This window comes from Erpetoichthys calabaricus, chromosome 1 (assembly GCF_900747795.2).
Source record: "Erpetoichthys calabaricus chromosome 1, fErpCal1.3, whole genome shotgun sequence".
Lineage (NCBI taxonomy): Eukaryota > Metazoa > Chordata > Cladistia > Polypteriformes > Polypteridae > Erpetoichthys > Erpetoichthys calabaricus.
In genome coordinates this window covers 184,544,804-184,688,982 of record NC_041394.2, presented here as the reverse complement: position 1 = coordinate 184,688,982, position 144,179 = coordinate 184,544,804, and the positions used below count along the sequence as shown (strand labels likewise).

General features: G+C 37.7%; 3 protein-coding genes and 1 long non-coding RNA gene across 6 annotated transcripts; 2 read left to right on the top strand and 2 right to left on the bottom strand.

Moving 5' to 3' along the window:
- Window positions 1-10,454: 10,454 nt before the first annotated feature.
- LOC114657932 (uncharacterized) lies at window positions 10,455-13,813 on the bottom strand. Of its 2 annotated transcripts, XR_007934167.1 has the most exons (6): window positions 13,580-13,813; window positions 12,579-12,909; window positions 11,983-12,108; window positions 11,113-11,234; window positions 10,910-10,978; window positions 10,455-10,692 (listed from the first exon to the last, which is right to left on the bottom strand). It is a non-coding gene; the product is annotated as an uncharacterized LOC114657932 (long non-coding RNA). The 2 variants fall into 2 exon arrangements; XR_007934166.1 differs by having other exon boundaries at window positions 11,983-12,909.
- A 15,041-nt stretch (window positions 13,814-28,854) lies between these two features.
- On the top strand, window positions 28,855-88,832 carry LOC114657895 (adenylosuccinate synthetase isozyme 2-like). Its single transcript, XM_028809854.2, has 13 exons — window positions 28,855-29,146; window positions 42,557-42,659; window positions 43,008-43,076; window positions 46,627-46,677; window positions 46,804-46,870; window positions 64,804-64,911; window positions 71,192-71,273; window positions 73,351-73,477; window positions 76,470-76,624; window positions 76,763-76,887; window positions 79,464-79,561; window positions 82,849-82,998; window positions 88,153-88,832. Exons 1-13 carry the CDS (start codon window positions 28,928-28,930, stop codon window positions 88,203-88,205), a joined length of 1,407 nt encoding a protein of 468 aa, XP_028665687.1. The 5' UTR covers window positions 28,855-28,927; the 3' UTR covers window positions 88,206-88,832.
- A 1-nt stretch (window position 88,833) lies between these two features.
- gng3 (guanine nucleotide binding protein (G protein), gamma 3) lies at window positions 88,834-100,943 on the bottom strand. 2 transcript variants are annotated; one of them, XM_028809866.2, is made up of 4 exons: window positions 100,634-100,943; window positions 92,662-92,764; window positions 90,018-91,615; window positions 88,834-89,644 (listed from the first exon to the last, which is right to left on the bottom strand). In XM_028809866.2, exons 2-3 carry the CDS (start codon window positions 92,758-92,760, stop codon window positions 91,487-91,489), a joined length of 228 nt encoding a protein of 75 aa, XP_028665699.1. In that variant the 5' UTR covers window positions 92,761-92,764; window positions 100,634-100,943; the 3' UTR covers window positions 88,834-89,644; window positions 90,018-91,486. The 2 variants fall into 2 exon arrangements, with proteins under 2 accessions (XP_028665699.1, XP_028665708.1); XM_028809875.2 differs by lacking the exon at window positions 100,634-100,943 and adding an exon at window positions 100,393-100,527.
- A 705-nt stretch (window positions 100,944-101,648) lies between these two features.
- Window positions 101,649-142,155, top strand: bscl2 (BSCL2 lipid droplet biogenesis associated, seipin). The gene is made up of 11 exons (XM_028809842.2): window positions 101,649-101,852; window positions 110,240-110,559; window positions 113,947-114,028; window positions 114,785-114,928; window positions 119,664-119,798; window positions 122,834-122,931; window positions 133,078-133,219; window positions 135,598-135,676; window positions 136,096-136,188; window positions 136,278-136,370; window positions 139,950-142,155. The coding sequence occupies exons 2-11, from the start codon at window positions 110,351-110,353 to the stop codon at window positions 139,994-139,996; spliced, it is 1,122 nt and encodes a 373-aa protein (XP_028665675.2). The 5' UTR covers window positions 101,649-101,852; window positions 110,240-110,350; the 3' UTR covers window positions 139,997-142,155.
- Window positions 142,156-144,179: the final 2,024 nt, after the last annotated feature.

The window sequence follows — 144,179 nt, the reverse complement described above, 5'->3', positions numbered from 1 at the left end:
TCATCCACAAACATTCATTTCAATGGGAATTCTGTCGAGTTTTTGAACTCTGTTGATGCCATATGTACTTCAAACGGGAGCTCGATGAATAATGATTCGAAGCACTAAGCAGACATGCACACTGGAATCGTCAAGCTTGGTTAGAAGCACTGAGCAGACATGCGTACTGAGATTGCATCGTGAAGGGGCTTCGAAGCCTCGAACATGCGCACTGGGTTAACAGAGGCTTCGAAGCCTCGAGCAGATTCGAAGCCTCAGACATGCATAGTACTAAGCTCATGATGGGGCTCCGAAGCCTCAGACATGCGTAGTACTGAGATTGCGTCATGACGGGCTTCGAACGGGGCTTCGAAGCCTCAGACATGCAAGTAGATATTGCTGCAGACTGGAGTAAAATGGGTGTGAATATCATTTTCGACTTCAGCCAATCATATATTAAATTTGTGAACGTCAGGCACTGATCAGCCAATCGAAAATTTAAACGTCGCGGTCAATCACCTTTTTATTTAACAAATCGCCAATCGGTGTTATTTGGCATTCATGCTCCACTTTAGCCAATTGCCTTATGGATACGTAAAAAGAAAGGTGGGAGTAATTTCTAAAGGTGCATGAGTAAGATCATTTCTAAAGGTGGACGGTCAAGATAAAGTGACTGCAAGAGACGGAGTGTATATTCATAAAATACGTCTGCGACGATAGTCTACTAGTGCCAATATCTTACATTATAGCACTCTGTCGAGTGCATTATTAAGACTGCAGTGTATTTTTACCACCGTCATTTATGATTAGCGGCTCTGAAAAAATAATGATAATAAAAGTTTGCATATGAGATATTTATCATTACTAAACAACGTCTGAAGAAAATTGAAATGAACATAATACAAATTTGTGTCTGCCTAATTTTAATGGATTGACGTGGACTTAACTGTGGGCTCTACTTGATTGAGTCAGTCAGATCAAAACAAATGTTTGACTGTTGTTGTTTACTCGAATGTCCAAATGAAATAGTCACCTACATTTAACAAGTCACCTTAATGACGGGCTATAAACGTATTACAGTTTTAAACATTGGATAAACTGTAAGAGTTAAATCTTTACTTCTATAATATACAACCCTAAAATGTGTTTTATTACTTTCATTACTATTTATCCACGTTTATTTATTTATGTATTCCTAATATTCCATTGTCCCCCCGTCTGCCTGCAGGTCAGCCTCTGTTCTTTGTTTGCTGATGTCTGTTAAATATTCTGCGTTCTTCATGTCTGTTCTCATCATACCAGCAGCTCTAGTGAGTTTCTTGCCTGTGGATCTCGTAGTCAAGTTTATTTTTTTAACTGTATTATGATTACAGAATATTACAAATCACATACTTGACACTCTCACGTTCATGTATCAGGGAATAGACAACGTTAAGAAAGCTGGTAATAAAATTGTGACTTTAAAGAATCCATTGGCTGTCTCTACATGTTATCAATGCTAAATGTAAGAAACACAGTAATCATAGTGCTAATAGTAAACTTTCAATTATCATTTTTATAATGAAGTTTACTATGTTAAACGATCTGTGAAGAGCAAATATTATGCCTTTAAAAGAGTAATAATTTTGCAGTTTTTGTGACTGTGCGCCTGTTAATCAGGGAATTCAATTATTTGACTTAATTGGATCTTTATTACTATTTGGATTTTAAATACCTCTTTAAGATCATCAAATATATGTTTATTATAATTCATATTACTTATGCAAAAGTGACATTTAGAGATTAAAACTTGACAGATGTTTGTTTGTAGTTCATATCTCATTTATCCTCCATTTGACTCCATCAGGTCCTAGTGGTGTGCTGAACACATTAGCCTATCTTTAGGGTCTCTGAGACTGGAGGAGGTCAGGAGTCTAACTCTACAGCAGGCACTGATGGGCATCAGCATCACGACTGGTAACAAGATAGAGATGGCAGATAGTTCAGCTGGACATCATCCTATATGACTACCCAAGCAAGCAGCATATTGCAATTTGCGTACCGTCCTAACCGCTCAACGGACGACGCCATCTCCACTGCACTCCATCTTGCCCTCACACACTTGGACAAGAAGGACACATACGTTCGAATGCTGTACATAGATTTCAGCTCAGCATTCAACACGATCATCCCCCAACAACTGATCGGGAAGCTGAGCCTGTTGGGCCTGAACACCTCCCTCTGCAACTGGATCCTGGACTTTCTGACCGGAAGGCCTCAGTCAGTACGGATCGGGAACTGCACCTCCAGCACAACCACACTGAGCACTGGTGCCCCACAAGGCTGTGTGCTCAGTTCCCTGCTGTTCACACTGCTGACTCACGACTGTGTAGCAACATACAGCTCAAATCACATCATTAAGTTCGCTGATGACACGACCTACACAACCAAACTATCGTACACACCAACCTGTAAATGCTTTCTTTTTTTGCACAATATCCATTACTGGTTTACTTTTTGCACTAACTTCTTTACTTCCTAATTTTTTTGCTGCTAAACTAAGGAATGTTTACTGTTTCTCCACTACCTCAACTCATCACCACAACACCATATTATTATGTTACGTTTGTGTTTTTTGTCGCACTGTCACTTGTTGCTTTTCTTTGCACATTGCACGTGCACTTTGTTGTCTGCTGTCTGGTTAAAAAAGTCTTCCTTAGATAGTTAGTTAGTTTTTGTTGATTTATGCTGTAATTCATGTTAGGTAATTCATGTTAGGTAATTTATGTTAGGTCAATCTGTCTTGTCTCTGCTAGCCAGCTAACTAGGCCTCTTAGTTAGCTAGTTTAGTTTTTCTGTTAATTTATGTTGTAAATTTATGTTGCATGTAGCACCTTGGTCCTGGGGGAACGTTGTTTCGTTTCACTGTGTACTAACTGTATATGGTTGAAGTGACAATAAAGCCTACTTGAACTTGAACTTGAACTATTAAGAGCACACAGAGTCTGTATACTCCAGTATGGCCCTGACATAACAACCTGTACAGCTGTAAATGACTCCATTTTACTGGTCATTGTAGCACATACTACACTGAGTCTGTCTAATCTTAACCATTAAATAATTAAATCTGAAAAGATGGAAATTTAGTTTAATAATAATAATAATAATTCATTACATTTTGGCAATGATATTTCTGGTAAGGCATTTTTTGTCTTGTTTGTCATAGGTTTATACTGAAAAACTGGTTTACATCAATGTAGTTTTCTATAGGATATTATATATATATAATATTCATGGCATTCGTAGTCTGAATCACAATCTGATTGTATGGATTGTATATACTGCTCAAAAAAAGTAAACGAACCCTTTTTAATGAGAGTATAGTATCAAGTCAATGAAACTTCTGGACTATTGATCTGGTCAGTTAAGTAGCAGAGGGGCTTGTTCATCAGTTTCAGCTGCTTTGGTGCACTAGAGGCGCAACACTGAGATGACCCCCAAAACAGAAATGAATGGTTTAACAGGTGGAGGGAAGCCACTGACATTTTTCAATCCTCATCTGTTTTGTCACTCGTTTTGCATTTGGCTACGGTCAGTGTCAGTACTAGTGGCATGAGGCCATACCTGGACCCTACAGAGCTGGCACAGGTTGTCCAACTTCTCCAGGACGGCACATCAATACCACATGCTATTGTCAGAAGGTTTGCTGTGTCTCCCAGCACAGAATCACGGGCATGGAGGAGATTCCGGGAGACAGGCAGTTCCTCTAGGAGAGCTAGACAGGGCCCCTCATAGAAGGTCCTTAACCCATCAGCAAGACCCACCGGTATCTGCTCCTTTGGGCAAGGAGAACCAGGATGAGCACTGCCAGAGCCTATAAAATGACCTCCAGCAGGTAGACCACTGGTGTGAATGTCTCTGACCAAATAATCAGATACAGACGTCATGGGGGTGGCCTGAGGGCCCAATGTCCTCTAATGGGCACCGTGCAGCTCGATTGGCATTTGCCATAGAGTACCAGAATTGGCAGGTCCACCACTGGCACCCAGTGCTTTTCACAGATGAGAAAAGGTTCACCCTGAGCACATGTGACAGACGTGAAAGGGTCTGGAGAATGTTATGCTGCCTGTGATTTGGTGTGTTTGGTGGTGGGTCAGTGATGATATATCTGGGGGAGCATATCCACGGAGGGACGCACAGACATCTACAGGCTAGACAATGGCACCTTGACTGCTGTTACATATCGGGATAAAATCCTTGGACCCATTGTCAGACCCTACGCTGGTTCCTCCTGGTGCACGACAATGCCCGTCCAGGAGCTCAGTGATGCCCTGGTCCATATCTGGAGGAGATCCCCCAGGACACCATCCGTTGTCTCATTAGGATGTTGTCAGGTGGGGGGAAAGGGGGGATGGCAGCATACAAACTACTGAGTACAATTTGGAGTTGCTGCAATGAAATTTTGGCAAAATGGAGTCGCCTGCCTGCCTGCTGCATCATTTTTTCCTCTTTGATTTTCAGGGTGTCATTGAATTCAGCCCTCTCTCTGTAGGTTGATCATTTTCATTTCTATCCTTTCGTTCCTAACACATCACCATATCAGTTCAAAGCAGTAGAGATAGCCAGGAGGATTTTTTTCCCAATGAGATCTGATGTGTTTTCAAAGTGTTCCATTAATTTTTTTTGAGCAGTTCATATATATATATATATATATATATATATATATATATATATATACAGTGCATCCGGAAAGTATTCACAGCGCATCATTTTTTTCACATTTTGTTATGTTATAGCCTTATTCCAAAATGGATTAAATTCATTTTTTTCCTCAGAATTCTATACACAACACCCCATAATGACAACGTAAAAAAAGTTTACTTGAGATTTTTTGCAAATTTATTAAAAATAAAAAAATTGAGAAAGCACATGTTCATAAGTGAGACCTGGGGACCCGGGTTCGCTTCCCGGGTCCTCCCTGCGTGGAGTTTGCATGTTCTCCCCGTGTCTGCGTGGGTTTCCTCCGGGCGCTCCGGTTTCCTCCCACAGTCCAAAGACATGCAGGTTAGGTGGATTGGCGATTCTAAATTGGCCCTAGTGTGTGCTTGGTGTGTGGGTGTGTTTGTGTGTGTCCTGCGGTGGGTTGGCACCCTGCCCAGGATTGGTTCCTGCCTTGTGCCCTGTGTTGGCTGGGATTGGCTCCAGCAGACCCCCGTGACCCTGTACTTAGGATTCAGCGGGTTGGAAAATGGATGGATGGATGTTCATAAGTATTCACAGCCTTTGCCATGAAGCTCAAAATTGAGCTCAGGTGCATCCTGTTTCCCCTGATCATCCTTGAGATGTTTCTGCAGCTTAATTGGAGTCCACCTGTGGTAAATTCAGTTGACTGGACATGATTTGGAAAGGCACACACCTGTCTATATAAGGTCCCACAGTTGACAGTTCATGTCAGAGCACAAACCAAGCATGAAGTCAAAGGAATTGTCTGTAGACCTCCGAGACAGGATTGTCTCGAGGCACAAATCTGCAGAAGGTTACAGAAAAGTTTCTGCTGCTTTGAAGGTCCCAATGAGTACAGTGGCCTCCATCAATCGTAAGTGGAAGAAGTTCGAAACCACCAGGACTCTTCCTAGAGCTGGCAGGCCATCTAAACTGAGCGATCTGGGGAGAAGGGCCTTAGTCAGGGAGGTGACCAAGGACCTGATGGTCACTCTGTCAGAGCTCCAGAGGTCCTCTGTGGAGAGAGGAGAACCTTCCAGAAGGACAACCATCTCTGCAGCAATCCACCAATCAGGCCTGTATGGTAGAGTGGCCAGACGGAAGCCACTCCATAGTAAAAGGCACATGGCAGCCTGCCTGGAGTTTGCCAAAAGGCACCTGAAGGACTCTCAGACCATGAGAAAGAAAATTATCTGGTCTGATGAGACAATGATTGAACTCTTTGGTGTGAATACCAGGCGTCACGTTTGGTGGAACCCAGGCACCGCCCATCACCAGGCCAATACCATCCCTACAGTGAAGCATGGTGGTGGCAGCATCATGCTGTGGGGATGTTTTTCAGCGGCAGGAACTAGGAGACTAGTCAGGATAAAGGGAAAGATGACTGCAGCAATGTACAGAGACATCCTGGATGAAAACCTGCTCCAGAGCGCTCTTGACCTCAGACTGGGGCGACGGTTCATCTTTCAGCAGGACAACGACCCTAAGCACACAGCCAAGATATCAAAGGTGTGGCTTCAGGACAACTCTGTGAATGTCCTTGAGTGGCCCAGCCAGAGCCTAGACTTGAATCCGATTGAAGATCTCTGGAGAGATCTTAAAATGGCTGTGTACCGACGCTTCCCATCCAACCTGATGGAGCTTGAGAGGTGCTGCAGAGAGGAATGGGTGAAACTGGCCAAGGATAGGTGTGCCAAGTTTGTGGCATCATATTCAAAAAGACTTGAGGCTGTAATTGCTGCCAAAGGTGCATCAACAAAGTATTGAGCAAAGGCTGTGAATACTTATGTACATGTGCTTTCTCAGTTTTTTTTATTTTTAATAAATTTGCAAAAACCTCAAGTAAACTTTTTTCATGTTGTCATTATGGGGTGTTGTGTGTAGAATTCTGAGAAAAAAATGAATTTAATCCATTTTGGAATAAGGCTGTAACATAACAAAATGTGGAAAAAGTGATGCGCTGTGAATACTTTCCGGATGCACTGTATATTGTGATGGATGGCTGGCTAAATATTCTGGCCCACCCCTCCAGGCCGCCAGGTGGAGCTCTCCCAACAGCATGGAGGTTCCCCGAATTCCGGCAGGGCCTCATGGACCTTGTAGTTTGTATGCGCAGCCCTGCTGGATACCATGGGGGCCACCGGGAGTCGCTGTAAGGGGGCTGCCAGACTGTTATGTGCCCTATAACCTGGAAGTACGTCCTGGTCACATGAACAGGAGAAATGACGTACTTCCAGGTTGAAGAAAAGGACTTTTACCCTGACCCGGAAGTAATAAGGACTTGTGGACTGTTGGACAGGAACACCTCCGGGTCAGGGGGTATAAAAGGACTCTGGGAAAGCCCAGACACTGAGCTGAGCTGGGAGGAAGGGTGGCGAAGTGTCTGGGAGAGGAGGATTGGTATTTGTAGAGTGTTTATTGATTATATGAGTAGTGTGGAGTGGAGGGTGCTTTGTGCACTGTATTATTATAAAAATAAAGAGTCTTGGACTTTTACCTGATGTTTGGCGTGGTACCTGAGGGTTCAAGAGGTCGATAAAAGCCTCTACTGCTACACTGGCGTAGTCGGCAGGATTCTCTGGCCGTCGGTTGGCAGAGGACCTGTGTTTAAAACAAATATTGTGTATGCAGAAAACCCTAAGAAGGTCCCGCTTGAACACACAGAGGTGGAAACACTACCCTCTACGGAGAGCGCTGCGACTGTGAGCCTTGCTAGACTTCAGACCGCGATGGAGAAGAAATCTGGCAAAAAGAATGGGAGTCGCCCAAAGGAGCAGACCCTAACGGACGCCGAGCGAATGTGGGCCTACCTGACTGGCAGTGAAGAAGACAGGGCGCTGATTAAAGCCGAGCAAGCCCGAGCGGCACGACAGCAGGAATACTGTCAGAAATCGGACACCCTGGACTGCCTAAAGGACCTTGGAACACACCATCAAAAGCCGGAGGTATGTGCTGAGAAAACGCCCGTTGCGCCGTGACCTTTTTTTAGTTATTTTGCAGAGGCCTGCCGGCGTGAAGCGGACTGTGAATTGGACACCTACCTCATACCTAGGCAAGATGGCCGCGAGTCGGAGAAGGCGAACCACTCTAGGAGTCTGCAGGGGAGCCTATTCGCTGAGAACAGCCACGTGATCTCACGCAAAGGATGTCTGGAAGGAGAAGGTCACTTTCTGTCCTTCGGTGAGGTCAGTTATTCCCCGACGGATCCGAGTTCCCTGAAAGGGAAGGGGGAGGCGAGCGAAGCAGCAACAACAAGGACAAAAGGTAAAGAGGAGCGGGAGGTGACTGAGCGGTCCTCCGATAAATTAGAAAAGGAGGATTGCAGTCGGCCGGTAGCGGCCACCCGATTCTCTACGAACTCCAAGTCCCAAGAGCCTTAGCTCGACCCAACTGATCACGTGCCAGAAGTGGACGTGCTCATTGGCTCCCAGCCGGCAGGTAAGGAGAAGGCAGAAGCAAACTTACCTCCGGCCGAAGTAAATAACTTTGTGGACGTGTGGGCACTCGTGGAGGTAATCGAGCCCGTACGCAGTTTATTACAGATGCTGCTGGGACTGAAAATCAAGTAGAGGGAGCTGGGAGCAACAGCCGAGGCGCCGCTGAGGAGAATGGAGGAGTACCTGCGGTGATTAGGCTGAGAAGCCCCGGTCCTGATAGGTCCAACCCGTACTGTACAAAATAAAGGGACACAGTGTGATCAGGCCCCGCGGTTAATAAGTAGCGGGTGCCAAAGCACTGCGTGCCCAACAAGAGAAAGCGGAACGATAACTGAGTGGTCGGGGGAAGGACCGATCGAGCCAGGGCAGCTGTATGAGACGGCTCCCCGGAGCGATGCGGACCTCAAGACCCCGACCCGCGCTGTAAGGGAGTTAACAGTGGTAATAGAAGTGGCGGGGGAAGCGCTGATCGAACCGGTGCAGCTGAAAAGTGCTGTCACCCGGAGCGATGCAGTGCTGATGATGCCGCCTCCGAATAAATGTAGGACAACAGGCTTGCAAACAGCAAAGGGGCTCTCTTCTTCCAATAGAGAGACCCAAACTGTGCACAAGCCCCAAAGTAAGCAGGAGATCCCCAAAATAAAACGCGGGTCTCCTGACAAATCGGAAGGAAGGGCTGAGAGTACCGAGGCGGCCTTAAAACCTCCCTTGGCGGAGAAAAGGGCGGAGTTGATGGAGTTCCCGCGGAGGACAACAACCAGGAGGGTGACGTCTTTGCTACAACTGTCGTCGGCCGGGCCACATGTGGCGAAGTTGTCCTCGGAAGACAGGGGATCAGAGGAACAGCTGATACACCGTTCCCCCTAGGTTCTCTGGGGAGTCTCGACAACACAGCCAAGGCCCGACTGATGGTCTTTCCTGGAGGAGGACGTCCCTCGCGGGGCTGGACACTCTACCCCTGTGGGCTTCGCTAAGGGGAGGGAACTGTGATGGATGGCCAGCTAAATATTCCGGCCCACCCCTCCAGGTGGAGCTCTCCCAACAGCATGGAGGTTCCCCAAATTCCAGCAGGGCCTCATGGACCTTGTAGTTTGTATGCGCAGCCCTGCTGGATACCATGGAGGCCACCGGGAGTCGCCGTAAGGGGGCTGTCAGACTGTTATGTGCCCTATAACCTGGAAGTACATCCTGGTCACATGAACAGGAGAAATGACGTACTTCCAGGTTGAAGAAAAGGACTTTTACCCTGACCCGGAAGTAATAAGGACTTGTGGACTGTTGGACAGGAATACCTCCGGGTCAGGGGGTATAAAAGGACTCTGGGAAAGCCCAGACACTGAGCTGGGAGGAAGGGTGGCGAAGTGTCTGGGAGAGAAGGATTGGTATTTGTAGAATGTTCGATTATATGAGTAGTGTGGAGTGGAAGGTGCTTTGTGCACTGTATTATTATAAAAATAAAGAGTCTTGGACTTTTACCTGGTGTTTGGCCTGGTACCTGAGGGTTCAAGAGGTCAATAAAAGCCTCTACTGCTACAATATATATATATATATATATATATATACACACACACACAAACACTGACACACACTTAATGTCAAGACCTTAGAATAACGAGGTTCTAGCTGTGAGTTATGGTTTTAGAATACTGAGCTTCAAAGGTTTTGACTCTCCATTTATCAGGAGTTTTCAGTCCTTTTCCTTTAATTTTATTCCTTTATATACAAGCTGCATTTTCAGTTAAAGACATTGCAAGGTTTATTGAAAATGTGACTCCTAAATAAAGATAAGACCCTTATTGTTGTAGATTATGTTTGTAAGTGAACAAGAAAGTCTTGATCAGGATGCTCAGTTTCCAAGCTGTGGGACTACCGGCAAGTCCACCAAAGTGCCATTTGTAGACGGTGTTGATACAAGTGGAGGCTCTGCTCAAATCTATCAGTTCCAGTTGTGTTAATACACGAGTTGATTGATCAGCACAAATTAAAACAGTATTTTCACTACCAAAAACAAAATGTTATTAATAATTATTCAGTATAAATTGTACAACCATTTCAAGAAATATTTACAATTAACAATAATGATGGGTCAGTTGAACTGAAAGAAAAATTAATCTTCTTTGTGCATTCTAGCAAACAGACTGATCGGGGAATATACTAAAACATGCCCACTTCTATATATTTATATATAAATAATATGTAATGGGGATAGACATGTTTGCTTGTAATGTTCAAAAAAAATAATAAAACTGTACAATGCAGTTATAAAAGTTAAAGAAAAAATGCAGATGGCATGAATTGGCTAAAACAGATACAGTGACAATTTCAAATATACAAAACTTAATCAACAAAGTGTCCTTTATTATTTACATCAATAGTTAAATCAAATATGCACAACTCTATTATGCACAGTCAGTTTAACACACAGAAATAAAAAAAGGCCAAAGACAAATAAAGCAAGTGACGCGTTTATTAGAGGAGTGGCTGAGATGGAATCCCAAGTTGAGATGCCTCAGTGATGCTGACTGTCTTTCTACTCCAACAGTTGAAGCTCAAGTGTGTCAAACTCTTCACTCACCTTAAAAAAAAAAAAATTTATTTTCACCAATACTAAAAGTGTATTAATGCGTATTTTAAATTTCACTTTAAACAAATATTTACATTTATATGTATTTAGTTTATATTCTTGTCTAAATTCACTACAAGTAAAATGTTATTCTGATTAACAGAAGATTGGTGCTGAAAATAAAAAGAAAGGACCGTCTGCTCCCAACACCACATGACGTCCCACTCACCGTCTGCTGGTCCATCAATGAACAGACCTTCTGCCTCTGCTAGAGAAATCCTCTCAACTGTTCCTCGAGCTTTAATAAGAGCCAATCACAAAAAAAGAGAGGACGTTACTCATAGAGATACTTTCTGTACTCATTAGAGACTCACTGAAGCCAAATCAGCACATCCAGAATGATGTGAACTCTCTCAATCTTTTCAAAAGTACCTAGTTGTAGAGGCCATCTGTGAGCTCCTCAGTTTCTACTGTATAGAGGTCATTATCCGGTGACCTTTAGGATCTTCATCGTTTTTAAACCATTTGGATGACACCTTTTCAGATAAAACAACCTGTTGGACAAACAAATACAAGAGTTTGGTGCTATTATTATTAATGAAATACACATGTCATAGGGCATCATGGTTTACAAAACTTTGTTGCGGTGATACTAGTGGATTGCATAAACAGTCTTTTTCAAGAAAAAGAAATCTTCATTTCATGTCTAACCTACATAAAGCACAACCCCAGCACCATCTTCTGTGATACTATTGCTCGTCTTGTACTTAAATTTAAATAGCTTTTATTCACCCCTATAGTGTCTTAAATGTGAGTTAATAACTGAATAATGAAAAAGGAAAAACACTTTTCATGCAAATTTTATTGAATAAATGTTATGAGAACAACAAAAGTGAACAATGTGAGAACAATGCACCTAAAAAAAACATATCAAATGTACAAAAAAACAAATTGTAAAAAATCACCACATATTTTACCCAGAGCACAGAAAATTTAAAGTTACATTTTTTGCTATTTTGATCATTAAAATTATTCCACAAATAACTTCTCTAACATATTTTAATACTAATAAAGCCCAAACTGCTAAACAAATATATATAACTTTATGAAAACGAAAAAATATATATACAATTAAAAAGTACACAAGAGGAAAATTGAGAGGTCCTTCTCCTTAAATATATCTGCTGGTCAGATGGCCCTGTTGAAGAACACATAAAGGTCAAGTTGGTCAGGATGATTGACAAAACAACGTCTCAGGGTCACAAGGTCACAGCCTCCCCAGGCCCCTGTGGACATTCTCACCAAGCATACTGTTGTGGTGTTAATCCAATTGCAGCTCCATTTCAAGAGGGTCTTCAGAAATCTTCTCTCTTCAGCACCACAGTCAGTTGCACAAGACTTGCCCAGGGTGCATGGCAAAGGGCATCACTGGACAAAAAAAAAGAAAACAGCAAAAAAAACAATGGTTATTATCTGGTGTAAATCTTTCAAAGTGTATGCAGTTCCATTCATAAACCAGAAGTAAATCATAAACTGATAGAAGTGGGAATTAAGCAGAGGTGAAGTTTAAAAATGGAGTTTTAAAAGTATTTTGAAATGTTTTTCATTTATAGCCGGCATTCTATATTTTTGGTATACATGTGCAAGCTTCTTCACCAGTTCTTTCATAAGCAAATTAGTGGTTGTGGATTAAAGATTACACTGAGGAGTGTTGGGGGAGAGACAGTACCAAATACAGGAAGGGACTAAATTGTTCAGAGCTTTTTATGTAATGAATAGTACAGTACTTTAAAATCAATTGTGAAGGAGACCGCCATCCAGTTTATTAAAGCTAAGGTCAAGTAAATGAGCTTGGAATATGGAGAGAAACAAAATGTAAACAAAACAAGATACATTACCCCAGAATACTTGGCAATGATGCAGTAGATTCAGACCCAAGACTCAAATGAAGGATTCTGGAAGCACTGGGCAGTAGCATCATCTTCTATTCCAACAGATATCACACCATTCCCTCCTTCTTTAATTGCTGCCCTATCTTTCGGTTAAATTCTTCCACTTCACTAAGGCAAGTAAAGTATAAAAATAATAAACAAGAAATATTTAAACACTTACTTCAAACATTCATAGACTTGACTTTTACCTGATACTGTATTCTGGGCCACCAAGAAATAAGTCTTCTGCCTCCTGCCCTGATACACCCTGTACAGCAGCCAGGGCATGGATGATGGACTATCCAAAATTAAGAAAGAACAGAATACAAAAGTTGCTTGCATGTAACTGAAATATGACCACATCACATTATAAGTGAAGGCATACACCAATTACCCAGTAACAAAGCATAATACCCCTAAGAATGTGTGCTTTATTTTGCAAATGAAACAGCCTGGTTTTGTTTCTATTGAAACTCACACAATGAGAAAAACACAACAGTTACTGGGATTGCGAGGATTCACACACAGACTAAGATATTGTGGTCTAATGTTGGGAGTTGCATAAGAAAAAACATTTTAACATTCGTTAGTGGATACCAATTTACTTCTCTCTTTAAAAGAACTGTAAAATTTAGACACCTGATCTGAGATAATTCTAGGCAGTTCAGTTTTTCATATTCCCAAAAAGAGAAAACGTACTAATCCATTAATCAAGTATAAATCAGTAAATAACAGGAAAGTCCACCTGAGCAGTTTTTTTAATAACACAATTTATTAAAAGTTTTTGCATATTTCAAAATATTCATGCGCGTTCATTTAAATCAACAGCCTATTTAAAACGGTAAATTTTGTAATATTCCAATTATTAAACAAAACGTCAGATAATCCTAAATATATCTAGATTATTTTACAGTATATACTGTATTCTCAAAAATTGAAAAGCATTCGATAAACATTACATACGTTACCTTTAATCATAAAATTCACGGACAGACGTCGTATTTCACTTCGCTCTCTGACCGTTAAATTGTTGCTAAATTCTTCCCGTAAAAGATATTCTTTCAAGTCGTTGTAAAATTGAAAAGTCTTCATTTTTTCAAGAAGTGAAAAATATTCTTCTGCCAAGATGCCAGGAAAAAAAATCATGCTCCTATTCTTTACAGCGTTGTTCTTTCTCCTTCTCACTCGAATGGCGGAAGTTCTATTTGTTAATGCAGACCGAGAAATTAAAATCCCGTGGTAACTTTATTTCTCGTGTGTCGTAAAACATTCGACATGCGCAGAACAAATCGGGCAGCGTCGTGAAATGAATTTGAATTAAGCAGAGAACGCGTGCGCGAGACAAATCGGATGGGGACTCGTGTCGCAAAGTAAGAAAAACGCAGATTGTGGAGGGTCGTAATAGTTAAGCTCTGCGCATGCGCGCGCATGCGCGCGCAAATCGGGTAGACACCGCAGATCGGGTAGCGACACACCCCTTCTCAAATCGACTGCTGACTGCGCAGATATCAATGACGTCATCACGCTAGCGTGACTCAAAATCACGTGATGGGCGCATTTGAAACAACCCTCGAAGCAGCGCTTCGAAAACTCGACGCAGTATGGAAACCTGAGTATCTAGCGGCCCATCACTAGCGGAAGCTATGCGTGGTAGCCGGCGAACTTCGGCTCAGCGTGCCTCAGGTTTTCTTGCGTCTCCTTCGTCTGATACGAGCGACCTGCAGATGTTGTACGAGTCTTTAGAGCGACTTTGGAGAGTCACCAGTGGTATAACTACGAACGTCCGAAATATCAACACTTGCATTGAGCGGTAAAAAATCGAGCTGTCGTTCAAATTGTTGGCGGGAGAAATGTGACTTTTAGTCTAAAATAGCGCACTTGGACTAAATAGCTTATATAACAGGATGGATTTTTTTTATTTAATTCGAACTGATTTTCTAATTGTTGTCAGTGTTGTCCCGCTTTGCTTGTAATATTAAATGGAATTTTAAGACTCTTTCAAGCGTCGCGCCGTGCACCGCCGTCATGGTCGGAAGTATGCGCATGCGTACAATGTCAGTGCCCAAACTGAAAAGTGACTAAAATGAATACTTCATGGTTTATCACCTTTTCACCTGCTTACACGGTGACAATTTGGGAACGTGGCATAGCCCACAGCAGTGCTGGTTGAAGATGCTATTGACTTTTGAAGTATGTATTATGTTGAAGCTAATGATGATTATTTATTTTATCAGGATTTTGTTGGACAAAGCAGATATTGAGGAGCTGGAAACAATGCTGGTATGATTTTTTTTTTTTTTACAAATATTAAAAAGTACACTCACAAATACGACGCAACTATTGCACATTATGAGCACCCCAGTTGTTATCATTGCTGCTTTTTATCGCTTAAATGATAGTGTGTCCTCTGTAGCCAAAGATGTGCGTGGCAAATGATGTGTGTGCAAGTGTGCCCTGTGACAAACACTCCGCTCAGGGTGTGATGTTGACTTGCCCTTGATTACCCAGAATTAGATTATGCAGGATTGAAAATAGATGGCTAGTCAAAGATGCCACACTAGTTATAGCATATAAGTAACGGCAAGTAATGTGATAACTGAGAACAATCATGGAGCTCAAGAATACTTTGTAATGTACTGTAAATCCTCCATGACATCCATTCATTTGTAGGTACCTCATAATCTATATTACTAAACCACAGTTAATTTATGCACGGCGGACGCACCGAGGCGCATGCGCACTGCGGCCTTGGCGCCCGCCCCAGAGTCAAACGCAGCGGCTTCCCAGAGTCGGTAGGTGGCACCCAAATAACACAACGTGCTGCGCCGTGGCGCCCGCCCCAGAGTCAAACGCAGTGGCTTCCCAAAATGCGGCGGCTTCCCAGAGTCAGTAGGTGGCGCCCAAACAACACAACCTGTACAGTCATGGATACAAACAATGAACGAAGGCGCCCACACAAAGAAACCGCTTTAGTTCAAATAGGGTTATTGAATTAAATGGAAACTTTACCATGCCTACGACCTGTGAACTACACCTGAGGTAAAGTGTGCACGGCAGGTTGTACAGCCGCCCGGACGCGACCGCCCACACCACCGCATATACCCTCCATGATATTTCATCACACAGCGGCTTCCCACCAAGGCGCATATTGCGCCGTGGCGCATGCCCCAGAGTCAAACGCAGCGGCTTCCCAGAGTCAGTAGGTGGCGCCAAAACAACACAACCTGTTCACTACACTTGCTCTAATCCACTGTGCCAGTAATATAAATCACATAACAGTCACAGACTCAAACCCAGCAGCTTCCCCGACTCAGTGGCTGGCACACGAACACCACAACCTGTAAACTAAACTTGCTGTGCTCCACTCTGCCAGCAGTCGGTGTCGGCATAGGCAACAGAATCACGTCTCCACAAAACGAAACCGCTTTAGTACAGATATGCTTATTGAATTAAATGACATTTCCCCAGACGCGCCCACCCTCCATGATATGTCATCCATCCAAATATCTGACGGGACAGAAACTGATTGCCATTCTTGGATTTCCGATTCGCTAGCGAATCGTGGGCTTACTTGTGTTGCTCCTCCTGCATTTTGAATATTATTATATACACTCACTGGGCTAGTAGGACCTCCATTTGCTCTTAAAACAGCCTCAGTTCTTCATGGCATAGATTCTGCAAGATTCCTTTAAGATTTTGGCCCATGTTGATATGATGCAATTTATGCAGATTTGTCATCTGCACATTCATGTTGTGAATCCTTAAAGCATTATATTGAATTCATATCCTGTAACTGGGAAGGCCACTGACGAACACTGAACTCATTGTCATATTTATGAAAGCAGTGACTTTTGCTTTGTGACATGGTGCATTGTCATGCTGTTAGATTCCATTAGAAGATGGGTAAATTGTGGTCATGAACAATGCACATAATCAGCCACTATACTTAAATTGGAAATGGTACGCAAGTGGTAATTGATTGGTATTAATGGGCCCAAAGTGTGCCAAGAAAACATTCTCACCACCAGCCTGGAGTGTTGGCATAAGGCAGATTTGTTGCACAGGTATATGCAGCTGATGCCAAATTCTAATCCTGCTATCTGTGTGACTCACCAGAAATTGAGATTCGTTAGACCAGGCTATGTTTTTCCAGTCTTCAGCTATCCGATTTAGGGGAACTTGTTTGTTCTGCAGCCTCAGCTTTCTGTTCTTGAGTGATAGGTTCGGAACTTGAGTGGTCTTCTGGTGTTGTAGTCATTCCACATCAAGGTTTGACACGTGTGTTCAGAGATGAGTTTCTACTCACCACAGTTGTACAGAATGGTTATCTGAATTACTGTAGCCTTCCTGTAGGCTTGATCCAGTCTGGCCATTTTTCTCTGACCTTTCTCATCAACAAGGTGTTTCCATCTGCAGATCTACCACTTACTGGATGTTTTTTGTTTATCACACCATTCTGAGTAAACTCTAGGGACTGTTTGTGTTTGAAAATCCCAGGAGATCAGCATTTATAGAAATTCACAAACCAGCCTATCTGGCATCAACAATCATGATACAGTAAAAATGACAAAGGTTACATTTTTTTTCTCCATTCTGATGTTTGATGTGAACACTAACTGAAGCTCTTGACCTGTGTTTGCATGATTTATGCATTGTGCTGCTGCCGCATGATTGGCTGATTAGATAATAACTTACATAAACAGGTATTCCTAATAATTTTACCAGTGAATCTCTGTTTACTTTAGTGTAAAGCCAATTTCACTTATGCTAATTTAGTACCACCCATTTAAAAGTCTGCCACATACTGAAAGGCTGGATGGATTTTCTGCCTTAATTCATCTGAAGTGTATTCAACATCTGTAACCAAACATCATTTATTAATCTTTTTAATTTGATCTTTGCATTTGGGTTGCATGGTGTTGCATTGGTTTGCACTACTGCCATACAGCTAATGTGTCTCAAGTTAAAATCCTAGCCAGGTTTATCCCACATCCCAAGACTTACTGTGAACTTGATTGTTGCAAATTTGCCCTACATGAGGTTTGCCACTGACCTTGTGCACAATACTGCCAGAAACTGCTTCAGATTAGATTGGATTTAAGGTTATAGTATTAGTAAGTGTTTCTAGTATGAGTAGTACAATTACAGGAAAATAAATCTGTTTCATTTGATGGGTGGCTGCATAATCTGCCCTAGTGCCTAAATAGAAAGTGTGTTATTGACAAATTTATAGTTATTTTCTTGTCAATAATAAGTATTTTCCCTTTTTTACAGAGCAAGATAATTGGGAAATAAAAGAAGGAACATCTTTTAGCCAGTTCTGAACATCAGCATGTGCTGATAAAACTGTGGCTTGGTGCCCATGATGCTGAATATGAAACATGATAATTGGAGATTAGTTTAACTGACTACATTCATACCTTGCCTCTAGTTTTCCTAATGCTGTGTTTGTGTATATGTATATGTTTCTTATAGATTATCTGTTACTTCTTTTATGCATTTAATGATTTGAAAAAACTGCTATACTTCACACTTGTAATTTGCCAATTAATGCAGATTTAGATTAGAGTGTTTTGTAATTTTCTTTTACCGTGTATGGCTTTAGTTTTCCTGTTAATGAAAGAGTATCACTGTAGTGCTGACATTTAACTGATTCTGATAAAAAGAGTAGCTCAGCACAAAGTGAAATGGATTCCAAGCATGTAATGTGCATATGAAAATTTTTTAGTTATTTTTGTCTTTCTTTTGAAATTTTTTATTTAATTGTAACACATGGGCAATTTTCAGATAAGCAATAATAAAGTTTACATTGACCTTGATATATACTTCTTGGCTATTCTTTCACCATTTCCTCTCTAGAACCAAGTTGCTATTTCATGCCCTTATAACACTACAAAGGGTGGAAGCAGTCAGAAAAAGCAAGTGACTTGGGAATTCTACCAGGGATTGCAAAATACTACTAACTGACTTTTGTTAAAACATATATACCAATGTGTTATTTTTTCATTATCTTTTAAAGGTCATCATTAGCAAATATTTAATACTGTATATTAAAATATGTAACATTCTAATCCAATTTAGATAATCCAATTTAGAGTCATAGGAACATAAGCCTATTTCTGCAATATCGGGTGTAAGGCTAAAAACAACTCCAGACAGAATGTCAGCCCATTACAGGGAACTCACGCACTCACACATGTCCAGTCTAGAAATGCAAATTAGCCTAATGTTTATATTTGGAGGTGATGGAGGAAAACCCTCTCAGATACAGCAAGACCGTGCAAATGAAAACCAGATAAAGGAACAGGATTCACACAGAGCACACTGGATCCTTGATGCTGCCCTATATAAATCTAGACCAGTAATTAAAAAAAATAGTATAAATATGAATTGTTTAAATCATTCATTTGCATTTACTGTGAATTATATCTTGACTGGAGAACATACTGTAAAACATTTTTAGACATTTGGAGTGTGCATAATGATGGAGGTTTTTATTCTCTTCTCCCTGGCCATCTGACATACTGTAGTTTTGTCATTAAGCTGGATATTTTGTATCTCTACTATTTTATACATTTTTTTCATGTCATTTTTCACTGCACTTAATTGAGACTAGGGTCACTGAGGTTGCTGTATCTTATTCCAGCTAGCATAGTGCGCAAGGCCATCGCAGACTGTTTTATATAACCTATTATAAATATGTTATTTAGTTTTTACACTATTTTGTAACTCTGTTTAGCCAGTATTATTGTAAGCACTTTCAGATATGAAAATGTGCTATTTAAATAAATGTTCTTGTTACACAAAAGCATGCTTCTGAAAATGAAAAGGTCAATTGAGCCTTTTACTAATTTTTTAATATATGCATAATGGATTGAGGATAGGATGAGTGACCTCAGACACTACAGTAGTGTTTTTCTCTAACAATGGGTTCACTTTAATGTCACAGTGGTCACTCACGATAGCTGAAGATGTGTTTCTATGGTTGTTGGGTGGAGGTGGAAAGAGCTTAAGGTTACAGCTTCAGTTCTGGTTTGTGGATCTCCTGGCTCCTTGCAGCCATAGCTTTTACAACATGTAAATATCTTGGGTCATACTATAAACCAGGGGTGCCCAATATGTCGATCGCGATCGACCGGTAGATCGGAAAGGTAGTGCAGGTAGATTGCGTTGCATTCAAAAAAAAATTTTTTTTAAATGTTAGTCTATCATATATTCTCCCTATGGCGTTTGCCACTTGATTGACATACAGGGCGGCCAGTCTGAGATCTCTTTTCTTCTAACACACTGGTCATCCCACACGCACAAGCTACTGCAAAGCTCCGGCTATCTAAGTCATCTTTAGTCGATATAAATTGGAAGGCTAACTAGAAGGGATTTTAAAAATTTGTTGGGGTTAGGGGCTGGATGTGGAATTAGATGAGGGTTTTTTTTTTCTCATAATGTCACAATCGAAGTGTGATTTGTCTGATCTGTCAATCTATCCTTGCTATTTCAAAGAAGGAAAATGTAGAAAGGCACTTTCGAACTGTTCATAAAAACTACAAATCTGACTTCCTTCTGAAAAGCGATCTGAGAAAGAGAAAGAGGGAACTAAAATCGCAGTTAATTGGACAGTCGTCATTTTTCACTCGGCTGAATTCAAAATCAATTGCAGACACACCGAAGCATTGTTACAGATGAGTCACTCGATCATTAAGAATAAGAAGTCCTTCCAAGATGGAGAGATGATAAAAGAGGCATTCGTTGAGGCAGATGGCTAGGGAGAAGACCCCTGGCTGGAGAAAAAGGAGTTTCTCCTTGTCATTAAACATGCAGAATACAAGCAACTTAATAACGATCAATGGCTGTTAGACTTGGCATTTTTTCCGATCTGACCAACATGTTGAATGAACTTAATTTACAGCTGCAAGGAAAAGACAAAACCATGGTCAATATGATTAGCTCAGTTAATGCTTTCAAACGAAAAATGCAACATCTATCCTTAAACCTGCAGCGCCTTGATTTAGGAAACATCCAAAACCTTGCTTCAGAGCTGGAGACTCAATGGAAGGCGTGTGCGCAACTTGACAGTATACGCTACAGAGCAGATTGAAAATTGTCTGTCAGACATGGACAGTTTTGGAACTTACTCACAGAGGAAAAGTACCCAAACATGAGGAAATGTGCTACCTCATTCACTGCATTATTCGGCTCTACTTATTTATGCGAGTCAGCCTTTTCCCACACGAAGATTATTAAATCCAAATACTGTAGTGACCATAAATGTATTGAATTGTTATTGTGCCATAAGGGTTATTCAGTTATGCAAGTAATATATATTTTATGTATAAAGTATACTCAGTATAATATATATATATATATATATATATATATATATATATATATATATATATATATACATATATACAGTGCATCCGGAAAGTATTTACAGTGCATCACTTTTTCCACATTTTGTTATGTTACAGCCTTATTCCAAAATGGATTAAATTAATTTTTTCCTCCGAATTCTACACACAACACCCCATAATGACAACGTGAACAAAGTTTACTTGAGGTTTTTGCAAATTTATTAAAAATAAAAAAACTGAGAAATCACATGGACATAAGTATTCACAGCCTTTGCTCAATACTTTGTCAATGCACCTTTGGCAGCAATTACAGCCTCAAGTCTTTTTGAATATGATGCCACAAGCTTGTCACACCTATCCTTGGCCAGTTTCGCCCATTCCTCTTTGCAGCACCTCTCAAGCTCTATCAGGTTGAATGGGAAGCGTCGGTGCACAGCCATTTTAAGATCTCTCCAGAGATGTTCAATCGGATTCAAGTCTGGGCTCTGGCTGGGCCACTCAAGGACATTCACAGAGTTGTCCTGAAGCCACTCCTTTGATATCTTGGCTGTGTTCTTAGGGTCGTCCTGCTGAAAGATGAACCGTCGCCCCAGTCTGAGGTCAAGAGCGCTCTGGAGCAGGTTTTCATCCAGGATGTCTCTGTACATTGCTGCAGTCATCTTTGCCTTTATCCTGACTAGTCTCCCAGTTCCTGCCACTGAAAAACATCCCCACAGCATGATGCTGCCACTACCATGCTTCACTGTAGGGATGGTATTGGCCTGGTGATGAGCGGTGTCTGGTTTCCTCCAAACGCGACGCCTGGCATTCACACCAAAGAGTTCAATCTTTGTCTCATCAGACCAGAGACATTTCTTTCTCATGGTCTGAGAGTCCTTCAGGTGCCTTTTGGCAAACTCCAGGCGGGCTGCCATGTGCCTTTTACTAAGGAGTGGCTTCCGTCTGGCCACTCTACCATACAGGCCTGATTGGTGGATTGCTTCAGAGATGGTTGTCCTTCTGGAAGGTTCTCCTCTCTCCACAGAAGACCTCTGGAGCTCTGACAGAGTGACCATCAGGTTCTTGGTCAGCTCCCTGACTAAGGCCCTTCTCCCCTGATCGCTCAGTTTAGATGGCCGGCCAGCTCTAGGAGGAGTCCTGGTGGTTTCGAACTTCTTCCACTTACGGATGATGGAGGCCACTGTGCTCATTGGGACCTTCAAAGCAGCGGAAATTTTTCTGTAACCTTCCCCAGATTTGTGCCTCAAGACAATCCTGTCTCGGAGGTCTACAGACAATTCCTTTGACTTCATGCTTGGTTTGTGCTCTGACATGAATTGTCAACTGTGGGACCTTATATAGACAGGTGTGAGCTTTCCAAATCATGTCCAATCAACTGTATTTACCACAGGTGGACTCCAATTAAGCTGCAGAAACATCTCAAGGATGATCAGGGGAAACGGGATGCACCTGAGCTCCGGGTGTGGCGGAAGTGCTGAGGTCCAGGGCTCTCTATGCACTGGGGTGCCCCCTGGTGGTGACCACGGGCCCCTACACGGTTGGGCTTCCAAGCCCTGCACCGTGGACATCCAACGCAACCAGGGCGGTCACCCCCTCATGGTTTCCTCCGGTCCTCTCAGGCGTCCCGGCTGGGTACCACCCCCAGTGGCCTGCCACAATATATAGCATTTTTAATGTAGGTAGATCATTTCTACCTGGTCATTTTAAAAGTAGCTCGCAAGCCAAAAAAGTGTGGACACCCCTGCTATAAACTGATACAAATTAAAACACTAAAGCCTAAAATGGTACCCAAAATTTGGAGTCAAATGGGTACACAATGGCCTAGCTCCCTAAGAAGTTTTGTACTAATTGGCAGGGAAAGTTTTAAAATTCCAGAACCTAGCATGCTGTTGCATCAAGTAACGTCCATCTTGACAATGTTAGGAATGTTTATGTGTATACATAGTGTATTTTAGATCAGAGAACAGCAAACTGACAGATTGCCAAAGATGCGTGCTATTTCTCTTTTATTTGGTTAGTGGAAATTATTTTTACAAAATATTATGTAAAAGTATATTATAGACTATATTATTTCTTTAAAGCACTGTTATAAATTTCAATAAATATCTAACTGTTAAAAATATTTACTTAATATATTGCAGGTAATGTATGCAATAACTGGAGAGAAGGGACATGCTGCATTTTGCCATTGTTCAAGGTCAGTGGTGTATTTGTAAAGCTAATATGGTAAGGGTTCTGCAGTTAGGGCAGCTTGATTTAAATTAGAAATAGCATGTTATAATTTTGGCATCTAAATTCATGTCCTAAATATATTTGTCATCTGATCTTTCCATGACCTTTTATCGTCATCACAACTATTTATTGGGAGGAGGTACATCTACTCCATGACAGAAGAGCTGCTGTTTGATTTCTTTTTTTCTATTCACAGCACTTGCTGAAAATTCTGAAGCAAGTTATTAGATCAAAGTTACTTGTTCTGCATAACACCATCTTGTTTTTATTAATGCTTTTATGGTCCATGAATTGAAAACATAAATTAATCACATTGAAACAACAATACTAATGTGGGTATAAAATACAAGTCAAACGTCTCTTGGAGAATCAGCTGTAGCCAGCTTTTTATTTTCTTGGTTTCTTTATAAAAAATCTAAAAATGGAACATCGTTTTAAGATACATATCCTTTCTATCATTTCTATTTTTGTTTTTTACACTTGGAAAATTAATCTTATCTATGTTCTCCCACACATATAATTGTTTTATTTAAATAGTGCCTCTCTAGGATAAACATATTTTCCTGGTGCTTATTACTGTTACTTTATTTTTTTATAATAGGAGCAAGGTGGGATTAATATTATGTTTTGTCCAAAAGTGAGTCATGGATTTGAATTAAACAGGCAGCCTTGTGGTTTACAGTTCATTAAATTAGTCACTAGGTCATACAGTCCCCTAGGTACTGAGATGAATTGGGATACCTTCAATATAAATAAGTCTCTCCACTGTCACACAGACATTCTGTTAGTTTTATTGCACCAGTATGTATGAGTGAGGGGGTTTTGGCTTGGACTAACTTTCCACCCAGGGTTGTTTTTTTGCATTGCACATGATGGTGGCAGTGTAAGCTTTAGTACACATTCATATTTATTAAGCAGGTTAGAATTACATCTATAGATGTTTTAAAGAAGTACATCAAAGTATGAACAAAATGTATGTTTAAATGGCTGATAATTGCTAACCCATTGTGCTATACTACTTCTTAAGTTGTGTGATCCTGGTATTCTGTGCTGGTAAATATCATCAATGATGTATTCACCATCTTCAGAGACAGGTTCTATATATTCCAAAGCCAAGTGCTGGGCTGATTTCATTTACTGTCTTAAGTGATAACGCTTATTACTTACTAATAGTATAGTGTGCTTCTTCTTATTCTGGGTATTTTGAATATTTCAGAAATTCACCTAGTTCTTTAAGAACCCAGATCTTTCCAAATACTACCAACCTGTTTTAGTGTGTATCTTTGAGTCACACTATGCTATATATTACACTCTGGGTCTAACATCTCATAAGCGGTTAATACTTGATTCTAATATCTCAGGATTTCTTGAGTTTGAGATATGAAATATGAACTAAGTATAACCAGTATGTAACTGAAATGTTATTTTTTATTTCTTACTAAATTTGTGATTTGATTAAAATTTTTTGTTTCTAATTTTTTACTAAATTTGTGATTTGATTAAAATTTTTTGTTTCTAATTTCAGAATTTAAATTAGGATCCCAATACACCTTATAATTTCTGGGATTGACTCCAGCTGCCCACCTTAAGATAAAGCAGGTTTGGAAAATGGATGGATGAACCCACTATTTAAGTTTCACTTTTGAAATACATTTATTAACCCAGAGTTCTGGCCAATGTTTTTATTCCAAAAACTGTGTTCTGGCCACATGTAAATCAGGGGCAAAAATGAACTCTGCAATGTAGCCACTTGCACCTAACTCTGTTTGGATAAAACAAATAGATTTTAACAGCAAATTAGAAATTAATCTACTAGCATCTTGTGGACCGATGTGTTGCAACATTAACAACTTTGCTTAGTTTCAGTAAAGAGTTTCACTCTGAATTTGCAGACAAAGATCACAAATAGAGGTGACATATTGGTAAGTGCTTCAGTCTCACAATTCCAAGACATATGATTTCAAGAGATCATTACTTGGGAACTTTCTGTATACATCCCCCTCCCTCCAACCAACCAAAGTACAAATATGTGAAAGTTTGGTTGATTTATGACTCTATGTAAGTCTGTATTGAGTAAGTGTGGGTGTGAGTCAATGTGGCCTTGTAAGGACTGCCATCTTTTATAGACTTGGTCCCTGCCTTGCACCTAAGGCTTCTGAGGTCTAGCACTCTACAACCCAATACAGTATGATTAAGTACAATTGATGAATAGATGAAAGGCAGGGAAATGACTGTGAAAAATAAATTGTTTAAAAAATCCTCAAGGTCTCTGTTATTTTTTTATTCCAGTCATTTTTTTTACGTGGGTTGTCTCTCTGCTCATAAGATAATTTATTATTTACTTTGGTAGTTTGCCTCCGCTCTCTTTTTTTCAGAGATTACCAATAGTAATAAGCATGAAAGTTAGAGATGTGTATTGCTGTTGCAGTGTTTGTTCCATTTATATTCAGTTTATTTTACTTGAACTCACTTGCCTATTTTTTCAGTCATTAGTTTAGGAGTAGCAATCTCCAGTCTACAAAACTGTGGTTGATTTAATTATTAGATTGTACTCCTGTATTTAATCCTGTAGACCATGGTATACTTTTAAACACATAAGAAAAACTTGCTGGTAGACAGGCACTTTTCTGTTTTAGATCCTATCTAAATGACCACAATCAGTTTGCACATGTAAACAATAAATACTCTGAAGTAACCAGGGTAAAATGTGGGGTTCCACAGGGCTCAGTGGTTAGGTCTTTGCCGTTCTCTTTGTATATGTTAGCCCTTGGGAATATAATTTGCAAACATGATATTACCTTCTACTGCAGTGTGGATGATATTCAGGTCATTATATTAGTTAAATAACATGAAGTGACACAGATTTCCAAAATAGAAGCATGCCTGGTAGACATTAGTTGGTTGCAATTTTCTTTTGCTGAATTCTGGAAAAACTAGGGTGCTATCACTTGGTCCTAAAGCTGCTAAAAACACACACACACACATATATATATATATATATATATATATATATATATATATATATATATATATATATAGTCCAAAGATATGCAGGTTAAGTGCATTGGCGATCCTAAAATTGCCCCTAGTATGTGTGGGTGTGTGTGTGCCCTGTGGTGGGCTGGCACCCTGCCCGAGGTTTGTTTCCTGCCTTGCACCCTGTGTTGGCTGGGATTGGCTCCAGCAGACCCCCATGACCCTGTAGTTAGGATATATAGCGGGTTGGATAATGGATGGATGAATGTTTTACTTCTAGATTATTATTGTATTTTATACTTATATTATTATAATGCTTTGCTCTGTGGCTGCACTTCTGTGTCCTTTAACAAGCTTCAGTTGTTTAGAATTTAGCAGCTAGAGTGGTTATAAAGACAAACAAATGTGTTTATATTACCCTTGTGTTGTTAATTTTACATTGGTTCCTTCCTTGAACCTTATTCTGCCCGAGATAGTCTCTCATTTGCTGGACCTTGTAACTTAATGAGTGTGTTAAAGAAATAGAAGGATGGATTGATGGATGATCTATAGAAAAGTGGCATGGAAGTCAGTGCTGCTGCCTTAATTTTTGATTCCTAGCTTGCTCACAGTATATGTGGAGTTTGAATGTTCACCCTGTTTCTTTAAGTGATGTTCTGATGGCTACTCACATTTGAAAACATTAGCTTCATTGGTAACATTAAGTTGGTCCAGTGCTGAAGATGTGTTTCATTTAATGGACTGGCCTTACACGCACATTACTTTGATGTGCTCCATCAACACAAGATCAGTAAATAGATAAATGAGTTGGTCAAAATGAAGGGATGTTTTAGTTATCAATATACCATCATATTGCAGAAGAAATTCTTTGATCACTTTGATACAGTATATGCTAGAGAGGTAGATGTTTCACCACCATTTTTGCTACAGAACTAAGAAATAACTGAAATAACTAATAATGCAAATAACAGTTTCTTTTTTTAATTAATTGCACAGTGGCACTAGACAATAATGCATGTATATATAAAAATGGTGTTATTTGATATGATTTATATATATTTTTGTGTGTTGAATTTGAAAATTAAAAGTATTTTTTTTCATCACATTTTTTTTTCAAAAACGCATTTATTAGATGTCAATGATGTACCAACCCCTACACAACCTGACAGTCTCAATACTGTGGAAACTCGCTCAGAAGGAGAAGGTACTTCAGGTGGTGAAGCATTTGTCCCAATATGTTTGAGCAATGAGCCACAGTCATTCATTCAAGATGAACTTAATGCTGTAGCAAGAAATGTAGGCCTTCCCATAACTTCTGTCTTGATAGCAAAACAGTGCAGAACAGTTTGCAGTGTATTTCACAAAAATGGACCCTTAGTTAACTGTACAGAAACATGTCAAAAGTTACAACACAGAAGAATGGAGACTGTTTATAAACTTAACTAAAATACGCCTAAAAGGAATACATCTTCATAGTGGTAATAAATACGTGCATTTGGAAAAAAAAAAAAAAAGTATGAGAATTTTTAAAATCTCAAGAAAATGAACACAAAGAGCACCGTTGTTTCATATGTGAGGACCTGAAAGCTCAGCGTATTTTACTGGATCAGCAGTATAAGACATACAAAATTACCATGCTTTCGTTGTGAGTGGGATATCAAACCCAAGAATTTTCGTTGGGTTCAGAGGGAATGGCCGACTAGAACAAAAATTCAGTTTGGGTGAGGTAACGCGCTATCAGCGCATGTACCAAACCTATCTCGCGGTGCCAAGAACATCATCACACGTAACTGGATGGATCCAGATAAAGTGTCCCTACCAGTACTTTATATTGAGCTTGGTTTATCGAAACAGTTTGTCTCTTTTGTGGGTTTGTCTGAGGTGGGGGGCTCCGTAGTAAAGCGATGTCTGGTGCTTAATTTGATGGTGCGATCAACAACCTGGAATGAGAGGCTTGGGTATCATTCAAAGAAGCAATTTCTGTGGTTTTAGGTAACAATAAAAATCCAAATTATGAAGAAGTTGTAAAGTATTGATCAGTTAATTTCGAGGAGTTGGGTTGCCACACAAGTCCCAAGGTTTACTATTTGGATTTACATTTGGAATTTTCCCCAAAAAATCTTGGAGTTGAGTGAAGTGCAGAGTGGAAGATTTCATGAGGATATCAAGGACATGAAAAGAAGGCACCAGGGACAAAAAGTAAAGTTATAGGGACGTCAATGGATCGTTGTCTTTACAAATATGTTTAAACATATTAAATTGACTAAATATTTTATTTTTTTATGGATTTAGAATAATTGTATATGTGAATAATTTGTGAAATGTGTTCAGTTTTAATTAAAGTTCGTTTCAATTTTGTGATGAAAACGTTATATTTTATGGCGTCCATAAATACAAATAAATATTCACCTTTAAAACAATTTTTATGAGCTTAATTTTTCAGAACTGTGGCCTGCAGCTAAGTACTACGTGCAGGCATGTGTCATTTGTTATTAAAATGCCGTGCTTCCTTAGGAAGGAAGTTCGCGCGTTACTTTAAACGTCTAAACTAGTTAACTCTTAATGGAGAAAAGAGAAATCGCACATTTCCTACGTAACTAATGACAGTAACTCTATGTGAGGGGAAACAAATGTCAGTAAAGGGTTAAAGGACCCTTTTCATTCCGCCGCCATGTTCATTGCTGACACAGAGCGGTATGTCCGCGCCCCCTCTCCCGGCCCGCGCGCTCCTACTTTCTACTTCTGCGGCACGACAGCATGGCGGGTACTGTAGGTGTCTCGAACGGACCAGAGACGTCTTTAAATGGCGAGCCGGCTCCGAAGCGACTCCGGGAGATCCGAGAAGCAACGCTGGGCACCTCTGGGGAACCCCGAAATCGAGTGACTGTGGTGTTGGGTGCACAATGGGGCGACGAAGGAAAAGGGAAGGTGGTGGACCTATTGGCTATGGATGCGGACATCGTGTGTCGCTGCCAGGTAAGTTTGTGGGGTGCTGCGCTCGAGCCTTCCCCACGACTGACTTGATGCCTGTCCGTTCAGAACTGCTCGTCTGGAGAGGCGAGAGGCTGGCTAGAATGGGCGGAAGATTACGGCTTGTTAAATAGAAGTGCGAAACATGGGAAGAAAGTTTATTTCCTGTGTGCATTAGTTACCGAGACTTCGCGCGAAACTGAGATAATCACACGTGCTATCTGTAACGGTAACTCGCGCACGTTTACTTGCCTTTAAGAGAGTCGCTTTGTAAGCAGTGCACATTTTTATATATCTATATATATTTCTAATGAATTATTTGCGTCTGTCTCATACCAGTACACGCTTTTGTAGTTGTATTTAAAGCGGAGACGTTTACCGAAGAAGCTTCAGCAAGTCTCCTTTTTGTTTTGTCTTTATCATATACCGCACAGAGCCTTTATAGTTAAATGTTTTTATTTTAAAGCGATAATTTGACGCTTGGAATGTTTAAACTGGCCGCTTTGTGCGGCTCGTCGCACGTGTTAGGATAGGCGTATTTCCTGCCCATTTATGTTGTCATCGCCACGATTTCGACGTGCCTTCCTGATCAGTGTCCTCTGAGCGAAACCCTTCATTTGAAACCCGTGTGCAGGCGTTTATGTGACTTTTATTTATTTATCTTTTCTTTTCCACAATCATTAATATCAATTCTAAAATGCACAGAACGTATGCAGTTTCTGGCTTAATACGAGTTTATCAGCATTGAAATATACAAAAAAAAAAAGAAAGTATTAATCGCGAAATTGCCTGCAAATAATTTGTATGTTTAGTCCTTGGAAACGTTGTAAACACGAATATGTCACAAATTAAACTTTTACTTTGCAGTGTGAAGGTGCACAAAAGTAATTCATAGTGCTAAGAAAAACAGGGTTTGGAATATGGATAATAAACTGCATGTTGGAGCATTTGCAAATCGATTAAAAAGGGCTGTTTTGTATAACTACGTTAACCGTTTGTGTGTTCACCACTTATGTCGAATCCTGCAGTGTGCCATAGAAGTTGACGTTTCTAGAGTTGGCTCACTTGCAGAATAAGACACCACTAAAAGGTCAGTCATTTGTGTTAGCTCTTCTTGGCAACCTGTAGTCTGGCGTCTTGTTCATATTCTTCGCCAAGTCATTCTATCTTTAGTCTGGCTTTTTATTCCATTTTTATGCTAGGCCCTTCTGTCTCAGTATTTCTTTAATTGTACATTAACACATTGATCTAGTTTACAAATAAGACATTTTCCCAGTGGCCAGTTTTCAGTAAAAATTTTAAGTAACACAACTTAGATCTCCAAAACAAGCTGTTAAGCATCATTTTTAAAGTGTCATTGTACTTAGCAATGTGTGTGTATATTTATGTATATATGAGGTGTGACCTTTTAAATCCCCGATATGTAATATTCCACATGTCAAAATGTTGAAGCTGTTGAAAGTGGAGTTATGGTGAGGATGTTTTTAAAAACCCAAGTGTTTTGAGTGGCATAAAAGATTCAAGGTGGGGTGGGAAGATCTGAACAATGATGCCAGAAGTGGATCATGCAAAATGACAATGTCCCAAGCCATGATGGTACTTGATGTTTGTGAGTTCCTGGCTAAGAAATCAATTACCAAATGGATCATCTACCCAATTTACCTGGCTTGTGAATAGCCCCTTGTGATTTCTGGCACTTAACTAAAATAAAAACTGCAATAAAAGAGTGAAGATTTGCAGTTATTTCTGACTTCTACTGTAATGTTACAAAGGAATTCAAAGAGTATTTCAGAAACCGACTTCCAGGTATGTTGCAAAACAATGGCAAAATCTTCTTAACTAAATGCATAGCTACTGAAGGAGATTATTTTGAAGGTGACCGCAGCATCTAGTGCACAGATACACTTTTTTTTCTGCAGGATATTCCAGGAATTGTCATACATTATATATTTCACACACATACAATGTGCATCAATTTAATTCCTGGAATGAACCAGTATTAAAAAAAAAAATGTGTGCCCATCAAGGAATTCAATTCACATCTCATACAGTATCAGTCTATGAAAGGGAAGGGCCCTGATGCACAACTGCATAGTAGGATAAGTGCATCAGACTGTAGTTTCAGAAACAAACACCTTACAGGTCCTCAGATGGGTTCTTCCATAAATAAATATGTGACAAATATCACTATTGTCTGCAATAGTGAAAGAGGACTCTGGAATGCAAAAAATCAAGACTGACATGATTCCTGGAAAGTTTTTTTGTTTTGGGCCTTTTTGAATCCACAACTGAACTTAAGTAATGGTAGTACCTTCCAACACAATTGAACGAAATTAACAGGTTTCAGTGGTTCTAATGTAATTATAGTGGTTTTTCTAATGATCAACTAGCATTAAATTCTGAATTTCCCCATAGGATTAATAAAGTTAATTTAATCTAATGACACATTAAGGATACGTATAGCGGAGTTTACCATTAGGATACTTAAGGAACGGCTGTTGAAAATGGGGCTTTGCAAGTGTGAATAATAACGAAGAATAAGTAATTTCAAGCAGTAAGGGCCTTTAGTAACTAGTAATGTTTGAGCTGTATATTTAAATCAGTTTAATGATATCTTGATAAATAAAGGTATAAATGTCAATCAAAAACATGAAAATTTCTGGGTGTGTCCAAATGTTTGCCTAGTGGTTTGTGTGTATATGGTCATGCGCTGATGTACAGTACCATTTGGGACCAGGTGTTATGGCCAATCTGATATTGGAATTGTACAGGTCATTGGAATTGAGTTGGTGTGGTCAGAATGTATAAGAATTTGACATGCTCTATGTGGCTATCAAAACAATCCTTAAATGGAACTCCAAGAGCTGGAAAATGTTTGAGAAAAGGTTAATAACAGTAATAATAACAAAAGATTTATGACTGTTGACAAAATGTGTATGCAAAATGTTGCTCCTTTTTAGACATGAATAAATTTTACAAGAAACATCGTTAAATTGGATTCTTAAAGCAAGGCTCAGATTCATTCAAATTTGTGAATTTCCCCTTGGGGATTAATAAAGTATATCTATCTATCTACAGTGGGGCAAAAAAGTATTTAGACAGCCACCAATTGTGCAAGTTCTCCCACTTAAAAAGATGAGAGAGGCCTGTAATTTTCATCATAGGTATACCTCAACTATGAGAGACAAAATGAGAAAAAAAAATCCAGAAAATCACATTGTCTGATTTTTGAAGAATTTATTTGCAAATTATGGTGGAAAAAAAGTATTTGGTCAATAACAAAAGTTCATCTCAATACTTTGTTATATACCCTTTGTTGGCAATGACACAGGTCAAACGTTTTCTGTAAGTCTTCACAAGATTTTCACACACTGTTGCTGGTATTTTGGCCCATTCCTCCATGTAGATCTCCTCTAGAGCAGTGATGTTTTGGGGCTGTCGCTGGGCAACACGGACTTTCAACTCCCTCCAAAGATTTTCTATGGGGTTGAGATCTGGAGTCTGGCTAGGCCACTCCAGGACCTTGAAATGCTTCTTACGAAGCCACTCCTTCGTTACCTGGGCGGTGTGTTTGGGATCATTGTCATGCTGAAAGACCCAGCCACGATTCATCTTCAATGCCCTTGCTGATGGAAGGAGGTTTTCACTCAAAATCTGACGATACATGGCCCCATTCATTCTTTCCTTTACACGGATCAGTTGACCTGGTCCCCTTGCAGAAAACCAGCCCCAAAGCATGATGTTTCCACCCCCATGCTTTACAGTAGGTATGGTGTTCTTTGGATGCAACTCGGCATTCTTTCTCCTCCAAACACGACAAGTAGAGTTTTTACCAAAAAGTTCTATTTTGGTTTCATCTGACCATATGATATTCTCCCAGTCCTCTTCTGGATCATCCAAATGCTCTCTTGCAAACTTCAGACGGGCCTGCACATGTACTGGCTTAAGCAGGGGGACAAGTCTGGCACTGCAGGATTTGAGTCCCTGGCGGCGTAGTGTGTTACTGATGGTAGCCTTTGTTACTTTGGTCCCAGCTCTCTGTAGGTCATTCACTAGGTCCCCCCGTGTGGTTCTGGGATTTTTGCTCACCGTTCTTGTGATCATTTTGACCCCACGGGGTGAGATCTTTCATGGAGCCCCAGATCGAGGGAGATTATCACTGGTCTTGTATGTCTTCCATTTTCTAATAATTGCTCCCACAGTTGATTTCTTCACACCAAGCTGCTTACCTATTGCAGATTCAGTCTTCCCAGCCTGGTGCAGGTCTACAATTTTGTTTTTGGTGTCCTTTGACAGCTCTTTGGTCTTGGCCATAGTGGAGTTTGGAGTGTGACTGTTTGAGGTTGTGGACAGGTGTCTTTTATATTGATAACGAGTTCAAACAGGTGCCATTAATACAGGTAACGAGTGGAGAACAGAGGAGCCTCTTACAGAAGAAGTTACAGGTCTGTGAGAGCCAGAAATCTTGCTTGTTTGTAGGTGACCAAATACTTATTTTCCACCATAATTTGCAAATAAATTCTTTAAAATCAGACAATGTGATTTTCTGGATTTTTTTTTTCTCCTTTTGTCTCTCATAGTTGAGGTATATCTATGATGAAAATTACAGGCCTCTCTCATCTTTTTAAATGGGAGAACTTGCACAATTGGTGGCTGACTAAATACTTTTTTGCCCCACTGTATCTATCCATCCATCCTTAGTGCTGTGTATATTGGTGCACTGTCTTTTGGGGGTTTGGAGATATTGGTTAAGTGCACTTATGGCCAACATTGCATTACATGACTTCTAGTTGGAGGGGATGTCAAAAATTGATGACTGCAGTTGCAGATCTCATCAGTTGAGGATATCGGATTACACAACTATACATTCTGTCAAAACAGTTCAAATATCTAGGAATAAACAAGTAAATCTAAAGGTCTTCAACACAATTTTGGTAACAGCATTGGAAAAAATGTAAACAGAATATTAACAGGTGGTCTACCCTCCATTTCACCCTAGCAGGGAGAGTAAATACAGTCAAGATGAACATCCTTCTTAAGCTTCTATTTCTTTTTCAGAACATCCTTATATAAATCAACAAATCGTTCTTTAAGAAATTAAACTCAATTATAGCCTTGTTTATCAGGAATTCAAGATGTCCATGCTTTCAAAATGCTACTTCTACAAAGACCTAAAGCAGAAGGTGCCATGGCACTACAGTTTTAGTAGTTTTATTACTGGGTGGCAAATATACACATTATAAATATCTGAAAATATGCAAAAATTAATTTTTACAAATTTGGTCCACAGTGGAAATTAAATCTTGCTCTATCTACTTCTTTATATGTCCCGCTTTGTGCCTGAGGAAATACTTTTCTGCCTGAGGAAATACTTTTGTCAATAAACCAGTTAATAATAATAATAATAATAATAATACATTTTATTTATATAGCGCCTTTCCCATGCTCAAGGTGCTTCACAGAATCTTAGAAAAAAAAAAAAAAAAACAGGGTATATGTAACATTGGATACAAATGTTTTCCTGAATAGAACAATGAAACCGATAAAGCATTTAAATAGAATAAAGGACAATAAACCAGAGTAAAATACTAAATTCAATACTAAAAGAAAAGCCTAACAAATAACCTAATTTGTGATATAACAGACACACAAATTATCCTGAGCACCTGAAGAAAGAGGTAAACTGAAAGAAAGGGCAGAATGTTAAGTTAAAAGCCTTCATAAATAGATGAGTTTTAAGTTGTTTTTTAAAAGAATTAATGGAGTCAGCTGATCTAATTAATTTCGAGATGTCATTCCAAAGTCTGGGTGCTGTGGAGCTGAAGGCCCTGTCACCCATAGAGTGCAGGTTAGTGTGAAGCACAACAAGACTACCAGAATCAGAGGACCTTAGTAGGCGAACAGGAGCACAGTGATGTAGAAGGACACTGATGTAGTCCGGTGCAAGGCCATTTAAAGCTTTGTAGGTTATTAATAGAATTTTATATTCAATCCTGTAAGACACAGGGAGCCAGTGAAGGCGAAGCAGGATGGGTGTGATGTGCTCACTGTTGCTGGTTCATGTAAGGACTCTTGCAGCAGAGTTTTGAATCAACTGGAGCTGTCATATAAGATTAGAAGGGGCACCTGCCAGCAGCGAGTTAATTGATGCGGGTTGTGATAAAAGCATGGACAAGTTTCTCAGCATTAGAAAAGGAGAGGAATGAGCGAACACAGGATATGTTACGGAGGTGAAAGTAAGAAAGTTTCTTAATGTGGTTTATGTGGGGCCGGAATAAGAAAGGGATGAATCAAAAATGACACCAAGATTCCTTGCATGAGAAGAAGGTCTGATGAGATCGCCGTCAAAAGTGACTGAAAGAGCTCATTGTCTTAAGTAGCGCTTTAGTGCCAATTAGCGGGAGTTCAGTTTTGTTGCAATTTAATTTTAAAGAGTTTTGCTCCATCCAGGTTTTAGTTTCACTGAGGCAAGTTGTGAGCTGAGAAAACTCTGATGAAGTTGCACTTTTAACATTGTGTCATCTGCATAAAAATGATAACCCAGTCCAAAGCTACGAAAAATATGGCCAAGGGGAAGCATATAAATACAGAAGAGAAGAGGGCCAAGGACAGAGCCCTGAGGAACGCCGTTTGTAACTGGCGCTGAGCTGGATCTGCTGTTGCCAAGACTAACCAACTCTTGCATATCAGTCAGATAGGACTTGAACCACTGGAGGGTTCACACATCACTCAGAATATGGAACCAATGCAGGATGCACTTCAAAGCGGAGAAGCTTTTGTTGGTCCTGTACATGCTAATCACCTTTTTCAACCTTTTCAAACCTATATAGTATTTAGCCTATGAAAAACACTTGAGATGAGGACACTTAGAGAACTGTTTATAGATAACGTATTTGCATCTTATGAACAATTACACTTCAAATTTAACTTTGCAGCAACACAATATTTCCACTATTTTCAAAGTAGACAATTTGTTGAAAGAAACCTACCCAGTTTTCCAGACCTCCATCTATTTCTATACCAGAGGTAACACCAGTCAGTCTTGAAGACTCAGATAGTATTTCAACAATATATAAAAACATCTGAGAATCTTGTTTTATTAGGTTTTGTTTTTTTTCTGTTTTAAAATTCTCTGGTGTTTTTTCTAAATTGACATTGAAGTTTGTTTTTTTGTATAAGCTCTACAAATTTGTATCTGCTGGATTGTATATTGTTGTTTAAGATTAATTAAAAAAATTACACAACTATCAATCAAAGGGTGACAAATTAGATGATTCTGTTTTCGTGCACAGTTTTACATTTCATTAGTATTCTGAGGTTGCCTCTTTTTTAATGGCAAATAATGTGCTTCCTTACAGAGCTAGAGCTGTATGAGTACTTTGCAGGGTATGGTGCTCTTATCTGTACTGAACACTTACTTTCCTAATTCTTCTTAATGGCATTATATGCATTGTCATTGCTTGTCAGTTCACACACACGTCCGCCCCTATGGTGGATTTTTTTGGGGGAGATTCACAGACCAGTTGAACTGATTTGTTGGGGATGTTTGACTACACAACTGTAATAATAATAATAATAATACATTTTATTTATATAGCGCCTTTCCCATGCTCAAGGCACTTACAGAATATAATAAAGAACGGCAGCGTATACAGTATATAGCATTGTACAAACCAGATAAATAAATAAAGAAGATTAAGACAGTGAATTCTGAAAAAAAAAAAGAAGACAACATAATTGATGGTCTAGCACACACACACACAGGTTACATGAGCATCTTGACAGAGAAGTAAACTGAGAGAAGGGTAATAAAGTCAAATAGAGCTAAAAGCCTTCCTGAACAGATGAGTTTTGAGTTGTTTTTTAAAAGAATTCATGGAGTCAACTGACCTGATTAATTTTGGTAGGTCATTCCAGAGTCTGGGCGCTATACAGCTGAAGGCCCTGTCACCCATGGAGTGTAGATTAGTGAGGGGCACAACAAGATTGCCAGAGTCAGAGGACCTTAGTGGGCGGGCAGGCACATAGTGATGGAGAAGGTCACTGATGTAGTTTGGCGTGTGGTTATTTAAGGCTTTGTAAGTTATTAGTAGGATTAGTGGAGACGGAGCAGGATGGGTGTGATGTGCTCGCTGCTGCTGGTTCGAGTAAGGACTCTTGCAGCTGAGTTTTAAATAAGCTGGAGCTGTGATATAAGATTAGAAGGGGCACCTGCCAGTAGGGAATTACAATAATCGATGCGGGATGTGATAAAAGTATGGACAAGTTTCTCAGCGTTAGAAAAGGAGAGGAAGGAGCGAACACGGGATATGTTACGGAGGTGAAAGTAAGAAAGATTCTTAATGTGATTTTATGTGGGCGGAATAAGAGAGGGAGGAATCAAAAATGACACCCAAGATTTTTTTACAGTAGAGGCAGGTCTGATGAGATCACTGCCAAGATAGACTGGGAAGGAGCTCATTTTATTAAGTTGCATTTTAGTCCCAATTTGCAGGAGTTCAGTTTTATTGCAATTTAATTTTAAAGAGTTCTGCTCCATCCAGGTTTTAATTTCTCTAAGGCAGTTTGTGAGCTGAGAAAGCTCTGATGAAGTTCCACTTTTAACATTGAAATAGAGTTGAGTATCCTCTGTATAAAAATGATAACCCAGTTCATAGCTACGAATAATATGGCCAAGGGGAGGCATGTAAATACAGAAAAGCAGAGGACCGAGGACAGAGCCTTGAGGGACTCCTTGTGTGAGTGGCGCTGAGCTGGATCTGCTCTTGCCAAGACTAACAAACTCTTGCCTATCAGTCAGATAGGACTTGAACCACTGGAGGGCAGTGCCAGAGAAACCCAGCATGTTCTCCATTCTGGACAGTAGGATGTCATGTCTGACCGTGTCAAATGCTGCACTGAGGTCTAATAGAATTAATATGCTGGTTTGTCCAGAGTCTGCTGCCATAAGCAAATCATTGGTTACCCTAGCAGAGCAGTTTCACAGCTGTGCCACGCCCTGAAACCAGACTGAAAGGGTTCCATCAAATTATTAGAGGTAAGGTAATTGGTGAGTTGGGAAGCTACAACACGCTCAAGAACTTTTGACAGGAAAGGTAAGTGGGAAATAGGCCAGAAATTGTTAAGATTATGGGCATCAAGACCAGACATTTTTAACATTGGGGTTACAGAAGCAATTTTAAAAGTGAGCGGCACAGAGCCATTGTCAAGGGATGAGTTTATTATTGTTGTAACAGTCGGGATTATGGCACGAAGGCAGGATTTAAGTAGTGTGGTGGGGATGGGGTCCAGTACACAAGTAGTCGGCCTCATCTTACAAAGCAGGTTATTAACAGACGCAGATGTGACTGGTGAGAACTTAGAGAAGGAGCTGGATGGAGTGGGAAAACAGGGAGAGATATAAACAGATGATGTATTTATGTTAGTTGAATTATTTAGATCATTAATTTTGTTACAGAAAAAGTGGAGGAATTCCTCACAGACTTCAGTAGAAGAGGTAGTTGGGCCAGATGCGGGATCGAGTAGTTTATTAACTACAGAGAACAGAACCCTTGGGTTATCGTGGCCACTTTCTATTATTCTGCTGTAATGGGTATTTTTGGCAGAAGTTAGTGCTTCTCTGTAAGCTCTTTGGTGGTCAGAGAAAGCCTAGATGTGCACGGTGAGGCCAGTCTTACGTGACATTCTCTCAAGGCGTTGGCCAGCTGCTTTCATAGAGTTAAACCAAGGATCTGAACGTTTAAAGGAAACCTCCTTATGTTTTAAAGGAGCTATTTTATCTAATGCTGAATATAGGGCTGAGTTATAGTGGTCAACAAGACTATCTAGTGTTGGTGGAATAGGTGAAGACAGTAAAAGATCAGAAATGGATCCAGAAAGGATAGAGGGACAGATATTTTTAAGGTTTCTGTAAGAAATTTGTCGTTTACAGGTAAAAGGAGGGAAAGGCAGTGAAACAGTGAAAAATACTGCTTTATGGTCAGAGAGTCCCAAATCTGTGCTGTAAATGTTGGCAACAGATAGTCCAGAAGTGCAGATCAGATCCAATATATGACCGCCAGAGTAGGTTGGAAAATCAACATGTTGTGTCAAGTCAAAGCAGTCCAGTAAGGATAGGAATTCATTCCTCAGTTTAGATGTGGGGATGTCAATATGGATGTTGAAATCACCAAGAAGGATAATTCTCTGAGAGTAAGAGTCAAAAGTTCAATCAGATCGGATAAGAAGGATGCATTGTATTTTGGGGGACGATAAAGAACAATGAGTGAGACAGGACTTGATTTCGTTATTAGTTTAAGAGCCAGGCACTCAAAAGACAATGGACAGTCAATCGGGATTCATTTCATGTTTAAGTCAGCTCTGACAATTACTGCAAGCCCGCCGCCTTGTCTTGAGCTGCGAGGCTCTGTGTGGAAAGTGAAACCAATTGGAGTCGCCTCTGTGAGAGATGCAAATTCGTTTGGTTTTTGCCAAGTCTCCGTTAAACACAGAATATCAAGTTTTGTGTCAGTGATGAGTTCTGACAGCACCAATGCTTTGCCATTAAGAGACCTCGAGTTAAATAGTGCAATGTTAGTTAATGAGGCTTCTTTTTGCACAGAGCCACGATCAGGGTTTATTTCCACATAATGTAAATTTGGCACACTGACACTTCTATTTCCAGGGTCATGAGGGAGTGTGCCGTGACTACTCCCAATTAAGATTCTAAATAAATGAAGTCTATGACTTAAACCTGCTGGCAAAATCATATAACATAACAGCATCTTAAAGGAATACTCCACAACTGATAGTTTTTTGTGTGCTGCTTACCCATATTTACTTATTTTTCACAAGTCATCAGCTGCCTTTCTGTGTGTAGTATTTAATATAGTTTACCAAATTATTGATTTGATTTCCTATGCTGTACTTGACTTGGAACAGAAGAACAATGTAGTGTTTAAAGTACTGGGAATAGTCACTGTATGTAGGCTTTTATGTTTTTCAACTAGCTTAACTTTATGGTACCATGGAAACGTCAGACATACAGTTGGGTCAGTGTTGGATCCATGTTTGGTACATGATCGGTAAAGCTTTTTCTCTTTATGCCTTTGCCCAAACTATAGGATGTTTTAATAATAATTTTATTTTTGCCATATAAATGTACCTTATTTGCTTTTTTAAAATTAAAATAATATTCTGTACAGGTATAGCATCACTTGTTTTTGATTATGCTACTGCAACCTGTGCATCGTTTCATCAAAAATTGTCTCTTTGGGCTATAAGCTTAATGTTATAGATCAGGAGTAGTTATATTGGGGTATATCAGTCAGTACTGAAGGGCTGTAGTGATTGCAACTGTTTGTTCCAACCCAGTTGCTTAATATTAGAAACCAAACCTTGCCAGACATAAGGATTGGTGGCTTGTTAGTGATTTCATTCTGACTTAAGTCATATAGTATATTGTGGATTTTTTCATTTCCAAAGATAATCTCCCAGTTGATTTATATTTTGGAGTGAATGAGTAATTCCCAGGCTTTTATTTTTTCAGTTTGGTTTCCTTACAGATATTTTAATTAAACCACATAGTTCATGAGGATTATGCAGATGTAAGTGGAAACAAGTCAGATGGAGAATTGTCAGTTCCTTTTGTCATTTGCATCTTTATTGCTTTCAAGGAGTAATTATAGTGAATGAAGCTGTTTTTCAGTAAGACTAGGGGGCTTTGCCCCGCTCGCCAACCCCAGTGTTTGGTTTTCCAGATACAAAGTTTTAAGATTTTTTTTCTTTGAATTGTTGCTATTTCATTAGTTTCACTTTTATTTCAGAACTTCTGTAAAAACAATATTTGTAATCTTGCGAGTCCCAATATGCTGAATCTTTTTAATGAGATCAGGATAGGTTTTTCTGTTTGGAATGTCAGCACAGACAAAACGATCTACATCATCAGCAGTTAATATTTTTTTTTTTTTTTTACAAAGTAAAAAAGTAAGTAGAGTTCTGCATTGGACTCCTGTCTGTAAAGTCGTGTTGTTTTCCTCTCACATTTCCAAAAGTACATGGGGTTACCAAGGTGATACCCCAGCTTTTGTCTAGGTTTTTGTACAAGGGCTAGACAGAACGTTTTTGACTCCTGGGGTAAATTTAGGTTTTTAAATAAGCAGACAGATAAATATATATACATTAACAAAGTAACCAATAAATGCATGTGCGGTAAAGTCTGTTTTTGAAATTCTCAAGATTCTTTATTTGTCACATGCATAGCTATACAGGAAAACACGCAGTGAAAAGCATCCTGATCCGCTTATCAAAAACTGTGCAAAGTTAGAAGAATATCAGTTAGATTAACAAAAAGTCATAGATTGAAAGATAACAGTATAGTAGAACATAATAAATAAGTAAAATTATGTGACTAAAGTAGAATTAAGTGTTAAGTTGCAATAGTATAGTAATTATTGTGCAAAACCAAAGTTAGACTAGTGCATAGTTTAAATGAGGCAGTTTGTTTGTTTATGCTACTGCAATCTTTAATTTTTTTATATTTTCTAATTTTCCTACTTTCATATCTTTAACTTTCTCCACATGTGTATAGGCCCAAAGGTTTTTTTTTTTTTTTTTTTTTTTTTTTTTTGAGCCTTTCTAATTTCAGCTGTTTCATAGTCTCTAACCTGCTCTGCATGTGTTTAGTGCCAACGTCTTTATGAAGTTCTACTTTTGTCTTTTACTCATTGTCTTTTAATTCTGACCTGGATTGGACGTGCTTTTTTTTCAATTCCACTTGTTCTGGGCTGATAATTAATTTCTTTATTTTCTGAATTTGCACCTCGATTATTCTTTTTTGCTGTTTTTTCTCTCCAACGCATTTGTGTTTCTTTTCTCCGCTCTGCTTTCTTCTTCGCTTAGATGTCGACATTTCATTTATAACGTACTGTCCTTACATGCTTTATATGCGCTGAGAGTCCTGGATCTGTGTGTGCTCAAATCCTTCACAAGACTGAATGTTTTGCTGCCTATTGTCGTATTTGATAGATTGTAAGTAGGGCGTGTCTTTGGTCTCGCGGGTCTTTAAAATGTCTTCCTAGAAGATCACGTATCATAGCCTTGCTTTTGCTTTCCAGGACAGTATTTCTTTTTATAATAGATAAGCAATTTAATGATGGAAAATCTTAACAATTGAGTCAAATAAAATGAAGCATAAAAATGTTGCTTTAGCAACAAGTATTTCAATGGCAAATAATTGACTTCTCATTAAGAAATTCCATTGTAACAAAAACCTACAGCCACTACAATCCTGTAGGACTGACTTTACCTACTCCTGTTGTAGACAGACAAAAACAATAGTGTATTGGCTTGCCTTGAAAAGAATTTGAATACAAGAGCAAAAATCTTAATTTGTTCAGGATCTATTGTTATTAACCTGAAGACTTTTTACTTTTACAGGGTGGCAACAATGCAGGGCACACAGTTGTGGTTGATTCAGTGGAATACAATTTTCACCTGTTGCCTAGCGGTATAATAAACAAGAATGCTGTGTCTTTTATTGGTAAGTATACATTGTTTTGTTTAAAAAGCAATATTAATGTTTTTCTGTATGAGTTTTTCCACCAGCTCAATACTAGACCAGTGACTTCACCAATCCACTCTTCTCTGGCAATTAATACAAAGCCTTCTACATCATTTTATACTGTAGTTTTTACTAAGCTCTCACATTAAAGAGTACATTTCACTATTAAAAATGTGACTGTACATCTTTAAGTTTGTATCCAGTAAATGGGCAGTACATGGTATTTGTCTTCTTACCCATCTTTGTTTCACCTGTTTTGTATGGCTTTATGGTGGTAAATATTTGGATATTTGGAACACATATGAACAATCTGTTTCTGTTTTAAAGGGAATGGTGTTGTGATTCATTTGCCTGGATTGTTTGAGGAGGCAGACAAAAACATGAAGAGAGGAAAAGGTGTGTATTTCTAATATTGCTTTTCAAAAATCTAACATACTGAAACCCACTTAATTCAGTTCCAGTTTGGGAGGGGAGTTGTTGACATAGCCTATTCTGGCAACTCTGGATGTAAAGCAGGAAAGGCCCATCACTGGGTTTACACATGCACACACCTACACATGCTCACAGGATCATTTTGAATTACAGTACACCCCCAAAATTCACGGGGGTTATGTTCCTAGAGCACCCACGAATTGTGAAAAACCGCGAATTATGGATGTGGTTAAAAAAAAATGCCTATTTTTATAGTTTAAACACTAAATATGCCCCCAAAACACTTTTAATTTCATTTCAACCTCCACTAAATACATTACCTAAAAAAAAAAAAAAAAAAAAAGAATGTAAAGGTCAACCCGTATACTGTACAGTACTGTCCTGATATTTCACCCGCAGTGCTAGAATGTGAAATACAGATATTACCGCTATATGTACTGTAGTTCTTGCAAGTGTGTTTTTCATTGCCAGAAGCCTTAGAAGGTGCAGGGCGTTTCGGGGCCATCTTGGGGCTTTAACCCTTAAACTGCCACAAACTTGGGGGTTAATGCATCCCTGGACACCAAATACGTTTTTTCCTGCATTTTTTAAGTAAATGTCACAATTCACAAAGAAAAAGTGAAATTTTAATGGAACACATTTTTTTTCATGCAAAGAGTATCACAATTACTGCAACACTGATCATTTTACACACTGCTAATGAACTATAAAAACTATTTAAAAAAACTACTGGAACAATATGTATAAGGTGCAACTGACGCCATTGATGAAATTCAGTAAATCACCGAGCCAACTGCACTTGAATTGGCTGCACACAAGCGCACAGAGGTAAACGCTGATACTTACAGGCTAGTCTAGTGCATGAAGTTTAGCGTTGATTTTGTGAAATTATATGCGAAAAGAATCTCTGCTGTTTTGTTCACCACTGCCTATTATGTTGTGATGGTATATTATAAGCAGGTTTAGAACATGGATGAATGAATCATTCATAACCAATGGAGCGAGATTCAGGCTACCAGAAAAGTACAGTGCTGGACTGCTCTGTGATGATCAAATGTGCAGATAGGGATTTCATTGTCCTGTGAATATGTGACTAGGGATGTCACAATACCAGAAGTTTTGCATTCGATACCAATACCAGTGAAATGGCACAATACTCCTGTTAATTTTATTAAAGTTCCCCTAATTATTCAGATAAACAATATAATGCCTTTTTCTGTAATAGAATACCAAATACTAGTGAAATACGTGGTCTCACGATCAGGTCCACAAATAAAATCCAAGTTAAACATAAGGATTTGCTGACACTTCATATGTTTTCTAAATAGTTGTTTCTTTTAAGTTCCTCTAGAAGTCATAGTGCACGCAGAACATTTCTGTTTTGGCAGAACAATCTTTTGTTTTCAACATGAAAAAAGTGCAGCTTTACATTGATCACATTGCTGATGCCACTTTTTAAAATATCAGTAAAAAATTTTCAGATACATTATTTAATATTTATACATTTACAATGAAAGTAATCTTACATTTTTTATTTGAATATTGAAAGGTAGTTTTGCTAAAATATGATTCTATAAAACCATATTTTCAGTCTTAGTTTTATCATCATGCATACTATTGTAAGCACTGCATATTTGCATGCTATGAAGGGTGGATTTCAGTCTGCTTATATTGGTGGTCCTAGTATAACAAGAAAGTAAATCATAGTAGTAGATGTCATTCTGAACAATGCCACCTTTACCTGTCAACTTATCATTCAGTAAATAGTGCTAACTCTGCATACTCTTAAAATTATTAGCTTTTCGATTTCTAATTCCCTCAAACTCAGATCTAAATTGTATTATGAATTTGATTATACAGCATCAGTTATAATAAATGTAATATGCCATTTATTTGTAATAAAAAAATTGCCCTGAAATAAATTGATTACAGTTATATACCCTGCAACTTAATTTATTAGTTGTTCACTTATATTACGTAAAATGTTAAGTATAGACTTGTAACTGGTACTAAGGAACATAACCTATCAATATTTAGCTTATGATACTCACTTAGTGAAATGAACACTTCACACATTCGCTAAAGGTGTTCTTGTCTTGATTTAACAAGCTGTGAAGCAAGAAGATGATAGATAGATAGATAGATAGATAGATAGATAGATAGATGGGATTAATAAAGTATCTATCTATCTTCATTAGGTAAGAATTAAACATTCAGTTATTATTGTGCAGTGTAAATGTTATTTTCTAAAATTTATGCAGTATGAAAGAACATCATCTGACTGCAAATTCCAGATTCTATAAATGGAAAATTTAAACCAAACTTTCAATATTGTTTTAGTTCCAGATTTCACCTGTAAAATGTGATTTAGCCAAAAATAGCTGTGAAACAAATATATAACTAACATCTGAGCAAAATTAATATTTGTACGGATGATCAGAAAGCTTTACAGATTGTGTTTAAAAAGGACTGCAGTTTATATTTAAAGGAAAGAGTGGAGAAAATATTAAGAGAAATGTTAAGTATAATATCTGTCATTGTTTTATGATCTGTTACTCATTTTTATTTTGGGCAGACTAGCAATGGTACTAGACCTCTCTTGGAGCTCCTTGGTTGCAAAATTAAAAGGTGTTTTCACATGCACAGTCTGCTTGCCTTCTGCCAAATCAGATGATTCATTACTTTGTTTCATTTTTGAGTTAATGTGGTTGCATTTCACCCAGGTAATTTTCAATCTAACCAGAATTAATAAACATACAGGTGGAGCATACTTACATTGCGATCACACTTCTGCCATGATGTTGACAATGGAGGTGTGTTAACTTTCATACTGTTTAGTAAATTTGAATCAAGCATTCCCAAGTGAACATTATTAACAAATATTTAAAGGCCTAAAGACAACAGGCTTGATTTTAAGATAACCTGAGAAGATGACATTCTGGCTATTGAAGAGTAAATGCACAACATCATACAGTGAAATGAAATTCCCATGATACATGAAATGTCGAAATGAAATTGAGGTACATTACTATATACCCTGCTCACCTTCATTAAAATATTTTATATACTAATAAATATATATATTTACAGCCCCTGTTTTTATTAATTTGTTATTTGTAGTATTGTGCAAGTTATCAATACAATTTTCTGATTTCTGGTTTGTGCCAAGTGATACTGGGATATGCTCCACTGCCCTGTGTCATTGATTTGTAATAGTTGGGATTGAGAATGTTTTCTGGTATGTGTTGTTTGTTTTTTTTTTTTTTTTAATTTCTCTTTTAGAAAATTGTGAAGTTTTGAGTGCAAATTCTAAGTTATATATTTTTCTTTAAGTCTTTTTTTTCTACATTTTCTTCATTATGGAATGTGTTACCTGTTATAATTGAAATGCAAACTGAGTAAAGTTAATTTCAAAGTTACAGTATACAGAATGTTGCATTGATTGTTAGTTTCCTGGCTTTGTCTATTCACTCACTTGTAATGGTGTGCTAATGCTCAGGCATTTGTTGTGCAGGTTTGGAGGGCTGGGAGGAGCGACTCAGGATTTCAGACAGAGCACACATTGGTAAGTGAATGAATGGTATAGCAAGATGGTCTGGAAAATGGGAAGTGGACATTATTATTAGTTGAGATATGTATAAATTGATTGCAACTGAAGCCTTTCCTTTTTTTTTTTTTTTTTTTCTACCAGTATTTAATTTTCACCAAGCAGCAGATGGGGCACAGGAACAGCAAAGACAGGAACAGGCTGGAAAAAAGTGAGCTATTACTTTGTACAAATTTCTTTGTCTTTGCCTGGTGCTTTAACCATACATTCAGAGTTTTAATACTTATCTGGTATAATACGATGTAAATTCATGTAGGGAAGTTTTTATTTTTTTTTATTTTTTTTATTTTTTTTATTATTGTGTACATATTGAGATACTACAGTGCAACTTAGCACCAACTTTTTTTGCATGAATGTAGTATTAGAAGGGTAAGGGCATTTTAAAAAAATTTTTAATACATTATATTCTGTAACATGTGAAGTTGTAAAGAAAGACAGTGGAAACCCTGCTGCTAGTCTGTCTCTTTACATAGTTATTTAACTTGTTTAAAAGATTGGAGAACCTCTCCAGTGCCAAATAATCATTTGCATATTTACATTACTACTTTCTGTTTCACAACCTTAGAATATTCCTTCCTCCAAGTGAGTCTTCAAACTTGTGATTTCACAAATCCAGAATTTTTGCATTTGATACCACAGCAAAAACATGTATCCCATTCAATATACTTTTATTAAGGTACCTCCATTATTTAAGTTAATAATATTGTGCATTTTTCTGTTATGAAATATCCCGTTTTTAAATACTGGCAGTAACAATTGCTTTAAAATACTGGTCCTTCAAAATGCAGGGCATAGATGGGAATCTCCCCAGTGTAACAACAAATGGGGTTTATATTCTCGGGGGGGATTTCAGCATAGGGTTATAAAGAACAATATCATTATAAACTGCTTGAATTACCATAGCATGTGCACATTTTACATATTCTGACATTTTCTGTCTGTAACTGAAAATTATGGCTTAAAATCAATTCTAAATATAAAAATTATAAACTTTATTATATATGTACTGCTGAATTAGTGAATTCCAAGACAGTTCAGGATATTTCTATGTAAACTAACTCTTAAATAGATAGATAGATACTTTATTAATCCCAAGAGGAAATTCACATACTCCAGCAGCCGCATACTGATAGAGAACAATATTAAATTAAACAGTGATAACAATGCAGGTATATAGACAGACAATAACTTTGTATAATTTTAATGTTTACAAACCCAACCCAACCCCCCCCCCCCCAAACCGGGTGGAATTGAAGAGTAGCATAGTGTGGGGTAGGAACAATCTCCTCAGTCTGTCAGTGGAGCAGGACATTGACAGCAGTCTGTTGCTGAAGCTGCTCCTTTGTCTGGAGATGATACTGTTCAGTAGATGCAGTGGATTCTCCATTATTGACAGGAGCCTGCTCAGTGCCCGTCGCTCTGCCACGGATGTCAAACTGTCCAGCTCCGTGCCTACAATAGAGCCTGCCTTTCTCACCAGTTTGTCCAGGCGTGAGGCGTCCCTCTTCTTAATGCTGCTTCCCCAGCACACCACTGTGTAGAAGAGGGTGCTCGCCACAACCGTCTGATAGAACATCTGCAGCATCTTATTGCAGATGTTGAAGGAATGGTTTTGTAACAATATGATTTTAGTGTCTGGTATGTGAGTGAACCACTCTGTTAAGTGTGTAACATTTGCAATTTTAAGATTTTATATTTGCATCATTAGTTGGTCAAAAATATTACTGAAGAGTAATATGTAACAGATGAGTCTAATTCAAATTTCAAATGTCAGAAACTCATGATGATTTTTTTCCAAATCTGTCCTAACTTTAAAGCTGCTTGTGTGAAATCAAACTTCTCAGTTTTACATGAATCTTTTGTTTCAGAACTCCTGTTAAATAGCTGTTTTTGATGTTTTTATAATTTCACATTTTGTTATTTGCTAATGCCTATACAAATCTAGAATTCGAAAATTACTTTGGCTGTCATTACCTGTACTGAAAAAAATGTTTAACTGTAAGGCAGCATCATATTCTTCAATGTACCAGCTATTCTTTTGGCAGAAGACACTAAGGATTAGGCTTCAGTAATGTAAAACTGGGTGGATGCAATTGGATGTCTCACTGCATGTCGCATTTCTAAACCCATTAAACCCTTTATGAAAATGGCGCTCAAAGTAGGAGCAGATATTTTTAACTGCAAAGATCAGAGGTGCTCTCGTTAACCTTGTCTGACAGAGAGCAAGTTTCTGATTATAATGAACTGTTGAAAAGTCTCCAATAAAACCCTATTAGACATGTAAATGTGTGTTGCCTGTGCAGAGAGCACATTGTATACATTTTAAAAATAAACCTATCCTGTTGCAAGGGAAAACCTTTCTGTAGCATCAAATTATACATTGGCATTTGACAGTATCAATGGATTAGTGGTAAACGTGAATGGTATATTGTCGGAGGTGCTATTTGTGCTCTCTGTTGTTCACCGTTATGATGATAGTATAGGATTCGATGCAAGTTGGAAAGAATTGACAGGTATATACATGAAAATATTAACTGCAAAATATGCATTTGAAATAAACTGTCTTACACTCCATCAAAAGTACTACCTTTTAAGAGAGCTGATAACGAATTGCCAAAGGAGATACAGATTTCAGTACTGAAAACACCTGAATCAACTAATCTGCCTAACAGCACCTGTAGATGCGCAGATGAGGCTACACAACACCCACCTTCTGACTGCATGAGTAACCTAATAACTAAAGAAATTTTAACATTACTGTCTATAGAAAGGCAAGCATGCCATTAGAAAACTGTGACAGTGTTTTAATTTGTTATATATCCTTAGACTACAATGCTTATCTAAACTGTATTTGCTACTGTTATGTCATAAAGTGATACAATAGTTAAAATGACAGGAAAAAATCATAGCATACAGAGGCAGTTCTGAAACTTTTGGAGCCCAGTAGCTGCAGTGGTCTCTCTCTCTCTCTCTCTCTCTCTCTCTCTCTCTCAACCCCCCCCCCCCCCCTTGTGCTACTGAGCTTAGAATGGATGACAGCAATTTTAGCTTTTTCTTTTTTGTCAGCATCAAGTCTTTTGTTCAGTATCTTTTGGTCTTTCCCTGAAACCCTTGACTTAAAATACATGGACTAGAGAAATTGGGGATGGGTGTTTTAGGAAGAATCCCTCTGAGTGTTGTCTTTGTAGCAAAGGATTTTGCTGCTGTTCACTATATACTTTTTAAGCGGGTGTCCCTGGATGTGTGTTCTCATTGGCTGGATTGAAGATATGGCTCCACGAGTCTAGCCTGTATGTGATCTGCTGTTTCTTTCAGCGTCTTTAAAGTTTGTCTTTCCAGTTATCGATCAAAAGTTTCCAGTCGTTTAAAAACACTGTCATCAACACAATCAGCAGTAAGTGTTTGTATTTAACAAGATAAAAATGCTTCATTCAACTAAAGTGAATTCTTTGGAAATTAACCCTATACAACAATGCTTTAAAAACAAAAGCTGTAACCAGTTGGCAACCACAGTGTTACCTTGGCCTTATTAAAGATGCTGCAGTCAGTATAGGTTCCCTTTACAGAATACATACTAATTAAGCCGCAAACAATTGTTTTCAGTAATCTGGTTTAAAATTACATTAGTGTGATTGTTTATGTGCCTACATAGTGATAGATATTTACTGACTTAGAATAGGTACTTTCTATAATTATTGATTTTAACTTCATGGAACAGACTTTTATATCCTATTTTATTAATTTGTTTTCCTGTTGTCTGTCTTTGACTAAAAAGAGCAACAGGGATGAGTGGTGCAGTCATTTAAGTGAGATACATTATTAGTTCTTAATGTTTTCAATGGACACAGTAGCTTTTAATGTTATTATTTGGTAGTGAATATATACTCAATTCAAAATTTTGTTCATGTTTTGGATAGAAATTAATACCCTTTTAATTAGTATACAATTAAATTCATTTAAAAATATAGTCAAGACATTGATAATGGTGTTAATGCCTGGTTTACATTTTTGTTTGTTTACACATGACTGCAAAGAAGTCATTCCTTCAGTATTATAATGGTACAATCCCTTAGCTCATTCTTAATTAGTCATGCTTAAATGCTATTTGGTTATAAGGGATAACTTTATAATTGCATTAGCACAGCTGAAACCTTTTCTTCTCTTCAGTAAAGGAAGTAAGTTGTCTTTCCTTGGTTGGAAAGGTACTGCCATTCCTAAAGTTTAGGTATATGTTGAAAACGGCCAAAGCAAAACAGCTTTCAAAAAAAAAGTATGATTCTATTGCTTTTTTTTGTCAATTGAAGGTTATTCCATGTGTCAGGTTGCCATAAAACTATAAAGATTATCATACAAAGGAGTCTAATATTGTCTCAAGAGAAGAGGGCAAACTGGATCTAACCAGGATAGAAAAAGAAGGGGAAAGGGGATACACAATTGCACGAGAGGATAAGTACATCAAAGTCTGAAGTTTGAGAAACAGACACCTTACAGGTCTTCAGTTGACTTCTTCATTAAACACATGCCAAATAACAGTGTCAACTGTAACAAAGAAAAGATGACTCTTGGATGCTATGTTAAATTTGACTATGGGGTGAAAGGTAATTCCATCCACTGCACCACAGAGTAATGTTGTACGTTTCACGGTGCAGATTTGGGAAATGGCAGGTGGAGTACCGAGATGTCCTTGTGCTTTATCTCAGAATTATCTTGAAGAGGCTTTATCCACATAAACTATATGTGGCTACCATTGGGATTCTGGAGAACCTTGCATGTTTTCAGAAGAACATAAAGAATGAGAGTATGCAGGTTTTCAGTACAGAAGTTGTTTATCTGTAAATCCTACTTCTAGCATTCACCATACGGTACTGTTAATCAGTCTTATGAACTTCTTGAAATGTTTTGAACACTAAGATGGTTCATGCCTTAAGTATGGAATTGCTCAGTGTTTATAAACACAGTAGTGTAACCCATATCCCCAATGTTTATAATAGTATTTTTTATTTTTTTTGCTAGCTCAGGTAAATTAATCATATCTCAATGTTAGCATATTTGTAATGTAAAACACAAAAGATGTCATTATTAGACTAAGCTGATCCTGCAAAAAAATCCTAGGCATAAAAAGCAAACCAAAAACTTGAGAAAGCGATGTTGCATCTTTAGAAATGAGAGTGTACGAAATACCAAAAGTAATTTCAGCTTTCTAAAAGAAAAATGAGATCTGAGACTTGAGGACAAATGGCAATTCATTAGAATTTCTTCCATTTATTGTGATGTAGTAGGGTCTATGTTTAAGTGAAAAGCCTTCTGTTAGGATTGTTTATGCCATGCTTTGAAATAGATGAGAAAGGATATGAATCTTAAACTGTGTTTTATAAAAATTGAAAAGAACAATGAAGAAGAGTATTTAATGTTATTTCTTCAAGTTCTTATGTGGTCTCTCCCAAAGATCCTTACTTATGGCCCTGGAGGGCTTCATTGGCTTCAAGCTTTTGTTCTAACTAGTTTACCAACAAGAAGCCAGTTCTCACTGTTAATGAAACTTGACTTTTAATTATATGGCTTGTTAGTGCTTTCACTCTTTGAAGACAAATCTTTAGCACTTCATAAATTTTCTAGCAATATTATCTGTATTGTTTTGTGGACCAGAACAGGGGTATAATTTTTGGTCCTCATTTTTCTCTTTCATTTATTTCTAATCAGTTATTAACACAAATACTTCATTATGCATATACACATGTTTAAATTGGACCAGGTTATTTGGAGATTTATTGGGTACTTTTGTCATTTGAAATTAAAACCTAAATTAAAACTTTAGAACATTCATCCACACAGAGCTTGCCAGTCCTATGCACGTAATTCTTCTAAAATAAAATCAAGTCTAGTTTTTAAAGTCCTAGTATCTTGGTAGTTTATTCCATGCATCTCTGTTTCTATATGTAAAGAAAAACATCCTAACATTTGTGCAAAATTTGCCCTTAACAAGTCTTCAGCTGTGTCCCCGCGTTCCCGATTAACTCATTTTAAAATAACAGTCTTGATCCACTGTACTAATTCCTTTCATAATTTTAAACACTTCAGTCATGTCTCCTCTTAATCTTCTGTTACTTAAATTAAAAAGGTTTGGTCTTTTAATCTTTCCTCATAATTCATCCCCTGTAGTCCTGGAATCCGTTCTCTGGACTTTTTCCAGGCTACTATGTCATTTTTGTAGTCTGGAGACCAAAAGTGTACACAGTACTCCAAGTGAGGCCTCACCAGTTTGTTATAATGCTTGAGCTAACTTCCTTGGACTTCTACTCTGCACATCGTGCTAAATAACCTAACATTCTATTAGCATTCTTTATGGTTTTTGAACACTATCTGGCATTTGATAGCGTTGGGTGCACTGTGACTCCTAAGTCATAAAGTGTAGTTGCAATTTTCAGACATCGGATCTAATATTTTTACTTCCTACATGTAATACTTTACATTTACTTATATTCAATTTCATCTGCCCAGGCCTGTATGCTGTACCCTCTGTAATGATTCAACAAATTCCATCATTATCTGACACTGCACCTAGGTTTGTATCTGTAAACCTAACCAGCTTGCTACTTATATTCCTGTTCAAATCATTTACAAGAAGTTTACATGAACTTAGGGTGAATTCTGTAAAACTCACTTTATAACCTTTGCACAGATTTTTACTGACAAACTATGAATTTGGCATGTCATTTAAGACATCAGCTTTGTACAGGACAAAAATATTTTTTCCAACAATGTTCACAGACAGATATTGTAAATTCTATCACAACTAGGGGGCTCCGCCCCCTGCTCGCTTCGCTCGCCAACCCCTGGTGTTGGGAATGACAAAGAGCGTGATGTATGAATGAGATATAGAATAGTGTGACGGTGTAGATGATGCAAATAGAAAGCAAACAATAAAGTGTGTGGCACAGTGTAAAGGTTTATTTTAAAATTTCTTTGTACACGCCGTTTAAGTGTAAAAGGTAATTCCAGCTCAGAACTTGTAAGGTCATTTAAGATGATTATTGTTGTGATCAGAGTCAAGTTTGTCAGAGCTTAGAAAGAGTTGTGTCTCTCCAGGAAGTAATGGAATGACTTGGGTATTAATGTTTTCCATATTAATATTTTTTGGACATAATATAGTGCGTTGTGTTAAAAGAGGCATTTGGTCTAATGAGATTGCTGTTCGAAATGTCTCTGTAACTAAGTTGTCACAGATAAAGGCTTGAGGAATTGTAATATGTGCCTGAAGTCCAGCTGTATTGGTGAGTGTACCATCTCTCAGTTGTAATAAGTTATGATAATAATTGTTATGATCTGGTTCTGGACATCGTATCTTTTTTACTAACTGTATCTTTTGAAAGCAATGCCAATTGTCTGCGTATTTTAAGGTGCACTGAACAATAGCTGAGTGCATGGCATCTGGAAGAATAGCTAATCACTGTCTAAAATCTCCTCCTCATAAAAGTACCTTTCCTTCAAATCGAATATTATTATTCATAAACGTTTGTAGAAGTTTATGAATGGTGTTGAGTAAGTGACTTCATGCCATTGAACATTCATCAATAAACAACATTTTTTCAAGACGGATGTCACGTGCAGTGCCACCGTTAATGTTCATAGTGGATACCGATTTGTAGGATCTAATGTAGTTGATAAAGATTTCACTTTCAGGTACATCGTCAGTTATAAGCCTCTGTAGATATTCAGTATATGAATGTAAAGAAGGCAGTCTAATTTGACCCTTTTGACAACAACGTGTAAATGTATAACTTGTATTTCCAGTTGTTTCTTCAGGGAAGTGAACTGAATGACAATGATTGCAAATGACATTCATTAATCCGAATGAATTTTACTGGTGTATGTTTTTCTTGTGCCGTTTGAGAGGCGCGTTGTTGCATGTGTAGTATTTGGGACGTGTTGTTTTGGAGCTGTAATCGATTTGCCTGTGCTGTGTGAGAAGCCCGTTGTAGCCTTCGCTGCCATTAACGTATGTCTGAGACGGGAGGTGTTTCGTTTTGAATCCGTGCCTGTTGCGATGCAGCACTTTGATTGATAGTTTGCGTCATGTGGATCTAGGATGTAGATTTGTGCATATTTGCGTTGTTGATTTGTTTCAGGGTGCACTGTTCCAATGCGATGCAGTATTTGTGCACATATGCGAAAGTAGTATGGGCCATTGCCTTTTGGTGGCCTGATATTTACTCCGGTATATGCAAAAGCAAATGAACCATTGTAGGATCTAATGCAGTTCATAAAGTTTTTACTTTTAGGTACATCGTTGGTTAGAAGCTTTAGTTGAGCTTTGCGTTTTTGGAGTCGAGACATTTTTTCTTTTAGAAATATGGATAAGTAATAAGGAGAATTGCACTCACTGTTAATATGGAGCCTTTTCTGCGGTTGAACGGTTAATAGTGCCTTATTGTAATGAGATCCACCTATGCTGCATAGCCGTCTATTTTGTTGTTTCTTTCGTTTTCGTGTGTTTGTTCCTGTTATCCTTTCCTTTTCGTTTTGTACCCGTGACCGTGTATTCATGACTTGTTTCTTTCTCAGCATGCGAAATATGGATAAGTAATAAGAAGGATCGCAGTCACTGTTAATATGTTTCTTTTTCTGCAGTTGAACGGTTAATAGTGCTTTATTGTAAGGAGATCCACCAATGCTGACACCTATGCTGTCTAGTGTGAAGGTGTTGATGTTCACTTTAGAATATGTGGCTTTGGGTGTCACTTCTTATGGATGTGTGTGTGTGTGTGTGTGGGGGGGGGGGGGGGTGGGGGGGGTGTTGAGGATTGTTGTCGCGCGAGCGTCTTCTTTCTTTTTGTGTTCCTGTGTCTTGTTGAATCCCCCTCTTTGTGTGTGTCCCGTCCCTTGCTTGTAGGGTCTGTGGGGTGGTTTTGTGTTCTTTTTTTTGTGTTCCATGGGCTTGTTGAATCCCCCTCTTGGTGTGTGTCCCGTCCGGTGCCTGTAGGGGGGGGGTGCCTTGCTGTTGTGCGCGAGCCTCTTTTTTTTTTTTTTTTTTTTGGGTCTAGTTTCGTGTGCAATGTGTTTCGTGCTTTGCTTGCGTTTGAATACTTTTATATGTGCCGTTTCCTTTTTTCGGTGCTCTTTGCGCCTCATTTCTCAATTTTTCCTGTGCTCACTCCTTTTTTCTGTGGTCTTGTCCGCCTCTCGCGGCCCCTCATCCGCCTCTCTCGCCCTCTACTATCCGCCTTTCTCGGCTCCTCAGCCGACCCTCGCGGACTCTTTTTGCGCCTGCGCAGTACGTCTTTTTGCAGCTACGGCCCATTGCCGGATGTGCCTGCGTCCATCATCCGGTTTAGCATTCTCGGTTAGTAATATGGATTCTAATTGGTCACAAGTTTACATATATTTTAACTGTACCTTTTAAACAGCTTGGAAAATTTCAGAAAACAATGTCAAGCCTTTAGGTCTGATAGCCAGTTAACCTAATTGGAATCAACATGTGGATATATGTGAAGGCCTACCATCAAACTAACTGCCTCTTTGCTTGACATAATGGGAAAAGAAAAGAAGACAGCCAAGACCTCAGAAAAAAAACGGTAGATCTCCAAAAACCTGGTTAAACCTTGGGAGCAATTTCCAATCGTCTAAAGGTTCCATGTTTATCTATATAAATAATAATATCTATACTAATAAAAGGCAAAGCCCTCACTGACTCACTCATCACTAATTCTCCAACTTCCCGTGTAGGTAGAAGGCTGAAATTTGGCAGGCTCATTCTTTACAGCTTACTTACAAAAGTTAAGCAGGTTTCATTTCGAAATTCTATGCGTAACAGTCATAACGGCCGACAAGTCCACCATGTTAAACTCTTATTTATGGCCCCATCTTCACAAACTTTGGTAGGCGGCTTCCCTGCACTAACTGAAACCGATGTATGTACTTATTTCGGTGGTATGACGCCACTGTCGGCCGCCATATTGAACTTTCCAATGGTCTTTGTTACTTATGGGCCCATCTTCAAGAAATTTGGTACGCGGGTTCCCAACGCTACCTGAATCCTACTTACGTACATATATACATCCATAGCCTGCTGCTCAGTCGCCGTGTGAGGCGCCGTTGGGTCCCCCATCCCCACGCCTCCCACATAGTTGGCTGCCTGCCTATATAAGGCCGTCTGTCGCTCCGGTCTCTTCATTCCCTTCCTTGCTTCGCCATGGTATTCACGTCTCCCTGTTGATAACTGCAGCCTTTTTATTTAATCCATGGCTTCTCTGCTGTTTTATTATTCGTTTATTACGATTATAGTTATTGTGTAGGTATTTTAGACTTAGTTTACATTGTTCAGGTACCCATTTCCTTTATCGTTCCAACCGTACCCCCATTAACATGTCTATCGAGGTGATCACCATCGATCAAAGAACTGTCACTTACTGAGTGGTTTCCATGCCCGGAGATGGTGACTGCCTTTTCCATTCTCTGTGTTACATATTGCACAGCCATATCAGGCTCACTCTCGATATCCGGAGGAACATTGTGTCTTATGTATTGAATGACTGGGACAGGTTCAAGGTGTGGACTGATGATGGTACAGGAGATAATTATACTACACAGGAGCACTATAATAGTGAAATGCTTAAGCCCTTCACCTATGGTTCTGCATGTGAGTTGATGGCTGCCGCTGAATTGTTCGGTTGTCGCTTTCAAGTGTACCGAAATGGCCAAATATTTTACACCTTTGGACAACCACCAATGACTCTTAAACATCTTAGATTCACAGGTGACGATTTGAGTAGTGGACACTTTGATGTTTATGAATGTTTAAACTCTCAAAAGCTGGATGCGAAGTTATCGATGAAACCCATTTCAATTCAGACACCTCCAATTTCCAGTAAGGCTCTGCTTCGCAATGACAATAAGTCTCCGGGACAGACCCTACAAAAGGTTGGCATTGATTTGAGGCTAGATTGCTTTTCACATGGCCAAATATACGTTGCATGCTCAAGAGTAAGCTCAGCACACAGCTTGGTCATATTACAACCGGAGGGCCGAACTGACAGCGTGGTATACAAAGAGATCCTTAACAAATAATTATTGGTATATTTTCCCTCAGTTTAAAAAAATAAAGTTTACTTTTCTTAATAAAAATTTTAAAGCTGTATTTCACCACTGCGAAGTGCGGGTATTTTGCTAGTGTAAATATAAACACCATGGGATCACACAGCCGTCATACCGCTCAGAAAGGAGATGCATTCTGTCTCCTAGAGAAGAATGTACTTTGGCATCAAAAGTGCAAATCAATCCCAAAATAGCAGCAAAGGACCTTGTGAAGATTCTGGAGGAAATAGTATCTATGTCCACAGCAAAATTAGTCCTATATCGAAATAACCTACAAGCCTGCTCAGCAAGGAAAAAGCCATGGCTCCAAAGCCATCATAAAAAAGCCAGATTGTAGTTTGTACTGGCATGTGGGGACAAAGATCTTACCTTCTGGAGAAATGTCCTCTGGTGTAATAAATCCAAGATAAAACTGTTTAGCCATAATGACCGTCGTTATGCTTGGAGGAACAAGGGTGAGGCTTACAAGCCAAAAAACACCATCCTAGCCGTCAAGCATGGGGTTGGGAGTATCATGTTGTGGAGGCGCCTTGCTGTAGAAGGGACTGGTGTGCTTCACAAAATAGATGGCATAATGAGGAAGGACAATTATGTAGATATACTGCAGCGACAACTCAAGAGCTCGGCATGGAAGTTGAAGCTCACTCGCATGTGGGTCTTCCAAATGAGCAATGACCCCAAGTGTATCTCCAAAGTTGTGGAAAAATGGCTTAAGGACAACAGGGTTAAGGTATAGGAGTGGCCATCACAAAGCCCTGTCTTCAATCCAGCTGAATATTTGTGAGTAGAACTAAGAAGCGTGTGCGAGTAAGGAGGCCTACAAACCTGTCCCAGATACACCAATTCTGTCTGGAGGAATAGAACAAAATTTCAGCAACTTATTTTAAGAAGCTTGTGGAAGACTACCCAAAATGTTTGGCTGAAGTTAATTTAAGGGCAATGCTACCAAATATTAACAAAGTGTATGTAAACTTGTGACCCACTGGAGTTGTGATATAGTCAATAAAATGTGAACTACTCTGTCTGTGAACGATGTTGGGGAAAAAAATTACTTTTGCCTTGCACAAAGTAGATGTCTTAAACGATATGCCCAATTTATAGTTTATTAGTATAAAATCTGTGGAGGGGTTATAAAGCGAGTTTTAAGGAATTCACCCTAAATGTATATAAACTTCTGATTTCAACTCTATATTAAGAATAACAGAGGCCGTACCACTGACCTCTGTGGAACACCAATCTTAACATCAGCCAATTCTGACAGACAGGGTACCTCGGACCGTAACTGTCTGCATCCTGAACTCCTGCTTCTTTTAGTTTTAAAGCCCAATTTCTCATGTGGCACCATTTCAGATGCTTTCTGAACGTCAAGATAAATAATATCGTGCTCTACTTTGATCATATCCTTTTATTGCTTCCTCAGAGAATTCCAGCATGTTGGTAAAACATGACCTTCCTCTTCTGAACCCATGCTGACTGTTGTGAAACTCCTGTTCTTGCCATGTGTTGCTCAATCTTTCTCTTAGTAATTCTCTTAGTAATTCCACGTTCCTTAGTAACGTGATGCACGTTAAGCTTACTGACCTGTAATTTGCTTGGATCTGCCTGGTCAACCTTTTAACATAACTGGGATAATATTTGCCATTTTCCAGTCCTTTGGAATTCCCCCAGTGTGCAATAATTTTCTGAAAATATGTGTCAAGGGGTTATATATGTACTAATTAACCTCCTTAAAAATTTGAGGATTAATATTATCTGATTCTGTTGATTTTGTTTGATTTCAGCCCATTAAATCTAAGCAGAACTCCTCGCTCTATAATTTCCAAATCACTGAATACATCCTTAGTAGTTCCTTTTACCACTGGAAGGTTATCTGCTTCCTCACGTATGGAAACCTCAGTTTAGAATGAGTTTAAAGCATCTGTTATTTCACCGTCTGCATTTTTAATTCCCCTTTATTATTCCTGATGCACTTCATGTCCTCCTTAACTGTTCTTTGCTACTAAAATGCTAAAAGAATCTCTTTGGGTCATTTTTCACCTTATCTACTATATTACTCTCTAACTGCCTTTTAGCCTTCCTAATATCCTTAATGGTTGTCCTCATGTTCTCATATGCCCTATGGTTCACATTGGAGTTATTAATCTTATAGATTTTATTCAGCTGTTTTTTTTCCTTTGCAGCTTCTTTTTCAAAAAATTTTAATAACCCACTAGAGTTTTTTTAATATCCTACTATTTACAAATGTAGGTATGTACCTGTCCCACATTATATGTAAAATGTTTTTGAACCTTTTCCAATGCTTCACGACTGTTTGTACACTTAAAAGCTTATCCCAATCTATCCTCCTTAGACTTTGCCACATCTGCTCAAAATTTGTCCTACCAAAGTTAAACTTAATAGTTTTAGTCTTTGCATCCATGCACTTCCAAAACACTGAAATTTGTATTATGTTATGGTCACTTGACCCTAGTGGTTCAATCATCTCTACACCCTCAATTCAATCCTGATTATTACAAAATAATAAATCTAGGCAGGCTTCCCCCCCATGTTGGTGCTTTAACATACTGTATTAAAAACAGTCACTGATTACTTCTAAAAAATCCTAGACTTGTGCTCTATTTGCAGGGTTATTCAAGTTAATATTCAGTATTCCCCTGTAAACTTGCCTTTTTAATACTACTAAAAAGATGTGCATTGAAATTTCTGTCTGCATTGGACAGTCTATAACACTTCTAAATTAAGACCTCTTTCCCTAATGCTTTCCAGACGAAGTTAGATGTCCTCTCTAAGATGGGGCTCATCATCCAACTATAGAGGACTTGCATTTAAATTCTGTTTGACATACCATATATACTCGAATATAAGCCAAGTTTTTTAGCACCCAAAATGTGCTGAGAAACGTCACCCTTGGCTTACATTCGAGTCGGGTCCCACTGCCCCCTGGTATACGAACAAGCCAGTTTCCCTTTCGGTTTCGGTTTGTGTGCACCGATGATTTCCGTATGTGTTCAGTCTCTCCCTGTGCAGTGAGCGAGAGAGACACACGCACGCACGCGAGAGAGAGATATCATATTGTTTTTGTTGACCCTCTTCTCCACTTACAGAGCTAGTTTACTGTTTTTCTTTGAAATAAATACTCAAAAACATTTAACCTACTGATGCCTCAATTAATGTACAGTAATTTTATTGGCATTTATTTTGATTATTGAAACTTACCAGTAGCCGCTGCATTTCCCACCCTAGGCTTATACTCAAGTCAATAAGTCTGCTTTTCTGTATTTACATGCTTTCCCTTGGCCATATTATCCGTAGCTATGGACTGGGTTATCATTTTTATGCAGATGATATTCAACTCTATTTCAATGTTAAAAGTGGAACTTCATCAGAGCTTTCTCAGCTCACAACCTGCCTTAGTGAAATTAAAACCTGGATGGAGCAGAACTCTTTAAAGTTAAATTGCAATAAATCTGAACTCCTGCAAATTGGGACTAAAATGCAACTTAATAAAATGAGCTCCTTCCCAGTCTATCTTGGCAGTGATCTCATCAGATCTGCATCTACTGTAAAAAAATCTTGGTGTCATTTTTGAATTCGTCCCTGTGTGTGTGTGGTAGACCATCAATTATGTTGTCTGTTTCTTTTTTTTTTCAGAATTCACTGTCTTAATCTTCTTTATTTATTTATCTGGTGTGTACAATGCTATATACTGTATACGCTGCCGTTCTTTATTATATTCTGTAAATGCGTTGAGCATGGGAAAGGCGCTATATAAATAAAATGTATTATTATTATTATTATTATTATTAAGTTTTTCCAGTTTTTGTAGGTAAAATTAGGTACTTTGGCTTATAGTCTGGTCGGCTTATACTCGAGTATATATGGTAAACAACAAATCCAACTCCTTTTCTGTTCTGTGTATGCTTCCTAAAAATGTGAATCCCTCTGTTCTCTAGGTTCTGTTATTGCTATAATATAATTATGCTCCGCTTCTACAACTCCAACTCCCTTGTTTTATTTTTGATACTTCTAGCATTAAGGCAAGCTATTTTTAATGTGTTACTTATTTTACTTTTGCATTTAAAGTTTGGGTTAGAATTTACATTACTATACATTTTTATTTTTACACTATTGTTCCTTCGTGTTCAGTTCTAAACCTGGCCTGTCCTAAACTATGACTAAATACTGTGACTGGAAGTAGTCTTTTAGATTATCTTTATATAAAACTAGGGGGCTCTGCCCCCTGCTCGCTTTGCTTGCCAACCCCCAGACGGGTGCTACGTGCTAGCCACTTCACGGATCTGCCGCTCGCAGATATACAATTTAAACAGATTGTTATTTTCATGGGAATTGTTACATATGGATAATAGAACTATTTTACATTATAGCGAGTAATTAGTAAAAAAAAAATAGTAAAACGTAATAAATTGAAAGAAAATGATGTTTCATGTTGAGTTAGAGGTATTCTTTGCATTATACATTTTTGTTCTGTTTGTTTTTGAAATTAATATGCAAATACTTTTACTGTAAAACTTGAGTACAAACAATTTTTTGAATTAACTTTTCATCGGTATTGCATTGAATTTTGATTCCATGTTTGGACTTACATCGTGACAACCCAGCGTATAACTGCCCGTGAGTAAATATCGTTTCTTTCTCTCTAATAAATAAACCGACTTTTTCAAATGTTTGTTCCTATGATTTGTTAATTGCAATAGCAAAAGCTTTTCTAATGGGATACTGTAAATGTTTTAATATGAATGGCATATCAAGATCTCCTTTGGTGTCAAATGTTATCCACAGAAGATGTAATACATTAACTTTCTTGTTGCCTGTTAAAATTTTACATGTCAGAATTGTTCGACCAATTTTGAATACAACTAATCTTGTCCTATTGCATAGCCCATCACTCAGACATAAATTACTCAATAACAGTATGATACATCGTTCTTTCAACAGTAATATGGCCGGTGGAAGACCGGATGGTGTTAACGATTATAAATATTCTACGGGATATTCAAAAATTCAATATGGGATATTCAATAATTCAAAATTTTGCAACATCACCACCAACTATTTTAGCATAGTCTATTGATGCGCATTTAACCAATTTGCCGTGTAACCAATCGACAATTTTCGCATTAATTTGTTTGACCTCATCGTTTCTCTGTGTTAGGATTGGCCGTGTACTCATTTCTTCTGTTGATAACCCTTTGGGGTGAAATTCTTCAGTAAGATTTGGACATACAGTTGTGCTTGAAAGTTTGTGAACCCTTTAGAATTTTCTATATTTCTGCATAAATATGACCTAAAACATCATCAGATTTTCACTCAAGTCTTAAAAGTAGATAAAGAGAAACCAGTTAAACAAATGAGACAAAAATATTATACTTGGCCATTTATTTATTAAGGAAAATGATCGAATATTACATATACTTTCACTTTATCTACTTTTAGGACTTGAGTGAAAATCTGATGTGTTAGGTCATATTTATGCAGAAATATAGAAAGGGTTCACAAACCTTCAAGCACAACTGTAATAAGTCGTCTTTTATTGGGAACTTAAAGTGAGGAAAACGTAAAAATTTATAAGAGCTGAGAGCGCAGGAACTGTGTCTGATGCATTCACACGAATGAGAGGTGAGAGGACCGTGGGCATAGTTGAAAAATGGTTGAGAGGAGGACGGGACTTAAAAAATCTCTTGGCAATACAGTAATCCCTCCTCCATCGCGGGGGTTGCGTTCCAGAGCCGCCCGCGAAATAAGAAAATCCGCGAAGTAGAAACCATATGTTTATATGGTTATTTTTATATTGTCATGCTTGGGTCACAGATTTGCGCAGAAACACAGGAGGTTGTAGAGAGACAGGAACGTTATTCAAACACTGCAAACAAACATTTGTCTCTTTTTCAAAAGTTTAAACTGTGCTCCATGACAAGACAGAGATGACAGTTCTGTCTCACAATTAAAAGAATGCAAACATATCTTCCTTTTCAAAGGAACAAACAAATCAATAGGGCTGTTTGGCTTTTAAGTATGCGAAGCACCGCGGCACAAAGCTGTTGAAGGTGGCAGCTCACACCCCCTCCGTCAGGAGCAGAGAGAGAGAGAGACAGATAAAAAAAATCAATACGTGCCCTTCGTGCTTTTAAGTATGCGAAGCACCGTGCAGCATGTCGCTTCACGAAGCAGCTGCACAGAAGGTAGCCAACGTGAAGATAATCTTCCAGCATTTTTAGACAAGCGTCCGTATCGTCTAGGTGTGCGAACAGCCCCCCTGCTCACACCCCCTACGTCAGGATCACAGAAAGTCAGCGCAAGAGAGAAAAAGAAAAGTAAGTTGGGTAGCTTCTCAGCCATCTGCCAGTAGCGTCCCTTGTATGAAATCAACTGGGCAAACCAACTGAGGAAGCATGTACCAGAAATTAAAAGACCCATTGTCTGCAGAAATCCGCGAACCAGCAAAAAATCCACGATATATATTTAAATATGCTTACATATAAAATCCGCGATAGAGTGAAGCCGCGAAAGGTGAAGCGCGATATAGCGAGGGATCACTGTAGTCTAGTTTCGCACGACTTGAAAAAATCTCTTGGCAATAGTCTCTTCTTAAGATTTTCTTTCATAATAGAGGTATTTGTTTTCTTTAATAAGACGCTTTTTTTTCCCCCTTTTAATATTCATGTTGAACAAAACAGTTAGTTTTCCAGTTTACACTAGGATACTCTTGCTCCTTTGTAATGTTAAATCTAAAGCACTTTTATTCAGAGTAGCTCAACATTTTACATACAATGTTGTTTTTAGCTGTAAATCAATTAGGCTATTTGGAGTTTTTCAGAAAATGTTTTTTGCAGCATTGTGTATGAACTTCTTAAAAAATAAATGTACTTTTACACGAGAAAGCTTTTGTTTTTTATATTTTGTTGTTTTGTTTTTTTTTAACCATAGAGTAATATTGTAATTACATGTTTATTGACATGTGTCTTTCTGTTACAGCCTAGGTACAACCAAGAAAGGAATTGGACCAGCCTATTCTTCCAAGGCAGCTCGGACAGGTTTAAGAATTTGTGACCTTCTAGCAGACTTTGGAGAGTTTGAAAAAAAGTAGGAAATCAACTGTTACAATTTAGCTGAACATATTTTTAAGTTCACAGCATGAATTAAGAGCACCTAATGATGGATGGATATTTTAAAATTTCTGTACCTAAAAAAAAAAATATGGATGAATGAGACTATCTATTCAATACATAGCACAAATTTTGGTTCCAAACATTTGTGCATGGATCAAACTACTTTATACTAGTCCAGAAGCCTCTATTCATTTTAACAACATTATTTCAGATAACTGCAAACTACAACGTGGTACTCAACATGGATGCCCCATATCACCTTTGCTCTTTGCACCGTTAGCTGTATACTTTCGAAATGCATCTGAGATAAAGGAGATTTTCAGAGAAGAACTTGAACAGAAAATATCACTATATGCAGATGATATAGTACTGTATATACTGGATCCACAAAGTTTTGTCAGCAGTCCTAAAAGCATTAGCAGATTTTCAGAAGTCATCTGGGCTTAAAATCAATTTGAATAAACGTGTGCTTTTTCCACTGAATTCTCTTGCACATAGTATTGGACTGGACAACTTCCAATTTATCTTAGCAGATCAGTTTCAAATATCTAGGGATAAATATTACAAGTAAATATGAAACTCTTTTTCAACAAAATTTTGCTGTTTGCGTGGAAAAAATTTAAGACTTGACTAGAATGTCCACCTACCACCTTATGTTGGCAGGGAGTATCAACAGAGGACTATCTTTCCGAAGCTGCTTTTCCTATTTCAAAGCATGCCTATATACATTAACAAATTATTTTTTAAGAAATTAGACTCAATCATAACTTAATTTATTTGGAATTCGAAACATGCATGCATCCAAAGGGCAACTCTACAACAACCTAAAGCAGAAGGGGCCATGGCACTACCCAATTTTCAATATTTATTACTGGGCAGCAAATATACAAGCTATAAAGACCTGGGGCCTCGTGTATAAATTGGCGGCACCCAGCATCAAAGCAGTGCTACTGTTCCAGTGTGGTTTTCCCATTCTTTTCTAGATTCACATCCCTGACGCAGCTTTATCAAATACACTGAAGTTAACCACATATTGTGTATAAATTTAAGACATCCGATTGTAATCATCCTGTAACAATATAATGGTCCACAGAATGGCCAAACTATTACAAACACCGTAGCTGCTGAAGTGTTGTTACTCTCCATGCACCACTCGCTACTTCTATTTGAACTTCACCCATTTGGCAAATGCTTCAGAGCCTTTCCTGTACAAACCGCAACGTTCAGAAACGGCTTCATCCCAAGAGCTATAAACACATTCAATCACTCCATCAAGTGCTCCCGGTATAACTGTTTGTACTTAGAAATACAATATTGCACAACCTGAGCCACTTTATGAACCATTTGCACTATATGTATATTGTACTTATGCTTTCATATTGTATATTTTTTCATTGTTTTTTAAATTATTATTGTTATTTTTATTATTTCATAAGAAAATAAGTTTATGAAGGAATTGGATATTGAATCTCATTGTACCATACAATAACAATAAAGGAATTCAATTCAATAGATGATAGTGCATATTTACATATGATGACGACTGGCTTCCATGTCGATTTAGATTTCCAAGAGCTGTCTTCTTGGAGCACTTGATATCATTTTTAAGATGAAATGCATTAGTATGTATATTACATTATACAGATAAATTTTTAACTTCATTTACATAATACATACTGTTAATAATTAAACATGTGGGCACAGTGGCGCAGCGGTAGGGATGAGCCATCCAGGGCTTGGTCCTGCATCGCTCTGTATGCTTTCTGGGACTGGATGGATAGATAGATGGAATAATTAAACATGAACTACAAAGTCATTTCAATGTTCATGAAATGTTTTGAAGAACCTGCGTTCTAAGCTTAGAGATGGTTTTACATTTATTAAAGAGCTTATTGTGTGCCAATTGGTTACGTGGAGAGAGAGAAAAGGAAGGACAGGAATTGGGGGTTGGTACATTTAAAGAGGCAGTACTGCTGCATTAAATTATTTCATTGAGGGTCATGCATATCCCAGCAAGCATCTTGCGGGAGGCAGGAACAATCTCTGGATGGGGCGTCAGCTTATTGCTACCACTGTGCCATCTTCCCCCATGTTTAATACATGCTTTAATTCATTTCATCATGAAAATATCAAGTATAGAGAGTTGTAATATTCTGAATATACAGTAATGTATTCTGTGTCCTGTTGGTGTAAGAGAGAGCCTGTAATGATTCACACACATAGAAGAGCACATAATACGAAGCATTTAATGTGCTACTGTAGTTACGATAGGATCTGAGAAACTCTAGTAAATTTAACATTGACTTTAAGGTGAAGGTTGCAACATTCTACTTTAATGACAAAGTAAACTACAAGATTAAAGTGGACATTTCATCCTTTTTCTTACTGTGTCCCTTTTTTTTTCTTTTTCTTTTCTAATACGCATCAGTATGACACTCAGACCGTGGGCTACAACTCGCCTTTTCACATTGACTTTGATATCTGACCATGTCTTTTTTTCATTCCAGGCACTATTCAACTTAATGAACTTGAACTTTTGAATTTCTCCGCCACTCTGTATCACTCAATCAACTTCCTTTTGTTGTTTATACCACTGCTTAGACCAATAAATAGTACATTTTTCCTTGTCTCCACTTTTCATTCGCTGAAATTCTTTTTTTTTTTTTTTTTTCTTTTTTTCCCCTCATGTGCTTTTGCCATTGTCTTTTAACCAAACACTGAACGGGGAAGGTGATATTTATATTGATTTGCATATTAAAATATGCAAAATTATGGGAGGAGTCGGGTGGGGCGGCAGGCTTGTGCACATGCGTTACTTTTCACGCTGACTGGGATTTATGGAGCTGAAGTGCGTGGAAGTTCGCTTACGCATGGTTTTGTGCATCTCAATTTTTTTGTGCATACACACATTTCCACTTTTGTCTGTATGCCATGTTTTAGTGTGAGTTCTATGCATAGTGTTATGTATGAGGCCCCTGGACATTAACACAAATTGATGAAAATCCACAAGCCTGGTCTGCAAATAGTCTTTCAGTACTTTATATTCCCTGCTCTGTGCCCCAGGTAATAGAAACGACCATCATTACACTAAAAAGTCAATTACCCTTCATTCTCTCAGAATATGGAACCAGTGTAGGAAGCACTTTAAGACAGAAAAGCTTTTATCTGTTGCACCTCTACATAACAACTACCTTTTTCTACCCTCTCAAACATATACACTGTTCAATGTCTGGAAAAAGTCTGGGATTAAAAAACTTTGAGGATTGTACATAGATAATGTCTTTGCATCCTATGAACAATTAGATTTCAAGTACAACTTCTCATCAACACAATTCCTCCACTACTATCAAGCTAGAAACTATGCTAAACAGAACCTGCCCAATTTTCCTCACCTTCCACCTTGTTGTATTCCGGAAGAATTATTGATCAGTCTTGAAGACTCTGATAGCATCTCTACAATTTATAAAAATATTTTATTTTAAAGTCTCTTCCTTTCAAAGGCCCCAGAGTACATTGTGGAAAGGATCTGTCACTCAATATTTCAGAAAAGGGGCAGCCATGCACAGAATACACTCGCGCTCTGTCTGTGCAAAGCATTCAGTCATTCAACTTAATATCTTTTAGCAAGTGTATTTATCTCATTTAAAATTGTCCAGAATGTTTCCAGGGCAAGATTCAACCTGTGAACATTGCAATCTTGCTCCATCCTCAGTAAGCCATGTGTTCTGGGCATGCACCAAATTAACAACATTTTGGACAAAAATCTTTGCAAGCCTGTCAGACAGCCTTGGCGTCACAATTACTCTTTGGTGTACTCCCAGATGGCCTTAAAGTGGAGAAGGACAGACAAACTGTAATTTTATTTACTACACTACTAGCACATAGACTTATCTTGCTCAACTGGAAGAATCCCACCCCACCACTCTTAAGTCAGTGGGTAATCAATGTTCTATACTACTTGAAATTGGAGGATCTGTTCAAAACATTTTTAAAATATGGCAGGATCAAATCAATGACATTTTAGAATAAGCTTACCACAAAGGATACCATTCTTTTCTTGCTCCTTTTATAGAGTAGCTTCGGTTGCTGGCTCCTCTATCTTTACCTTGAGTGAGGGTCAAATTTTGCTTTGATTTGTTAAATTTGTCTTGACTGTATGGAATGTTATCTGTTTCTAATTAAACTCAATAAAAATTATTTAAAAAAAAAAAAAACATTTTCAGTACCTAAAACAGCAATAGTATAGTTTAAAATGTGTGAAAATCATTCTGTTCTTGTTCATAAACCATTGACATTGTTAAGCCTTCATAAGTCAGTAAAATGCTAGTCACTGGAGTAAACTTGTTCATTCCACTCAAAGGACTTTTAAAATTCTGCTTGACACCTACGCATATTAGGAATATAAACTACTTGAGTAAATATTTAACAGTATCGGACCAAATTTAGAATGTTGGTGAGTCATTTTTTTAATAAGTTGTCTTTTAAATATCTTTTTATAGAATTATTGAGTGTCAAGAAACTGCAGTTGTATTGATCTTGTATCATATTTTACATATTTATTGATAAGATCTCAATAGTGAATTTAACTTATTTCTAAAAGAACACAGTACAGACACCAAGCTGCCTTAGATGAAGTAGTACATTTTTCAGTACCCATTTAACAAAATTTTACTGTCAGCTTTCAAAAAGACCACCCCACTAAAACGTAAATAATACCTAATACACTGGTAACCTGAGAATGCAGACTCCAGGAGCAAAAAGCAAAAGTCGTCACTATTTTCTGCTTTTGTGAATGGCCATGTTTTCAAGTGTTTAAAGGCTGTAGGCTGCTTTTTTATCTCTTTTTTTTGTGTCATAAGCACCTCTTTTGTTGAAGAATTCAAAATAAAAAGTAAAATAGGAATACTAATACTAAGGAATACAAAAAAAAACACATAGTTCAAACATGCTGTATACATATCACCCAAAATATTCAAGCTACATTAGAATATATTTAAATATTTATTTTTTTATTATTGTAAACATTTGAATATTAATTCTTGGCTAATTTGAGTGTATTTAAAGTCAAACATAAAATTTGAATAGTGAATGCGAGGCGGTTTGGGGATTCTGCTCCATGTATAGAGTAGAATATGAATGTGAATTGCCGCTCAAAAGGGTGTTTAATGTGGATGGAATTGATATTACGGAAAATGAGTGATGGTACCGTTTCAGAATTTGTCAATAATTTTGACACTGTTATGTACATACTGTATGTCCATCTGTTATAAACATTTTAAAATGCTATTTATTTTTTTGAATACAGTGATCCCTCGCTATATCGCGCTTCGCCTTTCGCGGCTTCACTCCATCGCGGATTTTATATGTAAGCATATTTAAATATATATCGCGGATTTTTCGCTGCTTCGCGGGTTTCTGCGGACAATAGGTCTTTTAATTTCTGGTACATGCTTCCTCAGTTGGTTTGCCCAGTTGATTTCATACAAGGGACGCTATTGGCAGATGGCTGAGAAGCTATCCAGCTTACTTTCTCTCTTTCTCTCTCTCTCTCTCTCTTGCGCTGACGTAGGGGGGTGTGAGCAGGGGGGCTGTGTGCAGCTGCTTCCTGAAGGACATGCTGCACGGAGCTTCGCATACTTAAAAGCTCAAAGGGCACGTATTGATTTTTTTTATCTGTCTCTCGCTATCTCTCTCTATCTCTCTCTCTCTGTCTTCCTGCTCCTGACAGAGGGGGTGTGAGCTGCCGCCTTCAACAGCTTTGTACCGGCGGCGCTTCGCATACTTAAAAGCCAAAAAGCCGTATTGATTTTTTTTTTGACTGCTTGCTTTGCACTCCTTTGAAAAGGAAGATATGTTTGCATTCTTTTAATTGTGAGACAGAACTGTCATCTCTGTCTTGTCATGGAGCACAGTTTAAACTTTTGAAAAAGAGACAAATGTTTGTTTGCAGTGTTTGAATAACGTTCCTGTCTCTCTACAACCTCCTGTGTTTCTGCGCAAATCTGTGACCCAAGCATGACATTCTAAAAATAACCATATAAACATATGGTTTCTACTTCGCGGATTTTATTTCGCGGGTGGCTCTGGAACGCAACCCCCGCGATGGAGGAGGGATTACTGTAAATGCCAAAACAGTGTATTTAATTTCATTACTGGACGTATGCTGATATGCGTTAGCTGTGTTGTTGTTAAAGAATAATCTGCCATTGTATGGTTTGACTGATGCATTTGACTTCTCCTTCTTTACATTTCAGATTCCGTGTGTTGGCGGGGCAGTACCAGTCCATGTATTCTTCTCTTAATATTGATGTAGATACTGAGCTTGAGCAGCTTAAGGTACAGTATTTCACTTTAATTATATAGAAAGTAAAATAAGGTAATTTTGTCTAATTTTATATTGGGTTTTGATCTCTTATACATTATTAATCCAAAATGACTTGAGCCAGTTAGTTGTAAATGTTTAAATATTTTTCTCTCTCTTCTCTCTAAATTCTTTCTTGTTTTGTTTTAAAATTAATAGTTTTATTACTTAAAAAGAAGTAAAATTTTATATTTTTTTTAATGTTTTTAATTCTGCATCATATCCAGGGTTTGTACAAGTCCTGGAAAGTCATGAAAAGTTAACGAGACAAACTCCAGTACTGAAAAGTCTATGAAATTCTAAAAAAAAAAAAAATAAATGGTACTTAAGTCATGGAAAATATTAAAGTGAATTCCAGTAATCACAAATATGTTATTTCCCCAATAAAACACTCACATCTGTCATTAATATCACATTCAGTGACCTCAAACATTAATATATAACCTTACATGTTTGGTGAGCACACCAACTGGTATAAATATGTAGTAGCCGTTTGCTTACACATTGAATTATTAGTGTAGAGTTGCCATTAAATGGTGAATAGTTAGCAAGGTAAATTACAGTGTGTATATTAGACATGTTACTGTGATTTATAAAGCTGTCAGAATGCCAGGAAAGTTTGCAAACTTGAAATGGTTGTAAAATGCCGACTGAAAAGATTGCATTCAAGAAGACAACTCAAATAAGCATATGACTGGGTGCTGTTAGTGTATAAGGAGGTTTCACATTGGATGTATGGGTGAGTCCCCTTTGAAAAGCCTTATGAAAGGAAGTAAATGTTGTGAACTGAAGTAGAGCATGGAAGCCAGTAATTTTCTTAAGATTTTTTTTTAACCTTTTGCGGGGCTGTCATTGCATAAAACCACCGCACTAATGAGCTGTTCAAGTGTGTCGGTAGATAAGCAGGCAGTTGCTCTGGTGTAGGCTCTTGATAGGCTAGTGATACTTCCACTATATCACCATCTTTGTCTTCATGTGTGACTAAAAATTAATGTCTTAAATCCTCTTGAGTGTTAAATGTGATTGATAAGCATTATTTATACAAGTCATGCAAAGACATGGCTAACATTTTTTAGGAAATGTTTCCTGATAGTAAGGCCATAGAAAGTCATACAGTATGCATGGATGCCTTTCCCAGGGTATACCTTACACTTTTCATCCATCCATCCATTTTCCAACCCGCTGAATCCGAACACAGGGTCACGGGGGTCTGCTGGAGCCAATCCCAGCCAACACAGGGCACAAGGCAGGAACCAATCCTGGGCAGGGTGCCAACCCACCACAGGACACACACAAACACACCCACACACCAAGCACACACTAGGGCCAATTTAGAATCGTCAATCCACCTAATCTGCATGTCTTTGGACTGTGGGAGGAAACCGGAGCGCCCAGAGGGAACCCACGCAGACACGGGGAGAACATGCAAACTCCACGCAGGGAGGACCCGGGAAGCGAACCCGGGTCTCCTAACTGCGAGGCAGCAGCGCTACCACTGCGCCACCATGCCGCCCTACACTTTTCATCCACAATAATTTACTACCTAAAATATGCTAAAATTATTTTTATGACCTTTATTTGCCTCTTATGTGTTGGGTTGATAGCGCGCCAAAACACTAACGTTTTTGTTCTTCTATTTGTACTTCAATGCGTTTTATTTTGTAAATGGCGCTTAAACCAAACATGCTTTTTTCATGATTTCTTTGTATCTTTTGCTTCCACACATACACACCAAAATATTGACATGATTCCAATATGTACACATCACATGCATATGTTTTAAAGATTAAATGGACCTGCCTTGAATTCATGTTATTTTTTACATGTTTAGTGCCAGTTCATGTTATTTTTTTGTCTGTATTTTAATTTTAATGGTGTATGTGTTGTTGATAGAGCTTTTATTATGAAGCCCTAAGAGTCAGATTTTAATTTTTATGACTGTTTTTTGGATTGAATGTTAATTGCATATAAAATGAAGGAGCTGTTTGACACTTGTTGTGCAAGCCAGTACATATCTGTTCTGTGCTTTTAAAATATATTCCCACTTTTCAGATGTATGCAGAGCGTGTTCGACCTCTAGTCACAGATGGTGTATATTTCATGTACACAGCCCTACAAGGACCCCCAAAGAAGATCTTGGTAGAAGGTGCCAATGCTGCACTTCTTGATATTGACTTTGGTAAGCTTTATTAAAAATGTCTAAAATTCTGTTAGAAAAATCTATTTTTTGAAATTAATACATTCAGTCTGCCAAATTTCAGTATTTGTTAGAATAAAAAACATGCTGAGTAACTTGCAGACATTACTTGATCTTCTACCACTAACCTGGCCTGTTTTTGGTTGTCATAGGTACAGTATCTCACAAAAGTGAGTACACCCCTCACATTTTTTTAAAAATATTTTATTATATCTTTTCATGGGACAACACTGAAGATATGACACTTTGATACAATGTAAAGTAGTCAGTGTACAGCTTGTATAACAGTGTTTTGTTGCCAGCAGTTTAGACATTAATGGCTGTGTGTTGAGTTAAGTTGAGGGGACAGCAAATTTACACTGTTATACAAGCTGTACACTGACTACATTGTATCAAAGTGTCATATCTTCAGTGTTGTCCCATAAAAATACATAATAAAATATTTACAAAAATGTGAGGGGTGTACTCACTTTTGTGAGATACTGTATTTCAACTTGTATAAGATATAGGGATAATTAGTAGATGTGCTTTTAGTAATTATCTATTACATCTGAGGTGAGGTAGTAGCAAATGTGCATCCACCCTAAATCCAGTCTTTTTGTATAGTTTTTGTAATGACTAAGTGTCAATTATTTAATTATCTACAGATGCTAATTAAAGTAAAGTAAAATTTAACTTTTTTACATTTTTGTCTGTATTTTATTGTATAGTATCATAGTAACATTTTACATGGGTAATGCCTAATGCAATGGGTTTGATTTTGCCCATTACAGACATTACATTGTAATGTTTAAAGAACATTACAGTAAAAATCCTGCAGGCATGGAAATGATGTGATTCATAACACATAAAATTTTGGATTGTGAATTTTAAGGAAGTTCTTATATCCTCAAGTGACATGAAAAGAATATCAAACCTCTGGGGTTACAATGGGGAATAAACTAATGCAATGCAGCCTTTAATGGTAAAAGTTCATATCTTTACTCTTGCATACTGGATCTGTGTATATGTCACAATTCCTCCGACCTCATCAACTTTTCTTAATTTCTGTTTATTAGTTAAATTCCTATGGTTTCCCAGTGAAGTTCCTTCTACTTTTACTATATTAAGCCCATCATTAGTTATAAGAGTCTTGCATTTACTAATACCAGTTTTTGTATTAGTCATACTCTGTATTTTTTAAATTGTGATGTTGTTTTGTAACATTGTTTTCTTTTTAATGTACATTGTGATTGAGCATACTTTAAGTGGAACTTTATAAAATATTGATTGAATGATTAAATTGTGAGACTTTGTTCACAGTGTATTGTTGAGTCTTTATCCTGCTGATTGATGAATTAGTAGGCAGTAGGTATAGTCTTGTTGTTGTTTGGCCTTTATAATTTTTTGTTTGAAACCTGACAAGATAAGACTAGTGTCTTTATCCTATTCACTGTGGATGGAAGTTACTGATTATTTCAGCAGAGGTCTTGGAGCTCTTTATCATAACTATGATAGTGTTAGTGTAGGGTGTGTGCATATGTGGGTTCTGTGATACACTGATGCCCTCTCCACACTTGTCTCATACCTTATGCTGGAATTAGGCTACATGTCCCAGGAACCCCTGAATTGGATTAAGTGGATATCAGAATGTTCTGATGCATACTGTTGCATTAATAGTGGTTTATGAGAATATTTCCATGATGAACAATTAGTACTCAGATTTAGGCATATAATACTTTAGCGAATACAGGCCACAATCCCATGCTGTTTGTCATCAGCATGTCTTAAACTCTGTCTTTTTTTTTTTAGTGATGTAGAAGACTGTGCCTTTTATGCTTGTTATAGTTTTTGAAATGAATGGGATCAGATGATGGCAAACAAAATCAGTCATAGATGCTTTTTAGTCATGCAATTCTAAACATAAAGTAGTGAGTGTGTGTACTAATTTTGTTGCATTTATTTTGAAGCTATTTCTTTAGATGCTGTTAGTTTTAACAGTCAAGAGTTATTTTTTGGCATTTCTCACTCCAAAATGTAACACTGTTTACAGATGGAGATTGGATTTTTTTTAGATTTGCTATAGTTTCTACTTGCCTTATTTTTAGCTACTACATATTTCATTCTTCACATGTCAGTTCTTAGCTTTCTCATTTGTGTGCCCTAACTAGTCACACATTTTTGGATCAATAAGAGCAATATAAATGCTTAGTTTGTTTTCCTTTTTATGGAGCTCTTTACATTTTAAAATTTCAGAATATTTTCCTTTAAGTTAAATACATTTTTTGTAAAAATTGGAGAATGAGCTTCTTCATTATTATTTCCTATTATTTTAAATGTAAGAAAGACTAAAATTGCCGCATTGCATTTTCATCTCCTCAAAAATTTGCTCTGTTCAATTTTGAGCAGTTAGTGCTGACCTATTATCAAAAGAAGATTACTTCATTTTCCTTGATCAAAATGTAAGTTTTTCCACTACTCTGGAAAATTCCTGGTTGGTTATTGAGTCTGAACTAAATAGGCAACTCTGAAACCCTGTCTGTCTGTCTAATATAATGTTTGTGTAATAATTGTATTGTAATACAAAACATATGAAGATAAAATATATGGTTTATAGTTGATAATATAGATTTTTATAATACCGGATTCCAAAAATACTAACTGAAGATGATAGACAAATACCTACAGTTATATTGTAACAATCCGTGCAAAATCAATAATGAAAAAATACAGCAGACAAAGCAAGGCTCATGAACATAATTAAGAGCACCACATATTAAGTGATATATACACACACTATCAAATGTAAATTATACAGACATTGTTAAAAACCATTCTTCCAGCTGTCCTTTGGAACCTTAATGGTGCAGCTTCAGTTTATACAGAAATTTCATCGGCTTAAAAATGCAACTTCAAAGTTAAGTACTACTGTAAGTAATGTTTGTTTGTTTTTTTTTCAGTACAAGAATAATATAAAATATTACCCTTTTTTCAGGGACATACCCTTTTGTTACTTCTTCAAATTGCACTGTTGGAGGAGTGTGCACGGGTCTTGGCATACCTCCTAGAAATGTTGGCAAAGTGTATGGAGTTGTAAAGGCCTATACAACCAGAGTTGGAGTTGGTGCTTTCCCTACTGAACAAGTCAATGTAAGTGATGATATATATAGGTCTGGAATGACCTTGGATATTTATTCGTAAATCTGACAACCTTTAATAGTTCCCTGGCAATCATAATCTATCTCTGCTTTGACTAAATTATTTTACTGATTACTCTCTGGTTTTCAGGAGATTGGAGACTTGCTTCAGAAACGTGGGTCTGAGTTTGGAGTGACAACTGGTCGCAGGCGGAGATGTGGGTGGCTGGATCTGGTCTTAGTCAAATATGCCCACATGGTTAATGGCTTTTCAGCGTAAGAAGAACATTTTATTAAGCATATGTTCCCTATCTTTAAAGTAAATCACATTAAGTTAAATAAATATGAATAACTCCATAAGACTAAATCAAATTTATAAAGTTTGGCTATGTGAAGACAAAGCATCAGATTGAGTTATAGTGGTTCTTGACAGAATTCGGAATTTTCTGTATTCCTGCATAAATATGACTTGAACTATCATCAGATTTTCACACAAGTCCTAAAATTAGAGAACACATCTAAACAAATGAGACAAATATCATATCTGTGAGTGAACCTAGCATGTAACTTGAAGGTGAGATTATAGTCAAGTGTCAATGGTCGTCAATCACTGTGATGATAGGTGTGAATGGGCATCCTGTTTATATTAAAGGAACAGGGTTCTATGAAGGGCTTTATCTTCAAACATGTTTGTGCAGCATCTGTGTATCATGCTACTGGTAAAGGACATTTCAGTGGACCTCAGAAAAAGAATTGTTGATGATCATCATGTTGGGAAAGGGTACAAAACAATTTCTAAAGAGTTTGGACTGCACCAATCCACAGTCAGATTGTGTATAAATGGAGAAGTTTAAGATTATTGTTGCTCACCCCAGGAGTGGTCGACAAACAAAGATCACTTCAAGGGCAAGGAGTGCGATTGTCCATGAGGTCACAAAAGAACCAAGGGTAACTTCAAAACAACTATTAGCCTAATATTGGTTAATATTAATGTCCATGAGTCCACCATCAGGAGAACACTAGACAACAGTGGTGTGTATGGCAGGAAAGGAGAAAGTCACTGCTTTCCAAAATACATTGCTACCCGGCTACAGTCTGCTGAAGAGCAGGTGGACAAGCCTGAAAGCTATTGGAGTAATGTTTTATGGACAGAAGTGACCAAAACAGAACTTTTTGGCTCAAATGAGAAGTGTTATATTTGGATAAAGAAAAACACTGCATTCCAACATGAGGACCTCATCCAATCAGTGAAACATTGTGGTGGTAGTATCATGCTTTGGGCCTGTTTTGTTTACATCGAGGCTGGACAGCTTGCCATTGTGGACTGGAAAATGAATGCTGAATTATAGTAGTGATTTCTAAAGGAAAATGTCAGGACATCTATCCGTGGACTACATCTCAAGAAAAACTGGGTCTTGGAGCAAGACAACAACCTCAAGCACACAAGTCGTTCTACCGAAGAGAGGTTGAAGAAGAGTAAAATAAAGGTTTTGGAGTGGCCAAGTCAAAGTCCTTACCATATTGAGAAAACCCAGCAACATCCCTGAGTGGAGGCAATTCTGTATGGTGGAATGGGATAAAATTTATCCAAGCCAATGTGCAGGACTGTTCAAAACCTACTGGAAATGTTTAGTTGCAGTTACTGCTGCAAAAAGAGTTTACACCAAATACTAGAAGCAAAAGTTCACATATGTTTGCTACTCACAGATGTGTAATACTGGGTGATTTTTCTCAATAAATAAATCTCCAAGTATGATATCCATCCATCCATTATCCAACCCGCTATATCCTAACTACAGGGTCATGGGGTTCTGCTGGAGCAAGGCAGGAAACAAACCACGGGCAGGGCACACACACTAGGGACAATTTAGGATCGCCAATGGATCTAACCTGCATGTTTTTGGTCTGTGGGAGGAAACCGGAGCACCCGGAGGAAACCCACACAGACACGGGGAGAACGTGCAAACTCTATGCAGGGAGGACCCGGGAAGTGAACCCGGGTCGCCTTACTGCGAGGCAGCAGCACTACCACTGCGCCACCGTGCCGCCCCCAAGTATGATATTTTCGTCTAATTTGCTTAGCTGTGAAAATCTGATTATGTCCATCCATTTTCCAACCCGCTGAATCCGAACACAGGGTCACGGGGGGTCTGCTGGAGCCAATCCCAGCCAACACAGGGCACAAGGCAGGAACCAATCCCGGGCAGGGTGCCAACCCACCACAGGACACGCACAAACGCACACACTACGGCCAATTTAGAATCGCCAATCCACCTAACCTGCATGTCTTTGGAATGTGGGAGGAAACCGGAGAGCCCGGAGGAAACCCATGCAGACACGGGGAGAACATGCTAACTCCATGCAGGGAGGACCCAGATCTGATGATGTTTTAAGTCATATTTATGCCAACACCACTGTACATACAACTGGAAGGCTGTGCTTTTTCTTGTCAATAATAAACATTCATAGTCTAGGTTGTAAGAAGTATGTGAGCCATTGTATTTAATAACTGAAAAGAGTATTTATGGATTTGTCCGAAAGGGTATGGTTATATATTTTAATAGCAAAATACTCAATGATTCATGAGAACTGCTATTGAAAATAGCTCATTTAAGGGAGAAAAGCTTTAATAATGAGCTAACTAATACTATCCAGTTTTAATTGGGTTATTTCCAGCTGTGTTATAAATTAGTCAATTTATCATTTATTTAGGTATCGGTAGTCTACATACAATACAGTGAATTTTGGTGGTCCATCTTATTATGTCTTTAGTCTTTACTAAAATATAAACACTTGTATTATTTTGTTTCATTTCTATGTGCTCAGTCATTTTTATTCTTGTAATTTTGTAGCTTGGCGCTGACAAAGCTGGATATTCTTGATGTGCTTAAAGAGATCAAAGTTGGTGTAGCTTATAAAATAGGAGATCAGAAGATTGAATATTTTCCGGGTAAGAAAGTCATATTTACTTGGACTGTCAAGTGCCTTTAAAAATACAACTTCATTAAGTTTGAAATAACTTTTAATGTAACAGAATATTTTATACTATCTTCATTGAGTGCTTTTCCCTTTTCTGATGATAATGTCTGCTTAAAAAGTCTCAGTAGAGCAAACAATGTGCTTGGAGAACAGTGCAAGGTTATGTGTGTTTACTTCCATTCCCAGCAATATTTTCTTTTTCCATTTTGTAGCTGAATGGTGTCTGGATATTCTGTCTGTCAGAATAGCTGGAGAATTATATCTTACCTCTAGTCTGGTGTGATTTTCTGATGTACCCTGATTAGGCTTTCATCATTATATAGCTAATACAATACACTGTATCCTCAAATTTAATACATATACCATCAAACACATTTAAATACTACACTGCAGGGAAGTGGAAAATGGTATCTTAACAATGAACGAATTTGAATTGTTTATTACTTGCTGAAGTATCTGGTTTTGACTAAGTATAAATAAATTAGTGGGAAAACTGTGTTTTGAAAATGCAACATGGCTAAACACAACCCAAGATGATACAAAAACATTAGTAGGCAAAAGCTGTAATCCAGCAAGGCAGTCAAATTTATTATCTAAATTAGTTGAGAAGGAAATGCTGTAACTGTTATCTGAAATGAGATCCAACTTGGTGCACCAGCATTCAAAAACAGTCTCCACATGAATTTTAGGATGCACCAAATGTGCTATGAACATAAAAGACATACTGCCTTCTTTAGCCAACTATGACACAAAATCACTTCATACATATCCCTTAGAGTGACTTTTTTTAGCACAGTAACATCATACTATTTTCAGATTTTAGTAAAAGTCTGGTATACCCCCCCCAATGTCAACATATATTTGTTCACCATACTCTAGAATGACTGGGTGTTCTTTGAACCTGATGTCAGGTTTATTCCAAGCTGACAAGAAAGACAGGTTTACTTATAGTACTTGAAGAGGTGTTTTGTGACACTTAAATGAATTTCCAGAAAAACTACCTGAAAATCAGGAAGTATAACTGATGCTAGATGCTACTTTAAGGCATGTATACTGCTTTTTTACAGTGAATCATCATGCACTGATATGAACCAAAAGATACATATGATAATATTTTTATAAATCTACTCCTGTAAGCACCCCTTATACCCCCTTGCAATTTTCCCTGTTATGTTGAAGTTTATAGTGATACATTTAACTTTGCCCAAAATTTTCTCCATTCCTTGCTTCAGTAGTGAACCTGAATTTTTGCTGAATTTATTAAGAACATTAATGGGAGTTTTATTTTGGAATACTTAATAATGACCACAGTTCTGTGATTGTAAGTTTAAACAGATTCATAGTCCCAGAAATACTTTTTCTAGTGACCATGTGACCGTCATCATCAAGTCCTTCCATGAGAACCCTGAATGCAATGAGGACTGATTGATGTCATTTATGTTAGGGCTGGGCAGTCTCATGGCCTGGAACCCCTGCAGATTTTATTTTTTCTCCATCTTTTTTTGATTTTTCTGTCCTCCCTGGCCATCTGACCTTACTTATATTCTGTGTTAATTAGTGTTCTCTTATTTTAATTCTTATTTTGTCTTTTTTTTCCTCTTTCTTCATCATATAAAGCACTTTGAGCTGCATTATTTGTATGAAAATGTGCTATACAGTGGAACCTCGGTACACGTACAAATCGGTTTACGACCAAAAAGTTCGGCAAACTTTTGCCTCGGTTTACGACCACACACTCGGTATACGAGCAAGCCAGTTTCCCTTTCAGTTTGTACATGTTCAGTCTCTCCCTGTGCATTTCCTGTGCGGTGAGAGAGTGTGACACACACACACACACACACACACAGAGAGAGAGAGAGAGGCGACGTGACGTGACGTGAGGCAGCGCGCACGAGAAAGAGAGATGGGAGGGAGGGGCGAGGCAGCGCGCGCGAGAGAGAGACAGACAGACAGGCAGGCGCAAGAGAAAGACACACACACACACGAGGCAGCGCGAGAGAGAGAGAGAGACGGACAGACACGCATGCGAGGCAGCGCGCGCACGAGAGAGAGAGACGCACACACAGAGACAGCACGAGAGAGAGACAGACGCGCACATACACAGGCACCGGGAGAGAGAGAGAGACGCATGCACACACAGAGACAGCGCGAGAGGGAGACAGACGCAGACACACAGGCACCGGGGGAGAGAGCTGGATGCATAAGGTAGGAAGGCAGTTAAAAGAATGCACTGGGCATGATTTTGTTTTCACTTCAGCGATCAGTTCGTAGCATGCATTGTTGCAATGTTACTTTTCTTGGTGGTTTATTAAATTATGGATTTTTTCAAATGTTAATTTTTTTCCCTGTGCTTAAAATTCATTTAAAAAAAAAAAAAAAAAAAAAAAAAAAGTGTTTTTAGCCAGCGGTTGGTAGCGCTATAGCGCGAACTATTGCAGCGTTAGTTTTCTCTGTTGTTCAAGGTTTTCTCAGTGGTATTCAATGTTTTTACATTTAGTTTACTATTACGCTGTGCATTCTGTGGTTTAATTAACTATATTTGTGCTTAAAAACTTACAAACTATATGTAAAAATATATATTTTTTTATGGTCTGGAACGGATTCATTGTATTTACATACAATCCTATGGGGGAAATTGCTTCGGTTCACGACCAAATCAGTTTACGACCAGAGTTTTGGAACGAATTATGGTCGTGAACCGATGTTCCACTGTATAAATAAATGTTGTTGTTGTTGTAATTTTCACTTGGGGAACAGATAAACATATGGTGCTGACATTCAGGAAATGCAAATGTCAGAGCAGTCCTATTAAAATAATATTTTTTTTAAGATGCATCTCAACATACAATATACTATGAGCTTAAGATACAATATCATGAACTTTGGTTTATAAATCTTGCATTACATCAGGTTACAAACTACTGAGTACATTCATGATTGCAACTCAGAAATTTCAAAATGAAAACTGTTTCATGTAAAGGTACTGCATTTTTGTTACAGTTTATCACAGCACAAGAGTAAAGCAGGAATTTATCCATTTTCTAAATCCACTTAATATATTTATATGTCAGTTTTGAAAGAGTTTTGTGTTATTTCTTAAAATGAAAATATTACATTTATTGTACTAATGCACTTTAATATATGAAAGTTTACATATTGTATGTGCATTTGTAAATGTGACCAGATTTGCATGTAGTAAATATGTTTAAAAAAAAAAAATAATAATAATAATAATCTAGTTTTGTCAATGTTTTCTAGCAAATATGGATGTTCTTAATAAAGTTACAGTTGATTATGTCACCCTGCCGGGCTGGGAAACAAATACAGAGAATGTACGATCCTTTGAAGATTTGCCAAAGAATGCCCAGGACTATGTACACTTCATAGAACATTTTCTGTCAGTACCAGGTATGAAGTATTATTGATGGTTAGTATTTGAGTTACTGCACAGATCTTCATCAATTTGTGCTTTTTGTTGCTGTCATAAATCCCTTACTAGGTTTTCATACAATAAAATGGATTTACATTTTGCCATACTACATAATTTATTGCTGTATTAGTTTTTCCTTTTTGATGCAAAATAGTAAGCCCATCAAAGCTGTCATTGGGTGACAAACACAAAACATTTTACTTTATTATTTATTCAGCAAGAAATGTGCCAACATCCAGAATCTATGTTTGAAACAGTAAGTACATTCCATGATTCAGTAGCTTTCTAAAACACATTTTGCAGTACCACTTGAGGGAGGTTTTTTTCCCTGGTTCACGTTCAGCTAATATAATGGGTTTTTTTTTTATTAGCCACTGTAAAACAGAGAGTCACGGATGTAATCTAATGTTTGCTTCATTGTACAGAATATGGGCATGGACAAGTGTTTATAGGTATTCACAATGTACAATTTTAAATTGTATCCCTCTGTTTACAGGGTAAACGAGAACAGTGTAGTCTTCCTTCCAGTTCTCTTTAGCTAGACAAAAAGTGCATTGTTTTGCAGCTTTTGATGATTTAGAAATTACTTTATGGCCATTTGGTAACAAAGACTTAGTAATTGTTATTGGAGGAAATTCTTTAACTTGCACCATGTGGCGTTTGCGCAGTTTTGTTCTTATTGTTTTGTTTCCGCCTGGTGTTCTGGTTTATCTTCACAACTCTAATGACATGGTTTTGGTTAACTGGCAGTTTCAAAATAGCCAACGCAGACAGTGTGTTTGTGAACCCAGCGATGGACTGGTGCCTTGCCCATGGCTGTTTCCTTTTTTGTACTCGGTGACCCTGAATTATTAAGAGCCCCATGAATTGTTTGTACTGTACATGTGATAATAAATGTGAGCTTTAACTATAATTGGAGTTAAGTGGGATTGAGAATTTTATATTATAAACCCAGGCAGGAAATTTGATAATTTTAGCAGCAAAATAAAACAAAGTCATGGTACAAAATAGTACAAAGCAAAGTACAAACTGATTGATATATAAGTGAAGGGCCCAGAACAGTGTACATGATATACATACTGTACATTTAGGATCTAATATTCCTAAACATATGTCATTCTGTTTGTTATATCTTATGTCTATGAGCAAAATGTAACAACAATTAGCTACTGTTGCATTCCACTGTGGTGAGCATGGTGAACATGTCGTGGAAACGATGGGTAGTATTAGTCAAGATGATTTTTAATTTTTGTCATTATTCCCCTTTTTACCACATTCTTTAACCAGTTTAGAATTGTTGTCTTAGTGCAGTGGATCTTCCTGATCAGTATATTCAGCAGTTGGGCTTCCTCTAATCCTGTGTTACTACCACAGCAAACCATGAAATAGCGCAATACATAAGAAACTATAGACTATTAGAACATGCCTAGTCCACCCAATGCAGTCCACTGTGCAGATGGGATTGTACATTGAGGCTGTACTTAGAATCATTTGTGTACTGTGTTGCTGACCAACATCACTGACATATTTCTAGAGCCTCACAAACTGTTCTCATTGAGCCAGTTAGTCCATAATCTGGTACACAATAGGGGTATTTGACAGAATGGCCTTAAACTTATTTCCTAAGAAGAAAGGCGGGGTTTTGTTAAAAGTGTTGAGGAAATCAAGAAGCATGATTCTGACTATACTTACATCTTTATCTTGAAACAAAATGCTGGGTTGTAGATGCAAGGAGCTTCATTAGATTTCCAAGGGTGCAGTTGAGTTAGGAAATAGATGTTACATGTATTGGTACAAAAGTCTTGTTAATTTTTTTTTGCCACTGAAAGGATTTCTACTAGACCTACACCACAAAATAAGCAGGTGATCCTTCAAATTCCAAGAAACAGCAGGTTCACTTTCTGTAGTACCCAATGAGGTTGAAAGGTTAACTGTCCTCGCCAAAAACACACTGCCTATCCATTCACTATCCACTAAAACCAGAGCCAGTAGAGACTTCCTTAAATGGGAACATATTTTATATCTGGTATGACAAGTTGTCTCCATTTTATGTGTAAATTTAGGATGTAGCTACAGTCATATGAAAAAGTTTGGGAACCCTTCTGAGCCTGCATTAATAATTTACTCTACTTTCAACAAAATAGATAACAGTGGTATGTATGTCTTTCATTTCCTAGGAACATCTGAGTACCGGGGTTTTTTCCGAACAAAGATTTTTAGTGAAGCAGTATTTAGTTTTATGAAATTAAATCAAATGTGAAAAACTGGCTGTGTAAAAATTTGGGTCCCCTTGTAATTTTGCTGATTTGAATGCACAAACTGCTCAATACTGATTACTTGCAACACCAAATTGGTTGGATTAGCTCGTTAAGCCTTGAACTTCATAGACAAGAGGGTGTCCAATCATAAGAAAAGGTATTTAAGGTGGTCAGTTGCAAGTTGTGCTTTCCTTTGACTCTCCTCTGAAGAGTGACAGCATGGGATCCTCAAAGCAACTCTCAAAAGATCTGAAAACAAAGATTGTTCAGTATCATGGTTTAGTGGAAGGCTACAAAAAGCTATCACAGAGGTTTAAACTGTCAGTTTCAACTGTAAGGAATGTAATTAGGAAATGGAAGGCCACAGGCACAGCTGCTGTTAAACCCAGGTCTGACAGGCCAAGTAAAATATAGCAGCGGCATATGCGCAGGATTGTGAGAATGGTTACAGACAACCCACAGATCACCTCCAAAGTCCTGCAAGAACATCTTTCTGCAGATGGAGTATCTGTACATCGTTCTACAATTCAGCGCAATTTGCACAAAGAACATCTGTATGGCAGGGTGATGAGAAAGAAGCCCTTTCTGCACTCTTGCCACAGTCGCTTGTTATAATAATAAATAATACATTTTATTTATATAGCGCCTTTCCCATGCTCAAGGTGCTTTTTGTATGCAAATGCTCATTTAGACAAGCCAGATTCATTTTGGAACAAAGTGCTTTGCACGGATGTGACAAAAATTAAGTTATTTGGTCATAACAAAAAGTGCTCTGCATGGCAGAGAAGAACACCGCATTCCAAGAAAAACACCTGCTACCTTCTGTCAAATTTGGTGGAGGTTCCATCATGCTGTGTGGCTAGTTCAGGGACTGGGGCCCTTGTTAAAGTTGAGGGTCAGATGAATTCAACCCAGTGTCAACAAATTCTTCAGGATAATGTTCAAATATCAGTCACAAAGCTGAAGTTACGCTGGGGTTGGATATTCCAACAAGACAATGATCCAAAACACATTTTGAAATCTACAAAGGCATTCATGCAGTGGGAGAAGTAAAATGTTCTGGAATGGCCGTCACAGTCCCCTGACTTGAATATCATCGAAAATCTATGGGATGATTTGAAGCAGGCTGTTCATGCTTGGCAACCATCAAATTTAACTGAACTGGAGAGATCTTGTATGGAAGAACTGTTAAAAATACCTCCATCCAGAGTCCAAACACTCATCAAAGGCTATAGGAGGCATCTAGAGGCTGTTATATTTGCAAAAGGAGGCTCAACTAAGTATTGATGTAATATCTCTGTTGGGGTGCCTAAATTTATACACCTGTCTAATTTTGTTATGATGCATATTGCATATTTTCTGTTAATCCAATAAACTTAATGTCACTGCTGAAATACTACTGCTTCCATAAGGGATGTCATATATTAAAAGGAAGTTGGTACTTTGAAAGCTCAGCCAATGATAAACAAAAATCCAAAGAATTAAGAGGGGTTCCCAAACTTTTTCATATGACTGTATATACTAATATAGACTGATATTACAAAATTTCCACCAGCCACCAAGAGAGGCCCTGCTTGATATTGTCCAGGAAGCAAATGAAATGTGTTCCAAAAGAGTATGCCTTTAAAACTTCATTTAGAAGTCATCACTACACAGTGCATATTTGTGTGGCAATGTGAATGGAATGGGTCAAATTTAGAAAAATGCGTACTACCATTCTTAATAAAATAGTAATATTCTGTTACAAGGCAAATAATTCTATGTATTAAGCTTCAGAGAATTAAGTTGTATATCAATATAGATTTTGCTTTACTTCTACAGTAATCCCTCGCTATATCGCGCTTCGCCTTTCGCGGCTTCACTCTATCGTGGATTTTATATGTAAGCATATTTAAATATATATTGCGGATTTTTTGCTGGTTCGCGGATTTCTGCGGACAATGGGTCTTTTAATTTCTGGTACATGCTTCCTCAGTTGGTTTGCCCAGTTGATTTCATACAAGGGACGCTATTGGCAGATGGCTGAGAAGCTACCCAACTTACTTTTCTCTCTCTTGCGCTGAATTTCTCTGATCCTGACGTAGGGGGATTGAGCAGGGGGGCTGTTCGCACACCTAGACGATACGGACGCTCGTCTAAAAATGCTGAAAGATTATCTTCACGTTGCTACCTTCTGTGGTGCTTCGCATACTTAAAAGCTCGAAGGGCACGTATTGATTTTTGTTTGTTTTTCTCAGTCTCTCTCTCTCTCTCTCTGCTTCTGACGGAGGGGGTGTGAGCTGCCGCCTTCAACAGCTTTGTACCAGCGGTGCTTCGCATACTTAAAAGCCAAACAGCCCTATTGATTTGTTTGCTTTCCTCTCTCTTTCTGACAGTCTGTGCTCCTGACGCGCACTCCTTTGAATAGGAAGATATGTTTGCATTCTTTTAATTGTGAGACAGAACTGTCATCTCTGTCTTGTCATGGAGCACAGTTTAAACTTTTGAAAAAGAGACAAATGTTTGTTTGCAGTGTTTGAGTAACGTTCCTGTCTCTCTACAACCTCCTGTGTTTCTGCGCAAATCTGTGACCCAAGCATGACAATATAAAAATAACCATATAAACATATGGTTTCTACTTTGCGGATTTTCTTATTTCGCGGGTGGCTCTGGAACGCAACCCCCGCGATGGAGGAGGGATTACTGTATTGTGCATCAGTGATATACCATTCAAGTTTTCTTTGGACACATGACGCTAAGAATTATTATTGTAAGATTCTAATTTATTTGTACACTGGGAAGAATGTGATGTTTTTATTTTAGTGAAGTAAAGGAAAAAAAATGTGTATGTAACATTTCTTTCTTTTTTTTTTTTGTTTGTTTTGTTTTGTATAGTTAAATGGATTGGAGTTGGCAAGTCTCGAGAATCCATGATCAAGTTATTCTAAAACAGAAGAAAGAATATATGTGATGAAATGACTCGGATTTACATAGTGGCAGGAATTAAGATGATGAAGCACCACATTTTGATTTATTCCTTCTGTATATTGATATAACATATTCAACCCCAATTATGGTGAGCAGCTTGCAGTCTCTGGCATTTGAGAAAAACTAATCATCTGCTACCAAAGGTAGTGATTGTCCGTTTATACCAAGAAAAGTGAATGTTTAATACGTTTTATGTTAGAGTGTCAATTTTCTTTGCCATTTGTTAAATGTGTGTCAATGAACAATGAAGTTTTATTTTAAATATTTGAAATTTAAATTGTTGCTCATTAGTGTTGTAGTAAAATTCATATTGCCTTTCTAAAAACAGAATCAAAATGTTAGTTTCCACCTTTATGAAATACAAGTAAAACTATACTTCAAGCCTTTCAGTTGCTTATTGGGAATAACTTTAGCATCTAACTCCAATATTTCATCAGATTCTCTTTTGAGAAGTACTAAAAAAATATGGCTTTCTTGCAGAGCCTTTTGGCAAATGACCATATGCTAGTTTGTAAAAGGAACTATTTTTCATAAAAATCATTTTGAAAACCTTTCAATTGAAATAAAATTTAATAATAAAAACCAAACCAGTGTCAACAGTCTTTCTTTATTGAAGGCTTAACATGTTCCAGTTTTTATGGCAGTCATACTATTACAATATACTGTTACAATAATACTTTTATTATTCAGTGGGGACTTTCTTACTTCAGCCATAAACCACAGATGAAATTGTAATGTGGTGGTATTCAGAAAGATTAGTCTGTTAAGCCTTTTTTTCTGATTCTGAATGTTTTTCAAAGGTTTAGGTGACCCTGTTTTTTACTTTTAGATGGTCATATAGTTCTGCGTATAATACTTTATTTTGACAATAATGGTAAAATGTATTGTATCTTCTGTTGTAACATTGTAAATAAAAGTAAAGGCTAACAAAGAAGAATGGTAATCCTGTCCTTGTCTAGGTCAGTGACAAGCAAGTTGTTAGAAGGCTCAAATTTAGTTTGATCTTGTCAGCAGTAGATGTTCTTTGAACAGAAGAACTTTATTATTTATTTCTATTTTCTGAATACTCTTAACACATAACACAGGAACTTATTTTATTAACAACATAACTTAAAATAACAAAAATGTTTGGCAAAGTAGAACAAGTCAAACAAGTGTAGGAAATAGTTAAATAACATCTTTTTTTTTGCCACTTTCCCTCATCCATGCCATTAGCAATATTTTTGTCCACAATGCATAAAACAACACCCAACAAGTGATCCCATGATCACTAAAGCTTGTGAAGTAAGGTATACTGTATCATATTTAATTTCCTGCAGAGAAGAAAATACTGTTTATGATAAATATTTTTTAAGATTATTGGGGTTTATTGTACATAGCTGAGTTTTAATTAGTATGTCTTCTGTCGTATATCCTAATCATCCGTCCATCCATCCATTATCCAACCCGCTGAATCCGAACACAGGGTCACGGGGGTCTGCTGGAGCCAATCCCAGCCAACACAGGGCACAAGGCAGGAACCAATCCCGGGCAGGGTGCCAACCCACCACAGGACACACACAAACACACCCACACACCAAGCACACACTAGGGCCAATTTAGAATCGCCAATCCACCTAACCTGCATGTCTTTGGACTGTGGGAGGAAACCGGAGCGCCCAGAGGAAACCCACGCAGACACGGGGAGAACATGCAAACTCCACGCAGGGAGGACCCGGGAAGCGAACCCAGGTCTCCCAACTGCGAGGCAGCAGCGCTACCCACTGCGCCACCGTGCTGCCCATATCCTAATCATTGAAGTCCAAAATATTTCTTATAAGCAAAAGATTATTTTGTTTATTTTTAACAGGACTGGATACTACATGCATAATATAAATTTATACAAAAAAATTTCTTAAGGAATGTTTAGGTGCATCCCTTATAATTTATAAATTCGATTGAAATTAAGTTGTCTTTTAAACGTGGAATTACTTTAAGTTCCTACCAGACTAAGTAGACAGAAGTATAAATTTGTTTCTTTCCATCTGATGTAGACCCTTGGGTGTACCTATACATTCCACTGACAGAAAGACCACTCTTTGTTCAAAGAACAGGTTTTTGAACAGTCACAGCATACAAAACATAAAGTTTATCATATTCATTGCCTTGTAGCAGTTACAATTTTTTATAACAGTTTTTTATTATGTAGTTAATTATTTGGCTACTTTTCATTAAAGCACACATCATAGTTGTATTTCTTTAAATGTGAAGAAAGTATTTTTTAGGATTTCACCTGACAAATCTTTCATATTTTTAGTTACTGTTTTGCAATTGTATATTGAAGACTTTCAGAAATACAAAATGTAAAATTTGTATTTACATATACTGTAGATAAACATGGGGGCAATGAATTTTTCAATCTATACTTAAAAAGAAATGCTTATACTTTTGTATGGGAGGCTTACTTCTCAATTAAAGCATATTGGGACTTATCTTAAGTATTATTTGTGAATTAACCAGAACCAGGTTTAAATAACTATTGTGTTAGAACCATAAGATACTGCAATTATGTCTAGGGCCGTTTGATTTATACAGGATGCCTAAAGGAACCAATAAGAAACCAAAAGAATGCAAATACCACTTACCAGTTAGTAAAAAATATATATCATTACAGTTAAATATACTGTATTTTGACTTAAGTCAACAAAAAGGATACAATACTTAAACACCATTTGCAATTCAATATTCTGTTCTCTTGAAATTTGTTTTAATAGGGAGATTTTTTTTTTTTTTTTTGCTTGTCTATAAGGTTTGTACTAACATACACAAACCACTTAGCAGACATATTACATTTGATTGTAATTAAACAATGCTGATTCAAATGGACAACCCTTCATATTAAGAAGCATTTGAAAATAATGACTTCCTTGTTTACAAGGATTTACATATAGAGGTTCTTGCAAAAGGTCATTGAGAATATGGTGTGTACTTGTGTTCTGAAGTTTCTTTGTGCTAATAAATGTGTGTTTTATAGAATATAATTTTGTAGTTGTTATAGTTATTTTCCTGCATGAAAAATTGAAGCACAAAACTGAAATATAAAAGTTTCCCATCATACTCTTATGATGGTGGTGAGGTGTGGGTGGGACTGTGAGAATTAAACAAAATCAACCTAATTATGCTCCCAGACAGCACCACTTGAGATTGAGTTTGTGAGTTGTAAGCGAGCTGTCATCTATTGATTTGTCATTCTTTTGTAAATTCATAGGAGGGCACAGAAGAATTTCTTCTCTCTAAAAGGATTTTCAGAAGTAGGTACAGGGGTGATAAGTGGATCCTCACAGGCATGTGCATCGCAATAGGCCATCAGATCAGCCGCAGCTTTTGAGACCTACATAGAAAATATGAAAAAGAGTATTTGATACATAAATAATGGTCTGAATTTAAAGCACAAACTTAAATAAAATTGCAAATTAAACACACAATACAAGATGTAAATCTATATCTAATGAGAGGTGTAAGAATAGTATTTAATTTTACTTTTCAAAGATGAGTTAATAGTGATTAACTCTCCTTCCTTATAGATTCAGGGACTCCAGTTAGATTCATAGATATGGTCTTTTGCCCATGTGGATTGTGGACATTCTGCTAATGTGTTGGATTTTGTCAGTAAACGTTATTGTGCAGGAAAAACATTCAGTAGTGCACTCTCAGCCAGACTTCTCCGTATCAGACTGCAACACATGCTGCCTTAAGATGGGCCATGTTCTTCTTAATGATGACTAGTAAATTGTACCATAAGTGCCACATTAATCTGTCCTGTTTTTCATTATTCCCAAAATAAAAGACAACATCTGTGATGGTATTCTACATGCTTGTTCTCTTTAAAAGTCAGTCATTTTATAAACCCAGCCAACATGGGGCACAAGGTAGGAACAAGCCCTAAAAAGGACACCAGTCCAGCACAGATCTTTAAAACTGATTATGTTAAATGATGTGGAAAACTGGATGACTTTTTACTATTTTACTGTAGTATTAAACATCTTTTTATAGCCCTAGGTTTCTCCCCAGGTCCACAAATGGAGTGTTCAGCTGACAACCTTTCATTTGTGATCATCTAGTACAATAGCACATAATTTCCATGTCACATTGCTTGGCTTGATTGGTGCTATCTCAGAACAAAGGTGGGTCCAGTAAAGTGAACATTTTTTCATATCTGTATTAAATTTTTAAGGACATAAGCATGTTATGTAAATTTAAATGTACTGTGGAAACATCGGATTATATTTTTCCAAGTGTGAGCTACACACATCCTACTAAGCAAAGAAACTACTGCAGAACAAAAGTGGTCGAACCTTTTTATATGGAGAAAACACAGCAGTTTTATCAATGCATATTTATTTAATTGGCATAGATTCAGGGCTAGACAGAACTTACCTTTATTCTACACATGCTTGCTTCAATCTTTAGTTGTTCAACAAGCTTACGGGCCTGTCCAATGGTCATTGTGCTGTTCACAGGAGTGTCTCCTTTCATATTGCTATGTAGACAAAATGGTTGTTAGTAGTATGTGCTAGATGAACTGTAAATCAGTGTAACCATAAGGTACATCCTATAGTTAAACTTTATTCACTTCTTCATATGTGTGTGTTAACATGTATCAGAGAGAAAACAAGTGCAAAGTAGAAAATCATACTCCTTTCATATGGCAGATATTGAATTAAAGAGCTCTGCTTGTTAAAAATTTAAATTAGACTATTGAAAGTGTTCTACTGTTTAGGAATGCACAATGGAGGTGTTCACAGATTGATCACAGGTGTTTATGATAAAGGCAATGACGACCTTAAAGACTGAGTACAGCAAAATGATTCTTATTACTGTAGGGCAGGAGTAAGTCAGCTCTGGTCCTGGGGGTCTGCAGTTGTCGCAGGTTTTTGGTTTAACCAAATTTGTAATTAGAACCCATTTATTTACTACTAAAGCAATATGTTTTATTTGTGCCAAGTTTTAGTTAATTTATTTGACACCATTCTTTAATTGGCTATTTTATTTTTAAACACTTGCATTAAGGTTTTAATAGTTGCCTGTTTTCTTAACCAGCCATGAGTTAATAATGAGGTGATAATAACAAAAAGATCACCAGCTCTCCAGCTAACATGCTTCCATTTAAACCTATTTATATGCGTCATGAAGTATTTGTGTTAATACAATGTTTTGAAATATATCAGAGAGGAGGAGAAAGACCTAAAAGGTACAAAATCGGTTCAGGACCACAAAACATATGGATAATGTTTTCAGAAAACAAAAAATCTACAGTGTGATAAAGATTTGTCTTGAAATAATAAAAATAGTAACAAACCATATAATTAAATACCAAGTTTTATTATTTGCTAGACCTGTTTCTAATTACAAAACTGGCTGAAATGAAAATCTGCTTCCTCTGCAGACCTTTAGCACCAGAGTGGATTACAGATAACAAATGCAACACCACAGCAGCCCGTCATACCATCTGGGACAAGAAAGCCCATTGCTAAAATCTGAGTTTACCAACAGTTTGGGGCAGACATACTAAACCACTCATCATATTTTAATTTAAACGAAAAATATAAGAAGGAAATGTAAAAACGCATTACATAACAGTAGCAGTATTAGGTTGTGTTTACAATAGAGAATGAATCCAAATTGCTACAGATAGCATTTGATGTGGCTGGGAACCTAAAAATTGAAGCTCATGACCTTTCTCTCATATTAGCATCAGTCCCAGTAGGATGATATGGCAGCATATAAGTTATGTCCCAAAATTCTTTGCAGATGTTTTGGTGGTAAAGATAGGGCATACTTCAATGAATAAATATAAAATGCAAGATAAAAAAAAGATAGATAAGCATTTTTAAACATACACTTAGTAAAACGTGTTTCTGATAGTTTACTACATTATGCACATGGGTTGATGAATATGTAAATGAACAGCATTTACTGAAAATGCTACTAAGAACAGAGTGATAAAACGCCTTTTACGTTACATTTCTTTGCTGGATTTGTGTCTCATGAGCTTTTGAGAAAGATACTTTATATATCAGCTATTTTCTCATACAAATATAGTAATGTTTATTAAGAGCTTGTTTTTTATGTATGTGTTTATGTGCATATGTTTTCACCCTGTGACGGTTTGGCACCCTGTCCAACGTGTTGTTCCATCCTTGTTCCTGATAGACTTCAGATGTCATATGACCCTCCCCATTAAGAAAATGAATGGATAGATGGAAGTAAAGTGATTCAATATTGTTGAATGTGCAAAATTTCAATTACATACACTATACAGTTGTGTACAGATACAGTTGTGTTTTTTCTTAACAACTAATGCTCAATCTAATGACAACCAACTCTCACTGAGTCAGTCTTCTGCATTAAGCACTCATATTGAGTTTGGGCTGGAGAGTATAGACTATTTTAAGCAAGTCAAATCAAAGCTTATTTTGACAGAATCTGACCTGTTGGTAGCTTTCCCAAAAAGCAACACATTGTGGTAAATGTGCATGTGAAGTGACCATGCTTACTAAAGATGGATTCAGAACAAGTTAGAGTTCCAGTAAAACCTTTCTTATTTAATACCATTTAATATAGCAGTGCCTGATCTGGCCACTTTGTAGTATTATTCACACGCCTGTTGTCAATGAAGAAACCGTTTGTCTAACTTTGTTACCTGCAACTATGCAGTGAAGTTTTCCCTCCCATTTAACATAATACTAACTTTTCCATTTGAAAAAAAGATGCCAACAACCATTCAAGTTCAATGGCAGTCTCATTTTATGCTGTCCTTTTCTGCATAACTAACTGTGCCAAAACGAGTTGACATCATTGAATGATCAACGTAAACCTTGGCATTAATGTTTCCAGTGCACCATGCAATGCATATGTCTCTGTTTTATGCCATTTGGTATGGGATTCATAAAAGCAGTGTTAATGTGTGTGACGCACCATATATTGGAATGACAAATGCAATTAATTTTATTGCTAAAAATGTTGGTGATCGCCATCTTTTGGAGTGACAGAGACATAGAATCCGGGTGGACACACACACAGACAGACATACATACATCCTTTTATTAAGAGGGATGTCCTATGAAAAACAGACAAACTCTTAATGCTGGCTAAGCACAACAAATCCAATTATGCATTACTAATGTGATACACATACAATTAGGTCCATAAGCATTTGGACAGTAATACAATTTTCATAATTTTTGGCTCTGCGTGCCACCACAATGAATTTGAAGTGAAGCAGTTAAGATGTGATTTAAGTGTAGACTTAATTTTTAGTTTTAATTTAAGGCTTTCAGCAAAAACATTGTATGAACCATTTAGAAAAGACAGCCATTTTTATAAATGCTCCCCATACCCATTTTCACGGGAAGTATTTGGACAAAATAACAATCATGAATATCGTGATCATTTTCAATACTTGGTTGAAACTTGTTTGTAGTCAGTGACTGCCTGAAGTCTGGTGCCCATGGCCATCTCCAAGTGCTGGGTTTTCCCCCTACTGATGCTTTCCCAGGCCTTTACTGCAGCCATCTTCAGTTGCTGCTTCTTTGTTGGACTTTCTGCCATCAGTATTGTCTTCAGCAAGTGAAATGCATGTCCATTTGGGTTGAGGTCAATAGATTGACTTGGGTGTACGAATATTACACTTCTTTGACTACTGCTGTCACAGTATGTTTTGGCACGTTGTCCACCTGTGCTGTGATGCGTTGTTATATCAGTTTTGCAGCATTTCGCTAAATCTGAGCAGATAGTATAGCCCTGTACACTTCATAATTCTTCCTACTACCTCTGCCACCAGTCATATCATCAATAAACACCAGTAACTGACTTTCATTTGCACCCATGCATGATCATGCCACAATGCTGCCTTCACTATATTTCACAAATGATGTGGTATAATACAGATGATGAGCCGTTTCTCCTCCATTTTCTTCTGTATCCATCATTTTGGTCCATATTGATCTTAATTTCATTGTTCCAAAACAGGACTTTTTTTTTTGTTTAATTTCTTAAACAGTCTAATCTGTCCGTCCTATGCTTAAGGATTACCAGTGGTTTGCACCTTGTGGTAAACCCTCTGTCTTTACTTTCATAAAGTCTTCTCTTGATTGTAGACTTTGGCAATGATAGGTCTACCTCCAAGAGAGTGTTCTTGGTTTGGCTAAATGTTGTGAATTAATTTGTCATCCATGGTTGTCCAGGCCTACTGGTGTTGCTGAGCTCCCCAGTGCGTCCCCTCCCTTTTATGAATGTACCAGATGGTTGATGTGACCACTCCTGGTGTTTCTGCTCTCTCTCACATAGGTTTGTTTGGTTTTCTCTGCCTAATGATGACCTGTTTTTACTCTCATGGACAGCTCTTTGGACCTCATATTGAAAGATCACAGTGACAGCTTCCAAATGCAAATTCCACACTTGGAATCAACTCCAGACCGCCTTCCTGCTTAATAGTTAATGAAATAATGAGGGACCTGCTCCCATCTGGCTATGGATCAGCTTGTCAGTCAATTGTCCAAATACTTTGAGTCCCAGAAAATGAGGGGACCATGTATAAAAGTGGCTGTCACTCCTAAATTGCTCATGCTATATTTCTGTTAAACCCTTTGAATTAATGCTGAAATCCGACACTTCAGTCATGTAATTATTTATTTCTTTCAAATCCATTGTGATGGCATATAGAGCCAAATTTATTAAAATTGTTTCACTGTCCAAATACTTACTGACCTAACTGTACATAACACCAAATCCCTATCCCAACAATCACTTTTGCTCTTAGAATTTTTTGTTACCTTTTTTACTATGTTTCCCCATTATTGGCCAGAATTTTATTCACATTTCCTTATATCTTTAATTCTATTCTCTTGTTTTAAAACAAGCCTTTTCATTTTACTTAATCTTATGTGAGATTCATGAAACCATGTTCTTATCAGATAGGATAGGTTCAGATTTAGTATGTAACTAATGCCCAAATAATAGTTTAGATTATATACTATCACCATTTTGTTCTTTCCAAAAATGTGGCTTATGGTGACTTTCCTTTCTTGTTTTTCTTCTATATTTACAATATATATCCTGAGAAATGACCACGCAAATCTTCAGCATGTTAGACAAACCATTCCTGGCTTACCTAACCTCAACTGGGGTCCTCAGTGGAGCCAAATTAGTGTAATATCATTAGTTTGAACTGGAAAGGAAACTGTTAAAAAGGTATTTTAAAAAACCCAAAGTTTGGACAAGTTGCATTCGGTTTCAACGTCAAAAGTGTTGTATATGTTTCCAAAAGATAATTAATGATCTCTCTGTACTGGACAAAAATTGCATTTGGATTCACTGAGAGATTAATTACTTGTGTGTGTTTCTCTTTGCTCTGTTCACATTGTTACACTAACAAGGTAGAGGTTTCTAAATTTAACACTGCAACAATCATGTGCAGCTACATTAAAAACAGTGAATCAAAAACTGAAATGAAATTTACTAGTGTTTTAAACAGAGCTGATGCAGATGACTATATTGATTTAGGACAAGATATGTTGGCTTACTGGCAATTCCAGCATTTAATTCAGCTTAGCATTTTGTCTTCCAGGCCTCATTCAGTGTAACAGATCACTTTGTATGCTTATTTTCTGCCAAAAAACAAATTCTAAAGGGCAATGGGGAAATCACGAGGTGTATGGAAACAGAGCAACAGTGAAAACATTTTTGTATACTTAGATGGCTGTCTTGTTTTTTATATTGGCAAGAATGAGGTCATAATGTACAAGGGCTGAGAGGAGATGGCCTTTGTGCGTTATGGCTGCACAGTGGTGGGAGATCTAAGGCTAAGGCCTTGTGATGGCAGCCCAGTTTTTACTTGGTTCTTGATTTGTCATTCCCCAATTGTATAATCCCTGTTTGGTGATGGTCGTAGCAAAGGATTTTTTTCAACTGTGCAACAAAGATCTGTGATTGAATTTTATGTACAGCTTTGGAGAGGAGATCTGAATTTTTGAAATGTTGAATCAAGTATATGGAGGTTTAAGTATTTTAAAGGTGCAACAGAAGGAAGTGTTTACTTGATGAAGAAGTAAAAAAGCTATGGCACCTACAGTATCTTGAAGATGGTTTCAAAAAGGAATGTTTAAGTTCAGGGTGATAAATACAGCCTCAGAACTTTCCAGTCAACTTTCACAATTCATATTAATTTGATTTTTTCTCAGTAATCTAAAACAGATCAAAACTATGCTTGACACCTAAAAAATGTCATTTGGCAAAGAGGATGGTTCCACTGCTTGTATTTGTTAAAAAGAATCATCCATTCGTTTCTTATTGATTGCTATTGGGTACAATTTAGAATCTGCAGTAGCAGAGACCTATTCTGCCAGTAACAGACAGTAGGAACCAGCTAGTGCCACCATGGCATTGATAAAATGCCAGTGACCCGGCTGAATGTATAACCATGCTACATGTGAAAATGTAAGATTGGGACAGCATGTAAACTCCATGTGGAAGTTATTTCTAATGCCAACGAACCGTGAGCAGCCTATCCTTTATGCCAATCAATCAGGCCCTTTATTATATTGTGGTTATGGCAAAGAAATTTTATATGTACCATTTTTGAATTACTTCAGGTTTACATTAAGCCAACTGGTTATATACCTTGCTCAGGTATGGACTAGGTGAAGGATGAAAATGATTTCAGTCTTCGATTTATGGCCATTAGACTGTACTAAACATCCCCAAAAATTTACCAAGACAAAAGAACTCACAATATCACTATCACAATGTTAAATCTGATAATGCTATACTGGTAAGATGTCTCTGTATCCATCTAACCCTCTATTACTGAACTCTGTTAATAATGTTCAGGATTGTGGGCCTGGAGCCAATTGTGGAACTACTGGACAAATGGCAGGGGTCAGCCGTGGAAGGGTGCTAGTATAAGACAGGATACACACACTCAGAGTCAATTTAACTAAATGTCTTGGCCTATAAATCTTTGTAATAAGAAAAGAAAACTATGTGTTGAGCAGACAAAAAAAATGAAAAAGAGGAGCATGTACATCTTGGAAGTTTTGCTAAACACTAATGAAAAATAAGCATTTGGACAAAGGGCATCTAAAGTATACCAGGTGTTTTAGCGAAAAAATAAGAGTACAAAATCGGTTTATGGAGAAGGATTGGCACATTCAAAGTGCATTCATCCATTCATTTTCAAACCTGCTTATCCTGAGCATGGTTGTGAGAAAGCTGGAGCCTGTCCTAGCAAGCACTGAGCACAAGGCAGGAACAATCCTCAGATAGGTTTCCAGGTCATCACAGGATGAACACACGCACTCATTATTGGCATGTACCTATGCCAATTCACCTAACCTGCATGCCAATTCACCTAACCTGTATGTCTTTGGACTGTGGGTGGAAGCCATATGGGCATGAGGGGAACATGTAAACTCCATGCACCTGAGATATGAACTGTGGTCTTCTTGTTTTGAGGCAGCAGTGCTACTGCTGTGCCACCAATTGTGTGAATAAGTCTGTTTGCAATGATGCTTATTTTAGGTCAGTCTGCAATAAGCAAACTGGAGTTTTAGACTTCTTTCAGTAAAACACCTTGGTGCAAACAAAATATTTGCACAAATTTTGTAAAAGTATGAGGATTTCTAACTGAACCTAATCTTTACCTCGCAACACAGTCTATATCACTGTAATATAAAACAAAGGGCCTGCAGACTCAAATCTGATCAAACCAGCCCTTTCTTTCCATCCCAGCCATAACAAATATAATATTAGTTCTGCATGTAAACTGTATCACACTATAATCGGGCCCCTTAATTTTGTGAAAGGTCACTGAGACCACATGTCAGTGCCATTTTGCTATTCTTTGAAATCAGTGCAAAGATGGGCTTTGACCATGAGTTGTATTGTCTAAATAACACATTTAGCAGGCATAAGGTTAATTAAAACAACGCCACACTAAACATATATAAAGGATAGTGTCTGTATTTCCTTTTTTCTATCTTAAAACAATTATGCTTGATCACATATTCCATGAGTCTATAAATTGGTGTCTCCAAAAGCATCATGCATTTACAATGATTGCCATATAAGAAATTTATGATAAACTGAAAATGTAATGCATAAATGTACCAAATATCTCTTGATACGTAAATGTCCACCAGATGAAGGACTGTCAAGTCAGTGGTGTTCCCTTTTTACGAAAAGGCTGGGGCCTAGCACTTGAGTGATGGTGCCACACCTAGTGCTCTGTGCTTTTGTGGCAGATCTTTTAAAAACAAATGCATACAATTAAATAGATCAAAAGTCACTATATGTTAGAGAGATAAAAAGGCACTATGTCATAAATAGAAGGACAGAAACTGCTACTAACCTTGGTGATTATGTTTTCCTCGTTCCACAGCACTTCCTAGCTCTCTGAGCTCAGATGTAAAAAGCAGAAATAGCCTGAGATTATGCTTTTCTCTTTGTGCTCTTCTGTACTTGCCCCAATTGTAGATTTACTGTTATTTAATGGCGCACACGTTTTTTTTTTCGTGTTTTAAGTTTTTATAGGATTCTCCTAGATCCTAATGTGGATGGAAACTGGTCAAACTGCCAAACGGAATCATTTAGTGGATCCAGAACCAGCTTCTAGGGGATGCTCTCAGAGTCTTAATGACTAGACGAGGACTATACTATTGTCATTGTGCTGAAAGGGGAGGGAGGGAGGAGGCTGATAGGCTGGGTACCACTCCTTGTTTTTATCCTGGAAACGACTGTCACAGACACATCTTTAAAGGAAAGAGGCAATACTCATCTACTAAGAATTAAATAACTAAAAGATGTTTCAGGTTAATTCAAAAACTGCGGTGCTGTCCTGCATTTACATTTCAACTGCCTGAAAAACACCCCCCTCCATGTCTCTCCAGAATGGTAGCTAGAAAATCTCTATGGCAACTGCTGCAGTGAAGTGAGCCTCCCTCTGACTCTCCTTCTCACCTTTATTTTTACTCCCATGAGGCCTTTCTGCAGCAAGCATTAAGCAGAAAAAAAGAGGGCGAAGCACAGGGCGAGGAGGATGCTCGTTAAAAAGTCTGATATCACGGAGGTTCTTCTCCTGCCACTCCCAGTCTGCACAAGTGAATTTTGCAGCGCCTCTTTCACCGTCGCAAGCTGGGAGTGCGGTTGAATTGATCCCAGATGGGCTTAAAGGTTCTGATCAGAAACAAAATGAACCGTAGTATATAATAAGCCCGCCTAACATGTGACTCTTCGGCAGAACGAATTTCCTAATCCGTGAGTTCGCGCTGATAAACTCATTGCAGGGTGGTTTTGTAACTAGCCCAGAATATACAACGGGGATACAGTTTAGGGCAGGTGATTGAGTCATGGCCCAGAGAAGGGGTGTGGCCTGAAACGCCTTGTTTGTCCTTCTACAGCCACCGTAGCCGCGGCCGGGTACCGAACCTGAATGTAATGTTGCTTAGTGAAGCGAGTAACGCGGTGCGGAAGGAGGTTTGTTTAATGCTGCAGAGGCGGATGAGATGTCGTCGTAGATGTAAACTACGTTCGGAGGCGACTTTTCCTAGACGATTTTGTAAACTTTTTCAGTAAGTAAGGACCACACTTGTGCAAAAAAGGAAATATGATTTTAATGGGTGCAGAGTAAAGCGGGCTTCTCAACTTTGAGCTGCAGTATGCAGCGTACTGTCAAGTAGCGCACACTGAAGGGGATGCTAAACTTGTAATATAGAAAAATATTTTTTTTTACTTTACTACGTTACGCAATTACTGGCAAAGACGGAGAAGACTGAGTATATTCCTTCGGAATGACAGCTTAAAATAATAATACAATTGAATAACTCGATAATATCAAGCTGGAGTTATTAAGATACCTAGACCACATGTTTGAACCTTTTAAGTAAAATTATAGTAAGCCTCACGCGGAGTAGCGTAAAATATTAAGCTTTTACTCGGGTATAACCGCTTTTGGGCGAACTATGGATGTAATTTCTGTTCTAGTGTAAGGAAGTAAAACTGGTTAATTCAACACGGAATAATCTTGACACTGACACTACCACTTCGGTACGTTTATCAGTTAAAAACACCGCACTTGGGTTAAAAAAAAGTTGCTTTATAAAGTGTTTGTACATTTGTGGGTGGAAGTCAGCTCATAGTGAAATTGAGTGAAGTAGTCCACAAGTGAAGGCCTTTAAGTATCAGTTTATTATATGTAGAGATAATCTGCTTATATATAATATTTGCCACATGGTATAACTTTAACACCTTGCTAGCAGAGATTAAATTTTTGAGACGACAGAAAAGCATCCTGCATAGTGTCAGATATGAATGAGTGAAACTATACATCTGAGTCCTACTCATGCTTTTTATTTACTCTACCACATTTAGCTGCTGTCTTTTGGACATACAAATAATTTTGGGGACAAATTTTTCAGGAGTGGCAAAGTGTCACACACAGTAATTGGAGCTCCTGCTTCACAGATTTGACACCCAGGGTTTGAATGTCACGCCTGGTTGGTGTTTTTGTGAAGTTTGTATGTTCTCCGTGTGTGCAAGGATTTTTTTCAGGATTCTACAGTTTTCATCTAGGTTCTCATGAGGCTAAATTAGTCCTATGTAACTGTACCCAACTATGATAGATGGATTAAGTGTCTTTAGATATTTATATTTTATTTTTCAAGTTTATTTTATTCTTCACAAATGCACTTAATCTTACACATCCAGCATGCTAGACATTACTACAAATACAGTATAGATTAATCTAAATTATAAATGCAAGTTAATAGACACATCATTTGCTTAAGTAAATCATGCAAGAAGTGGAAGCATAGGTGGCCATTTGGTATAAAACACAATAGTCTGAAAATGCAAATCTCCAAAAACCTCATCTTAAGGCTATTTTATAAACATTTAGCAGTAGTTATTAAATTTGGTTATACTTTCAGCCATAATTTTTTGCATAATATTTAAATAAAAAGGTTTTACATGGTTTCATTGTGGTTAGTGCTTCTTTCTCACTGCTTCTGAGCTATGGGGTTCAGTCCTAACTCGCTTACTATCTGACTTTGTACTACGTCTGTGTGCGTAGGCATTTCTCCAGGTACTACACTTCCCATTTCAAAAACAAGTTAATTGTAGGTTAATTTATGACTCTTCTATTGGTCAACTTTATACTGTATTGAGGATTTGTTCTGTTCTGTGTATTGTATTGACTCCCTTCTTTTTGACACCCACTGCACGCCCAACCTACCTGGAAAGGGGTCTCTTTTTGAACTGCCTTTCCCAAGGTTTCTTCCATTTTTTCCCTACAAGGCTTTTTTTTTTTTTTTTTGGGAGTTTTTCCTTGTCTTCTAAGAGAGTCAAGGCTGGGGGGCTGTCAAGAGGCAGGGCCTGTTAAAGCCCAGTCTGGCACTTCTTGTGTGATTTTGGGCTATACAAAAATAAATTGTATTGTAATTGAGTGTGTGTGCCGTTTGATGAACAAGTGCACTGCTTCTCACTTTCATCCAAAATTGTTGAGATAGACAGCAACTTAACTTTAATAGATAATTGTACTGTATTTCTTTCTTGGTTTTGCCTTCAGAGCCCTTGGTTTACAACTGAAAATAACTTTTGGCATATTTTTTGCATCACTCTTGCATAGATTTCTTTCTTTTTTTTTTTTGGCCAGTGACTTCATTTAGGGTTAGTTCTTACCTTGCTACTAAGGAAGGCTCTGCCTCTCTTAGACCCATAAATTGGATTAAGAATTGTGAAAAAACACAAATTTTGGATGTGGTTAAAAAAATGCCTATTTTTATAGTTTAAACCCTAAATATGCCCCCAAAACACTATAATTTTATTTCAAACTCAGCTTAATACATTACTTAAAAATAAAGAATGTAAAGGTAAACCTGTATACTATAGTGCTATGTCTCCCGCATATCTGGAATGTAAAATACCGATGTTACCTCTATATGTACTGTAATTCATGCATGTGCGTTTTCATTACCAGAAGCCTTAGAAGGTGAAGGGCGTTTTGGTGGCATCTTGGGGCTTTAACCCATAAACTGCCACATACTTGGGGGTTAATGCATCCCTGGACGCCAAATACTTTTTTGCTGCACTTAAGTAAACGTCACAATTCACAAAGAAAAAGTGAAAGTTTAATGGAACTCATTTTTTTTCATGCAAAGAGCATCAAAATTACTGCAACACTGATCATTTTACACACTGCTAATGAACTGTAAAAACTATTTAAAATCCTACTGGAACAATATGTACAAGGTGCAACTGATGCCATGGATGAAATTCAGTAAATCACTGAGCCAACTGTGCTTGAACTGGCTGCACTCAAGCACACAGAGGTAAGCACTGATTCTTGCAGGCAAGTCTAGTGCAGCGGCTCAGTGATTTACTGAATTTCATCCATGGTGTCAGTCCTCAGTCAGCCAAAATCTACAGGTGCTGTTCAGGCTTTTAAGTAAGCATAATGTTGCGCAAATAGCATATCACCTGAAAGAGCAGCCACAAGTACGGGAGCAATGTGAAGGTAGTCTATCAGCGTTTTTTAAGAGGGGTTTTTTGAGGAGCGTCTGTGTCTTCTAGTGGTGCGTTCAGTCCCCCTACTCACAAGGGGCTGGCAGTGGTCATGAGCTGGCTGCTCAACGAATGTATGGCACTGACTGATCTGCTCCTGCATGCTCGCAAATGGCACTGGGAAACGACTACAGTCGGTTGTGGCGGTTTAAGGGTGAAGAGGAACAAAACGGAAAACACAAGAACATTCAGCTGGAGGTGCATCACAGTCAATCAGCAGCAAGGAGAAATGAATATCGCTGTAGCGGTCTAGTGCCGCTAAGATTCACACCGTTGAGAAGACAGTGATTTATTTTTATGGTGGAGATTCCAGGGACGCACCCAGCCTTGGCCCGACCCACACACACTCACAAACAGAGACAAAAACAAAGCAAACCGGTAATCAAACAGCAAATAAAGAATGTAATGAAAAGAAATAAATGAAAATGAAGATACCACCCCTGTTCCCCTTACAGCGATTACACATTAAATACAACAAAGCAGCAAGAAGACACGCACAGTAAATCATGAAAAACTGCAACGGATAAAATGTAATGATGAAAATAGATAGTCCAGAGATCCGCACGTTGACTGGGAATGTAAAGATAGTCCTACCGCTAGTTCCTGAAATGATGATGATGGGTGGACAGGTTGCAGGAGCGCTCCTTTCTTTGCAGGATGGCCATGAATCCACTTACAATCCTCATGTACACAGGCAGACGGCAGACAATCCAGACGCCAGCTACGAAACGATCCAGGACAAAACGATTAAGTACAGGTAACCCAATAGAATACAGATAAGAACTTGAAACACAAATTACAAAAACTTTTAAAAAGCCGCACTGACATCCTTTGACCTCAACAGCCCCAGCACCCTCAGCAGAAGACTAATTGGAGCCACTGCAGGGACTGCTGGGAGTTGCAGTTTCAAATTCTATTGGCTATTTTCACCATCCCAAGCCGTGTTTTCCTCTACAGTTGCTTCCTGTTCTCTCTACAGTACAGTATTGCCAGGAAAAAAGCCATAAAAATTGCGGAGGATATTTGCGGTTTCCGCTAACAATTACATTGGTTCTAAGGAAAAATGCGCGAATGACTGAGGCTGCGAAGTTTGAACCGCGACTTCGCGGGGGTCTACTGTAATCTCATATATTTTGATGTAATATATATATATATATATATATATATATGTATTAAGAAAATTTTATGATTAAAATTAAGGCACATGATAAGATGGACAGATGGAGAAATACAGATGCCTCTTGAATAACTTTGTTGACTGGGGTATGTGCAGCTCAGTGTTAGAAAAGCCACTTGAAATATACACTCACAGGGCAAATTATAAGGAACACTATACTAATAATTCATAGGGCCTTCTTTTGCTCACAAAGCAACATCAGTTCTTTGTGGCATTGATTCCACATGATGCTGGAAACATTCCTTGGAGATTCTGGTCAATGTTGACACGATTGCATCTTGTAATATCTGCTGATTTGTCATCTGCACATTTCTGTTGCTATTCTCCCATTCTATCACATCCCAGTGGCATTCAGTTAGATTAAGATCCGTTGATTGGGAAAACCTCTGTCAAACATTGAACTCATTATCATGTTCATAAAACCAGTTTGAGACCACTTTTGCTGTGTGATATAGTGCATTATCATACTGGAAGTAGCCATTAGAAGATGGTTGAGTTGTGGCCATGAATTGATGCACATGGATAGCAAAAAATATTCAAATAGGCTGTGGCATTCAAGTGATTATTGATTGGTATCCCAAAGTGTGCCATGAAAATATTCCCCACACCATTACACCACCACCTCCTAAAGGCAGATTGGGTGCATGGATTCACGCTGTTGGCACCAAATTCAGACCTCAACATCTAACTCAGTGTGAACTGAGATGGATCAGACCAGGCTATGTTATCCAGACTTACGCTGTCCAGTTTTGGTGAGCCTGTGCCCACTGCAGCCTCAGCTTTCTGTTCCTGGCTGACAGGAGTGACACCTGATATGGTCTTCTGCTGTTGTTGCCAACCTGCCTCAAGGTTCAATGTGCTGTGCTTTCTGAGTCACTTTTCTGCTCGCCACAGTTGTACAGATTGGGTATCTGAGTTACTATAGCCTTTCTGTCAACTTGAACCAATCTGGCCATTTTCCTCTGATCTTTCTTATCAACAAGGTGTTTTCAATTCATAGGACTGCTGTGCAAAAGATGCTTTTCTGTTTTTCACACACACCATTATGAGTAAACTCAAGAGGCCGTTGTGCAGAAAAATCCCTGGAGTTTAGCTGTTAATCATGCCAATGTTAAAATCACAGAGATACATTTTTCCTCCATTGACCGGTATGTGAACGATTTTATGCTTTGCACTGCTGCCAAATGATTGACTGATTAGATTACTGTGTGGATGAACAGGTATAAACTGTTCTGAGGAGCCATGCAAGTAAGAATTTTATTGTATTATTTATACAAGACAGTAAACTTGAACAACAGCATCCAAGGAGTCGAAATTAATGTGGTCCAGATACATTTGTACCTGGGGGTGTACCTGAGCCGTAATCTAGTCTGGGCTTCAGACATAGAAGCTGTATACAGAAAGATCCAGAGTCAACATTATTTTGTGAGGAGAGCTAGGTCCATGTAATTTAACAGGTTAATAGGAAGGGAAATGGAGGGGGTACTGGGATTGAGAAGGATGATGGCTAGTACTGCCTTTCAAGAACAATGCCTAACACCCTCTGCAACTCTGGTCAACCTATGGAAAACCTTCAGCACCAAGCTGATTCTACTATGGTGCTCCGGGAAATCTTTGGAAATCTGCCTTGCTAGCTGATTTTACACAATTAAATTATAATTTAGATAGACTGGGCCTCCTGTCATTTTAAATTCAAATTCTATTATGTGGATTTATTTGTCTTCTTTCATCCCTAGTGTATCTGGTATGATTTTCATGTATCAGCTTCTCGAACATAACACTTTACCCTGGGGATCCATGACCTATTTCTCCCTCTCTAATCAAGCGATCTTATGTATTTTTTATTTTCTAAAATGGCACTGCGTTTTTGAGTGGGTCTCAACAAGTTTGTTATGGATTTGGCCTACAGTCACACACCCTAAACTTAACACACACACACAGAGAATCCCATTATACTTGCACTTAAACACTGATTATGAATGATACCTGCACAGCCTATCACTCAGCCTAGGGTTGCTTGTGGTAGAACTTGCTTAGTCCATCTGTAGCCAGACAAAGGCTGCTCCTCACTGTGAACCATGTCTCCAGAAAGGAGATTAAAGGGAGGATGTTTGTTTTTTTTTTTTTTCTTTTCAAAATGGCACTGGTGAGAGGTAGAGAACCAAGGGGCCAAAAGAGAGTAAAAAAATAATGTATTGAAAGATAGCTAAGTGGTAAAACACTTTTGTATTTTGAGTAATAATTCTAATTTTCTGCTGTCTTGCATGTTTAGTCGCTTTGGATTTAGATTTTGCTCTATCTACTTTGCAAACTCGTGCCTTAGTTGTTTTTGTTTCTAGATTTCCAGCTTCCTATTAAAGATGCCTCTGTTTGGGTTTTTCTACCAAATGACTTCTGATTCCTTCTGAGTAAGAATTAAATTCTGTTTCATTTTTGGAAAAGCCCTCTTGTTTAAGAATTTTTGTTCTTAAGGACCATTTAGTAAAAGATTAGTGTCTTTGTATTATCTTGAACTCCTAAGGTTTCTTTAGTATTTATTGAGGTTAATTAAAGAACCTCACCTATTCCATAAAGAATCTCTCAAAATAAAGTAGTTTTCTTCAGACAAGAGTCTTTTGTTGAAACATTTAATTACAATGAAAACATCCTTTTTTGTATTATTCAAGTTTTAGGTGTTTTAACTCCCAATCATCGTTTGAGATTAAATTTCTGTTTATTTCTCTTACTAATTGATTACTATTTGCATTAGTTATCAGTCTGGAACTTTATTGATTTATGTCATGATTTATGTAATTTTCCCATTATTTTATAAAGTTAAAAGTCTGGGCATTAGTTCAGGTCCATCCCCTATTTAGGTGATTCTGAATCCTGTTTTACTGATCATGTGTTAAGAGCAAACTCAAGTCACTTTGCAAAGAAAGCAATTATTCTTTTTGTCTCTGTCTTGTGCTGCCTCATAAATATATTTAAAATGGCAGTATAATGATAAAGATAATTGATGTTTACAGGCTGAATATTTTCTCTGAATCTTTGATAGTTTTTAAGTGGTTTAGATAGCGTGATTTCTTGTTGGCAGTTAATCAAATGACTTCTGCCATATTTTTTCTGATGCAATTGTAAAATTATTTATTCCTCAATTTACAGTGTTGAAATTTATGTTAAAAGTGAAATCTGAGTAATATAACACAATAGAGTTGCTTTGACATTTTGTGGCCAGTTTCAGTTTTAGAATGGGTAGGTGAGTGTTGCCATTTTTAACTTTCATAACCCTTTAAAAGTCTGTAGTAGATTAAGAGTTATTTTTTTTAATGGCAAAAGAGTAGCAGTATGCTGGTTTTCATGTATTTGTTATGTTTTTATGGTTATGGCAGAGTCTAAGCCAAGAGTCAGCAAACGATAATGTGTGAATAGATGCCGAGTGTAGCCTAAGACTTTCCTGTGACAGCAAAAATGGTGTGTAAGCATTTTGGTTGCAACAAGTGAATGTACACTTAAGGTATCGTTAGAAGAGTTACCAAGAAGAGAATACTGGTTTTGAAAATTTGCAAGTTCAGGATGTGTTTTTTTTTTTTTTTTTTTTATTTATTTAAATGTAAAAGTAGTTAAGTTAATGAAAAATCAAAAAATAAGTATTACATTTAATTGAATATCGTAATACATATAAGCATCTTCTTAGCTGCTTTGTTTTTTTCCTTTTGGGTGTATGTGGAGGTTATGGACAATGAACACTTATCCAAATTTTAGAGTAGACCTGAAATTTATACCAGTTAAGTACGGAGTTTCATTTGTAAAATCTTCTTATTGATGTTAGCATCACATCTCATTTAATCAACAGGACAAAAGCAAGAAAAGATGTTTACTTAGTACAAAATATAATTGTTTTATTATAAAGAACGTTGATGTGCAGTATTAATCAAGTTTTAGGTGTTTTAATTTCCAATCATCTTTTGAGATGAAATTTCTGTTTATTTCTCTTGCTAATTGATTCCTAATTGCATTAGTTATCAGTCTGGAACTTTATTGGTTTATGTCATGATTTATGTCATTTTCCCAGATATTGTTTATTAATAATCATTATTTTATCAAATTAAATGTTTAGGCATTAATTTAGTTCCATCCAGGTGCAGTAAAGTGACTTAACATTCTACTGAAAGTTTTTCTTTCTTAATTTTCCAGATTTGTCTTTAACCATATAAATGCTTTTTTTTTTGTTGTTTTTAGATGATGATGATTCAAAGTGAACAGTTTAACACAAGAAGGTCAGAGAAACAAGTGGACTGAATTTACGCCATTTTCCAACTTCAAAACTTAAATTGCTTTCTGTTTGACACCATGGGGAGTGGTGTGACTCCAGCTCTTTTATGGCTTCAGGAAACTGCAAGCCTTTCTCTTATACGGGTACGCCGCACCCTCCTACAGGCTGCCATCTTGGTATGTGTGCTGGTTCTACTTCTGTGGGTGTCAGTCTTTCTGTATGGAAGCTTCTACTACTCTTACATGCCCACTGTGAGCTACACTACACCTGTCCATTATGCCTACAGGTCAGTAATATTGGCAGCATCTGTTACTGTGGATCTTGTTTACAATACAAACTGCATATTTTAATCCATTTTACTACAACTCCTTTTCTAAGGCTACAGGCTTATTAGGCGAACAAAGAGAAATATTTCATTGTTTATCTTCATAAAGCAATAACCTAAAAATAATAATAATAATACATTTTATTTATATAGCATCAACTTCAAATGCATACAAAGGAGTTAGAAACTGCTTTTTCTGTTTTGTGGCTTACAGCATGAAAATGTTACCTATTTTTCTATATTTTTTACATCATGATTCGCTTAAATATTGAATTCCTTATCTTCTCACATTTTCTTACACCAATACATTAATTGATGTTTGGCTTACTAACTGTTAGCAACTAATGCCCTTTAATTCAGATTTCAGTAATGTTCAATTGAATTTACAAATTAGTTCTAGGCCAAGAAGGATAGTTTTTGTTAATTGAAGTTGCAATGTCCTACAGTAGCATGCAAATGATTGGGCACCCATGTTTAAAATATCTGTTACTGGGAATAGTTACGTGAGCAGAAGATGAATTGATCACCAAAAGGCATAAAGCTAAAGATGACACATTTCTTTTCAGCATCTTATGCAAGATTATTGTAGTGTTTTGGTTTTGTATAATTGTACAGTGAAAAAAGGAAAGGAGCACCATGCAAAAGTCTGAGCACTCCAAGATGTTTGAGGTCTCAGATAACATTTACCAAAGTCTAAGACCTTAATTAGCTTGTTAGGGTTAGGGCTATGGCGTGTTCACAGTCATTGTTTGAGAATTTATAAACCTTTGCAGTTTGCATCACCGGGAGTTTTCTGACTCCCCAAGCCGTCCCCAGTCCCAACAATAAGGAGCCATGGGTTCCCCTAAGCAGCTGCCTAGCACTCTGAAAAATAAAATAATTGATGCTCACAAAGCAGGAGAAAGCTACAAGAAGATAACAAAGCATTTTCAAGTAGCTGTTTCCTCAGTACATAATGTGAAGAAATGGCAGTTAATATGAACAGTGGAAGTCAAGTTGAGGTCCAGAAAGCCAAGAAAACATTTTGAAAGAACTGCTTGTTGAAATGCTAGAAAAGCAACAAAAAAAAAACATTTGACTGCAAAAGAACTTCATGAAGATTTAGCAGACTTTGGCGTGGTGGTGCACTGTTCTACTGTGCAGCAACACCTGAACAAATATGACCATTATGGTAGAGTCAGCAGAAAAAAACTTTTCTGCAGCCTAGCCACAAAATTCAGTGCCTGATGTTTTCAAAAGAACGTCTACAGCGGGGAAAATAAGTATTGATCGCATCAAAGTTTTACACATTAAATATATTTCTAATGGGGCTATTGACATGAAATTTACACCAGATGTTGGTAACAACACAAATAATACACACATACAAAGAAATCAAAACAAATAAGTCCGTAAATTAAGTTACATGTAATAAAGTGAAATGCCACTGGGAAAAAGTATTGAACACATGAAGAAAAGGAGGTGCATAAAGGCATGGAAAGCCAAGAAACCAGATGAAATCTGTCAGGACTTAGAAACCAATCCTGCCCCCTATCAGTGCAAATTAATATCATCTGGTTTAGTCCTATTGATGGCCTATAAAAAGGTTTCTTATTACCAGGGTGTCACACAAGAAGCAACTTGTGATGGGTAAAGACAAAGAGCTCTCTCAGGACCTTCACAACCTTTTTGTTGCAAAACATACTGATGGCATTGGTTACAGATGTATTTCTAAACTTCTGAATGTTCCAGTCAGCACCATTGGGGCCATAATCTAGAAGTGGAAAGAACATCATTTCACCATAAACCGACCACAACCTGGTGCTCCTTGCAAGATTTCTGATAGAGGACTCAAAATAATAATCAGAAGAGTTGTCCAAGAGCCATGGACCACTCGCAGAGAGCTTCAGAAAGACCTGGAATCAGCAGGTACAGTTGTTTCAAAGAAAACAATAAGTAATGCACTCAACTGCCATGGCCTCTATGCACGCTCACCACACAAGACTCCAGTGCTGAAGAAAAAGCATGTTGAAGCTCGTTTAAAGTTTGCTGCTTAACATTTGGACTAGCCAATGAAACACTGGGAGAATATAGTCTGGTCAGATGAGGCCAAAATTGAACTCTTTGGATGTCATTGCACACACCATGTTTGAAGGAGAAATGGCACTGCACATCACCCCAAAAACACCTCAGAATACTGGCAGACTTCATATAATTGAAGGAAGGAAGGATGAATGGAGAAATCTGTCGGTACATTCTTCATACAAATCTGCTGCCATCTACTAGGATGCTGAAGATAAAATGAGGGTGGACATTTCAGCAAGACAATGATCCCAAATTCACAGCCAAGGAAACTCTCAATTGGTTTCAGAGAAATAAAAAAAGCTGCTAGAATGGCCCAGTCAATCACCCAACTTGAATCCAATTAAAAATCTATGGAAACAACTGAAGATCAGAGTTCATAGAAAAGGCCCCCGGAACCTTCAAGATTTGAAGACAGTTTGTGTGGAAGAATGGGCCAAAATCACACCTGAGCAATGCATGCGCCTGGATTGATCATGCATTGGGCTTGTGTTGCGGCCAGTGGCACAGGGACCCTATCATTGGTAGAGGGAAGAATGCATTCAAATAAATATCAGCAGATTCTGGAAGCAAGCATCACACCATCTGTAAAATAGTTAAAGTTAAAAAGAGGATGGGTCATACAACAAGATAATGATCCAAAACACACTTCAAAATCTACAATAGAGTACCCCAAGAGGCCCAAATTGATAGATTTGCTATGGCCCTTCCAGTCCCCCAATCTAAACATCATTGAAACTCTGTAGGTAGATCTCAAAAGAGCAGTGCATGTTAGACAGCCCTGAAATCTTGAAGATTTAGAAGGCTTTTGGGTGAAAATAACCCAAGTAAGAATTGAAAGACACTTAGCTGGCTACAAAAAGCGTTTACAAGCTGTGATACTCGCCAAAGGAGTGTTAACTAAGTACTGACCATGTCAGGTGCCCAAACTTGCTTCATGCCCTTTTCATTTCTTTTGGTATTATATACCTGTGAATGATGGAAATAAAAATGTAGTCTTGCTTAAAATATTAAAGAAATATGTCATCTTTAACTTTATGCCTTTTGGTGATCGGTTCATCTTCTGCTGTGTTAACTATTCACAGTAACAGACATTTTAAGTAAGGGTGCTTAAACTTTTGCATTCCACTGTACATAATAGTGCAAAGAAAGAAAGCATGACCAAAGCACTTGCTGCTTTTATATGTGGATTTAGTAAAGAAAATATGTTAAAACTTAGTGAAAATGTGTATGCACTGAATAATGATAGAATATTATTTTTGTTGTTTGACTTTATTGTACATTCAGGACAGATTGTGAAATTTCTCGATCAGACTTGTGTTCCTTTCCTTTTGCCAACATCTCTTTGATAAAGAATGGAGGAGACAAGGTAAGCTGCTCATTACTGCTGTTAGTTCTTTGCACTCTAATGTGTCTTTTTAGACTATATGGTTTTTAAACCAGTTGTGGTATTCCTATGAGATTATATTCAAAAGTAGTATATATTCAGAAAAGATAATGTGTCTTTTTAGACTATATGGTTTTTAAACCAGTTGTGGTATTCCTATGAGATTATCTTTTTTGAATATATGCTACTTTTGAATATATACTACTTTGTATAAAATATAAATTAATTTTTGACTAGTGGAAATTAGATTGCTGTTCTCAAAAGATGCTTTAATATTATGTTACAGTATTGTTAAAATGTTGTGGAGATAATTTTAATCTCCTTTTAATTGGTAAATATTTATCTTTTTATACTTAAGATGCAAGTAACTTATAAATTTTACCAGTTTAAATGTATTATAGAGAATGCTCTTTTTAATATATAGGTATAATCAAACCCCTGTTGAAAATTCAGTTTTTATATCTACATTTAATTCATTCACTCACTCACTATCTTTACCGTCTTTGTCCAGGTTTGAGAATGATGAAGGTTAGGCCAACAGCAATTTAACATATAGAATGATAGACACAAAGTATATCACATATACTATAACTTGTTAGAAAAATGGCAAAAAAGGTTTCTACATCTACAAGCTTTGTACACTGCATCTCTTACCCACCAATACCCTACCCTCAAGTGTTAATAAGGGCATCATGGTTTTTGTTCAGATAAACCTTGGACAAAATGTTGTTTTCTTAGGTAATGATTTATGGTCAGCCCTATCGAATCTCACTTGAGCTAGAAATGCCAGAGTCCCCAGTGAACCAGGATCTGGGTATGTTCATGGTGAAGATATCCTGCTACACTAATGGAGGTCAGGTCATCTCATCAACTTCACGATCGGTAAGTTAGATTCTCTGCATCTTTGTTTGAGTCAGTTTTGTCATAGAAACTTCTAAAAAGAAACTATCTGCCTGCTGTTTTTCAGTCATTCATCCCACGTGGCACACGCTCTCATCTGGTAAGTCAACATGTTGGCTACCAATTTTTTTTTTCTCCCACAGGAGATCATTAAATGACTTATTACACATGTCACTGCTGGTTTTTATGTCTCGTTAATGAAGCATCACTGACCTTCCAGCAGCTGACTTTCAAACTATCTCCTTTCTATTAGAGTGTATTAATGTGAACAATATCTTTAAAAATTAATTTTAAAAGTTGTTAAAATCATTGTAGAAGTGAAAAATGAAAACAGACACATTTTATAGCAATGATATGGTGCTTGGGTTATCCATGGAGCATTTTGAAAATATGGCAGTTCATTGAGTGAGTTTTGGAAATTCACATAAATTTAAGTACACTTTTTATTTATGGACATAGAAAAGTTTGGTCTCATATTTACTGTGTAAACATATCCCAGAAAAATACACCTAGTATGATCTAAAAGATGGAGGGGAGTGGGTGAATGAGGTGTGAAAATGTGCTACTCAATTGGGCTTTATTCTCATTCTTGTTATCCATCTACAGCCAAGGCCAAACTAATGTAATTGGGGCAAAAGGGCTATGATATTTCTGTGCTCCCTACACTCACCCCTGTTTGGTAAGACATCACAAGTTTGGGGAAAAAAAGTAATAGGATGAAAAAACAAGGGAACAGCTGATATCAAATGAGACTGAAACAAAAAAAAAATCCAAACCTAACCTAAACAACATTTCAGTTTGCAAGCTACATATAGGCACACAGTTTCAAGACACTTACAATAAATAAGGAAGAATGTGACAACTTGCCATAGAGGACAAATTAATACCATAGAACTAACTTTAGGAACTCTTTTCAAATTGGCCAATTAAACCAGCTGTCCTCAAACTTTTTTTCTCTTTGCACCACCTTTTCGTATGAAGGTCATACCTGGCATCCTTCAGTATGCAGTTTCTTTTAAGAAATGTATTAATTGAAATTTATCAAAGCGGTATTTCACAACAAAACCAACAACATTTATTTATATAGCACATTTTCATACAAAAAGTAGCTTAAAGTGCTTTACATAATGAAGAAAAGAAAAATAAAAGACAAAATAAGAAATTAAAATAAGACAACATTACTTAACATAGAAAAGGAGTAAGGTCCGATGGCCAGGGTGGACAGAAAAAACAAAAAAAAATAAACACTCCAGAAAGCTGGAGAAAAGAAATAAAATCTGTAGGGTTCCAGGCCACGAGACTGCCCAGTCCCCTCTGGGCATTCTACCTAACATAAATGAAATAGTAATAAACAAATAAAAGAACCTGGGTAGACACATTTCTACCAGTTGATTCATTTAAGTGGAGTGCAAATTTATCACTTTGCAAGACACATTCAGTCAACTGAGCTGTAATTTCTTTTGCCAAGTTGTTAATGTGTTGCGTAAGTATCTCTTGTTTCAAGTTGTCAAGTAAATTCATCACTGTGCACAGCTTTACTCGTTGAAATGGCCTTTGGGGGAACAAGACACTTACCAAGTGTGTAAGACTCTTTGCACTTGGCTATTAAATATACCATTTGTTCTTTATCAAAAATGTTCCTTTCTTTAGTTATTATTTCATGCCAAATGTACAACAGTGTTTCTAAATGTCTAAGTGTAGCAGGTTTGATACTGCTGTAAACAAGGAATTCTGAGCATAAAGCACACAGTGAATAAGGACTCCCCTTCAGTAAGGAAGCATATAAATCTATACTGTACATAATCAGCTTGACATTTGCACTTTCTTGCCATCTATTAGATTCTTCACTTAAAGATGACAAGATCTTTCTGTTGATTTATTTTGGGTTTTTTTGTTGCATATGAATCAGTTTTCAATCTTGTTATACCCATGTGCCTCCCTCCCCCACTTCTTAGGACCAGACTCGTGAATTAATGTGGCTCTGGTTCCAACCCCTTTTGAGTTGAGTACTAGAAATAACTTGATAAGTGAAGATGAGATTCTTCTTTCCACATTCCAATACATATTAATCCATGAATGTTCTTGCCAAGGAGTTTGTTCTTATGAGAAGCAGTCAAGCCAAGTGTAAAAAGGATAATTACATTCCTTCTCATATGGTATTGTATGTTGAAAATCCATATTCTTGAACAAATTTATAAAGTAGCATCCAGATTGGGTTCACATCTAAGAGGTCATCCCTCCCAGTCTCCGCTGTCCAGATCTTTCGGTCCCATTTTGAGAATTGCACCAATCATAAAAGAGAATTTTAATGCTGAATGTAACAAATTGGAACCGCTTTTATTTTTTTTATTAATGTAGGATTATGAAATATTCCCATATAAATGGTAAAATTTTAAGCAATGTTTTGTATAATTGTTGACAGTCTAAGTCAGAATTATACAGGAATATCAATTATATATTTACTTGACAAAAAGCCCGTTTCGACAACGTAAGATGAAACAGGCATGAGTTTGTGTCAGTAGTGTATGAAGAACAAATGATAAGTAAGAAATAAATAAGAAAGTGATGTAAGTAATGATAATTAACTAAGAGGTTTGGGATATGTATGACTTTATCACGGCAAAAAATACTGTACACTTAAAAAAGACATGCTATCTGTGACAACGTTTTTTGTTTGTATACTGGAGGCCTGTCAGTATGCAACTAAAGTTGTAAAATCTCTCTGTAGACTACATTTTTTGTGAAGACACTCTCACTGTTTGGTAGTAATTTCCCTTGATGTGGCCCATCTTTAACTTGCACCTTCACATCACTCGCCTGCTGAAAGTACTTAATAATAATATGTTCTTACGTATTATTTTGAGTGTGAGGGTTGGCTGTGATCGGGGCTAATATCCTACGCCTGGGTGGAAGGATTTGGGATTTCAGAATAATAATCCCGAAATGCGTAGGCTAAATCCGCCGCCTGCCGCGATGAAGCAAATTTTCTCTTTAGAGGCATTTGTATAAGTTGGAAGTGAGACGAACTTTGAAATGTTTAAGTCATGAATGTACCTGTTGAAGACAGTTGTATAATGCATAGGCTAAATCCGCCGCCTGCCGCGATGTTGGGGTTGGATTCGGTCTCGTAAGGTTTTTCGGGCAGCGGCGCAGAAGGCGACTGCGCATTCGGCTTCGGACTGATGTCAGTGAGTGCGCAGAAGGCGACTGCGCATTCGGCTTCGGACGGACGTGAGTGAGTGAGTGAGGAGGCAGGCGAATTATGTATTAAGATGTAATGTAATAAACGTATGTTCTATAAAGCATTCTACAGGTGTTATTGATATTCTGGAAGTCGTTTATATGTGAAAAGGTGCTGGATACTTTAGTTTCATTTTTCCAAGAAAGCTTAGTATTAATGATATGCCAAAATCATTTCTATGGTAAAATGTAAGCCCTCCAACTGCATTTTTTGTCCCCATCAGCCACGCTCATTTCGGTTATGGTACTGATTGGTGTCTGTTTCAAGAGGCTCCCATTATTAAAGAGGGAGCAAGGAGCCGACCCACACCATCACATGTCACTGTTAAAGGATAAGAGTACCCTTTAGTTCCATTTTAAAATGCAAGAACAGGAATGCATTTTTTAAAATGTGTAAGATAGGTTTCACTTTATAGTGCAATTTCATGTGGCAAGTTATTACATACCATGATTGTGAAGAAATAACTTCATCTTGAAAAGTACTGGACCTATCCTTTCCTGGTGTTTTCACTTGAGTTAATTTAGCAAATATATATAAAATGGAAAATAAAAAATGTCTTCTATTTTATTGTTGTGTTCATGAGGCTATTATGATATCAAACTTAGTATTCCTGTGCAGAATATCCAGATACAGTATTACTATCCAGTATTAGTGTCCAGAATATTTTGAACTTGTAAAAATAGGGTAAGATGTTCTGACCTATTCAGCCTGCCTATAACACACAAATTTGGATAGATGGGCCTTACAAATCCAATGAAAGACTAATTCTGAAACAAACATTCATTTTGTTATTTATTTTTTCTTGGGTATGATGCTGCTAGTTTTTTATGTCAGATCTTTCATTAACTTGTTTTTAAAGTTTCATTTAATTAATGACTTGATTTATACTTAATGATTCATGCAGACTATATAAAGCTTTGTCAGTATAATTTCCAAATGGAAAAAACTGCAGAAATGTAATTCTTGGTAGAAAAACAAACTAATAAGAAATGCAGTATTTTGGTGATTGCACATTCATCAAGTAGATTGCTTGTTCTAACTTCACAAATTGTTTTGTTAGGGAATAAATAGGAACTAAGAGCGTATTCCCAAAGTGTGTGTCTTGCATGACTTGTGTTGATTTTTAATTTTCTTCAGTGTAAATATTCTTAACACTACTTCAGCATAAAAGTATTCACCAGTATTTTATGGCTTTATACAAGTAACTTGACACAGTATAATTGATTACCTACCACTCCTTTTGTAGTTGAAGTAGCAATGTGGACCTTCGGTAGTGTAGCAATGAGTTTAGAGGAAACCAAGTGTTTAAAATGTTGTTAGGTAGGTATTTGGCAGTTATGCCAATACCAGGTATTGTGATGTATATGTACAGTAGCTTTATTTTGGTGTAGGCTTATGTTCTACATGAAACTCTGCTCTTTTAGAAATACTAGTGTGTTGGACTTACTCTGAACAATTGCTGTCCTTCTCTCTCAGGCAATGCTTCACTACAAGTCCAACCTTCTACAGACTCTGGATACTCTGGTCTTCTCACCCTTTCTTCTCTCAGGAATGTCTGAACAGAAGCAAATTGTGGAGGTGGAACTATTTTCAGATTACAGGGAGAATTCGGTGAGCTGGAGTCCGTTGTTTAAAAAAGCATGCTTCTTTATCAACTGTAAGTCAGAACAGGTTTCTGAGAAGCAAAGTTTAAGACTGTACTGTCGTGGCCAAACGTTTTGAGAATGACATAAGTATTGGTTTTCACAAAGTTTACTGCTTCTGTGTTTTTATATTTTTTGTCACACTTCTATGGTATACTTCAGTATACAGTAATCCCTCCTCCATCGCGGGGGTTGCGTTCCAGAGCCATCCGCGAAGTAGAAACCATATGTTTATATGGTTATTTTTATATTGTCATGCTTGGGTCACAGATTTGCGCAGAAACACAGGAGGTTGTAGAGAGACAGGAACGTTATTCAAACACTGCAAACAAACATTTGTCTCTTTTTCAAAAGTTTAAACTGTGCTCCATGACGAGACAGAGATGACAGTTCCGTCTCATAATTAAAAGAATGCAAACATATCTTCCTTTTCAAAGGAGTGCGTGTCAGGAGCACAGAATGTCACATAGATAGAGAAAACAATCTCTGGCAAACAAATCAATAGGGCTGTTTGGCTTAAGTATGCGAAGCACCGCGGCACAAAGCTGTTGAAGGCGGCAGCTCACACCCCCTCCGTCAGGAGCAGACAAAGAGAGATAGAGAGAGACAGAGTTTGTTTTTCAAGCAAAAATCAATACGTGCCCTTCGAGCTTTTAAGTATGCGAAGCACCGTGCAGCTGCACAAAAGATAGCAACGTGAAGATAATCTTTCAGCATTTTTAGACGAGCGTCCGTATCGTCTAGGTGTGCGAACAGCCCCCCTGCTCAATCCCCCTACGTCAGGATCACAGAAAGTCAGCACAAGAGAAAGAGAAAAGTAAGCTGGGTAGCTTCTCAGCCATCTGCCAATAGCGTCCCTTGTATGAAATCAACTGGGCAAACCAACTGAGGAAGCATGTACCAGAAATTAAAAGACCCATTGTCCGCAGAAACCCGCGAAGCAGCGAAAAATCCGCGATATATATTTAAATATGCTTACATATAAAATCCGCGATGGAGTGAAGCCGCGAAAGGCGAAGCGCGATATAGCGAGGGATTACTGTAATTACAAGCATTTCATAAGTGTTAAAGGCTTTTATTGACAATTACATTACGTTTATGCAAAGAGTCAATATTTGCAGTGTTGACCCTTCTGTTTCAAGACCTCTGCAATTTGCCCAGGCATGCTGTCAGTCAACTTCTGGGCCAAATCCTGACTGATGGCAGCCCATTCTTACATAATCAATGCTTGGAGTTTGTCAGAATTTGTGGGTTTTTGTTTGTCCACCTGCCTCTTGAGGTGACCACAAGTTCTCAGTGGGATTAAGGTCTGGGGAGTTGAACCCAGAATTTTAATGTTTTGTTCCCTGAGCCACTTAGTTATCACTTTTTCCTTATGACACGGTGCTCCATCATGCTGGAAAAGACATTGTTTGTGACCAAACTGTTTTTAGATGGTTAGGAGAAGTTGCTGTCAGAGGACGTTTTGGTACCATTCTTGAGCTTGCTCAGGAATGGCAGCAGGCAGATGTGAGTGCATCTGCACAAACAGAGGATCAGCTGGTGTCAAGAAGGGCAGCAAAGAAGCCACTTCTCTTCAAGAAAAACATCAGGGACAGACTGATATTCTGTAAAAGGTGCAGAGATTTGACTGCTGAAGACTGGGGTAAAGTCATTTTCTCTGATGAATCCCCTTTCCGATTATTTGGGGCATCTGGAAAAACGATTGTCTGGAGAAGAAAAGGTGAGCACTACCATCAGTCCTGTGTCATGCCAACAGTAAAGCATCCTGAGATCATTCATGTGTTGGGTTGCTGCTCAGCCTGAGAACACAGCCTTGAATAAAGAATGGTACCAAAACATTCTCCAAGAGCAACTTCATCCAAGAACAGTTTGGTGACAAACAATGCTTTTTCCAGCATGATGGAGCACCATGCCATGAGGCAAATGTGATAACTAAGTGGCTTATGGAACAAAACATTGAAATTTTGGGTCCATGGCCAGGAAACTCCCCAGACCTTAACCTCTGAGAACTTGTGGTCAGTCCTCAAGAGGCAGGTGGACAAACAAAAACCCACAAATTCTGACACATTCCAAGCATTGATTATGCAAGAATTGACTGCAATCAATCAGGATTTGGCCCAGATGTTAATTGATAGCATGCCAGGGCAAATTGCAGAGGTCTTGAAAAAGAAGGCCCAACACTACAAATATTGACTCTTTGCATAAACGTAATGTAATTGTCAATAAAAGCCTTTGATACTTATGAAACGCTTGTAATTATACTTCAGTATGCCATAGAAACATCTGACAAAAAGATCTAAAAACACTGAAGCAGCAAACGAATACTTGTGTCATTCTCAAACCTTTTGCCCACAACTGTATATGTATACATCTGATTTGATATTGCTTCAATAAAGTTAAATTGTGTACTCTCATTTCTGTAGAAGGTGCACACAAAGTCAAGAGGCACATATTTATAAAGTAATATTCAGTGACCAGATGTTTGAAAACATAAATTCTACTTAGAGGCTTTGGACTTGTTGATAAATATGTTTCTGTCTGGATTAGACAGAAGTGCTCTTCTCATATTTCAACTTATATTTGCTAAAAGATAAGAATTGTAGTTATACGTGTTCAGCTATCTTAAAAGAAATAAACATATACACTTCCTTCCACCACAGGCTGCCAGAACAACTTCACTGTTTTTGGCATAAATTCTAAGATTGTCTGAAATCGAAATTAATGGGTAGAACACCATTCTTCCATAAGAAATTAAATTATTTGTTGTTTTTGATAATGGCACTGGAGATAACTGTCTCCTACTCCATTTCAGAATGCTAAATGCTAAATAGGGCTAAGATGTTGGTGGCTGGAATAGCCATGGTTGTATATATGGTTTGAAGGCTTATCATGTTCAAACAGTATTGTGAGATGCTCAGAATTTATTTTTTCAAATTGAATTTGTGAAACTGTGAAATTACCTGAATGTAAATATTTTTCATCTCTCTGCTTTGCTGTTAGTATGTGTCAACTACTGGAGTGTTATTAGAGATCCAGACCCGACGTATCCAGATCTATTCGGCTCAGCTGAGGATTCATGCCCATTTCACTGGAGTGCGGTATGTTGTGTACTTTTGTCTTTTTTTTCATGTGCACTCAGCCTTCAGTATACTGTACTTATTTTTTTTCTACCTGAAAATATGGCAGACCAATGAAAGGCATTTGAGTCCTCATTGGTCAATTGTTTTTGTCCTGTGTAAACTTAGAACTTATGCAGAGCACATCATTTTTTTTTCTTTTTACATAAGATTCTTTTTAACATAAAACAATGTCACATTAAAAAAAGGTACAATTTTGCATTCAGTATTGGTCAAGGGCCTGAATACGTTTTCATTACACTATTTGTCATCTCACTCTCGTTGATCTGGAGAAGCAGCAGGTATACTCTATGGCCTAGCAGTGTTACTGAGCTCCTCACCATATTATTAGCAATACAGAAAACTTAGTTTTAGCTGCAGTTCCTCATGTTTTCATTCTTTTGGTTACTATCCCAAATGTTCATCCAAACCTTCAGCTCCCATATTACCATCATTGTTTAAAATTATTTCCTAAAATTGAAATCCAGTTAAAAATTGAAAATGCTTTAAGAAGTTGAACTCTAATTTTGGCAGACAACTGAAAGTGAGACACATTCTCAACTCTGTCCTGCAACATCAAACAGACAGTTTTTGCTGAATTCATAAAAAAGCAGAAGTGCCTATTTAGATATGGGGAAGAGAAAATAAAATGTGTCACTTTAGGTGAAGTTAGCACTCATAAGAATGTCTTCAACCCATATTTCAAAATAGCTCTAAAAGCATTGTTTTGAATATACTGTAGATTTACAGTTTAATCACACTACTGAAGTACAAGTTATAAATATATATTCTCAAAATCACAATCTGTATTTCATTCATGGCTTTGTTTTACCCCTGGAAAAATAAGACAAAGGTTTTGCAATTTTTTTTCAACAATAATAGTTATCTTTGTGAAACAGAAACATGTAAATGCCAAAACATCAGCATAAAAGGTATGTCTAGTATCCATTGTTGTACTGATGCAGATATAGTAAATGTTTTATGTTATACTGTATGTTTTGAGGGTCCTCCCTGCATGGAGTTTGCATGTTCTCCCCGTGTCTGCGTGGGTTTCCTCCGGGCGCTCCGGTTTCCTCCCACAGTCCAAAGACATGCAGGTTAGGTGGATTGGCGATTCTAAATTGGCCCTAGTGTGTGCTTGGTGTGTGGGTGTGTTTGTGTGTGTCCTGCGGTGGGTTGGCACCCTGCCCAGGTTTGTTTCCTGCCTTGTGCCCTGTGTTGGCTGGGATTGGCTCCAGCAGACCCCCGTGACTCTGTGTTCGGATTCAGCGGGTTGGAAAATGGATGGATGGATAGATGGATGTATGTTATGAAACAGTCATAAATACACAGGCACTTTTCAAGCAGATGTCAAAAGATATTTTTTGTAGTAAATGTCATTATTGTCCTCCACTCGATTACAATAATTTTGTCTTTTTTCCTCACAGCAACTGCACCACTTTGCTTTACACATTCACTTCCCCAAACTCAGCTGGCGTATTAGGCAGTTCAACAATGACAACACAGTTGATATGGGGACGCCGTATTGACTGTACCTGCCATCCCACTTGGTTCCAAAGCTTGTTTCGCACAACATGTTGAACTTGGTATTGATTCTTGCCCATATGAAGTGAAAAATGACACTCATGACTTCACCAAAAATCGGTGTCTCTGGACTTGCTTACTGATTATGGCCCTGCATTATCAGGAGATTAACACCCACATGTCTTCTGCTGTGACTGGCTGCCAGCAACTGCAACAAGTAAATGGTTCACTGTGACTTTTCTGGCACTACTCCGCACAATGGATCATTTCAACAACTGTTTTCTCCACCAGACTATAGTAAACAAATCATACATAGTTCATATAATTGTGATCAACAGACATATTTAGGCTGGGAGTGGTTACCCATAAATGTTTCAGGAGGAGGTGCACTATTGTCAGCAGTAGTATGAAGCTGAAACCAAACACAAACATCACTGAAACTTTGCAGAATGGGAACTTTACTGAATAGATGTTAGGTTTACCGTCCATATCAACATCTGATAATTGATACAAGCAGTGGTTCAGTTTGTTCTAAAACTAGATTTATGGCTTTTTATATGCCATTGTTTTTGGTTGAAAGCTCTGCAATACCTATGAATATCAATGAATTACCATAAAGCGTCAGAATGCATTGAAATATTCATGATAAACAAGATGACAGCAGAATGCTGTCTTGAGAGTTATTCGGGCTTAACTCTCTACAAGTGGATTATTACGATCACCCAAAGTCTGACTCAAGCTTAACCGTAGTTATATAGAATTCAAAGCCCAAGTTGCACTCTGGGTACCAAGGATGTTAACTATAAACCACGAATCACAATGTGAACATTGATGATTACAGGCACTTTCACAAAACAGGGCTGTATAAGTCAAGAAAGGCCAAATTCGAAGCATGGCTCCTTATAATCTAAAAATAAATAAAATAATAAAATTAAAGGCATGGAAGCACAAAGATGTACAGTATAGATGCACAGTATGATACCTAAGATGTGTTAGTAATGTTTTAATTCCAGACATTGGTATTTTCTATTTCCCAGTTAACAGTGGGCCTATTTTACTTTATTAATCACCATTTGTTGAGTTTTATTCACTTCTGGGATGCCAGCAGCATCCTCTTAGTAAGTGTTCTTTCCTCATATACAAATTATGGTGAGCTACTCCTTAGTTTCAGGGTTCGTGTTTTGCTCCTCTAGGAACCAATGACCAGAAAATGTTTTTTTTTCTCCCCTCTGAACATTCTGGACTAGGGTTGGTTGAATCTGTACTTTCAATTGTCTTTCTGAGATGTGTTGGGATCAACATAATGAAAAGTACAAATTCTCAGCCATTATGTAATGGTTCTCCTGATATAGCCTCCTGCCTAACATGTTTAGAAACAGAGGATGGAGTGAGTTATACAGTGCATCCGGAAAGTATTCACAGCTCATCACTTTTTCTACATTTTGTTATGTTACAGCCATATTCCAAAATGGATTAAGTTCATTTTTTTCCTCAGAATTCTACACACAACACCCCATAATGACAACGTGAAAAAAGTTTACTTGAGATTTTTGCAAATTTATTAAAAATAAAAAAACTGAGAAAGCACATGTACATAAGTATTCACAGCATTTGCCATGAAGCTCAAAATTGAGCTCAGGTGCATCCTGATCATCCCCTGATCATCCTTGAGATGTTTCTGCAGCTTAATTGGAGTCCACCTGTGGTAAATTCAGTTGATTGGACATGATTTGGAAAGGCACACACCTGTCTATATAAGGTCCCACAGTTGACAGTTCATGTCGGAGTACAAACCAAGCATGAAGTCAAAGGAATTGTCTGTAGACCTCCGAGACAGGATTGTTTCGAGGCACAAATCTGGGGAAGGTTACAGAAAAATTTCTGCTGCTTTGAAGGTCCCCAATGAGCACAGTGGCCTCCATCATCCGTAAGTGGAAGAAGTTTGAAACCACCAAGACTCTTCCTAGAGCTGGCCGGCCATCTAAACTGAGCGATCAGGGGAGAAGGGCCTTAGTCAGGGAGGTGACCAAGAACCCGATGGTCACTCTGTCAGAACTCCAGAGGTCCTCTGTGGAGAGAGGAGAACCTTCCAGAAGGACAACCATCTCTGCAGCAATCCACCAATCAGGCCTGCATGATAGAGTGGCCAGACGGAAGCCACTCCTTAGTAAAAGGCACATGGCAGCCCACCTGGAGTTTGCCAAAAGGCACCTGAAGGACTCTCAGACCATGAGAAAGAAAATTCTCTGGTCTGATGAGACAAAGATTGAACTCTTTGGTGTGAATGCCAGGCGTCACGTTTGGAGGAAACCAGGCACCACTCATCACCAGGCCAATACCATCCCTACAGTGAAGCGTGGTGGTGGCAGCATCATGCTGTGGTGATGTTTTCTCAGCGGCAGGGACTGGGAGACTAGTCAGGATAAAGGGAAAGATGACTACAGCAATGTACAGAGACATCCTGGATGAAAACCTGCTCCAGAGCGCTCTTGACCTCAGACTGGGGCGACGGTTCATCTTTCAGCAGGACAACGACTCTAAGCACACAGCCAAGATATCAAAGGAGTGGCTTCAGGACAACTCTGTGAATGTCCTTGAGTGGCCCAGCCAGAGCCCAGACTTGAATCCGATTGAACATCTCTGGAGAGATCTTAAAATGGCTGTGCACTGACGCTTCCCATCCAACCTGATGGAGCTTGAGAGGTGCTGCAAAGAGGAATGGGCGAAATTGGCCAAGGATAGGTGTGCCCAGCTTGTGGCATCATATTCAAAAAGACTTGAGGTTGTAATTGCGCCAAAGGTGCATTGACAAAGTATTGAGCAAAGGCTGTGAATACTTATGTATATGTGATTTCTCAGTTTTTTTATTTTTAATAAATTTGCAAAAACCTCAAGTAAACTTTTTTCACGTTGTCATTATGGGGTGTTGTGTGTAGAATTCTGAGGAAAAAAATTAATTTAATCCATTTTGGAATAAGGCTGTAACATAACAAAATGTGGAAAAAGTGATGCGCTGCGAATACTTTCCGGATGCACTGTAACATCAGGAAAAAACTTGAACAGCAGATGCCACTATATAAGTTAACATTTAGATCTCGTAGCTTATATACAAACCTAAACATCTGTTTAAACATTTGAAACATCTATATGGAATGCATTTTAAAGTTTATCTATGTACGGTAAGTTGTCAATGTGCTATTCATAACATAAAAAGTATTGTTTGCTGAAAGGCATGCTACATAAGCATGTACATGATGTTTAAAGTATATATGCAGTTTTGTTTAGTTTTGAACTCACTTTGATGGCTTTGTCAGAGGTAGGATGGGGTTGGTTTGATGTCAGTTGTGTGGTCTCTTGGTTTCCCTAACACTTTCCTGGGATGTGTTGGAGGGGTTCTGAGTCCTGTGTTGTGCTTCTATGTACCGTGATGGTTGTGCTGATCACCACACTGCCCCTGCTCTGATGCAGTGGGTCTGGTTCTTTTGGTTCTGTGTTTGCCATTAATATAACTAAAATATCTGTCACATCTTGGAATGTTCAGAGCTTTATATATAATTAAAACTATTGTAAAATCAATTTTAAATAACATAGCTAAACCAGTGTAACAACGTTAAGACTGGTGAGATTTGCTTACATTTCCTTTTATTGGTTAAGATTCTTGCTGCTGCATTCTGAATTAGTTACATTTGATCATGTTTATTTGTAAGACTTTCACTTTTTTGATTTTTTTGCATGAGGAAATTACTACTCATCTATTCTGTAATGCTGAAAACGGCTCTTTGCTCTACCTCCGACATTTACTAGCCAAAACTTACAAAGAATTTTCTTCCATTTATATAAAATTGAAACCAATTTAAAGCTAACGCAATTAATAATAATTGTACTGTTCGGTGTCAAATGCTGTGCTCAAGTCCAAGAGAGAAAAAGAACAGCTATGTTGCTTGTGTCAGCGTTAACCCACACGCATAACCTTTTCAGTTTCTTTGCTGTCATTTGCTGCAAAACATGACAGAACTAGGGAGCTTCGCCCCCTGCTTACTTCGCTCGCCAACCCCTGGTGTTCGGTAACCCGAAATACATTGATGTATGTATGAGATATATTGGAGTGGAAAGGTGTAGATGACGAACAAAGGAAGTAAACAACCCATAGCATGGCACATTAGAAAGATATATTGGAATATTTCTTTATACACAACATTCGTAGTAAAGATGGTGTGTTGTCCTTGAATGCGTTTTCCTTGGTATGGAGTATCTACAACTTTAACTTTAATGTCAGATGAACGCCGAACTCTTGAGAAGGCTACATAAAGTTTTCCATGTCCAAGTACAAGCTCAGAGAGGTATATGCCAACTCTGTCCATGGTTTGTCCTTGGGATTTGTTGATCGTCATGGCAAATGCAGGTTTAATGGGAAATTGGCGCCGTTTAAGTGTAAAAGGTAATTCCAGGTAAGAACTTGGAACGTCAACTGTAGGAATCAAAACAGTATTGTTAGAATGTGATCTTGTAAGTACTTTTGTAGACTTAGCTAATGGGTGACTGTTTATGACTTCAGCGACGTTTCTCATTATCAGCTTTGTGTATTGCTTGTTTTCAGGAAGGGTCTGCCATTGCCAGCTGGTGGCCTGATATTTACCCCGGTAGATGCAAAAGCAAATGAACTATTGTAGGATCCAATGCAGTCCATAAAGTTTTTACTTTCGGGTACATTGTTAGTTAGAAGCTTCCGTAGATATTCAGGAAAGTCATCTAAAGGAGGCAGTCTAACCTGACCCTTTTGACAACAACGTGTAAACTCATCAGTTGTAGTGCCAGTTGTTTCTTCAGGGAAGTTAAGTAAATGACAATGACAGCAAATGATATTCATTAATCCTAATGAATGTTCATTAATAGTGGACTCATTACAGAATGCGTTGTCAGCTGATTGGCGGAATTGTTTAGCGGCTGTTTGTCGTTCCTTTCTTTGCCGTTTATGTATTGCCTCTGCTATTTGAGAGTCGCGTTGTAGGCGCCTGCGTTCATTAATTGTATTCAGGCGGGCTCGTTTCTGTATGTCTGTCAGTTGAGATGTTTCGTTTTGGAGCCGTGACTATACAGGCGGGCTCGTGTTTGTAGCCCCATTAGTCGAGCTCTCTCTTTTTGGAGCCGTGCCTGCTTTGCTTGCGGCATTTCAGACACGCGTTGTAGGCGCCTGCGTTCATTGATTTTATCCAGGTGGGCTCGTGTTTGTAGCTCCGTTAGTCGAACTGTTTGGTTTTGGAGCCGAGACAGTTTTGCTTCGAAGGTTTCAGACGCGCATTGTAGGCGCCCACGTTTAATGATTTTATCCATGCGGGCTCGTTTTTGTAGCTCCATTAGTTGAGCTGGATCGTTTTGGAGCCGTGACCGTGACTCCATTAGTTATCCGTTGTCTACCGTTAGTAATATGGATAATTGCACTTACTGTTACTACGGAGCGTTTTTTGTGGTTGTACTGTTTATAATGCATCACTGTAATGTGATTCACATATGCTATATGGTTTGGACGTGTGAGGATGCCGAACGTTTAATACGGAGACTTCATTTATTCTTATTACCCGGACCATGCTGTGTAGTGTGGACGTTTAGTTCAGAAGCGCGTTGTAGGCGCATGCGCCTTTCGTACTTTCTCGCGCCTTCCGTACTATCTTTGTGGACCTTTACGGACCCCGTAGTGTCTTCCGTTTGACTCTGGGGTGCAGTGCAGAATCTTCTTTTCTGTGTGCTGTAGGCGCTGCGCACTATGTCTCCTGCGTCCATCGCCGTGTACCTGGGTCCGTGCCTTCCGGTTTACCATTCTCGGTTAGTAATATGGAACTTATCTAGAATAGAGTTTTTATTAAAGTAATCCTTTAGCTGCTCTAAAACTACTTTTTCTAGAAGTTTTTTAAAAAAGCAGGTTGGAGATGACATCAAAAATTGTGAAAAACAGATATACAGTATCAAGATTTTTTTTTTTTTTTTTTAAGTAGAAGTTGAACTAACTTTAAGGACTCTAGGAAAACACTGGTATCTAATGAACTTTGAACTACTTCTACCACATTATCAACATGCCTATCAGAAACTTCTTTGAAAAAGCCTATTGAGACTAGATCAAGGACACAGATTGACAGTTCTAGCTGAGTGATTATTCTGTGAAGTTTAGGTAGAACTAATTTAGTGAATAATTCACAAAAACAAGAATGCCAAAGTCGACAGGGTTTGCTTTTGAGGGATATATTATACTACATTGTTGGTTTTTTTTTTGTTTTTTTTATCTTTTAAGAAATCCTCCAAAAGCCTCAGTTTTTTTTTTTTCTCTTGAAATTTTCAGGAGGCAGTTCCATGGATAGAAGTGTGTGTTAAATTAGCATTTACACTTTTAAAAAGTAGAATTGTCTGTCAGGTTTGACTAATATTTTGGATTTATTGATATGAGCCTTAATTATTTCGTAATGGACTGTTAGTATTATTTTCCTCCATTTTTGCTCATTCTTCCAACATTCTCTTTTAAGTTTAGATATTATTTCTTTATTTTTAATAGTGAAAGGTTTCTTAATGTTTTTATCAGGGGCTAGTCTAAGGCTCTCGTCTGAGCATTAAAATTCTCCACCTTACTGTAAACATAAGTAACTTTATTAGGATAAGCACTCAATTCAGACTGATGTAGGCAGCCAGTTACTTAACATTCAGAGTTGTCTACTCCTCCCTCTTTAAGTTGTCTCTTGAGATGTTGGCTACTCACCTGTGTTTCATTTCATAATACAAACCATCCTTATACGTCATATTATAACCCCATATTTTAGACATTTTCAAATCCATTTTGAAAAAAATGTCTGGATACAAAATTTATGAACTTCAGTATTTTTTAACAAAACCTCAGCCACACTTCCCATTCTACTACTTTTCAGCTTCTGTCCCTGTTAATGAGTGGTTCAAATATTTAGGCATTAACATGTTCTCATAAGTATTTGAGATCATCACTTAAGACTTCCACTGTGCATTTGTGGACATCTAGTCGTTTATACCAGGATGGCAGAATATTTCCTTGGCTTTTTGGTCCTGTCTAGCCATATTCAAAATGTTCTTTGATTCTGTTATTCATTTCTTTTCGCTACATGTCAGTGGTCTGGTCTTTGCTGTTTGGGTTTATTATTTCTTACATAGATATTTCTTGTCATTACTTAATGATCATTTTTGATTATATTAATAGTAATTTGATCACAAAAAATACATCACTGCATGAGCAAATGACACTTTCAGTTTTGTACCAAAAGTCTTAGAAGACACCCATCATTTGTGATGACGCACTGTCTCCATGAACACAGAAGAGGAATAAACTGGGAAAGACTTAGTAGCAGCCAATAAGAATGATTGTTGCAACTTTAAAAAGCAATATGAGCAACCTCCGCAGTAGCTCTAACTGTATGAGTATGCCATTTGAATAGGAGTCTTAGTCATGATTTGAATGCAGAGACAGATTGGTCTTTTAATGTTCTAACCATGGTGGCATATCCTTTATCAGAAAAGAATAGAATATCGCTTATAACATGCATTAAAGCAGTTTCTTTGTCAGGGTAAGGGCCAGATTGTAAATAATTTTGAGAGAGGATTCAAGATGTATGGTTAACAATTTTCTTTAAATTTTCAGAAAGTAAAGGCAAATTGGAAATTGACCAGTAATTGTTAAAAAGACTCTGGCGACCATTTATTTTCTTTAGTTGAGGTCTTTAATTGAGATCAGAGTGGTGGCTCCGAGGCAAAGGATCTTCACTGATATCTGGAAGGCTGCTGGTTCAAATCCCACTACTGCCAGAAGAGATCCCACTCCGTTGGGCCCTTGAGCAAGACCATTAAACTGAAAATTGCTCCAGGGGTGGCACTGTACAGTGACTGACCCTGTGCTCTGACCTCCAAAGGTCATGTGAAAAGACAATTTCCCCTTGGGGATTAATACAGTGCAACAAATACCAAAAATAAATAAATAAATAAAGGTATTTTGACAAAATCAGAGATAATAGCATTTAATTATTGTTTGTACAACTAGTGTAAATTGCTTTTTGTAAAAACTAGCTGAGTATAAAGAAATGGAATTAGGTTTTATATTAGGAATCAAATGTTCTTATTTAAATTATCCTAAGCTGATAAGTGTAAGTAGTGCCATAATGCAATAGTATACTACTGGATCTCTAAGTGAATTGTTCAGTCTTTGATATTTTTATCTTGCTTCTGTACAGCAAGTCATACGAATGGTATAGTGGTCAGCGCTGCTGCTTTACAGATCTCTAACATACATCCCACCACAAGTTTATTTCGTGCTTCATAGGTATAACCATGTGTTTGGGTCAGCTTACTGTTAAGAATGTCTAATTATCATTTGTAAATATATGTGTACCAAACTCAAATTTAACGTCATAGTTTTTGCTTTAAATTTTATTTTTGGGCAAATACTATAATATAGAAATGTTAAAAATAAGGTGTATGTTTTGGTCATAATCCATTAACAAGATACAAGTACAATGGTGTGTGACAGTTCAGAAATATAAATACGACTTAAACTTTTGGTTATCTCTATATTAATTTTTTTTGTTGTTTGTTTGTTTTTAGGTACCTGCTGTACAATTTCCCAGTCACCTCTGCTGTTATTGGTGTGGCCAGTAACTTTATCTTCCTTACTGTCATCGTCTTATTCAGCTACCTTCAGTTCATGTGGGGAGGAATCTGGCCACTGGAGCAGCGTAGGGCACAGGTGAGTTATCAATGGCAAAAGTGAAACTTGAAACAAAAACTTACTTATCTGAAAATCTTAAAGTAACCATTGGACTCTTTTTGGTCTTGTATAGGTATTCAAGGTATCTTTCTTTTTGAAATAGGAGCAAGAGTTTAAAAGTGTAAAGGCTATAAATGGATTTTTATTTAAGGATGAACCATTATAGTCAGTGAAAAGAAAGACAAAGTAAAAAAAAAATACTATATTGCTCTAAAGAATAGGCAAAACATATAAGAAAATACAAGGCAGCACAATTAACACATTGCACAGCTATGTGAATCTATTATTAAGTAATAGTGTTTAAACTGTAAATTTGTACCTGACAATCAGGAATAAAATAAAATATGTAAAGTTTTTCTTTTTACAAAAACTTAGTTCTCCAAGTTCATATTATGGCAAGTAATCATTGTACACACGCTTTGACAAGATTTAGAAGCACTCGTTTGTCTTGAAGAAAGTGTTTTAGACTTCTTTGAACCATCTTTTATGCTGTCTATAGTTTTTATTAATAAAACTTACAATTACAGTGAAACTCAGTTATAGTGAGTTTGACGGGACCAACACTATTTGCTCGTTATAAGTGGAATTTGCTATAACCAGGAAGTGCGAATTTGACAAAAACTATCTCAGTCTGTTAAAGTAATAGTGATTTATTGAAAAAAATATACATTTAGCCCATAATGAAAACATACAATAAGTACAATATACTGTTTTCTAAGAAAGTCCAAAATACTTTTTTGTTGTAAACATTGTAATCTACAGACAGTCACGCAGTTTGTATCTTAATGCATCCAACGCTTATTTTTTCGGGTCAGTCCCTTGTTAAAATGCCATCAATCTATTGCAGCCGTTTTCAGCATCAAACAATGTTGGTAAACTGCGTTCTGGTAAATCCAGTATGCCAGCAGCGTCTTCCTCCTTGTCATCTTCATCGTCATCTTCTTTTTGAAGCAACGCGTTTTTGATTTCGTTTTCAGTAGGAATTCCGCTAGTAAACAATTCGTCATCCACATTGTTCCAGGCAATAGATAAGAAATTTATTGCATATTGAAATTTATTCCTCGATGAACCACGTAGTTTATATTTTTGCAAATGCGTACAGCTTTTTTTTTTTTTTTACATTTCATTGGTCTCCATTTGCAGTTCCACAGTTGCAGATTAATCGGGTATATAATTGACGGTAGTGTCATGATTTGGAATCAGAACCATAGCAACAGAGGGTGTAATGCCTCCTACAAGCTTCACAATCCAGGGTAGGCCTCCTCTGCCTGCCTAGAATAGGCCTTGTTCCAAATAGCTTTAAACCCCAACTTTATTATCCTGCTTTAACCTCTGCATGTTTAAAGGGTCTATAGCTTTCTCAAAGTACCTCTGAAGGAAAAAGAAAATCTTTGGCTTGAGGAAACAGTCCACCAAATAATCTTTATTAATGTAAATATTTTTGAGAAATAAAACAAAATGCTTAAAAGGAACACAAAAGGAGTTTTCTAAAAGGCAGTCCTAAGTGAACAAGTTAGAATTTCAAGATACAGAGCAAAAGGGAGATCATAATTAGTAAATCTAACTAAAAACCCAATGCTCACAATGACTCCACAAGACTTAAGTGCACCACTCCTGAATTCTCCCTTTCACTCTAGCCTAAATAGCCAGAGGGGAGTCTCAAGAATAGTGATGTAGGGGTCGCCTCAGCCCTTGGGTTACCACCCACAAAGCAACAAGGATTATGAAAGAACATCACTCAACACATACAAACACAGTATTTACAAATTATATCATCAAGGAAATATTTTTACGTAAAATAAATCAAGAAATGGAAATAAGTAAACATAATAATAAAAAAATCACAAAAAAGGAACAAAAAAACAAAAATATGAAATACATCAAAAATCAACACATGCCAGGGCAATAACCCTGGCTAAACCATAACAGATAGATTGATATACCAATCTTTGGAGTGTGGGAGTAAACTGGACTGCATGGAGAAAAACCACATGAAGAACTGTTACACAGTTTTGAATACAGGACTTTTGGAGCTGTGAGACCACAGTGCTTGCAATCCTATTTTTGTAAAAATTGATCTATTTGTATGGAATGTTGATTACAATAAAATCAAAAATTGCACATATAAAGGAAAATTTTGGTATAGCCCCACTATATAGCCCCACTAGAATTTTTATACCTGAAACACTTTAAGTAATTGCATTTTGGCCTAAACCTGTTTGTAAAAGGAATGCATTTTGTTCAAATTCTGCTGAAATTGTTAATTTGTTTGTCAAGCTGACCTGAATCAAACCAATCAAGTATACCAGTTCAGAAGCATAACTCTGCATCCTTCTGATTTTTTTTTTTGGGCATAGATGAGTACTGCCGAGAGGTTGCAACAGCAGCAGAGAAGAGGAGATGACAGACATAGGACAGAGCCATCAAGAAACCGCAGTGAGTGTTGCATATAGTCAGGGTCTCCTGTATATGTAATTTGCTAACTTCTTTGATAAGACTTTTGTGAAAAATGCCCTATTTAGAAACCTAGAGCATTATTTTATTATACTGATCAGTTTTGTTAGTTCAGTTCATTTATTTTATAAGCACTGTTATGTTGATGTCAATACTGGCTATAGTGCCAAGAGGCACTGTGGTGTAGAAGGGTCATGTTTTGCTTGTTTTTCCCTAGATACAATTTCATTTTCTAAGATAAAATAAAAGTCATTTGGTGATTAACCTCATTAGGCTGTTTTATGCTGAAAAGAACAAATCATTAACACAATGTTACTCAGTTAATGTAATTATTACTGAAATGTGTGGCACAGTGTTGTTGAATGGATACATTTAGTATAATTATAACTGTAATGTTTTAGCTCGTGTCTGTGAAATTGGCACAAGTGAGGCTGCCTCACAACTTGATGAAGGGTGTCTTGAGCCATCTATCCAGGATCAAGTTAATGAAGCAGGTAGGATTTTTTTATAGTTTTCTGTTGTTTGTTTAATTTTTATGTTGCTGTGTAAGACCTGATTAAATAATATTTTACATTCTTTTCAGAAAAAACTGATGCTGAAAATGAAGATGTACCTGAAACTATTAGTTCCCTTATAGAATCACATAACATGAATGATCATGAAAATGACAGTTCAGGTAATTAGAACCAAAGTCATACCAATAACATAACAGCAAGTGTCACTGAGATATATATGCTTCTTTCTTGAAAAATTCAAGATTTTGAGTCTTTCGTCCCACACACAGCCTGTACTATTGTCCCTGAACTGATGTCAGGACATCTGGGGTTAACACCAAAATTCCTTACAAGGCAGTTTGGTGCATAGTTTGTGAAATAACAAAGGTCAAATTTTTAAATAAGTAAAATGATTTGTTGGATTTATTACATACTTTGTGATTTCCATTCATTTGAATTTTCCCATTCTGTTTTTTCCATAACTCAATAATATTTTTAATTAAGCTGAAAATTTGGCACGTAGATGAATGACACAGTTGTCATTGAACAATCAAAATCTTGATTCTTGTGACATATTCCAGGTCTTGAAATTTTACGTTTAGGAAATAGTACAGTGCTGGAGTACTTCTTTATTGCTTAAGAGAGATGGTGTGTATACCATTTATAGTGGTCCATCAGTAGAGCACCCAATAAATGAACAATGAAAGGTTTTATTTTTGAAACCAGGAATCTACAGTGCTTTGTCCCAATGTCATTGGCATTTGTATGATATGAGGAAAGCATTGCTGTGCTTACCTTAAACTGCAGGCTGCAGATCGTCTCATTGCTACATGATCATGTCAGGTTTGCTGCCTTTAAGGTCAAAGGTGATATTGTGTATTTAAACATGGACAGCTAATGGTGCGCAACTGAATAACCATCCCTTTAATTTTAGGCATGCATATCAGTAACCAAGGATATCTCTACTCATTTTTATACTAATGCTTGATCAGCTGATTACTACACAATAAGTACCCAAAACAAAGGGTATTTACAAATACATATACAGTTGTGCTTGAAAGTTTGTGAACCCTTTAGAATTTTCTATATTTCTGCATAAATATGACCTAAAACATCATCAGATTTTCACTCAAGTCCTAAAAGTAGATAAAAATAATAATAATAATACATTTTATTTATATAGCGCCTTTCCCATGCTCAACAAACAAATGAGACAAAAATATTATACTTGGTCATTTATTTATTGAGGAAAATGATTGAATATTACATATTTGTGAGTGGTAAAAGTATGTGAACCTTTGCTTTCAGTATCTGGTGTGACCCCCCCCCCCCCCCCCCCCCCCCCCCCCCCCCCCCCCCCCCCCCCCCCCCTTTGCAGCAATAACTGCAACTAAACGTTTCCGGTAACTGTCGATCAGTCCTGCACACCGGCTTGGAGGAATTTTAGCCCATTCCTCCGTACAGAACAGCTTCAACTCTGGGATGTTGGTGGGTTTCCTCACATTATCTGCTCGCTTCGGGTCCTTCCACAACATTTCGATTGGATTAAGGTCAGGACTTTGACTTGGTCATTCCAAAACATTACTCTTCTTTATTCTTCTTTAACCATTCTTTGGTAGAACGACTTGTGTGCTTAGGGTCGTTGTCTTGCTGCATGACCCACCTTCTCTTGAGATTCAGTTCATGGACAGATGTCCTGACATTTTCCTTTAGAATTCTCCGATATAATTCAGAATTCATTGTTCCATCAATGAAGGCAAGCCGTCCTGGCCCAGATGCAGCAAAACAGGCCCAAACCATGATACTACCATCACCATGTTTCACAGATGGGATAAGGTTCTTATGCTGGAATGCAGTGTTTTCCTTTCTCCAAACATAACGCTTTTCATTTAAACCAAAAAGTTCTATTTTGGTCTCATCCGTCCACAAAACATTCTTCCAATAGCCTTCTGGTTTGTCCACGTGATCTTTAGCAAACTGCAGACGAGCAGCAATGATTTTTTTTGGAGAGCAGTGGCTTTCTCCTTGCAACTCTGCCATGCACACCATTGTTGTTCAGTGTTCTCCTGATGGTGGACTCATGAACATGAACATTAGCCAATGTGAGAGAGGCCTTCAGTTGCTTAGAAGTTACCCTGGAGTCCTTTGTGACCTCGTCGACTATTACACACGTTGCTCTTGGAGTGATCTTTGTTGGTCTACCACTCCTGTGGAGGGTAACAATGGTCTTGAATTTCCTCCATTTGTACACAATCTGTCTGACTGTGGATTGGTGGAGTCCAAACTCTTTAGAGATGGGTTTTGTAACCTTTTCCAGCCTGATGAGCATCAACAACTCTTTTTCTGAGGTCCTCAGAAATCTCCTTTGTTCGTGCCATGATACACTTCCACAAACATGTGTTGTGAAGAGCAGACTTTGATGGATCTCTGTTCTTTAAATAACACAGGGTGCCCACTCACACCTGATTGTCATCCCATTGATTGAAAACACCTGACTCTAATTTCACCTTCAAACTAACTGCTAATCCTAGAGGTTCACATACTTTTCCCACTCACAAATATGTAATATTCGATCATTTTCCTCAATAAATAAATGACCAAATATAATATTTTTGTCTCCTTTGTTTAACTGGTTTCTCTTTATCTACTTTTAGGACTTGAGTGAAAATCTGATGATGTTTTAGGTCATATTTATGCAGAAATATAGAAAATTCTAAAGGGTTCACAAATTTTCAAGCACAACTGTATTTAATGGTTATTTTAATTGTGGGTTCATCCTTTTAATGTGAACTTTCTTTTAGTTACCAGTTGGGTGAATGTTGTTTTGTGAATTTTATGGGATCACGATCAGATCATAGTTTGCATTAAGTGCAAGAGATATTGAGAATACCATGACGGCATTGAGTCTACATACTCCGAATATCCATTTGAGCAGTCTCACTCAACAAATTTAAGAGGCACGTAAAAAGAATGTTCTCTTGTACATGTGACACAGTTAGGAACTCACAGTGAACCTTACAGCTTCATAAATATTTATCAAAAGTATATTGTGAATAAGATCACAACTACCTTTTCTCGTGTTCTTTATAGAATACACCCACTGGCTACCCTTAGGTGGCAATGTGACCAGCTATACAGTTTATGAGAAATGGCAGCATTACCACTTTAATTAAGGAAACACCTCAACATCAGTTTATGTGAATATCCTATATGTTACAGTGACACATACAAATCCAGAATTATACGATAATTACATCATCACTAAATTTTATAATCTGATTGTTTTTTCCATTGATTGTTCTGACTGTATAGTTTATGGTGTTGTTATACTAAAATAAATGCATATTAAATTTTTGGATATTCAGTACTTGCAGTAAACTTCAGCACAGTTAACAGAACAACAAACCACCAGTGGATGTTGTTCCCAGTTAATTAGTTCTGCACATTAGAATTACTACTTTTAGTAATCTCATCACTTGCATATTGGGAAATCACACTGTTAAATACATCTCTTGTATTTATATTGCTGTATAATCTGAGACAGTAATTCATATTTTGTATTCTGATTACATTACTTGAAATTGTATAGTGTTATACAGTATGTATTTTTTCCAGATGTGTCTTGAAATAGTAATGGAACAGGATTTGGATTTAATTATAACTGTACTGATTGAAGTTGTACTTTATACAATTCATACTGCACCATTTTGCCTCTAGTTTCTCAATGACTATTGTTTTAATTAATATGTTCCTTTTTTAAGCTATAGAATCTTCCTCTGAAGAACCCCCCTGTTATGCTGGATTCTAGCCTCTTGGAAGAAGAGAATGAAGAGTCTCCAACATATACCACAGATACAATGCAAATCCCAGCACCAGAGTCTTCTCTTTTAAGGCATCGGCATGGACCCTGCATGAGCTCATAAACTTGGTGCCATATGGAGCCATAAATAACACTATTTTGTCTGGCCTGCACACTTTTTTCTTTTCCCCTTTATGTATTTTGCTACTTAACAGCAATTTGTTGAGACTGTGTAGTGCCTAACTGCAACTGTATCTGGAAAAGGAGAATGTGGGGCCCAGTTGAAGCCACTGAGAGACATTGTACTTCCACTGTTAAGTATGTAGAGATTGGTTCCTTGAGCTCTCCTTACTGGTTAGGTAACATTATCTTAGTGAAATCTCATTTTGGCAAAGTTAAAGGTATTGCATGAAAGAGTCTATGCACTTAAGGGGAGATAAGAAGTAGAAATTGAAATGGCCTGTAGATGGCAGTGCTGCTGTTCTGTTGATTTGTGTGAAGAAAATGCTTTGCATGTGTGCTGCCTTTAGTGAAGTGGTGGCTAGCTTAGAGCGAGAGCTTCGTTTTGTGCCTTTCTTTGCTGGACTGAGCACAACTGGACCTGAGCTGTAAATAAGAAGTATATGGACAACTTAAGTAGAGTGTAACCACTGAATGTAGTTTCCTTACTGATCACGAAATACTTGAAAACACCTGTAGGCTGAAATTTGTCTTACAGAAATCCAAGGACCACAGCAGATTGTGCAAAGGAGCATTTTGTGTATTTACTTCTGACTATTTGAGCAGTGTGGTCAGTCAGAATTGTGGAAAAGTGCATTTGATTTCACACGGACTTAGTAAAGTTGAATTGTGCCATTTAGACCAATAGAACCGTTTTTTATTCAAAATCTTTTTTTGCCGAAGACTTTTATTTTTTTATTTACATATCCAGTATTAACTGATCACAATGAGGATCTAGTTTAACACTCCACCAGTCTAAGATTCTTTATATACTCACAGCTATCACCAGTCATTAAAGTGGAGCAGAAGAGCAGTGCCTTGAGCCCAGATTTCATTTTGCCTGTAAATGGTGGAAAAAGCCATTTTAAGTTACTTTTTTTTTTAATATAATTGTTCATAATTCCTGTTTTATAGTATGAAAAAATAAATGCTCATCAAAGTTTTGGAAACAGTTATAACTCATTAGGCTGCAATCATTCTTTTAATGTTGTACATGTAGATATTCTGTACCAGGGCCTCCAGCTCACAAATATCCCTTATAGTTGCATATCCTAAAGGAGAAGACACTACTTGGTCTCTCCAGTAAAAAGTATTTTGTTCTTGTCCTGTTATTTCTTTTCAAGGAACATCATGTCAATTTTAAGAGCTTAAATAATTCCAGTGTTGTGTAGTGCAAAGTATGGGCACTGCCCAGAGGACTGGTGGCCTTTACATGAAGCTGCCTTTGTAGATTCCCATATATAAACTTCACAGAAGAATCATTGCAGATGCTATTGTGGGATTTGATTGCTTACTAGTGACCAGGGCAAAGTTGTTACGTCGTTTCTTTTGTGTATTGCTTATGTTTTTCTCTTTAAGAAAGTTTATATGTGTATGTGTTTGAAACTAAATTTTGAATTAATTATATGTGCTAAAAAAGTAAGGTATCCCTTTGTAAAGATCACAGTTGAAATTTATATGTTCATTTTAACCTTGCCACTTTAACTCTGTTGTAGACATTGCACCTGATTTTATTTTCTAGAGACAGTTTGTTTTGTCTTCTAAATGTGACAGACGTCAGACTTAGTAAGTAGATACAGGGATGATGCATCAACTGTCGGTGTCCTTATGGGTTTTTCCTAAACCACAACTAAGTGTATGGCTACTGCTGAAATAGTACCTAATGGTGAACAGTCAAATCTGCAGCTATTTGTGGTGGCAAATAGTATGTAAAATGATGCAAACCATGAACTGAATGTCTATAAAAACAACGCAAAAAGTGCACTACAAGTGATCTTAAGCCTGTTTTGTATTAATATAACTTACATTTTAAACCCTAAAAATTAATGTAGTCTTCTGAATAGTTACACAGGCCACATCTAATTCAGCACTAACAATGGCTGCTGCAATCACTGATCTTGTAATTTAAGATGAATGGTGTAGGTAAATAAAAATAAAAAAAAGGGAAATTGGTGATTATTTCATTTTTTATATTGTTTTGTCAAAATGTCCATCTGCAAGGTCTATGATAACTGGACATTTAAGTCAGCCATACCAAATACTTAAACAGGTTTCCATGTGGCAAGTATGATATTGTGAATTTCCCCTTGGGATTAATAAAGTATCCATCTATCTATCTATCTATCTATCTATCTATCTATCTATCTATCTATCTATCTATCTATCTATCTATTGGTGGTATAGATGGATGTCTTTGCAGAACAATGGCAAAAAGCATGAAGGCTGGAAGAAATAACTAAAAAAAATCCAAACAACCTCTGGTTTCTGTAACTGCACTGATTTCTACTTGTGCCCTGCCATTATTTGAATGTAAAAAAAAGTATCATCTATAGCAAATTTCAGATTAGAAATTCTTTTGATAGAATAAGCAGCTTCAGGCCATGCCACATTACACGACTTTTCCGGTGATTAAGTCATGGCCTTCATTACATAATCTTAGGGAGTTGGTGGCAGTCGCTGACAGACACCCATATGAAGCCAGCTGCATAATGTGACATGCCCAGTGACCCGCTGATTTTTATCACAGGGGTTTTCGTGCAGGCTCTGTGTGCATGAGTGCTGACAACCAATGAATGCTCATCCTGAAGTACAATGCATGTAATGCACTGGTGAGGAATAAGGATTGTGGGTGTTTTGGACCTCATAAACAAAAGAGAAGCTCATCTGTCTGATGTGTTGTGTTTTACATACCATGACAAAATGGAAAAAACAAAAAATTGGAGAGATTGTGTCTGACCTCGTCATATCTGTTAACCTTTGGTACAGCACTGTCTTTAGGCAGCTTACCATTGGCTGTCACAGAACTGGGCATGCATGGCTGTGCTGGAAGGTCAACACATGGTTGGCAAGTTGTTTAAATTGACGTGGTCCTGCAGCAAGGCCAGCAACTGCAATTAACAAGTCTGACATGCCCTACGACTAAAAGCCCCATAATGTGATAGCAGCGTAAACTGTGTCATGTAGTTCACTTGTGTGTTTGTGCTGGCATACCCACACAGTTATGGTGCTGGATGATTGCCAAATGGCGTGATCAGTTTTCATGATTCATCTCTTTTTATTATTTGTTTTTGCTATTCTGATTTTCTGAATGTAGCAAGCTGGTGAAATTAAAGAAATAGTAGAAATAAAGAGGAGGTTATGTACTGCATACTGCTTTTTGAAGCCGAAAACTACATTAGAGGATTACAAAATGAAAAATCAGATTTAAAAAAAAATGAACCTCTACATTCAGCTTCAAAATTATTTTTTTAATAAGGAAAGCTTGTGCTGTATACTTATGTTTTTTTCCCCCCTTGGTATGCCATGTCCATATTACATTAATTTTGAACATTTTAAATAGAATTATTTTGCAAGATTAATAATAGAATTCCCTATTGTGTGTCTGTACACCCAGAATAATGTTAGAGTTGCAGAGTAAATTATAAAATGTGTACTTTATATAACATGGACAGATGAGCAGCGAGAGAGCATGGAGTTTCAAACCAAGCAGACTGCATGCTGGGTTGGCCTTTGTGACTTATTGCCCTGCCTGTCTGGTGGAGTGACTTCCCCACTTTCCTACCTATCAGTACTGCCATGTCGCTTTGTCTCGTCTTCTGTTTCTGTGTTACGCGTCTCCTCTCTTTGTATCTCTCTCTGACTCAGTAGTCTGCTTTCGGAGAGAACTCTTTATACCTCAGCCAAGAGTTGCCTTCCAGTGTCGTTGGAGGCACTTTATGGCTTCAGGACTGCCAGGTGTCCCAAATGTCCCATCACCCTTAATCTCTCTGTAGCACTTAAAAGGCCACCAGGTCTTAAAAGTTCATGTCTTGAAAGAACATCACAGCCTCTTTCTCTCCTAAAGTCTCTGAGTGTTGTCCCTGGTCAGCCATGCTGTAAGTAGTTGTGGTAGGAATTCTAACAGGTGTTCTTGTGTCTGTCATGTTTGTTTTTGTGCAGTATTTTCTATAGCTACAGATATTATTAATGTGTC

Coding starts and splice junctions, on each gene's coding strand:
- bscl2 (XM_028809842.2), top strand. CDS start 110,351: ATGGGGAGTGGTGTGACTCCAGCTCTTTTATGGCTTCAGGAAACTGCA. Junction 110,560..113,946: donor CCTGTCCATTATGCCTACAG/GTCAGTAATATT, acceptor TTGTACATTCAG/GACAGATTGTGAAATTTCTC. Junction 136,189..136,277: donor GGATCAAGTTAATGAAGCAG/GTAGGATTTTTT, acceptor CATTCTTTTCAG/AAAAAACTGATGCTGAAAAT.
- gng3 (XM_028809866.2), bottom strand. CDS start 92,760: ATGAAAGGAGACACTCCTGTGAACAGCACAATGACCATTGGACAGGCC. Junction 91,616..92,661: donor CAAGCATGTGTAGAATAAAG/GTAAGTTCTGTC, acceptor TTTTCTATGTAG/GTCTCAAAAGCTGCGGCTGA.
- LOC114657895 (XM_028809854.2), top strand. CDS start 28,928: ATGGCGGGTACTGTAGGTGTCTCGAACGGACCAGAGACGTCTTTAAAT. Junction 73,478..76,469: donor ACTTCTTGATATTGACTTTG/GTAAGCTTTATT, acceptor CCCTTTTTTCAG/GGACATACCCTTTTGTTACT. Junction 79,562..82,848: donor GAAGATTGAATATTTTCCGG/GTAAGAAAGTCA, acceptor AATGTTTTCTAG/CAAATATGGATGTTCTTAAT.